General features: G+C 48.2%; 9 protein-coding genes and 1 long non-coding RNA gene across 13 annotated transcripts; 7 read left to right on the top strand and 3 right to left on the bottom strand.

The window, feature by feature from the left end:
• Positions 1-1,052: 1,052 nt before the first annotated feature.
• CLPX (caseinolytic mitochondrial matrix peptidase chaperone subunit X) lies at positions 1,053-23,199 on the top strand. Of its 2 annotated transcripts, XM_082488763.1 has the most exons (14): positions 1,053-1,183; positions 5,617-5,777; positions 7,283-7,400; positions 12,566-12,720; positions 13,566-13,725; positions 14,912-14,953; positions 16,108-16,284; positions 17,167-17,331; positions 17,678-17,766; positions 18,323-18,487; positions 19,521-19,820; positions 20,344-20,436; positions 20,693-20,799; positions 21,961-23,199. In XM_082488763.1, exons 1-14 carry the CDS (start codon positions 1,114-1,116, stop codon positions 22,049-22,051), a joined length of 1,893 nt encoding a protein of 630 aa, XP_082344889.1. In that variant the 5' UTR covers positions 1,053-1,113; the 3' UTR covers positions 22,052-23,199. The 2 variants fall into 2 exon arrangements, with proteins under 2 accessions (XP_082344889.1, XP_082344890.1); XM_082488764.1 differs by lacking the exon at positions 14,912-14,953.
• A 940-nt stretch (positions 23,200-24,139) lies between these two features.
• Positions 24,140-27,998, top strand: PDCD7 (programmed cell death 7; the record flags this gene model as incomplete). Its single annotated transcript, XM_082488903.1, has 5 exons — positions 24,140-24,898; positions 25,937-26,075; positions 26,418-26,654; positions 27,261-27,348; positions 27,747-27,998. The coding sequence occupies 5 exons, from the start codon at positions 24,140-24,142 to the stop codon at positions 27,862-27,864; spliced, it is 1,341 nt and encodes a 446-aa protein (XP_082345029.1). The 3' UTR covers positions 27,865-27,998.
• Positions 27,999-32,323: 4,325 nt separating this feature from the next.
• Positions 32,324-41,763, top strand: UBAP1L (ubiquitin associated protein 1 like; the record flags this gene model as incomplete). The annotated part of the gene is made up of 5 exons (XM_082488904.1): positions 32,324-32,455; positions 34,232-34,984; positions 36,194-36,415; positions 40,545-40,646; positions 41,629-41,763. The coding sequence occupies 5 exons, from the start codon at positions 32,324-32,326 to the stop codon at positions 41,761-41,763; spliced, it is 1,344 nt and encodes a 447-aa protein (XP_082345030.1).
• A 3,607-nt stretch (positions 41,764-45,370) lies between these two features.
• On the bottom strand, positions 45,371-47,280 carry KBTBD13 (kelch repeat and BTB domain containing 13). Its single transcript, XM_082488558.1, has one exon. It carries the CDS (start codon positions 47,147-47,149, stop codon positions 45,767-45,769), a length of 1,383 nt encoding a protein of 460 aa, XP_082344684.1. The 5' UTR covers positions 47,150-47,280; the 3' UTR covers positions 45,371-45,766.
• A 1,316-nt stretch (positions 47,281-48,596) lies between these two features.
• Positions 48,597-53,736, top strand: RASL12 (RAS like family 12). 2 transcript variants are annotated; one of them, XM_082488685.1, is made up of 6 exons: positions 48,597-48,831; positions 49,743-49,859; positions 49,961-50,017; positions 51,145-51,218; positions 51,312-51,502; positions 52,322-53,736. In XM_082488685.1, the coding sequence occupies exons 2-6, from the start codon at positions 49,751-49,753 to the stop codon at positions 52,704-52,706; spliced, it is 816 nt and encodes a 271-aa protein (XP_082344811.1). In that variant the 5' UTR covers positions 48,597-48,831; positions 49,743-49,750; the 3' UTR covers positions 52,707-53,736. The 2 variants fall into 2 exon arrangements, with proteins under 2 accessions (XP_082344811.1, XP_082344810.1); XM_082488684.1 differs by lacking the exon at positions 48,597-48,831 and having other exon boundaries at positions 49,607-49,859.
• Positions 53,737-66,550: 12,814 nt separating this feature from the next.
• On the top strand, positions 66,551-72,718 carry MTFMT (mitochondrial methionyl-tRNA formyltransferase; the record flags this gene model as incomplete). Its single annotated transcript, XM_082488766.1, has 9 exons — positions 66,551-66,699; positions 67,176-67,388; positions 68,241-68,363; positions 69,193-69,295; positions 69,873-69,948; positions 70,508-70,599; positions 71,161-71,242; positions 71,881-71,963; positions 72,263-72,718. The coding sequence occupies 9 exons, from the start codon at positions 66,551-66,553 to the stop codon at positions 72,461-72,463; spliced, it is 1,122 nt and encodes a 373-aa protein (XP_082344892.1). The 3' UTR covers positions 72,464-72,718.
• Positions 72,719-73,280: 562 nt separating this feature from the next.
• LOC309676319 lies at positions 73,281-83,257 on the top strand. Its single transcript, XR_014269589.1, has 3 exons — positions 73,281-73,384; positions 74,483-74,608; positions 83,122-83,257. It is a non-coding gene; the product is annotated as an uncharacterized lncRNA (long non-coding RNA).
• CILP (cartilage intermediate layer protein) lies at positions 79,057-90,873 on the bottom strand. Of its 2 annotated transcripts, XM_082488851.1 has the most exons (9): positions 90,864-90,873; positions 88,994-89,134; positions 87,637-87,720; positions 86,625-86,678; positions 84,997-85,182; positions 83,544-83,858; positions 83,327-83,435; positions 82,693-82,850; positions 79,057-82,053 (listed from the first exon to the last, which is right to left on the bottom strand). In XM_082488851.1, exons 2-9 carry the CDS (start codon positions 89,055-89,057, stop codon positions 79,712-79,714), a joined length of 3,312 nt encoding a protein of 1,103 aa, XP_082344977.1. In that variant the 5' UTR covers positions 89,058-89,134; positions 90,864-90,873; the 3' UTR covers positions 79,057-79,711. The 2 variants fall into 2 exon arrangements, with proteins under 2 accessions (XP_082344977.1, XP_082344978.1); XM_082488852.1 differs by lacking the exon at positions 90,864-90,873 and having other exon boundaries at positions 88,994-89,180.
• A 10,467-nt stretch (positions 90,874-101,340) lies between these two features.
• Positions 101,341-104,566, top strand: LOC309676464 (gonadotropin-releasing hormone II receptor-like; the record flags this gene model as incomplete). Its single annotated transcript, XM_082489014.1, is given in 5 exon segments — positions 101,341-101,397; positions 101,400-101,435; positions 102,599-103,108; positions 103,673-103,874; positions 104,157-104,566. Coding segments are annotated over 5 exon segments (1,215 nt in total).
• Positions 104,567-110,286: 5,720 nt separating this feature from the next.
• On the bottom strand, positions 110,287-116,011 carry PARP16 (poly(ADP-ribose) polymerase family member 16). Its single transcript, XM_082488767.1, has 6 exons — positions 115,762-116,011; positions 114,930-115,067; positions 113,855-114,061; positions 112,544-112,715; positions 111,610-111,751; positions 110,287-110,993 (listed from the first exon to the last, which is right to left on the bottom strand). The coding sequence occupies exons 1-6, from the start codon at positions 115,951-115,953 to the stop codon at positions 110,849-110,851; spliced, it is 996 nt and encodes a 331-aa protein (XP_082344893.1). The 5' UTR covers positions 115,954-116,011; the 3' UTR covers positions 110,287-110,848.
• Positions 116,012-119,884: the final 3,873 nt, after the last annotated feature.

Consider the following 119,884-nt stretch of genomic DNA (forward strand, 5'->3'; position numbering starts at 1 on the left):
TGTTCATTTGAATAGTTTTTCGCAAGTAGTGTTTTTACCGGTTTATTTCCAGGCGGCCACGTTTTGAGGGGAAGCTCAAGGGGCGAGTAGGGACCAGCAGCGGGTGCCCTGAGCGCTCCCGGCCACTGTGCACCAGGTACCCAACCTGCCTTCACTCCAGTCCGGAGCTGCCGCTGTTCTTGCCATGCTTCCATAAGGTTGTCACACGGCAAACCACCTCTGTTGATGCCCGTTGGGACATCCCTGAACCTCACCCGTTATTCCTGCCTGTCAAAAAGCTCCTGAAAGGAAACATGGCAGGGGAGCGGGGCGGCCTTGGCTGTAAGGCAGCTCCGGGCGCTTGAGGAGGGTGACTGGTGACGTGTCCCTGAGTCTGAGTCGTTCCTGCGAAGGCCATTTGGGATCAATTAGCTTTGTTTAATTGGTAGGTGACAAACGGGAGTTGGAGGTGAGCTGGGAGAAGCAGGTGGGGGGATGCCTGTCAGTGGTAGGCAGGTTCTCTGTGAGCTACGCGTAAAGGGTATGTTTGATTAGGTAACGTACACATCTATACGTAGTGCTGTTCCCTGGCTGGGGATCACTCCGTGTCGAGGCATTGGTTTCATCTCTCTCCCAAAGTTGCTTCATTTTGCTTAAAAGTTTTTAGCTGCTGGTTCAGTTTGTTTGGGTTTTTTTCCAATCATTTCTGGGATCTTTTTTGGGAACATTTTTCTTGTTGTTGTGTTTAGGAGGCGGAATTAAACGGCAGGACTCGCGGAAATTGTGTGGCGAGAGGAGGCGCGGAAAGCCCTTTGGGGCCTGCCGCTGCCGGGACTGCATTTCCCATGATGCACTGCGGCGGGGTGGGCGGCCTCCCTTCTCCCCCTAGGCCTACATCTCCCATGAGGCCTCGCGCGGGCGCCGGCAGAGTATTGGGCGCAGCGCTCCGCGTGCTGCCCGCTGGGAGCGGTAGTTCGCGGCGTGTGCGCGGTGACGCCGGGCGGCGGCGCGCTGCCGTCACTGAGGCGGCAGGGGGAGGAGGGGGTGTTTACGGCGCGGGTGGGGCGCGGAGCGGCGCCGCCAGCGAGGCCTAGTCGGCGGCGGGGGGGAGCGGGCCGGGCCCGCGGCCGCACCATGTCCGCCTGCCACAGCTGCGCTGCCGCCGCCCGCCTCCTGGGCTCCACGCTGCCTTCCGCGCGGAGAGGTAACCGCCGTCCTCCCCTCGCCGTCTGCTGGCCCGACGCTGCTCCGCGGCCGGGCCGGGCCCTCCGTCCCGGGGCCCGAGCGCGGCGGCCCCTTCCGCTCCCCGCCGCCTCCCTGAGGGGAAAACCCCGTTCCCGTCGGCCGGCGCAGGGCTGTCACTACTCCGCGCCCCTCCAGCCCGCCGCTGCCGGGGGTTCTCGAGAGCGGGGCCTGCCGGGGCACCGGCGGAGCGGTGTGACGGGGAGCAGCGGCGCTCCGGAGGCGCTCCCTGGGGCAGGGGGACGAGTCCTGCCGCGGCCCGTCGGCAGCCGGCCTGCCTGGGGAGTTCCGTGCTGCGGCGCTGCGATAAGGGCTTCGGTTAGGCAACGGGTGGCTGCTTCGGCCTTTTTCATTTTTTTCCGTTAATCTTTTGCTAATGTCACCCTGGGTGGTGTGAGGGGACGGCCGGTGGCGTGTCAGGATTCAGGGCAGTATTACATGGTGCAAAGCTCTGGAAATGTAGCCCGCACTGGAATATCTTTTGGGAAGTGTAATGCGAGAACAGAGTTTGTTTCAACGGGAGTGATTTTCAGCAGCAGTCGTCCAGTCTGTGTTACCCTGCAGTGCTCCTGAGTGAGCTTAACTAGCTGACTGATTAAAAGGCTGCCTTTTTTTACAACCTAAACCTGAAATATTTTTCATAAAGACTTCGAGTCAGTCAGCAAAAAGTAATTATTTCCAAATTGGTAGAAGGGCGAGGCTGTGCAGACCACTTACTAGAAGTTGAAGCGGAGTAAGGCTGTTACTGTTTTACTGCTTTCGGCCTTTTCATCATGTTCTTGTGGTTAGTGAGAGTTAACGTTCCATGTGCTGCTTTTGGTAAAAGGGGGACCACCCCCAAATTGTGAAGGTCTCTGCTGTTACCACATTTGCAACAAGATTTTGAATGATCAACAGCGATAGCCTGACGAGTCAGAGATGATTTATTGCCTTCAAGAGATGAGTTAACTCGTTGCAGTTGACTTTACATTTACATATCTGACATCACCTGTGCTGAAAGATTTAAACAAGTACTTTCAACTCCAGCCTGTCTGGCCTCACATAAACCTACTGAAACAATAAGCTTTAAGGCAAGTAACATTCTGAGTTAACTTCAGAATTATCCTTTTTAAAATTTGTGGGGTTTTTGTAAGAACTAAGATTTAAAATGGATATGTAAAACAACAAATGAGACTAAACCACAGATACAGAGTAATGAGATTATTTTATGCATTTCTTTTAAAGAAAAATATTATTTTGTGTATTTTTGTTGTTGTAACAGATAATGTCTTGTGTGAGGTACTTTGTTTGCTATTGCTCGTTGGTACAAACTTGAGAGTATTTAGAGTGCATGGATCAGTCTAGTCGATGAGGCGTTGTGTAGGACAGAGAGGAGACTTTTCTTTAGTCACAGTCTCGCTGTCACTTCCTCGGGCAGTAGATTCTTCCAAGATATTGAAGCTTGGCCCAAAAGTCAATATTTCTTTCCTCAAGTATCAATTAAAGGTTAATAAGGTGTAAAGGAGCCTCCCATTATTTCTTAATGCGCTAATTTGAACACCCTGAATAGACGCTGTTGCTGCCACCAACATTCTTATGTTAAGTACACATCCTTTAAATTTGTTGTTTCAAAAAACCACCCGTGCCCTGACTGCCAGTTGTGTGTGTGAGAGAATACTGCTGTGCTAGCCAGCTGTTGCATATTTGAACATTTATCAGAATCTGGATCGTTTGGTGCAGGTTGCCAGGCGTTGGGCTGGAATGTTGATTTCTTCCAAAGATCTGCCTCTGGGCTTGTTTATGCAAGAAAGTAGTTGCGATAACTTTCTTACCACTTCATTCTTTAATTGTACAAAGCTATTTTGTCAAAAAAATACCACTCTTGATAAGCACAGGGGCAAGGCTTTTTGTGTTTAGCCACGAGCTGATGTAGCAGTAATATGATTTTCTTCTTTTCTGGTTTAGCCTATCTACATGCTTTAGAGTTCAGCACATGTAGCAGGGTGAGTTTAATGTTCCCAGCAGGCTGGGCAGCTAAGACTTTTGTGAGAGTGAATTTAACAGCAACAAAAGCATTACAGTGTGGGTGTAATGCTGCTGGCTTGCCTGGATCTGCTGCCAGTGTCCCGTCAAATGCTGGAGGTGAAGCCCCACAGCTGCAATGTTCCTGATCAATGGATGTTGACATTGGTAACATGGCACTTAACTGGCTCAGCACTCGGCACTGTGTATAGTTTCATAGTTCATCCAATACAGTTTTCAGTGTATTTTCTATGTCACAGTGGCATTTTGAATTAAAATCAGTGATCTTTTGTCCACGTGCAGTGCTTAGTGGTAAAATGTTTGAGTTTCTGCATTAGTGCTCCGTCCTTTCTCCACAGACCAAATCTCCCTGTATTGCAGGAGAGTTGTGTGAATTCAGGTTTTGTTCAGGGAAGGTGAGGTGGCTTGTTATTTTTTTAATATTGTTAAGGGATCTTTTCTCAATTCCCTTTAGAAGTGATAAAATAAATCTCAGTAAAGGAACCATCTATGAGGAATAAGCCCCCCAAGACAGGGAATTAACGCAGAAGAGCTATTGCATTGTAAACACTCACCACAGCTTATTCTCTGCTGACAAATGCATTTGGCGCATGTCGTCTTCAGAGTTCTCTGCAGATTCAGTTGAAGGAACACAACTGCTTGTGAAAATGAGCCAGTATTTTTAAGTTTACTGTGATATTTTCATAGTTTGTCCTATGTATAAAGTGTTCTGCTGTATTGCAGTGGCACTCAACAGAGGAATTTAAAACTGGAAAGCACATTGATCATTATTCCTCCCTCACATTTACAGGCAGAAGTAATGCTATTACAGATTTTTTTTAATATTACATTTTTAGTTATTTTTGACATAACTGCAAGTCATCTTCAAGTTCGGGAATCTTGAGCATCATATAAGTTAATAAAACAACTTAAAAACTCATTTGACCCTGTCATCTTTGTTGTGACTTCACAGAAGCCTGTCAGAGTTTTCCTGGTAAATTTAGGCTCATCCATAATGCTTTTCTTCTTTTTTTGTCTGTTTTCCTGTCATAGTAGCAAGGTGAATTTTCTTAAATGTCCTCTTTCAATTAAGATTCCAGGTCTGAGTTGTCATAAACTCTTTCAGAGCAAATGATCTGTACTCCTCTTGCCATTCTTACTGTTTTTATTCTTTTTTAGAAGAGTTTTTGGAGTCTTCTGTAGGATTCTCTCATCTCTCTAACAATAAAAACATGTATTATCAGCAAGTTTTTAATTGTCACTGTTGCTATATAAATCTTCTGTTGGTAAGTCACAGAATTTTTATCAAAAAACATAAAGCAAGTGAGTAAATGGTCACTTCAAATGAGAGATACGGATTCCAGGCTGTTGTCTATGTTGAGAGATGTTGAAATCACAAGCATGGCATATGTTTATACATATCATACCCAGTCATGAAATGTAATCTTACCCGCTGTTGCAAGAGGAGGAAAAGTCTGTTTAGTTTCTCCATGAGTTTTTTTTTTTTTTTCATGTTGACAATAAGCTATTTCAACAAAGTTAAGATTACACTGAATTTATTTGTACCTGTCTGTCAGCATGTGCCGAATATGACACTTACCTTTCAGTTTTTCTCAGGACAACTTTTTTTGTCATGTTTCGTCAAATTCCTGGAGTAGTGTTCACAAGTGAAAGCCAAGTCCAGACGTGCAGTCTGTGATCGTGAGACACTTCTTTAGTAATTTTTGCATAATAAGGAGACACTTCAAAGGTCAGTCTTTTACTTCAGGGGTTGAATGATTTCACAACAAATGCTGGATGTTGATTGTATTTATCGTTCTGAGGATCGGTTTCATAACCTGGATGTTCCCTATTTCATGACACAATAGGACTATGAATTGTCTGCCATTAGAGAACATAGAATTACTTCTGGGTCATTTTTGGACAATCCAGGCAGATTTTAATGAGATGAACACTAAGATGGTGGAACTAATTTATTTTGGATAGCTGAGATTTGGATGCTCAGAGTTGAGTTCTGTTGCTGAAACCTTTGAGCTCTGTTTAATGTAAATCAGTTCTGGAGTTTGGTGGCATCAGGATTAGAACTGGAGTATTTTTAATTGACATCCAGAATTTAGCTAATTAACGCATACATAAATACTGCATTTTGAACATATTACACATCTGGAAAACATTGCCTTGGTTCTTTAGCGATGTCCCTAAAGAGTTGGATGAAAGTATGAAGCTGCGTATTGAAGTTGTGTGCATTCAGCATATAGTGACAACCAAAATGCATCACAGTCAGGTGCTGACGAGGTAGCTCTGTTATCTGACTGCAGTATCAGCAGACTTTTCCCAACGATGTAATAGTTCATTAAACTAATTTTTTATTTTCATGTTTTGATTTGTTTTTAGGTATTACTTGTGGTCGTACACGCATCCCTGTTTTAGGAAAACTTGGGACTTTTGAAACTTGTGCTCTTAGACGAATTCCTCTTAGAAATTTCTCAGAAACACCAGCATATTTTGCTTCAAAGGATGGTGCAAGCAAGGATGGTTCTGGAGACGGAAGCAAGGTAACCTTGATGCATTAGGTTTTTCGATAGTTTACGTGAAACGTTTCTTAAATGTTTTAACAGATTTTTTCCTTAGTTAAAATTAGAATCTTCTTGAAATTTTAGCTAACTCTTGGCATTTCTGATCCTTCAAAATGCTACAAGTGACAATGAAGAAAAAATACGTTGTGTTGTGAATATGTTAGCAGACAAACCTTATAAATATTTCATAATGCTTTTCCCAGTTCTATAAATCTTTTTGCCTAGCGTAAAGGGGCACTTGAAAACTTTGTAGAATGTTATAAATCCACAACAGGTTCCCGGGTCTCAGGAAGGAGTAGTAATTGGAACTATTCTTCAAAAGCCTGCTACTCCCAAGTAGTTTTTTTTTTAAAGTAAGTACGTTTTAAAATGTTTTTGTTTTCAGTGCTGATTTGGTAGTTGTATTAAGCAAGACAAGCTTGAGGAGACTAGCTTTATTCTTGTTACTAAACCGTAATCTATTTTCATCCCAGTCTTTCTCTATAATTATAGTTAATAAACAGCTTCTTCAGATGAATGATTACCTGAGAATAAAACTGCTCTTTAGTCAGCAAGTAAGATTTTGAGAGTTCACAGGCAATAACTTAACCTTAGTATGGCGTGTTGTGACATCTGAGGAACTGTCCAGATGACCCAAGTGTGTTTTGAAGATTAAACTTGTTTAAAAAAAAAAAAAAAATGAAGGTAAAAAATTTTAATACCCTTTTTTTACCTTGAGAAGGGTTAGGAGGGGAAATGAGTGAGCAAGCAAAGCTTAAAAAAATAGGGAACTATCTACAAAAGGGAAGAGAGATCTTTGATTAATAATAAAAGCTATTATAATTTAGGAAATAAAGTACAAAGGGCATAGAATGGATGTAGATTTAAAAAATGTTAACCTTGGACACCACTAAATGGGGTAATGCAAAGACAGGTAGGTTTCTGTCAGGTAACTCTGCCTTAGAAGTAAAAAATAAAATATTTTCAAGCAATTTCTGAGATGCTTGTTTTATAGGCCATTATCTACCCTACAGCCATCTGCCAGCATAGCTACATCTGTCAAGGATGCGAGAAGAGTTGTGGCTTCAGAAACCCTTAGAATCAACACAGTTGCGATAATGAAATTACTCTCTCTATAAGTATGATTTGTTTTCTTCTCTGGGGTTAGAATAAATTATGTTGGAATACACTATTAAAACATGCTTGACGCTGTTCAGCTTGTTACTGTTCTAGTGCTAGTCAAGCAGTTCTAATGTAGATATGGGATGCCTCTTCCATGGGCATCCAAAATTGGCAGACCTGGGGAAGTGCAGATGTGTGCATGCTTCAAAATGTTCATATTGTGTTGCTCTAAGTTTTTAAAGCCTTTACAAAATCCTTGACAGTAGTTATTTCATCATTCATCTATTGCAATATTCGCATTACTGGATTCGATAAACACACTGCTAAATGCTTAATGTAACAGCTCCGTTGTTTGGGGCTAATTGTCTGGAAATCTTTTTTAGAAGTCTGTCGGTGAGGGGGGTGGTAAAAAGTCAAGCTCTGGAAGCTCTGGGAAAGGAGGGAACCAGCTGCGCTGCCCAAAGTGTGGTGACTTATGCACACACGTGGAGACCTTTGTGTGTAAGTTTTAATGAATACTTTCTTTTTTAAATAGACACAGACGTGATTATATTTGTGATCTAACATAGTCTAAGTTTTAGCCTACCTAATTGTACAATGTCAAAAATTTTGTTATGCTTAGTTTGGCCATGTTTGCCTAAGCACGTGTTGTCTCTGTGAATATGTTTGTGTAACTTCCTATGGTGTGTGGTGGAGCAGAATATAGTAGTGGAATTTGGACCACAACTGTGAATATGCAGTTTTAGAATAGTTCATTACATTTTGTGCAGTTGGAAGAGATGCTCACATAAACAATACTGCTTTAACTACTGATACTTCTTTCTGTCCATTATGTATTGTATATACACATATATTTATATATATATGTTTGTGATGTCTGTCATTTGTTTACTAAATAATAAAACTTTAATCCTGCATGCGCTGTAACCAAAGTGCTTACCCAGTAGAGGAGTAATTATGTGACAGGTGGCTTACTGGGATTGTCCTTTATGGTGATGTTAGGTCCATAACAGATTCCAAATAGGAGGCAGGAAAGTCCAAATAGAAAATCCAAAATGTATCAGATGCCTGGTGTACAGCAGCAAAAGCAGCCTTTTTTGAATTACAGTCCAGATTAATGGCAGTTATGCTTTACGTTCTATGAGACTTGCAGCCGTTTCTCCTTATTTCAGTGCTAATGAGACCAGCCTAGAGAATAGTTGTCAGAAAGCAAATACCCATTGTCAGTTGGTGGGGCTCGAGGAGGAGGTATCAAGTCATAATCAGACTTGTGCACTAAGAAGCTTAAGACAAGGTCAGCATAAACTTGTTCAACAGTTATTAATATTGCAGTTGGTGAAAATAATGAGCAGATGTGCTATTTTCTGCTACTCATGTAAAATACTGTTTATTAAAAATGATCAAACATCATGAATCGCAAGACAATTCTATAATAACAATATATTTATTTATGTTGGATAAAAGGATCAGTCCTCAGGTGCTATTTTTTTCCAGAAATAATAAACTTTTTTGTGTGTGTTTGTTTGGAACTATAGGCAACAAGGTTTTCTGAAAAATCTGGCACTAGTCCATAGAACTAGAAATACAATCCTATGTGGTGTTCAATACGTTGGCCTCTCCCTGGACTAGGTGTGGTTGAAAACAGTGGAAGGATTTTTAACCTCATTTACCTTCTTATCAGATGATTCATGTGTAGACAGAGACATTTTGAAACTCTCTCACTTCACTGCTGTGTTTTCTCCCCTTGTTACGGGAATTTGTGCTTTTATCTGGAAATACCGTTCAGGCATTGTCCCAGAGTAGAACAGTCACTGTGTACCCCTGGAAAGCAGAGATGTGATTTTCCATATTGTCAGTGTCGCTAGAAATCTTTAAGCATGTTTGGAAACTTGCTTAGGAAGAGGATTCATTCATACTAGCGTTATGGGAGAAAATGTCTGGTATATACAATCTCAAATTCACAAGCAGTGATACCGCACTTGAACTGTGGCATCCAAATGGCACAGGTGCTGTAAACAGCTTGGGACTGGAAACCTGCTTTTTACTTATAAGAACAGTGTTGCCAGCTGGTCAGATTTGTCAGCAGCTTGAAAGTCAAAATACAAGCAAGTCTGCTTGTGAATTATCAAATGTATCTACTTTTCTCATCCTTGCACGTTCTACTCTGAGGCTTTAGGGTTTTACAGCCTTTAAGTGAAGTCTGTTACGAGTTCAAACTAAGCGTAGCAACACCAGATAACAGAGTAGAGCGCAATTTTTTTTGTTCATCTTGAGAACTACAGTCATCAGTTTTTTATTAATTGGCAACTTCAAAAAATGAAACCAAAGATTGTAATTGCTCTAATTTCTGTGAGTCGTGGTCAAGTTTTCTCTGGACCCGTGTCTTTCTGGTTCAGTCTGTTAATTTGAGCACGGTGCTTCCCAGCCAAATTGTAGAATGTAAAGCAGCTGGACAACAGAAGAGCTAAGTTCTAGTTATCTTAAAAAATATTTTAAAACCCAAAATCTAATACAGAAAAATATCTGTCCAGTTCTGCCAAAATGGATGGGTTGCAGGTTGTATTTGATGTGTTGTAACTTGATTTTTCAGATAAGCCTTTGGAGTTACTTAGTGATGAAAAATGACGAATTCACTCAATTCTGGTTTGAATTACAGAAAATTAAGTAAATATCTAAAGCCAAAGGAAAATAAGCAATTAGCATTTACTTCAGCTTTTGAATATTACATTTTTTTTTCAGTCATTTTGAGAGGAGTAGGGAAACAAAATGCTGAATAAAAGCCACATTTACTAGTAAATTAATTTGTAGTTAGCCATTGAGTGGTAGTGTGACAGGCTGGTTGTCCAGTGGAGTTTGTTTTTAACAGGCTTCGCTTTGTGTCTGCAAATCTTGCACAAGGACTTGCTTAGCTCTGGCTCTCCAGTAATTAACAATTAAGGAAGAAAGTGACACAAACCAAAAGGAATTTAGCTTCGACACACTTTCTCGGCAGTTCCTGTATTGGTTTGGCTTGCGAGACACTGTAAGGAGAGTTTTATGATCAGTGAAGTAAGATGTGAGCCTCTGATGTAGAGTGAAATCCAGTAGCGTTAAAGCCGATTGACATAAGAAGCCTCAACTACGCACTGCTTTTACTGTCTCCACCTGATGCCATCAGGTTTGCTCCCATCCTCCAAAGCAAGACTTCCCTGCTACCGTACATACTTGATAGGCAAGAAGCTTCCCTGCTCTCTTTTCCCTGATGTCTTTTTACCTTATAGCAGTTTAATAGTAGCCCATGGCAGGTGGGTTTGAACTAGATGATCTTTAAGGTCCCTTCCAACCTAAACCATCCTATGATTATGTCAATCCTACAAGTGTTTTTAAGATTAATCCTCCGATTGTTTTGGCTTCCTGTACGTACTGTAAAAACCCGGTGTTTCTCTTTGGCAAGGTCAGCTTGTATCGACTTCAGAAATCTCTTTGCAAATGCAGTCTCTGTGGTAATGTTGCCTGAATCAAAACCAACACTTGACTTGCATTTTACCACACTGTAAATATTTGCACGCATCTTAATGACAGTGAGGTAATTTGACATGAAGGGTCTTTGCTGTGCTTTTATGTATTTGCTAAAAGAACATATGAAGACATCCCAGTATTTAAGAATAGCAAAGTTGCTTGCAATTTTGAATGCTCAATTTCATTATTATGGGAGATAGCAGTATTTAAACTTGATTCCTTGTATTTCAGAACAAACTTCGCAAACTTTTTTGTTCTGTTAAAACGCCCGTTGATACTTTTTCCCCCACTGCTGTGTAGATGATAGAAACTGGCTAGTTTCACAGCTGTGTTTTGATAACAGAATCTCCTCCCCAAGGCACCCCATATGTCAGAGTTTCTCTGTAACCACGGACCCTATCAGTCTTGCTGAAAATCAGGAACATCTCTAATAACCTTCCTCTGTGCTGCTTGGAATAATAGATAAGAGTATGCTCTGCACAATAATTATTTCCAGGGAATTATGTTTTAAAGATGCACAGTAGTATTCTTATAGCTTGGTCTTGATTTTTCTATTTCTTTAACTATTGCTGTGGATCTGTAAAGGGAGCAAGTATTGTCGTGGCTGTTCCATCCTAATAAAGCTGACTATTAGCATTGCATAAGGAATGGCAACAGCCTCATTGCACTGTAGACATTAAGAGTATCAGAGGTGTTTTGAGTGAGTATTGAGAGAAAGTTTGGGTGTTTTTTTTTTCCCCTACAATATTGTTGCTAAATAATATTCATGTAAGAGGTGTGGGTGCATGCAAGTAGTTCTCTATTGCATTCCCATCAAGCAGATAACAGTAATTTTGTACGTTGCCAGGAGAACTTTCCAGCTGTTATACACCTTTTCTTTGGAGTAGAGTTATTAAAGCTGTGATTGTCACAGTATTATGTGCGATATTACTAAAATAATATGCTGGTCTTACCTATCCAGTCATAAGGCGTGTTAATATTAAAAAAAGAACCCCACTCCTCTTTTGCTGATGCCAGCTCTGTGGGAAGCAACAACAAGTTATAAATAAGCAGCTTGTTTATTGCTAGAGGCTGGTATTAAAATCAGCTGGTACTACAGTGTTCAAGCCATTTTCTAAAAGCTTCTTATGATTTCAGAAGTTTTGACATTGAAGTTTTTCATACAGTAGCTTTGCTATGTTTACTTTGCTTTTAATTTAATACTTTTACTAATATACTTACTTTAAGTCAGTCCTGTTGCACATGATTTGCATTTAATAGCATACCAATATGGTCAGAAACGATCTATTTTGAATTACAAATTTTTTTTTCTCTACTATTTTTGGTTATTTCAACTTTGCTTTTCCGAAGGAGGAAAAAAATAGTGCAAGTTCCAGTTTGCAGGCTTTTGAAATCAGTCTTTGCAAATAGCATGGTTTCTTGAGACGTGGTTCACAAACTCAGTGGTAGGAGGATTTGGCTTTTGGAATTTGAAAGAAATTTGTTTTACTCTTGATAGTAAAAATAAATAAGCAGAAGATTTTTAAAACATCAAAGTCCTGATCAACAGCTGCATACCACAGCTGCCACTTGTTGACCTGAGCCGTTTGTGTGACCCTGCTGCACTCTGTGTCCTGGGCTTAGGTGATTCGAGCATCCTCCGTAGTGTTCCACAGCCGGTGGGATGCAGAGAGCGGGAGCTGTCACAGCTGTCCTTTCCTGAACCTGCTGCATGCTATCTTTGATACAGTAATTGCTTCACTGCACTTTAGAGTAGTCTGTCCCTAACCACAATTATTTTTTTTTTTGCCTGCTAATTTGAGAGTTGGGAACAATTCCTGTGGAGTGAAAAGCCCTCATAAAATTTGCATCTCTGAGAGTTGCAAAGTTTCCTCTTCGAAGTGTAGTGCTACTGAATAAGCAGGATCTGGATTGCTTTTTTAATCCCTTGTTTGGTTGCTGCTATGTGTTGTGACTTTTTGGGCAAATTGCATTCCCTCTGTCTCAAATTTCATAGTCCAGTAATTGCTTTTAAAGCTTCTAAGGTGAACCAAGGGGAAATGTTGTATAAATGCAGAGGTGGCTGTGCTGTCTTACAGGTGCTTGTGCTGTATATGATGAACACAAGGCAGTTGAATGAATGCTGTCTAGGCAGTTCCTCTTACCATTTTGTTTTACCTTTTCTGCAGCTTCCACCCGTTTTGTGAAGTGTGAAAAGTGTCACCATTTTTTTGTTGTACTGTCAGAGGCAGACACAAAAAAGAGCATCATTAAAGAGCCCGAGTCAGCAGCAGAAGCTGTGAAGTTGGCATTCCAGCAGAAGCCGCCGCCTCCACCGAAAAAGGTATGGTTGTTAATTTCGCCCCAGTGTTTCTTTCTATTACAGCATGGTGAAATGCTTTACTTCTTAATCTGCATCAGGTGTGCAATGGTCTTCTGTGATAGAGCAACAGACGAGAAAGACGATTAGCTGAAGATTAAACCTTTGAGAGCTATGTGACCCAGCAGAGCACTGATAAAAGGAACAAGTAGATCCAATAAAAGTAGTTGGGCTTGTTTTCCTCTGGCTTTGTCTTGTGACTGAAGTCCAGTACCTGCATTTTCTCTGCGTGACCCTGAGGCTGACCTCAACCGTCCCCAACTGTAGCATCTTTTATTTCCTGCTATGGCCTCATATTCTGCACCCTAATGTTAGCGGGTTCTTTCTGTAGTTGCTGAACCTTTTACTGGCCTGTTTGTGGGTGAGAACTGTGGCTGATTTAGCCTTTTGGGGTGACCTGTCCAAAGTAATTTTGTCTCCCTTTCCTGAATAGCGAGGGAGCTTATTGTGTCTCGCAGTTCCTAGTGGACTGTAATGATTTCTGAAGCTGCGTGTGGCTCCTGGATAGACCTCTTATAAGACATGAAATAGTCTTGAAATTTCTGTTCCTCTTACAAATTTGGGTGAAAATGACAATGGGTTTAAATATTTGTATGGGAGAGCTGACAAACACAATATAATTCTGTAAGTGCCACTTTTTTTAAGTAAACTGATCAACAGGAATATATTTTGTATCTTAGATGTTGAATTTCTATTTCTCAATTCCTTTGTGGTTTTAGACGAAAGTCTGTCTTTGGCACAATATGCTATTTTTTCATTTTTGCTGCAAGGTGATATAGAAGTGTTACTAAGGTTGAGTTATTTTTCAGATTTATAACTACCTCGACAAATACGTTGTTGGTCAGTGTTTTGCCAAGAAGGTGCTTTCGGTTGCTGTGTACAATCATTACAAGAGAATCTACAATAATATCCCAGCTAACCTGAGACAGCAAGCAGAAGTTGAAAAGCAGACTTCTTTAACACCAAGAGGTTTGTACAATGTTTGGTATTTTTCTGGTCAAATAAAGCTTACAATTTCAGGGCCCTAACTTAAGAAACCTGAGAAAGGCTTTACCTTGACACTAAATGTTCTGTAATTGAAATAATCTAACAGAATTTCTATTAAATTTGATTTTCACTGTATGTGAACTTCTGTGACTTATTTAAATAGTAGTCCAGAAGGTTTGTGGTGCCATGGGTATTGCCTGCTGGGTTAAGTGTTTTCCTGACGCATGTTAGGTATTTTCTTTTAACTTTATAACGTAAGCCTCCTAAATTTTTCTTTCTAATCTCATTTACTGCTTAACGGTAAATCTGCTTAATCTGCGAGCAACAATGCAGATCATGAAGACAATATTTTGCATAGGTCATTTGATGAATAGCTCGTGTTCTAACCTCGCTTGCTGCCGTTGGCAGCATCTCTTGGTCACCATAGTATTGTTCCATATCTAACAGGTGTAGCTGGAGTTACTCTTGGCAGTACTTCTGCTACTGAGTAAGTGTGTAGCTATGTTGATCTAATTTATTTTTAGAAGTAGGATTAAGTTACTGTCTGATTCAAAGTCTACCTTGATTTTTTTTTTTAAGGTGTTTTGTTCTGTCTTGCAAAAAATAGTATGCTAGTCAAATAGAAATCTTCTTTGTTTTTTGAATTTATGTAAAGAAGTATTTTAACTGAGGGGGAACATTAGTAGCACCATTCTGGTAACAGTAGGAGAGCAGTTGTGTACCTGGCAGCGGGAAGTTCCTCACCCTCCACAGGAAGATAAAATGGTGGCCTGGCAGTGAATGTTTATAAGGGATAGTACTTTGAGATATGAGAAATCTTACATTGTAACACCCAGATAGAAAAGTGAGAGTTTAAGGAAGTCTTTTTAAAACAAAATTGTATTACTGCATTTTTCCCCTTCTGTAAGCAGTTTTAAAGTTAAAATCTGATCAGAAATAAAAGATTGTTACTGTTTTAAGTAGTGGAAAGCTTGCTGTCACTTTACAAGCATGCAAGTTGGGTTTTGGGTTAATTTTGACAGCAATAAAAACTAATTCATGCGGTGATTTCCTGTTAGAAATACATTTGTACACAGGGATGAGATGTATTCAGAAGAGGGCAAGAGGTAGAGAATTTATAAGATATTATAAACTTATTTTTTATTACTGTTTTCATCCTCTCTCTTAGAATTAGAAATCAGAAGACGGGAGGATGAGTACAGATTTACAAGTAAGTGAACTCTCTCCTCATGTCCTCCTCTGCAATATCTACTCTTTTGATTTTAATATAGAATAGTCTTTAGCGACCGCTACTTTGAAATGCTGAGTAAAATCCTGTTTGATTTTCTTCTGCGAGTAAATTTAATTGACGGCATTGAGTGTGTTTTTAACAGAGGTGATTAGGATTTGACTCTTTATCTGGGGGGAAAGCAGATAAACTGTAACAATACCTTTTATGAAGTTGGTTAAATAATTATCTGTCCATACAATATTCTCAGTAGACCAAGTGAAATGGATTTTTAAATTTTATTTTTTTTTTACTGAGATCTGAGGTGTGATTATATTAGTAATGCCATACAGAATCTGATGTGAGGGAGATAATAAAGGAGGTTATGCAACTGTTTTCTGCAGGGTACTTACACTCTTAAAAGGCACCATCACCTTGAACCTCAGAATGCCTGTTGGGTTTTTTTGTCCAGGTGATGTCAGTTACGTTTATTTTCAGTCCACAGTAAGTCTCACTGGTATTGAACTTCTTCCTTAGTTTAGTGTAGATCAGATTTTAATCCCAGTTACACCTCTTCAAACTAGTTTTCTTAATCTTCAAAATTCTACCCTGTAAGTCAATTAAAACTAGTGCTCTGCAAAAAGAAAATCCAGTTCAATCTCCATATCCACGTGTAGAGACAAAACCTGTAAGAACTGAACTAAGACAAGTCTTTTAAGTCTTGAGGGTAGACCTGTGCGTTGCTTCTGGAATTGTTATAGTATGCCAATTCTTGTACTTTTTCATCATAGACATCAAGAGTTTGGGTTTATTTCTTCTCATGTGTTAAAAAATATAAAAAGTTATAGTTAAAATTAGTTAATTTGTAAGGACTGAAAACTTCTCTTGGTTTTAATGTAGAGGAATATTTTTAGATAATCCACTGTACCATTGAAAATTCTTTTCATGTATGCGAATATATGCTTGTGCAAAAATACGATTTGAACTCCTGTTTTTGTAATAATTGTGCCATATTTTTGTTGCGGTCCTGTCTGTAAACTTCTGTACAGACAGAATTCTAGGTTTGCAGAACAAAACAGAACGAGGCTTTTATTGTGTATTTAAGGTAACGGCAGACCTTGCCAGTGCTCACACAGTACTGTTATTGTTCTCTCCAGAACTACTGCAGATTGCTGGAATCAGTCCACACGGTAATGCTTTAGGAGCATCGATGCAGCAACAAATGAACCAGCAGATACCTCAGGAAAAACGGGGAGGAGAAGTACTAGATTCACCCAATGATGACATAAAACTTGAAAAAAGTAATATTTTGCTGCTTGGACCAACTGGATCAGGTATACAGCTGCATGTGTTTATAGGTGTCAGATTTCTCTTAGAATTGAATGGTAATGAGTGATTTTTCCTCTTTTGTGATTATTCCAATTATTCCAAGGTCTATAGAAACCTAAACTTTGAATTCCAAACTGGGATTTTTGTGCTTTCATGTCATGGTAACAAGCTGAGCTAAATGACCTTGAAAAGGAAGAAGGTGTAGTTGTGTGGGGGTTTTGTGGTTGGTTTTTTTTTTTTAATGCTTATATTTACTGACTGATTAAAAGATGCAACTTTCACTAAGCTGTAATAAAAATGTAAAGTTTCTCTGCTTTAGATGGCAAGCTGAGATGCTGCAGCTAGAAATTGTTGCTTTGTCTCTGGGACAGATTAGCTGGAAGGGGTCTAAAAGAGAAATTATATTTGTATGTTCATAAGAAGTGGGTGTGTTTGTGCTGAAGGTAGAACATTTTGCAGCCTATTTGGGAGAACATTCACTAAATAATATTTTAATTCTGTTTCTCCCCAACTTCAAAGCAGGAGCAGTTGGACTTTGCACTGCACCCTGAGTGTCTGCAAAGGACTACTGATTTATTTAATCTAATCTATGCAAGCACGTGTATTCCAGTTTTTATATTGTGTGACATTTTATTTGTGATACCATATGCGTGTCAAGCTGCCTCAAATGTGTAATGTTAGTCTAATTCAGAAATGCAGCTTGCCAATGTAAAAAACTGTTTAGGAAAACTATCTCCCTTGGAAAATACTCTTACACGAGTATATGAACATGCTGGCATCATTCAAAATGTCTAATAACAGTAATTATGATCCTGTGGTAAATATTTGGGTTTGTGTGCTCTACAGAAATGGATGGTAGTTTTAACTTACAGTTTTTATTTTATCAGGTAAAACCTTGCTGGCTCAGACTCTAGCTAAATGCCTAGATGTACCTTTTGCTATCTGTGATTGTACTACCTTGACTCAAGCTGGCTATGTTGGTGAAGACATTGAATCCGTGATTGCGAAACTCCTGCAAGATGCCAACTACAATGTAGAAAAAGCTCAGCAAGGTAAACTTTTTCAATGTTTCCTCAAGTTCATTTGTAGACTGTGTTAATCTCGCCTAAGTACTCTAAACTTTGAGACCACCGGTATTTCTGTAATTTATATTCTGGGTGCCTATACATGAATTTTAACCTCTTACATCAGAAATAAGAAACCTGAAAAGAGCTCTAAGCATATCTTGTAGTTGTTGTTCTTGTCCATAGTTGGACAAGACTGCATACATTTTTGCAATCTACAGTGTGGAAGTAGAACAGACTGCTGCTGTCTTAAATTATGTTCTTCCCTGTGTATAAGTTCTTGCTTCTCTCAAAAAGTGGAGGCTTCCTTTAAAGCCATTTTCTGTAACTGCAGGAATTGTTTTTCTGGATGAAGTAGATAAGATTGGCAGCGTTCCTGGTATTCATCAATTACGGGATGTCGGAGGAGAAGGTGTTCAACAAGTAAGTACTGCCGTGCAGTGACTTTTACTTCACAAGCGAACAGCCCATCAAGTCTACATACCATCCTATCGTATGTCAAACAGCACAGGAGTGTATGCAGTCATAGTTCTGCAGCTCCTTAATTATTAACCTTTGAAACACTCATCTTTCCTCTTTACTTTCTTTATTTAAAAAAAATATCTCAAAAGCAACTTGAGACTGCTTCATAGAAACATCTTAATTGAAAACTGTCTTTGCAGCATTCAGATAGCCAGTTGCATAATGTAGGCAAGAATAGATAACGCCTTCCATTTTGACAGAACTCTTAAAGCAACTTATTGCTAAGTGCAGCTCATAATGTGCATGGGAGTCACATTAAAGGGAGATTTTTGTCTGTCCTTGAGTGGGATTGTCTCGTATGGAAAACTGATTTCTTTAGACGCTTACTGTTACAATAAAGGCATAGGGGAGCAAAACGTGTACGTACATCTGTAGAAGTAAGCACAGTATGGCGTGCCTTCTTATATGATGCTACACAGTGGAATTTTATATTGCTTATTTCTTCTTTCCTTCTTAGGGCTTGTTAAAATTACTAGAAGGCACAATAGTAAATGTTCCAGAAAAGAATTCTCGTAAACTACGTGGAGAAACGGTGCAGGTTGACACAACAAACATCCTCTTTGTAGCTTCTGGTGCTTTTAATGGTCTTGACAGAATTATCAGCAGGAGGAAAAACGAAAAAGTGAGTGCATCAGGCTGTATTTGAACTGAAAAATTATCATCTTAATTACCGTTCACGGTACTGACTCCTAAAGGTCTTGCTGTATTTGTAAACCTGCGAAGTTTGTTTGTAGAGCAGTGGTTTTCCATCTGTTATCTGGGAACCTGAGGTCAAGCCTAAGAAAGGTAGCAAAGAACAAGCCTATTGTTAGTAGGTTTAAGTAGCTTGCACTGGTCTCTGTTTCCACAGGGAAATTTTTAGCATATGCAAATAGGGAGGAAAAAAAAAAATCGGGGTGGGTGAAAGCTGTTGGTAGAAGGCTTGCTATGCATCCTTAAGTGGTTAACGTTTTACATTGTTGTCATGTCCTATGTTTCTTAAAAACAGAATATGTGAAACAGTTCTAGCAGTTATAGTAGGATTTCTTTAAGTTTCAGCGTACCAAGTATGAAACTGAGAAAAAGCTTTTTTTTTTTTCTACTGATATCCAAGGGTTTACTGTTGATATTCAGATAGTTTGAGCAAACAGTGCTAAAAGCTGTCATAATCTTAAAATACCTGGTCATGCAGTTCACTGTTTTGTATATTAATGTTTGGGGACGGGGTTCTTCTGGCTGCAGTTTTTTGACAAAATGTGTACCCTGTTTCTAACATCAGAGAGGAGTGCCTGAAATCCAAATTACTGTTTGTGATAATTCACGTAGCTTTTCATGTAAACATACTTGCATGCATTTGCTTCACTTCTGAAGAGCCCTTTTTAGTGTTACTGGTATTTGCAAACTTATCAGGACGTGTTACTAACCTTTTTTATTTACAAAAAAACACTTTGCTCTTAGGCTGATGTATTGATACCTTACCAAGGGAATTAAATGTTATAAGAAACTGTGTGCAAGGGGTGTAATATTACTATAAGTAATTTCGTGAGCTTGAATTAATATGTAATGACATCTTCAGTCACTCCAGATTTTTTTTTAATGCACATGGAACATGATTTAGTTACATAAAGAAAACTTAACTGTTATAGTTCTGTAAGTATAACATGCTTGTTTTGCAGTATCTAGGATTTGGGACACCATCTAATATGGGAAAAGGCAGAAGGGCTGCAGCAGCAGCTGATCTTGCTAATATAAGTGGAGAGTCTGATCCCCATGAAGATATTGAAGAAAAGGATCGTTTGCTGCGTCATGTGGAAGCCAGAGATCTCATTGAGTTTGGCATGATTCCTGAGTTTGTGGGACGTTTGCCTGTTGTGGTTCCTCTGCACAGCCTAGATGAGAAAACCCTTGTACGGATTCTTACTGAGCCACGGAATGCTGTGGTTCCTCAATATCAGGCACTATTCAGCATGGATAAGGTTTGAATTTTTATTTGACGACTCTTCAATATTCTTGTTTATAAATACAATGTTAAAGTGATCTAAAATATCAGTTGAAATCATTTCTTTCCCCTACATGTGCCCTTCTCCACTGTGGAGAAAAAAAAAAAAAGCTAACTCCTAACTTGTTAAAGCCTGACTGGTTTAAATTGGATTACTGTCCTTGGGGGGCAAGTAATCTGGAAGTAGTTGAGCTGCTCTTCATGTTAACATTCAAGTGAACATCCGTGACCTTGCCTAATAGGCATCAAGAGCCACTTCATGTACTGTAGAGGTACTTATAGGGGTTGTAGTTAAAGGGACATAGTCAATACTGGAGCTTACACATACAAAAAAATGAAGTGTAGTTGAAGCTTTATGTATCTTAAATGTTAAACGTTGTGGTCTGTAACAAGTAAATCACTACTGTTTGTTATTTTCAGTAATGCTTGCACTGTCACACTCAATCCTGTTGAGTTATAAATTAAATAATTAACTAAATTTACCATTTTTCTCTATGTAGTGTGAATTAAATGTAACTGAAGATGCGTTGAAGGCTATAGCCAGACTGGCCCTGGACAGAAAAACTGGTGCAAGAGGTCTTCGATCTATAATGGTGAGTAAATTAAGTCTTATATTGAGTAAATGAAACTACCCATGTTTGTGCGTACAGACATAATCATGAAAATTTTCACTCAAAACCTCACTTAGTTTTGGGTCTTATGTGGATACAGTAAGTCTCTTCCTAAAACTGTGGCTATCCAGAGTTCTTCCAAGAAGTCTCTCTAGCTTGGAGAATCACTTACTAACCATATTGTTATGTAGAAGAGGGGGCATACAGAAATATTTTTTTTCCCTCTATTTTCTTGTAGGAAAAGCTGTTACTGGAACCCATGTTTGAAGTGCCCAATTCTGACATTGTATGCGTGGAAGTTGACAAAGATGTTGTAGAAGGCAAAAAAGAGCCAGGATACATTAGGTAAAACCATAATGGAAATATCAGAACAGACAAGTAACACAGCTAGACAGGTATTCTGGTGTTTGCTAGAGGAACAAATGTATAAACCTAAAACCATGCACACAACCTAAAAAGGATCCAATTCTCTGTATACTGTACACGGCTGCCTATTCTGTCCTAGAGACTTTGGGTTTGTATTGCTTTAGTTTTTAAATAGAAATTTTAAAATAAACTTACACATGAAGTTACTTTAAGCCTTTTTGTGTGTGTGTATTACCTGTAGAAATAGAAGTAAATTATAAACTTTGTAAGTTAACAGTAAAAATCTGAAGTTTAATTGTGACTGTACTGAAATTTCTGAAACGGAACTTTTTGCTTCCTCCTTCTACTTTCTGCCACTGAAGTGTGGGTGGGTTTGTTTGGGTTTTGGGGTTGTTTTTTTTTTTTGTGGTGGTGGTGTTTTTTAATGCAAGCTCCAGGCTGCTGCAGTTTTCTTCTGCATTGCTCGTGCAGCAGTGGAGAGCCACAAAGGAGCATCTATTGATTTGCTGAACTCTTGTTAAAATAATCAAATTAATGTTGTAAAGATTGTATTATGGTAATGATGTGGTGGAATGCTGATAGCACTAGATAAATCTAGATTTAAAAAAAAAAATGTTGGTGAACAAAGGATGGAATTGAGAGGGGATGGGTCAGGTTAAAAACACAGGCCTGAAATTTAGGAACTCTGTGATAACTTTGTGATAACTTTTTTGAGTAACTTTCTCCACTGAGGGTACGTGTTTTGTAATGATCTTGTGTCTGTGCTGAAGCTTGGCTCAGCACACCTAGTGTCTCAAAGGGCGTGGAAGAGTATTACTCTTACAGTGAGGGTTGCTTTCACTGATTTTGTAGAGCAGCAGCATTTGTGTGTGCTGGAAACGTAAAATTTACGGATGAAATCAAATGACCTAACTGAATTCAATAGCCTTTTGATTTTCAGTAATGAGACTGCATACTGGTAGTAGCGTAGATCTGCACAGCACCGCTCCCAGATGAGTTGGTGTTTTAGCAGATGGATCCTTGTCGGAACATTTGTCATTGGGGCGCTTTGCAGGTGGCGCGTTTACCAAAAGCTATGGGAAATGCCTCCGTTCTTTTCCTCAATTTCTAAAGTTTCTGATCAGTTCGTTTTAATTATAGGGCTCCCACTAAAGATTCATCTGAAGAAGAATATGACTCTGGCGTTGAGGAAGAAGGCTGGCCTCGACAAGCAGACGCTGCAAACCATTAAATACTGTCAGAATGCTCGCCCGCATAAAGCGCACTTGGTTATTTCCTTACGATTGCCTCTGGCTTCAGTCTGATACTAAAGGCATTGGATCTATCTTGGATGTGATACGTGATGAGGAACTCTATTAGATAAATCAGATCGTGTATTTTATTGCAACATCCCGTTGATTTATTTGATGGACATTGTGTGGACTTGGATGGCATAATGTTCAAATATGAATTGTATATTACACTTGTTCAATTAAAATGTATAGCAAATACAGCAGCACCTGGGATTGCTCCTTCTAGAACCTAACCCAGCAATGCAGGTGCTGCCAATAGTTAGATTTTACAATAATGTTACTCTACAAATGGGAAATCAAGCTTAATAATTAGTAGAGGGTGAATAAACTTTTAGCTCCTCATACGACTCACGGGGGTTACGTTCAGGTCAGTGTTAGATTTCTGCTGGTGTTTGAAACCCGACGGGTGCTGGAGTGACTTGTTACATTTGGGGGGGAGGAAGCCCCTGCAAGAGGGGTTTGGAAAGACTGGGACACACTTTATGACACTGCTGGGAGATTCTGCTAAAATGTGACACTCGTTTGTTACAGCAATTGGAATGCAATATCAAATAATACCCTTTCCTTCACCTCTCCGCTAGGAGTAAGTTTCAGTCACCTCGAATACTGTGAAAGAAGGTGAAGTCAGTAATTTGCTCATTTTCCCAGAAGGGTAAACAGGATTTCTAGGAAGCGGTAAGCCATCAGAATTTGGACGAGAAGTCGACGTAAATTTTTAAATATTAATGTTCTAATATAGTACATTTTGTTTAACGTATTGGAACTATCATGCATCAATTTTTTGGTGCCAGGTATTTGCCCAACCTATCTTATAACGTTAAGAGATGAAAGAAGTAAATGTATAATATTTTTGATGTAATGGGTAGTGATTGTTCACACGACACAGTGCTTTTTAAGTTATACGCTCAAATGCTAGTACTGCATTTTGTGGGTTTTGTCTTTGATTTTTAGTCTCACAGCCAAGCAGTCCTCCTCTTCTGTTCTACCCCAAAATTAATTCAATCCTTTAGGAAAGCCTTTGTAAAAAAAACACTAAAGGACCTGTATGTGTTTGATTTATTTCGGGAATTAAAATTGTTGCTTACAACTCTGTTTTGTCCTTCAGTGATACGTGGACTTCAGTTTTACTGACCCTTTTGTCTAAAATTTTGCTTCAAACTATTTAATTAAAACCCTCATCATTCTTTTCAGTCTAGTGGATGTTTTAGGACAGGAAAGGATACCGCAGGTGCGCTGACCATAGTTTTGTTGTTAATTTTTGTCGTGTAAACTTTATGTAATACTTGTGTTCTCACCTAGCAGCAGTGTGACGTGCAGTTGTAGCCAGATGCAACAGATACTTCCCGTAGGATTTCGGAGGGTTTTTTCAGGTTAAATGACCCGCCAATGGTTCAGAAAAAGCTGCGTTTGGAGTTGAGGATGTTTCTAGGAGAAACTTAGTCCCCTCAGGATGGGGATCTGTGGAGAACTATCTGTAACTGCATCCTCACTTTCCTCTTTGTAGAGTGAAAAAAATATAACCGCTTTTAATTCTGAATCCTTTAATTCAAATCCTTTTTTTTTTTTTTTTTTTTTTTAAATGGATTGGAAAAAACCCAACATTTTAGACAAAACTGTTCAACAACTTAGTTTTGAAAGTTGTTCGGAATTATGTAACCAAGAACTGTTTTTAAGGAAACAAAATGCCGTGTAACTACAGTTTGTACTTCACCTCTGGCGTTTGAATAAAACAAAGCGAATAATTCAAGTGGTGGAGAGTTGTCATCCCTGACGTCACCTCCAGCAGTTTGAAATGTTATGGGTAGTTGGAGTTTTTGAGGCTTTTTGGGGTGTGTGTGTTTTGTTTTGGTGTTTAGTTTGTTTGTTTGTTTTTGGTTTTGGTTTTTTTTTTTTTGGTTTGGTTTTTTTTTTTTTTTTAAGCGGATCTCCATGAAAGGGAGAAGCTGCTGCGCCTCCCTGAGGGGCGGGCGGGGCCTCCCGCCCGCCAGGGGGCGCTGTGCCGGGCTGCGAGGAGCTGAGGCGACAAGATGGCGCAACCGCCGCCTTTCGCCGGGCGCTTCCCGCCGCCGCCGTTCCGGCCCTTCTCGTCGCCGGCGGGGCCCTTCCCGCCGCCCGCCGCGCCGTTCCCCGGCCCCGCCGCCCGCCCGGTGCCCTTCGCGGTGGCGGCGGGGGCGCCTCCACCTTTCCTCCTGCCGCCGCTACCGCCGCCACCGCCGGCCGGGCCTGAGGCCGACGCGGGGCCGCGCTTCCCGCCGGGCGGCGGCCCCTATTTCCCGGCGGCTCCTCCGTTCCCGCCGCGGCCGGTGGCTGAGGAGGAGGCGGCGGCGGCGCAGCGGCAACAGGACGAACTGTGGCTGTCGCAGTTCCTGGGCCGCCGCCGGGCCGCCCCCCCGCCGCCGCCGCCGCCCGCCGCCGCCAGCCCCAGCAGCGCCCGGGAGTTGGCGGTGGAGGCGCTGGGGCGGGTGGCGCGGTTGGCCGCGCTCTGCCGGGCCCTGCGGCGGCGGGAGGCCGAGGGGGACGAGGCGGGCTGGGTCCAGGCGCGGGAGGAGGCGGAGGCGGCGCGGCAGGAGCTGCGGGAGGTCGTGCGGCCCCTGAGGGAACCCGGTTACCGGGAGGCGCTGGGGAGGAAGGCCGAGAGGGTGAGGAAGAGGAGGCTGCGCCTGCAGCGGAGGAAGCAAGAAGCCAAGGCGGCCAAGGAGGAGGAGGCGGCCCGGGCAGCCGAGCGGGAGGCCAAGATCGACCAGTGGAGAGCCAAGTGCATCCAGGAGGTGGAGGAGAAGAACCGGGTACGGCCCTGAGCAGCCTGATTGTGCCTCCCCCGGCTGCTGTGTGGCCTCCCGGGGACTCCGGCGCGTCCCTTTGGGGTGCAGGGCAGCATGGCGGAGCTGGGGGAGATCTCTCACAGCGGGCTGTGCCTGCCTGGCACCTGGCTTTGGCCCCTCAGGTTCAGTAGATGCCACCTGGGTGTTGCATGGGTTCAGCTTGTGTGGAGAGATGTTGTTTCCGAGGCCTGCAGTCCTGCTGCTTCCTTAAAAGCCTTGGTGAACACCTCAGCTTCGCTGCGTTCATGGCCAAGGCCTTGACAGTTGGGAGTTTAAGTGGTTTTCTCAGTTGCGTGTGGAGGTCTTCCTCTCTGGTCCCAAGCTGTCAGCCTGCCCCACGCTGCTCACAGCTACCCTACAGTGGTCGATGCCGTTTCAGTAACCGTAAGCCTTCCCTACAGGCTGCATCCTTGTAAAGCTGCTTGTTTGCCAGCTTTTAGGTTTCACTGGGAAGTAAAACAGCTCCAAAGCAGAAAAAAAAAAAAAACAAAACCAACCAAAAAGCCAAACCACCCCAGAGGCTTGCTGGGAAGTGCTGTAGGCACTTTTATGTTGGCTGTTGGCTAAAGAGCTACCCACCTGCTGGTGCTAGTCTGCCACTGGGGTGGTGTGGAGCAGCTGTTGGGAAAGGTTTTGTGTTCAGACTGTGGCGTGTTAATAGTCTTTAATTACTGAGTTGTAGAATTGGGATGGTTTATGTTTATTGTATGGTTTTCCTAGCTTTCTGTGGTTAAAGGTTATCAGGCTTTTTGAATTCGTTAGCTCTTTGGCCCAAATTTATGGGTTGCTCAGCATTCTTTTTTTATTTCCTGAAGTCTATTGTGTTTTAGCCTTTTCACAAAAAGGCAAGGTTGGATGGTTGACCTCATTTGCTATGGCTGTGTTACTTGGAAGTTACTCTGATCTCCAGTGCTTCGCTAATCTTTTTGAAAGTACTATTTCATTTTTGTCTACGTGGGATATTTCACACATCACGTCTGGGTATTTTTCTTTCTTTCATAGGAACAAGAACTTAAGGCTGCTGCAGACAGCGTCCTATCTGAAGTACGGAAGAAACAAGCAGACACAAAGAGGATGGTGGACATCCTGCGTTCATTAGAAAAGCTTCGGAAACTGAGAAAAGAGGCAGCTGGCAGGAAAGGTTAATTATGAGATTTCTACCAAACTTTTTAAATTGTGCACACAGGAAATAAGATGATGTGCGTATCCCTATGCTGACTAGCTAGGTGCAGCTTGAAAAAGCTGTTTCTTTATTAGTAATTTTAATTACATTGTTATGCCAGCATAGCTATAAAATGCTGAATACAGGGGTTGTGTTCCTACATTTCCAAGCTCTTTCTTGATAAAACAATTATTCCGGTAAGATAGACGTTAGCCAGGTCAAGCTCATGTTCCTCTGAGATTTTGCCAGCTCCGCTCTCCATTCTGATAACAGAGCCCCTTCTGAATTTCAAAATTTAAAATGATTTCTTTTTCTGTTTAGGAGTTTGTCCACCCCCGTCCGCAGATGAAGCATTTGAAAGCCAGGTGGAGAGTCTCAAGACGTTGCTCAAAAATCGCACAGAGCTGTATGAAGCCGAGGAGAGAGCTTTAAGAGTTATGTTGGAGGGAGAACAGGAGGAGGAAAGGAAGAGAGAAATGGAGAAGAAACAGAAGAAGGAAAGGGAAAAACTGCTACAGCAGAAACTCGAAATTGATTCCAAGCTGTTTGGGGATCCAGGTAAATTCTGCATGCCGTACTTAACAGTATTTTTCCACACTGCACCCCCATCTCATAGACACTAGGTTGAAAATGCAGGCACAAAAATAGTTGAGAAAGAAATCATCCACTGGAGTAATTCATGCTCTGAGGAAGAGATGGAGTGTGCTGTTAACGCATGTGATGTTCGAAGTGTTTAGCTCTTCAGCACAGACTGCAGTATGTCTCAAGCCGATTTCATAATGTTTTGCAAGAAGAGGTTGTAGATTAAGCTGAAGTGAGAATAAACAGAATAGATTGAAGACTTCCAGCACCCAACAGATGCTTTAGTCTGGTGATTTGGTAAGTGTGACTTGGGTAATCTGTGAAGATTCAGCGTCCATATGTTCCCCTTGTTTAGAGGATGGAGGCAGGAAAAGTTTTGCTGGTCTTCACTTGCCTCTGACAGCTCTGGTAAGGATGAGGAGACATGCAAAACATCTAAATAGTCCTTAATATATTACGTAGGGAAGTGATTTCAGTTATAGCTGGGAAGCAGCAAATGAGTTGGCAAATTTGGGGCTTCTAAGACTTACTAGAATCAAAGGTCTTTCTGGTTTATTGAATGATTTCTGTGTGTTTTAACAGATGCGTTTCCTCTAGCCCATCTACTGCAGCCCTTCAGAGAGTATTACTTACAAGCTGAGCATTCTGTCGCAGCTCTGATCCAGATCAGGTAAAACCAAACAAATTCTTTATTTTATTAGCAAAGATGACAAGTATTGTTTGTTGAGACTGTACAATTATGGTCCCTTTTGGTTTGTTAACTTCCAAATATGGTTATGCGATGAATTGTCCTGGGTTTTTCCCGCTAAGGATCAAGCTTCTCGCTTGATAGAGCTGTGTTCAACAGATGCTTGTGTGAGGCGGAGTGTGCTTCCATGCATAACCATTCAATTTAATAGGATATACATGTAATTTTCATATTTGCGTTTTGAAAAACAAGTTTGAGAGTACAATTTACAGTGTTTTGTGTATTGAATACTATGGAGAAATACCTATGTGGGTATATAATAAATCTTATTACCAAACTTATACCGGTTCTCCTCTCAAACAACGCTTTCTCTGTTAAAGGCACGAATGGGATCAGTACTTGGTGCCAGCGGATCACCCTGAAGGAAGCTGCATCCCACCAGGATGGGTTCTTCCCAGTCTCCCCACAAATGACACTTGGGCCACGGCCGTCAGATAATTTACTGATAAATTATTTGAATGTTGGAGGAATGTTTTGTTATAATCGCATCTGTAAACATGAGAGGGTGCGAAGAGGAAGTCTCATCCTCTGTTTCAGTAGTCAGGTACTGGAATGTCTTGAAGAAAAGTGAAAGAAATGTTTTTGCCATCTGACTCTGTGGGGAAATATCTGAGCAAGCCCAAAGCTGCTAGACCTCTCGTGGCATGGAATTACAATCCCGCTGCGAGTTTTTGTTAACAAATCTTGATCTTAAGAAAGAAACATTGCTGACGAGGGTATTTGTGCCAGTATTAACATCCTATTTTTAGTGGCTTTTATCTTTCTAAGCCTAAATCCAGATGATGAAATCTCCAGAAATAAAGAAGTTTAAAAAAAAAAAAGAGATCGTTAGCAAACATGTTTTTCTTCTTAAATGAAGCATGTCAAGCATCGCTCTCAAAACAGTTCCTGTATTTTTGTGTGTAGAAATGAACCTCTTGCAAGTTTAAACAAATGCTGAAGTACAAACAAGACAGGGTTTTTCAAGATCGATTTAAGCAGCTGTTGACATTTTGCTTTTGTGGACTAAAACTGGTACCACAACATGGAAAAAATTCCAGTTGTGGTGAAATAGGTCAGACAGCCATGTGAATACATACGAATTTGATGAATAAGCCTGCTGGAAAAAAACAATAAAATGTGAAGTCTAACCTACTGTAACTGTTTTTCCCTATATAGCTATTTTTGTATAGGGACAGATCATGTATATAGTATTTGATTAAAAAAATGCAACTCTATTTTGCAAGTTGTTTATTGTACAGAATAAATAGAGAAGAATGGATTGTGGGTTTTCTTTATTTGTTTGAAGCATTTTTACTCCGAGGGAGAGAGTTCTTCTAGTACTTGGCATCAAATACGACTCCAATGTGGAGAGAATTGCTGGCAAAAGGTTTGTGTGAAGGAACTTCTCCGTCCTACAAGGTGACAAAAGGCATCTGATTTCACAGCCTTCCATATTCTGGGCTGTTTGCATGGAACAGCTACGGGCCATACGGGTTTGGGGCTTTGCTGGTCTACACGGATTGTCCTGGTGTCTTCCCAGAGTTGCACTCGTTATTCTTGCTTAGCCCCGATATGTGGGAATGGATTTAATCTCTCCAGTTCCTTCCGTCTTCGCATCGCAACATTGTGTAATTCATGGAGGCAACATGTAATGGCCTAAATTCAACGCTTGGGCCTTATGTGTAACGTTAATAATTTTTTGGTTGAAGCTTCACACTGATTTCTGTTAGTAAGAGCACACAAACTAGTAATTTTTGATAGACTTGGAATTAATCTGGGTGCAGAGGTTTGCAGTTCTTGCTCATGTGTATATTGCCTACTTACAGCACTCTGAAGCACAGATTATTGCGATGTCCTCTGGAGGTGGGGTGCCTACGTCCTCCCATCCTCCTGTCACTTCTGGCGTCTCGTTACTCCGAGAGCTGTGGCTGGGTCAGGTCCTGGGGAGTCTTAGCCGATGAAAAAGCAAAAGTTCAAATAGCACGAAAACAATTGCAGAAACACCACTTGCAATTCAGGAAGCTTAAGTGAGCGGAGGATGCTGTGCTTAAACAGTTAGGCTCCTTATCCCGTCAGCGTGTCTGATGACACAGACTAACCGCTTAAGCTATGATCATCTTAAAACTGTCGAAGTCAGATGCTTGTCTGACGCTGCAGGAATTTGAAGAACTGAGCAGTAGATAAACAGGCAGCGTCAAAGCAACCCTTGGTGTCCCTGCGCTGCGAGAAGAGCTCCATGATTTCGTCTGACAGTAAGGATAACTTTGTATTGTTAATAAAAGTAGGACTTGAAAATGCCAGTGGGTGATGATACAGTTAGGTATACTTCAGTCTCTAGCTTTCTGTTGTTATACGTGTTTGCTCTTGTCTAATGACGTCTGCATTAAAGTGTTTTATAATTTTAGTGAGAAAGAAGTTGAAGCCACAGATGGAAGAGGAATGTTTAAAATCGTAACTCATAAAATACATGGAGACGGGGTATTAATTCTTAAAAAAAACCCTTGTGTATTCAGATTTAAGAGTCAAACTTGTCTGAGTATAGTATTTCCTACTATTTTAAGTTTTAAAAAAATATGATAGCCCAGAAGAAAAGAGGGGTTGGCTATGAGTTTCTGAGACTCATTTTCATCCTCTTCCCTCCCTGGTCCCAGTGTAGTTCAGGTTTCTTGTGCTTTTAAGGCACATCCTCTTCCTGATAGGAATTTGTTGGTTTGCCGGCCTGTGTCTTTGATGGGGGAAGCAGACGGGGCTGGCGTGAGGCAGATGAGGTCAGACCACTTGCAGGAATTACTTTCTGGTGTTTACCACTGATCCTCTTTTATTCTTGTCTAATAGCATTGTCATTGTCATCGCTCCTCACCCCAATGTACTTCTTTTTTTCTAAATAGTGGTTTGGGGAATTAACACTTGTGGGAGCTGTTCTTTGAGTACGATGTTTATGCAGTGAGATACAGTACCATAATCTCTCTGTATTTTCTTTGTTGTGGCTTCAGACACATTCACTACCCATCTCCATCCCTTTTTAAGTGGCGTTTAAAACCAAGTAAAGCCTTTCTAAGTGACGGATGACAAGATACTCTTTTCCTTGGCACCTCTGTGCCGCACAGCTTTTGGGAAGAGCTGATTTACAGCATAAGCTGCACGGAGGGTCCGTCCCTCTCGCAGGCAGGGGCTGCACAGCCATGCAGAGGAGTTGGGAGAAAGCTGGGGGCAGGCGGCTTCGCTTATGGATGTTTTCACACGGTGTCTTTGGTGGTGCCGAGGTGGATTGTAACTTACGCTGAGCCCTCTTAGGCTGGGGAGCAGATGGCCTGGCTCCGTGCAGGCTCCCAACACGTTGCGTGTGTCGCATGTTGGCAGCAGTACATGTGCGGGAGCCGCAAAGCTGGTTAGGGGCTCTGCCCGCGCTCCAGCGCTGGGAATTAAAGGCTCCTGGCGTAAGCAGACGAGCCTTTTGTAATTCTTTTGTAATTCTGATAAGAGCAACTGAGTTGCACCCAGCAATTGTGCGTCCCTCTTTGTTTGTGGTCTGGAAGCAGTTTGTTAGTCCTTTGCTAACATAAGAAACTACCTTGAATGCCATTTCCAGCTAAAGACCCTTATTTTTCATCAAACAGGCAGCTTTTTCGTCCTTGCATGCATTCATCTGCTTGTTTGCTTTTCATTGAGTGTTTATCCTCATTGTCATAGAAGCCATTTCATTTTAAAGGGGAAAAATACTTGGGAAAAACACTTACGGATGTCATAAAATCATAGAATGGTTTAGGTTGGAAGGGACCTTGAAGATCATCTAGTTCCAACCCCCCTGCCCCGGGCAGGGACACCTCCCGCTAGACCAGGGGACATGTCACACCAAGTATTTACAGTTTGTGTCCTGCGAATGGCTGCTGAGGGCCGCTGCTTTGGGATGAGCAGGCACAGGCTGCCGGTACCCGAACTCGGTGGATTACTGACCATCAGCTCTTGCCAGTTAACAATACATAAAGGAAATTATTTTGCACCCTGTCATCGCTGGGAAGCCGGGGACTCAGGGCTTCGCACAGCAAGCAGTGGCTTTTTACTAAATTGAGTCATTTGCACAGAACTGTCGGCTACGCTATTGCAGTGGTATTTTCCGTGCCACCATTCAGAGTCCATCAGAAATTTTTCTCTCCCCTCCTATTCCCGATCTAAAAACACCACCGCACTTAAAACGAATAGATGGTTCTTGAAAGCTAATCTGGCCTTAAAATGGCTCGTTTGACATCCCTCTCACACCAATGCTTGCCTGATGCACCAGCTGCCTTGTTTGGCTCTCGGTACGCTGCTGCGGCACTGGAGGGGATGTCCTCTCCCCAGCTCCCCCCGGCTGCTCCGTCTGACGGCTTAGCAGCACGGGGCCGCACGCATGAGCTCTGTGACCACGGGTGCTCGCAGGTCACGCAGAGAGAGGAGACCTCCAAGGTGTCCTCCTTGGCTATGGTTTCTGCCTCTGTAACTGGAAAAAACGCTTGGTCTGTCCCCGGCATGGGAAAGGGAGCGTGCGATGGGCAGCGGAGGGAGAGGGAGAGGCAGGAGGAGGGATGGAAAGCAGTGGGGCATGCATGGAGGTGGAAGCGGAGGAGAAAAATGCTCAGGATCTCTGCCAAATGAAGCCGTAAACTTGGTCAGGTCCTGCTGGCTGAAGCTCAGAATAGCGAAGGTTAGTTCAGACAACTCTTCCCGGCATCAGTAATTAAGATTTTGCAAATCTGGGCGTTGCACTCGGCGGTTTTTGCTTGGCTGGTAGTGTCTCTAAGGGCTGCGTTCCTTTTACCTGCATCGCTTGAAATAGCTCGTCTTTCTCTCCTTCCACCCACCTTAAAAGGTGCTGAGTCCTGCCTTTTACAGTTTTGTTTCATCCCTTCCTCCGGCAGCAAGAAACCAGGCAGCGGTGATGAGCTACCTGGATGAAGTTCCCTTCCGGGTGACCAGGAGCCTCGACGGGGACTCGGGGGGAGAAACCACTTTAGTCACCGCCCCGGCCATCGAGCTCCCCGACTGCGCCGACATCCTCATGAGCACCATGGTGAGTCGCCTCTGCTTGCGTCCGCGCCCGGATTCGCTTCTGGGGGAAAGAATCCTCAAAGGGATGTCAGCGGTGTTTGCCTTTTCTTGTGAAAGAAGGGAAGGGAAACCTCTGCTCCTAATTGATCTCTTCTTAATTGGCTGGTTTGCAGGAGTGGGAGGAGGTGAGGACGATTCGTGGTGGGTGGGAGTGAGGAAGGGGTAGGTTTGGGGCTGTTTTTTTTTTAAATCCCATCCAGGCAGGAGGGTTGGGCCTTTCTGGGATAGGAGGACAAACTTCAGGCTCTGCTGTGGGATTGTTATCTAGTCTGCTATCACCACCATGTCATTTATTAATTATATTTATTAATAAATCTAACGGAGATGAAAGCAGGCAATTCTACCTGTGCTGGCAACATATATACTATATATGTATAATATATATAGTATCCTGTGGCACTTTGTGATCTTCCACATTGCTCAGTCCTAAACTGCTTTTGAATCTACACCTATTGCTGTAACAGCTTTGTCACCAATTTTAAACCCCAACACAGCAACTGGAAGGAGCTCTCTGTGTTCTGGAAGGGGGGTAGGAAGCCTTTCCCTGCACAACAGCGCTGAAGGCCTGGAGTCGGCTCTCCGGGCTGACGGACGACTTCAGAAATACTTTGTGTGTTCAGCCTTAAGTAGTCTCACCCGTAGATGGGGTCAGTGCGCTCCACGGGGGGAAGGCCATCTGGGCGATCCCAAACAGCCCCTGCTCGCTCCTGGTGATGGGCGAACCAGCAGTAAACGTCACATCTGGCTTTTCCCTAGCTCAGCCTTCCTCATCCCGCCTCCAAAAATGACAGATCCCAAATCTGCAGGACGTGTTTAATATGAAGAGTCACTGTGTTGTTCATTTGAAGTTATTTCTCCAAAGGAAATATTAATGCACGCGTTTTTTTGCCACCCGTGTAGAGGCAGGTGATGGTGTGCATCCCCATGGACTAGCTGAGGTGATCCACCATCCCGTCCCATCCCGGGAAACCCCCAGACCTGGGTTCATCCCTGGTTGCGGACACGTCAGTGCTCCCCACCGAGGCCAAACGATTGCGCTGGTGGTCCGGGCTGATCCTTGTTGAGGCACGTGGTGGTGTTTTCCTTGGGGAGGCTTGTTTTGGGTCCACGGCTGACAAGTGGCAGGGAGCAGTAAAAACAGCATTCCTGGGCTGTGAATGTACTTGCCTGCCCGTCCAGAGGAGACCTTGTTTGGAGAGCTCTGGGACGGGCAGGGCTTGTTTGTTCCAGGAAAACCCTCAGATTTCAGTCTCAAACATGCTTATATTTTAAGCCGGACTACGTGGAAATGATGACTGTTCTGGGACCAGCCGAGCCCCCAAAGCTGCCGGAGACTCCTGTGCCAGTCCTGTCTCTGCCCAAGGTGGTGTCTCCCCCTTTGGTGGCTCTGTCAGGTGCCACTAACGGGTGCTGCCGCCTTCCACAGCAGACAAACTGACACAAAACCATCTCTGACCATGACACCTATCAAAAGATACGTAGATACAACTCAAAATAGTAATAACTTTGTAGCCAGACTTTTTTCAAGTATAAATTTGGGGATTCCCTATAGGGGTGAGGCTGGCACTGCCCAGTCCTACAGCCCAGGTGCCCGCAGCCAGCCCCGATGCTCAGGGAGATAGGAGCCAATATGGGAAGGATGCGGTCTTCAAGGTCCTCTCGTGATGGACGTGGTTTGCTCGGTGCTGCGTGGTCTGGTTTCAGGTGCCCTCACCGTCTGCTTCTCGCTCTTCCACAGCACGACTTCTCGCTGGAAAGAAAAGTGCTTTACTGGGTCGAGGTGGCCTCTCAGCAACAAACCTCCCGGCATCGGGTCACCTCCGAAGTCGTCCCCACGGCTCCGCCGTGCTGGCTGCTGCTGGTGGACCCCGCTGACAGCTACGTGGGGAGAGCGCGGGACGGGGCGGTGCGGCGCTGCATCAGCCTGAGCGCTGCCGACGGCAGCTACGGGCACGCCAAGGGCAGAGGAGCCTTGTCCGACACCGAGAGCGAGACCTGGCACTCGGAGGACGACGAGTACTCGGAGGACGACGAGTACTCCTCGACCTCCTGGGAAGAGAACGACAAGGATGAAAAGGTTTCCAGGAGGAGAAACGCTGGGAGAGGTCCGGCTCTGCGTCCTGGCTTTTACCAGACCAGACCGAAGACATCGCCCGGCTTGCTGGAGCCCCCGCCGGAGAACAACAGCCACAGCCCAGCCAGCCCGGACCCGAGCAAGCAGAGAAGATCCATGGTGATATTTAACAACATGAAGAATGAGCTGGAAGCGGCCAGGAGGAAGCTGGCTGCTTTGGTGCATCCTTTGAACAGAGCCGCCGCGGAGAGCAGAGGGGTCCCGGTGCCACAGCCGCTCCCCCAGCGCCCCCGCACCGGCTGCAGCGCCACGTACGGGCCAGCCCCGGACGCGTCCCGCCTGGGGACATTGGTGCCGGCTCCTCCGGCCCCAGCCACGTCGATCCCTCCGATCAAACAGCATAAGCCCACGGTGCCGGTGAGGTGTTTTCTTCTGGTAGCCCTTTGCCTTGTCGCTGAGACAGGACGGGGCGGGGGGAAATCGGTCCCGTTTGCTGGGGTCTGGGCCAGCAAAACGGAACCGAAGTGGGGCTTTGGGAACGCTGAACCCATGCGAAATTGCTGGCGAGTTTTTATAAGTTTGGTCCTAACCACCACATCCCCCTTTTTCCCAACAAGCGAGGCATCTAATTTGATTTTCAATTGAAACAGTAAAAAAAAAAAAGTGAAATAAGGGTTTTTTCCTTCTTTCCATTTCCCCCCCCCAAACAGATATAAACAGAGTTTATAGGGAAATTCCCCCTTACAGCCATCATGTCTTTCCTAGAAAACTTTAGATTTCATAGTCCTACTAAAAATACCAATCGCTTAGCGATGGAGACGGCGGTGTGAAATGATGGAGTAAATATTGCTTTGTCACCTTAAATCCAAATTGCACCATGTTTTTTTAAGAAATCATATCTCGTCCAGCTACTCGAGGGACTTAGGAGATGAATTACTGAAAACCCGCGATTAAAACCATTGGATACACGAAAGGCCAGGTTATTTATATGTAGCTGCATTAAACGTAGAGTAATTAAGGAAGGATTAAATGCCCATGTGTATTTATACACTAAACAGCTGTTGCAACTAATTACTAACCCATTGCCCAGCCTGCTCGGCTGCTGTTACAAATGGATCATGCCAAAAACTAAAGCCTCGTACTCAGGCGAGCGTTTCTATCTGCAAGGTAAATTTCTGGAGATGGCTTTGTGAGAGAAACCTAAATACAGCTGGTTGACATCACGGGCAATAAACGGGGAGTCAGGGGAGCGTCCTCCTGCCCGGGCTGCCCCGTCGCCTGTCCGCGGGCAGCGCTGCCTCTTGCTTGGCCGGTCAGGGACAAGCGGGGCATCTATTGCTGGAGACGTCACCGGGATTTCCAGGGAAAGGAAGCTGCTTTTGCCCTCTTTGCCCCATGAACCCTCCTGAGCGCTGTTTTCTCTGATCTGTATCTATAGCTGAGCCTGAATTTAATTAAGTCCGGTCTCCTTTGATGCCCAGGGGGGTTTGTTCCACCTATGGGAATTTTCCTTTTCTGGAACGAGCGAGGTAACTGCCGGCGTTTGAAAGCGTTGCTTCAGCCTGCGTCGTTTCGCATCATTTCATGAGCCGGGAGCAAGACCATCTGCTTGTTTTTTTCTTGCAGTCCCTCAGCCCCTACGCCTGCCTCCCCCCTGCCTCCACGCCTGCCTCCTCGCCTGCGCGACCTCTCAGTTCCCACAGATCCCAGCCAGATTCGGCAGCCGACCTGCTCGCGGCGCTGAGCCAAGAGGAGCGAGACCTCATCGAGCCCGTTATAGCCTTGGGCTACCCCACCCGCAAAGCCATCCTCACCCTCCAGAAGACTGGAAAGCAAAGCTTAAGTCAGGTTGGTGGAGCTGGCACGGTGCCGCGGAAAGCTGTTGGCAAAGAAAAACTTGATTTTCGTGGAGAAAGGGATGGCTGCCTTGCTTGGGGTGGACTTCTGGTGGCCTTGAGTTTCCCACTTTGGTATCAGAGCTCAGTGGACGGGGATCCCGCGTCTGCACTTTTGCTGTAATAAAATAGCAATGAGTCGCCCTCAGCTTTTCAGCGAGTGGTAACGGCCGGGTAACATTATCTGTTCAATCTGTTGTATGGAGCATGGTGTCCTTTTGAAGTACAAATTTTGCCCCCGTACATGGAAACTTTTTGCACATCATTTTTTCCCGGCTGTTAGATTCGTATGATTATTGCCATGGCTCATCCTGTCAGAGAGGCACTGTACGAATACCTCGGAGGTTTGTCTGGGCTCTCTCCAAAACACAAGCTCCTCGCGTTGGAGCAACCAGGGACTCCACGCAAGCATTGCGTCTGGGTCCCAGAGCTCTTTTCCTGATGAAGCCTCTATAATAACTTGGAATTGATTGAAAATAATTAACATACAACCTCTTCCTATCCCTGGTATCTGAGTACATCACAGCCTGCTGTGCTGCATCCCAATTCCTAAGGTCTCTGCTTGTCCAGACGAACCCTTCATGGTCCAGGTGGGCTTGGAGCATCCGTGCCGTGAGGGATGCTGCTGGTTCTGACCCTCTGGCTTGGCAAGATTGGGGCCGGACCTGCCCATCCCAGCGGAGGATTTGGTGGGGCTAAATTATCCAAGTAGCTCTTGCAGAGAGAGAAGGAGCTTGATCGCTGCTTAGCAAGAGGGATGTCCACCAGGTTGTCATGCCAGGGAGCAGGAGCAGACCCCAGGCAGAGGTGTGAGCCCCACGGCACCGAGCAGCCACTGTTGGGTGTGAGTCTCCCCATGTTCCCGGGGAGCTGCCCGTGCTGCGTGGGACAGCTCTTACCCGTCTGGTTGGCGCATGAAGCTGCTCTGCGGCTGAGTCATCCTGGAGCTTCTGGCTCCCTCCTGAGTCACCCCCGGCTGGACCAGCCTCCCCAGGCCCTCGCTGGCGTTTCAGGTGATTGTTGCTGCAAGCCGAGGTGGGAAGGGAAGCTTTATTTCCTCAGTTCATAAAGGTTTCATCTCGGCGGAGGGAGACGGGCAGAGCCCAGCCCACCTTCTCTGCACAGAGCTGCGCAAGGGCGTCTTGTAGCAACTGCTGCCTTCGATGTGAAGCAGCAGTGCCTCTTGTTAAGGATGGAAATGGGTACAGTCTGCTCCCTTCTGTGTAAACACAGGGACTCCCATTCCCTTGGAGAGGAGATTAATGCACCAAAATACAAGGTCGACCTGATAGCCTGCGTCTCCCTCACCAGCAGTTCCCGTCTTTCCCAGTTACGCCCAATACAGCCAAGATAAAACGTAAAGCCTAGCCCTTTGTGCATCTCTTACAAGTACAAAACTGCCAAATTAGGCTAAACCTTCCTGGAAAATATGTTTCAACTCGAGTTAAAAACAAGAGCTGTGGGTGCTCTTCATTGCTTGCTGGTGTCACGCAGGGTTTCAGTGTGTGATGATGACAGCTTCAGCCATGAAGATTGATTGTAGTACCAGATGGTAGCCAAAAATCGCTCAATTTCTTTGCAGTGTCAAGTCAAACTGGCAGAGCCCACCCTGGTGGAGAAAGCGAGTCTGCTGCCTTAAAGAGGCGATGCCTTCTCAATTTTAGGGGAAGAACCTCTTTAAAAGCTCAAGCAGGGTTAGTCGCCCCAACGTGCCAGAAGTTCATCATCTAGGGTGTCGTGGGCAAGGGCTAAACCAAAAATGCGTCATTGCATCTTGATCAATGATCACTGATCAATCCAAAAATGTGTCGTTGATCCACGGAGCTCTCAATGTGCACGTGAGCTGAGAAGGGACAAATGGGGGCATGGGGTTCAGAGCAGGGCGTCCACCATGGGACATGGCCCACTGCACCAGCCACCTCCTGGCCACGTGCAGATGGGGAGTGTCTTCCTATGGACTGTTGGACTCTTGTGAAATCAATAACACAGTAAAATATACGCTCTGGTGTGCTCCTACCCCTTTCCTCCTCCACAAGAACTTGCTGTCTTCCCTTGAGCAACGATCCAGATCTTCAGTGCTTCCTGCAAGCCTTGCGTCAGCCGCCCCCACTGGTGGTGGTTCCTTGAGCCTCTCCAGCACTTGTAGAAGTTGCATTCTCAGTGGTGACATTTGCAGCAGTGAGTTGAGCAGGGCTGTTTGCCACAGTGCTGGCTGGTGTCTCGCTGTCCCCCTGCAGAACCTCCGTCTCTGGAGGCTCAGCGCCCAAGGGGTTGTGCTCACTGGGTTTGCGTGTCCCTGGCTTGAACCCCACTGCAAGACTGGGGAGATGTTTACCCTGTTCCTCCAAAATGAAATCAGCATTTGGGTCTTCGGTGGTGTTTGCTTGTGTTTTTTTTCTAAGATAGCAGCTTATGGTCCATGGTCCAGGTGGGCTGGTGAAATGGTTGGTGGTAAGGCTTCCTCATCTTAAGCAGCCAATTGTTGGAGCACTTGAAGTGGGGACCTCATGGGGACGGGCCTTTCCGATGGGAATCAGCCAAAGTGGTACAGGGACATGGAAGATAAAACCCACTGGAGGAGGGATTTCCTTTATATCACTGCACATGCTTGTCTTTGATGTGAAAAGCTACGCTACTGCGCATAACACCAAGTAGCAGCACACGAGGGAAGAGATAAACCAGCAGGTTACTGATCTACCCGAGCCTGGAGGTCTCTTCCCCCACAAGCAGTTTGTGATGAGGTTATTGAGTTGGCCATGTAGCGGATAAAGCCGAGTGCTCCCGGGATGCCTTTGCTGGAGGAACTTCACATCTAAGTGTGACGAGGAGCATCCTTGAGAGATACGAGGGGAGAAGGAGCTTCAAGAGGGCAGTGGCACCTTCTCATCCTCCCCAGTGAGTGGTGGGGCCAGCACCAGACCCAAGGGGTTAACAGATCATAATATTTTAAAATCTGGTTTTGTTTAGTCTTGAGGAGATATATATATATATATATATTTTTTTTTTTAATGATAAAAAGCATTGAGTTGACAACAGCACTGATTTCATGCTGGGCTTGAACAGGCTGCCAGGACTGGCTGTGTTCTGCCGTGAGCGGCTGTCCCTGCTGGGACAGGGCAAGAAAATACCGCAGTGGTACAGGGTATTTAGTTAGTAAGGTAATGAGGAAAATAAACACAGGTTATGAATGCCAATGACCAATTAATATCTCATTTTTGAGTTAATAAGCCGCTCTTTAAGGCTGACATTTCTTAAAATCCTTACTCTGCTGTTTAGCCAAACGACCAACTCAGTTTGAGGGACATTTTTGGCTTTTTCGTATGTTTTATGGTCTTTTACTGAATCCCTCTCCTTGGCTACGGTGGTGCTGGGGAGGGTGGAGGTCTGTGCTCTGGTGGATCTGGGGAGATATGAATCAGCTTCTCCTTGGACGAAGACGGCAAAGCTTCGAGGAGACCCATGGGATGTTTTTATTCCCCCTGCTATTGTATAGCTCATTTATTATTGTCTGTCCCATATGTTTTTAGACAGTGAATGATTCTCGTGGTATTTAAAAGATACCGCTGGGAATAGTGCTGTCAGCACTCCAAGAACAACGAGGAGAGCCAAAAATAACTGTTTACTTTCAGTAATGACAGCACACGGGTCTCCCCTGGGGTGGGTTTTGTGCTCGGACCCTGGAGCGAACCCGCAGGCACCCGAACCCCGGCGCATCAAAGGGATGCCGGGTCGGCCGGGGGTAGACATCTCATAGGGACAGGCTCTGCTTCACCCCCCAGCCTAGAGGTCATCACTTTGTATCTCAGATGGTTCAGATGTTTGGGTTGCTCCTCGTCCTCCCTCCGCCTTGTTCCCATTGCCACCCTGGGAGAGCGGGGGGACAAAGATGTTGTCTTCTCGCGGTGGGAGTCCTGCTGATGGACAGACTGCCCCAGCCAAGCATCAGATGGGAGCCAGCAGGACAGTTGTGCCCTGGGTCCTCCCCACGATCACGTCCCCGGAAGGTGGCAAGGTGGGCTCCTGAATGCACTTGCACCCCACGTCTGCGAGGTTGGATTAACCCCGGTTGTCTTCTTCTGCAGTTCCTGAGCTACCTGGGTGCCTGCGACCGGCTGCTGAAGCAGGGCTACGAGGAAGGGCAGGTGGAGGAGGCCATGGAAATGTTCCAGTACTCGGAGAAAAAGGTCAGAGTGGGGCGGCACAGCCCAGCCCTTTGTGCTGCATCCTCCGGGCTCACTTTTCCAGCAGGCTGCGCGCTCTCTTCCACCTCCGCCGCCCCTCGCTCAGCCTCCCGGCAGGTCAGACCCACTGCCCTGCAAGCAGTGAGCCTGCACTGCCGCAGACCCCCAGGGCAGTGTCCCTGTAAGGACCCTCCGGGGAAGGACACCCACTCCATCACTTTTCTCCATCCATCCTCTCACCCCGTTGGGCAACCACAACGCTCGCTCAGCCCCTGCGCGGGGAATTCCCCACCCGGAGCCCACCAGCACTTGCGCTCGCTCCCTCCCTCCCGGCTCCCCAGGGAGAAGAACCGTGGTGGCATGCCAGGTGTTGGTCTCCATCACCAGTCTTCTCCTGGGGGCAGCGAAGAGCCAGGGTGGGAGAAAAGCTGCTTGAAATTTTGGGCCGGTGGTGTTTGATGGGATGCCAAGGGCACGTGGGATTGCCGGCTCACCGCTCGTTAGGGCTGCGGCAGCGGGAGGGCGCCCGGGTCTCGGTGTCAGGCAGGGGGTTATTTATCGAGGACGGGGCTCCGGGAGATGTTGTGGCGCTGGGGCCCAGCCTGAGCAAGGGGGAAGCGGGGCAAATTAATTCCAGCTTGTACTCACTGCCTTTCCCTGGTCTCTTTATAGCGCAGGCAAACATTTGCATGGAATTCATATTAAGCTTTGTAAGGAATAAGTGAATCTAGAGGCTGACTTTATTAAATATTTCTTATTTAAAAAGTTGATGTAAAGGCAGGCTTTTAAATGCTGGCAGCGGTATGTGTGCCCTCGCTCTGCTGTTGGCAGCGGTACCAGGAGTGCCCTTCAGCGGTAATACAACCCGGCCAGCGCCCCTGGCTGCAGCCTCGTCACCCAGCGCTGCTTCTGCTGCAACTCTGGGATAAATCCATCCTTAAAAGCCCGCGGTAACATCGCTCCTTTCTCTTCCTTCTTCCTCCAGGCAGCTGAATTCTTGCATTTGTTAGCTCAGTTTAACGACATGGGTTTCCAGCAAAATGAAATCAAAGAAGTTCTTTTGCTTTGTGGGAATCAGAGGGAGAAGGCGCTGGAAGAGCTCGTGATGAAAGCCCAGTAAGCAGCGTCCTGGACCCCAGTCACAGCTTCCCCTCTCCAGACTGGACCACCAAAGGACTCGGGTGGGTCGTCTCGCGCTCGCCCTTCTGCTGCTCCACCCCCAGCCCTCGCAGCACGGCTCACCGCGCACAAACCTTCAAAGCACCGGCTTGGCGTCTCCTCTCATTTTATGGACATCCATCGCAAGCATGCTTGTCACCGTACCAAGGCAGAGGCTTTGCAGCAGGAGTGTTTGTCTCTTCACCCACACATCTCCACCCTCGATCGTCTCAGCTGGTTAGATTAGATGCAGTAAGATCCAAACCGCCTTCAGCTTAGATTTTGCAAAACCCAAACCACAGTCCTCTCCCTCTACCTGGGGCGGTGGGTAGCGCCGTTTCTGCAGCTTGTTCCCGAAGTGCCCTGTTTTCAACTACAATCAAATGTGGATTCTTAAAAGATTATATAAATCAACAGAAGAGATGGTTTTCATAAAAGCTGAAGGCTCCTGCAGAAACAGTTGTTGGTCCTTGCTCGGGAAGAGTCTCAGCTGACTTAGTCATGGTTGAATATTGCAATAGAAATCCAATCCAATTGCATTAGCTTCTCCTTTTAAACCAGAAACTTGAAATAAATACACATTTCGATAAGGGTAAGGGAAGAAAACAGGCTGCCCTTGCTCTAGAAATACATGAAGTTTTTTTCCTGTGCAATGAAAAATGGCTTTTGCAAGGGTTTGTGCTCGGGGAATTTCGTGAAATCGGAACAGAGAGATGGGGAACGGCTCGGCTGCCCTCGTGCTCTGCCCAAATCAGGAAAATTCAAGGGATGCTTCCCGAAACTGTGGAGAGAGTGGCTCCAAATGAAGTTAAGCACGAATGTCGGGATCAGGGAAATCTGGATGCCCGGGGGGAATTTTTGTGTGTAACTGAAGGACGGAGAATGGGAGATTCAGATCACCTTACGGGATGTGTCTCTTGGCTTGGCCGTGGAACAGGGGACAGCATTCACAAAAAAGTGTATTATTTCCCTGTGAATTAGACACAGATGTAATTTCTTTGAGTAAAGACGGTTGGAGGGGTTCCGCAGAAATGTATTTGTGTCTTTTCCTGTGAAAATGCCAACTGGCACAACCCAGCAGAGAAAATTCTTAATTAGTTGCGTTAGTACCCTTTTTCCATTGTATCCTTCCAAACGATCTCCCAGCCCAACGCACTGCCATCGAGTTAAAACACCGTGTCCCTTCGCTGCGCGTCTCTAGGTAGGTGCCAAACACCAGCAGGAGGGTACAGCCTTCCACGGCTGCCTTCGTCCTCGCCTGGATGCAACGAGGAAACTTGGCATCCAGGTGTTGGGGGACTTGAGCCGTCCGTACCCAAGGATGCTTTATACCTTCTCTTCTTTAACGGCATTGAAAAGGAAAATGTGGCACCTTGTATGGCCAAGGGAGGTATTCGTGGGGAGTTCACAGGCTCTTCTTGGAGCTCCCAGCCCTGTTTTTACTCCAGCTTTCCCTCGGTTATACAAGCTTTTATTTTTGATACGGCCCTTATAAGGCAAGTCCATTCTACAGACAGCTTTTCGTTACGTTCATCCTTGCCAAGATGATGTCACCTTAAAAAAGAAACTTGCAAAAGGTTAAATTGTGATTAGATAGATCGCTTTGCCCCGAACTGTAATCTTTGGCGGAGTAAACACCATGAAGATTGAAAGGGGAAGATAAGGGCGCTGTGCGGGTGCCAGTAATGCAGAACGTTGAGGGCTAAATTCTGGTGGAACAAAGTACATTCGCAGCGTCTGTGCCCACTCACTGTGCACAGGCTGAACAGCCGCTCGCGCTCGTTAGAGGTTTGCTTGGTCCTGCCTCGTCATTTTTCCCCTCTGCTTGCAGAGGTAAGAACTATTTTGTTTTTTCCTCCCTGTGCATCTAAAATGATCTTGCGTTACTTTCTGTATCATGGTATGGATTGATGGATGCAACAAATTGCTCCTCTCTTGGGAGCATCCATGCCATACTCAACAGTACCTGCCAAGACCTGCTCTTTTCCCCAGGTGCTACACTTACGATCCCAAAACCTTGTGTGTTTTTTTGGCAAATATCTTTGTAAACCCCTGAACCACCCAAAAATCAGCATGTGAAGGTGGGGGGAGGGGTCGTATTGCTTGGTGGTGTCAGAGCTGGAGGGAAGGGGAGAACCTGCCAAGTTCAGCTGTCCCGGGTTAGCCACAGGAGCCCGTCAGAAATATTTTAGTAACAGAATTATTTTAACTTTATTTTAATGGAGGGTTTAAGCTGTTTGTTCGACTTAAAACAGTTTTAAAGCAGCGTGCTTCCATGGGCTGCTTTCAGTTAGGAGAAGACAGCCTGAAATGTTAATTGGCTTCGTCTAGGAAGGGAACAAGGATTTGACTTGATGGGTTTTCTGCTAACGCTCTGCCCGAGGATAGCAATGCCGCTCGCTGATGCTGCAGCACGGTGTAGAGCTGGGTGAGGGTCACCAGTGTCCCCTGTGCCACCATCAGACCTGCACCTCCACCGGCCGCGGTCCCCATCGCAGGGGTGACAGCAGGGTGGTGGCCGGGCCCAGTGGCAGAGGGCAAATGGGGACAAAGGCACATCGAATGGTTTTCAATCTGGACATGGACGCAAGCTGGGGGTTTCTTGTTTGTTTTGGTTTGCGGTTGTGTTGTGTTGTGTGGGGTTGGTTTTTTTTTTTTTTTCAAATGCGGGAACTGTTTTGAAAATGCTGAGAACTTGGCAAGGGTCAGCAGCGGAGGTATTTGAGGCATCCCAGCTGGTATTCCCTTCCGCTCCGTCTCGGCTGGGACGGCACGGGCAGCCTGGAGCCTGTCCCACGGATGGGAAACCAGCTGAGCCGTGGTCTGGGTTTGCTGCTGTCCTGGTCCCCACAGGTGTCCCAGCAGTGCTGCGGTCACAAAGGGGAGCTCTATGTTCTCCAACCATCCCCAGAGCTGGTGTTGAGGGCTAGCAACCGTCAACACCAGGGGGTGGTATCTCACGAGAACAGCTCATCTGGTTATGGAGCTCTGCTAATGGAGAAGACCTCTGCAAGCCTGGCATCACCGCCCAACGGTGGTGCTCTCTCCCTTCCTCCCCTTTTCGCACTCTTTGTGTTTCCAAGGTTTGCCATGTCCTCATAAAGACCCTGTCTTGGCTCAGATGAGCCTCTGATGAGCACCAGCACCTGCCACTCCATTGGGTCTGTGCTGGGGCTTGGCAGATGAGCCTGGAGGAGGCAGTGGCTGGATAACACCCTCGGGGGTGTGACAGATGGTTCCCAGGTCCCAGAAGCTCCTCAGTGCATTGAGCACCTGATGCTCAGGAGATGCTTTCCTTCACCCCCCCTCCCATCTCCCCTCTCCCCTCCTCCTCCCAGGACCCTGTTGTGGCCAGGAGCAGCCGTGGAGATGTCCCCAGGGAGCACGGGGCTGTGTGGGAACCGCACTCCCACGTACAGCTCCGAAACAGAGCTGCAGCTGAAAAAGCATTCAGCGGACAGGAGCGAGCCTTGACGTGGATCCCCGTTAGGAGGTTTTTTTCTTCAGAAGGAGGGGATAAAAAACCCCAAACCCCAAGAGTAAAGAAAAACACAGGGTTTTTTATAGCTTTGCTTTTAATTCCTGGATATAATGAATGATTTCTCGTCAGAGCAGATAGGAGGTGGGATGCTGCACACCTTCAGAGTGCGGTCAGAATAAATATAACCTGTGTTTGTGTCTCTTTGGTATCTGTCCTCTGCGGAAGCCATGAAGCTCTGCGTGTGGGTGGCTCATGAGCCCACATCTGGTAGGACTTTACACGCAGCCCGTGCAGTGCAGGTAGAGGCAGCAGCAGCTGCTGCAGCCCCTTTCTCTCTGGCAGGTCTAGTGTCACCTCCAAGGTCCAACGTGACATGTCCCTGAACCTGGGTATGGCTCCACAGAGGAGAGGAGCCCAGGGGAGCGGCGGGTGCAGAGCCAAGGCCACGTGCAAGGAGAGCATCCTGAGGTGGGATGGGGGCCACCTACATTGCGATGTCGTGGTCACGCCTTGGTAGCCGCAGGAGGAAGGTCTGCAGGGAGCCGCTGCGCGGGAAACCTGCCCGCTCCTTCTTGAACCTCCAGGTCTCCTCTTCCACGGAGTAGACGAGCGTCAGCATCTTGTTGACGGTGTAGACGGTGTCACCCCTGATGACAGCAGTGAAGAGGGCTCCTTTGCTATTCACAAACTGCCCAGGCAGGGCAGTCCACTGCCGCGACGTCAGGTTGAAACAGTCGATGACACAACGCAAGAAGTCATCTGACGGGCCGTTGCGCATGATGTAGAGGTTGTCACGGTGGGCCACCATGCAGTGCCCATAGCTCTGGTGCCGCTTGAGCTCAGTGACAGGAAGCCATGCGTCTCGCTGGGTCTCGTACTCATAGATGACAGTGGTGTCCAGCGGCTTCCACAAGCAAACGAAGATCTGCCCCATGGCTTGGGCACAGGGTGCTGCCGCGCTCGGCTGTGGCAGGTCGGAGACAAATGTCCAGGTGCTGGAGGCCACATCGTACCTTTCCACGGACTTCAGCGAGATCTTCTCGTACTCCCCACCAATGGCATATAGGTAGCCCTCGTGGCCCACCAGCCTGACGTCGTAGCGCAGCTGATGAGGGCTGGGGAACTCGCTCCAGGTGTTGGCATCGGCATCGTAGCAGAAGCTGCTCTCCACCACCTGCTTGCTGGCCCCGTAGACACCGCCCACAATGTAGATCTTATTATCCATGGTTGCCATGCCGGCTAGGAATGTGCTGGCACTAAGCGGCAGGCAGGAGAGGGTCCTCCATGTGTTGGTCTCCTCATCCAGGTAGCAGATGGTCCTGGAGAGGTCCTCCAAGAACTCAAAGGTGGGTGTGTGGGCTCCTACTGCCACGAAGGTGCTGGGTAAGAGGGCTTCCACGTAGGCCAGCAGGTCAGCGGAGAGGCAGTCCAGGTACTCCTCCAGCTCGGCGTAGCTGTCCCTGATGTAGAGTGCAGCGCAGTGGAAGAGGTCCAGGAGACCGAATATGGCGGCGGCTTGGTACAGCAGGATGCAGTTGTCGGAGTTGATGGAGTGGATCAGGTACTTGGCCAAGGGCTTCACCTGTAGGAAGGCGGCACACTCGACCGCCTGGAAGGTCTCCTCGCTGCCAAGGACGGGTCTCTCACCCGCCAGCACCTGCAGCATGGCGAGGAACCCGGCGGCGCTCAGCTCCCCCAGCCCGATCTCCTCCTGCGTGCTCTCCTTCATGCCCGAACGGAAGAGGGCACGGAAGTACTCGCTGCTCTCCACCAGCAAGGTCTTCTCCACCCAGAACGACTGCTCCTCCACCCGGATACGCACCCGCTCCGGCGGTCCTGCCTGGGAGCCTTCCTCCTCTGGGGTCATCCTCACCGGGGGGCTCAGTGGCTCTTAGGGGGGGAACAGGGGCAGCACCCGATGCTCCTCCGTGTGGTTCCCCAGCGCAGCCCCCTCCTGCCTCCGCCACCCTTTGATGCCTTCGCTGCGCTGCCCGGCGGTCGCCACGCCGCTGCCTTGTAATATAAATACCTTCGGCTAAAGATAGCCGAGCTCGTGACCGGGGCCTTTCAAAGGCATCCACCGAGCTCAGCTGCCCACCCAAAACACAGGCAGGGCTCCGGCGTCACCGGCTGGCGTGGGTCACGGCGGAGGTGCCCGGCTCGGTCACGGCTTGTCCCATGGAGAATGCCCGGCCATCCCAGGGGAGACGAGTTTCGGTCCCTCCACTCTTGGGCATCCTCCTTGCCGTGCCCTCCCTGCCCATGGGGAGGGCAAGATGTTTGCGTGGCTGGGAAGAGCATGTTGCTGCACTATTATTTTTTTTCCCTTATAAAAGTGGGTTCTATGGCCGCAGGGAGGTAACTGACGTCAGCAAATCTCCATGCCATCCAGCCCGGCTGTGGGAAAAGGGCTTTGCCACCCCTGAGCGTGGCCACGGGCAGGGAGACCTTTACGGGTCCGTTCCCTTTGCGACCCTCCCCAGGGAGGAGGCACGGAGCAAGCTGGGCAACATCCATCCTTGGCGCAAGGAGCCATAAACCAGCCTGTGCTTCATCTGGGGAGCCTGTGGTGAGAAAAATGAAGTGCAGCAAAAATCCGGAAAAGTCCTCTCCGGCCGCAGGGCTCGTCCTGCTCCCCTGTAACGCTGCGGGGGAGAGACAACCCCCCCTCCCCGACTCATGCAGAGATTGATGGAGAAAAGTGTTATTTGTGGCACATTGCTCATTTTTGTGCTATTCCCAGCTTTTTTTCTGGCTAGAAATCCCATTTCGCTTCTGCTGTGGGGTGCCAAGGAGGGCTGGCAACAGGGGCCCCAATTCCCCCCATCACCACCTGCAGCTGGTCTTTATTTTTGATGCATAATTTAATCCAAACAGCATAATGATGCATGATTTAATCCACTTTGCCACAGGTATATTTGTTCCTCCCTCCTTAACTCCTCATCCCAGCAGCCGGGAGTTCCCGGGGCGCCACGTTACGGCAAAGCCACTGCCGCAGGATCGTGGCCCCAGCAGGTTCCTCAAAAAAATCTCAGTTTAGGGGAGAAGGTGAGAGCTTTGCGCTTGTGTATCTGTCATTGATCCTTATGGGTACCCAGCTTGAAATACCACATTTAGCTGCGATTGCTTTTAAGCATCCTTGACCTGAGTCCAAAGAGGGTCCGAGGGTCAGGGGTCCCTGGAGGGGACCTGTGCTTCCCACAGGGGAGCGATCCCCATCCTCCCCATCCCTGGGGCGTGCAGGGACTTCCACACTCCCAGACTATTTTGGGAGGGTTTAAAAATATCCTCCCTGCATTAACGGGCAATCATCCCAACGGCGCAGCAGCCCCGCATGGCCACGGAGCGGCCTTCGCCCCCCAGCCCCGGGTACGGCCCCCCGTAGAAACCCCTCGGGGCCGGCTCAGGGGCCGTACCCAGCGGTCCCGGGCGCTGAGCCCCATCCCGAATGGCTGCAATTGCCATGACAACGCTGACTTCAGCCTCCGCCACCTACTCGGGCTCTGAGCCCGCTGGGTGCTGGCTGATGGCTCGGTGCGGGCGGCAGCGGTGAGTACTCCCTGCGCTCCCCTTTCTCCCCTTGGGATCGTGCTTTTTAGGTGGAAAAAAGGGGTTGGTTGGTTGTTTTTTTACCCCTGCAGAGTTTCTGCCAGCAGCAGAGGGTCTCTGTGCTTAAATGTGCCGGGGGAGTGGAGGGCAGGGGGGCGGCTTTGTGGGCAGCACCGCTCCGGGGTGCTGCTCCCGCCCGCGGGAGGTGTAATGAGCGCGCCGGCCTCAGCCAGCGGAGCGGCACTGGGCTTCTGCACGCCGGGGACATAGCGAGGTGGCCACCAAGCGCAGACACGATGCGTTTCGGGGCCGGGGGTCCCTGCCTGAAGCCCCGGGGAGCTCGGGGGGGCCGGTGTGCGCCCTGCCCGGGGTGGGGGGGGGGCGGACGGGACCGTCCTCGGGGCGGCCGGGGCAGCGTGTCCAGCCCGGCGCCGGCGCGGCAGCTTTCCTTACAAGGAGTTTGGCCGGGGCCAGGGCGGCGGGACCCGCGCTCGCCCCCGCCTGCCTCATTCATCGGCAGCCCCGGAGGCGCAGGGGCCGCTGCTCCCCCGGTCCCGGTCCCGGTCCCCGCGCAGCCCGACTGGTCCCGCGTCCCCTCCGGCGGAGGGTTTTAAGGTGGGAGGCGGCGTTTTCTTTCTCTTTCTGGGGTGCGATGGGTGGGCAGAGGGCTTCTGGGGGTGGGGTGGATGTCCCTGTCTTTGCTTGGGTGGGGGGCTGGTCGCCAGCGCGGCGTGGGGGTACCGGCTGCCCCAGCTCCGGGATGCGGATGGAGGAGAGCAGACCCCCCTCCCCGGTGCTGCTGAGCCCCCCCCTTTCCCCCGGGCTGGGGCACCCCACCAGCCAGGCGGTGAGAAGGTCCCCATCCTGCATGGCAGAGGGTGTCCCACGTTCCCCCGCGCTGTCTCCCGCAGGACAGAGGATGTCCTCGATGTTCGGCAAACCCCGAGCCAGCGGCGAGCGGCCACCCCAGAGCCCCCTCGCCGAGTGCAACGTGGCCATCCTGGGGTGCCGAGGGGCCGGCAAGTCAGGTGAGACGGGTCCCCCGCTGCCACGGGGGTGGCCAGGCATCGGGGGGGTGCCGGTGCCGTGGGGGGACACCCACCTCACCCGCCTCTTTCACCTCCTGCAGCCCTGACCGTGAAGTTTCTAACCAAGAGGTTCATAAGCGAATATGATCCGAACTTGGGTAAGATGCTTTCTCCGCGGGTGTTTCCCCCCGGTTGTCTTCCACGAGCTCCCATGGAGCATCCTTCCCATCTCCTGCATTTCCCACGAATATGGCATTTAAGGGGCGGGGGGGAATCCTATTCAAAATTACATGAAAAACAACGGAAGGGCTGGATTTGACCCAAACCCGCCTGTAAAAACAGAGGTGAAAGCAACTCTCTCTCCACGGGTATGTCCCATGGGGGAATGTCGGCTCCTCGCATTGCCCCAAAGAAACTGAAAGCCAAATTATTGGGGGTCCTTCGGGAGCATCTTGTGCCTCCTGCTCGCTCCTGCGGGTGTCGGGCAGGGGAAGGGCTGGGGCAGTGAGTGCGGGCGGCAGAGCGGGGGCTGCGCTTTGCAGTGAGCGGTTCTGGGGATTTTTTTTTCCACTCGTTTGAGTAATTAATAACTATTTTCCTAGGCCTGACTCCAGGGCGCGGGGAAGAACCGTAAATGATTTATCAGGGACATTAGGGAGATATGGACCTTGTCCAGGAACCGACTCCAGTCCCTAATAACTCAGCGACTCTTAGGAAAGAAGGATAAATCCTTTCCTCCTCGGGTCTTTTTTGGGAATGTGGTTTCATCTTCCCACGTCAAAACCTTTCCGAAATGCATCCATTAGGACCTGGCCCAGCGAAGGCATCTTTCTCCCAGGGGAATAGCTCAGCAGCTCTCCCTGCCTGCTCTCCTTCCAAAAAGAAAGGGGTGCTCCTTTTGCCTGATTTATTGGGAAACAGCCCCAGTGTCAAGCCCCCAGCTCGCTTTATCTCGCCGGGTCACGGCATTTAGATAAGGGCTGAGCCCTGGGCGAAGCAATTGCTGTGTTGGGCTCCTTCCCCTCCCTCCTTCTCGCCGGGAGCCCATGCTTGCGGCGTGCAGGGGGAAATAACTGCTCCCAGCCGGGCTCACCCGGCGGCATCACCACCAGCCCCCCCAGATAATGTTGCCTCAGGAAGGAGCGAGCTGGGAGGTGCCAGTGGAGGATGCTCCTCACTAGGGGATGAGCTTTTGCCATGGCGCTCCAAGCATCCAGGGCTTTTCTTGGCTTTGGAGAAGACGGGACACCCCAGCCCATCCTCACAACCACCCTTCTCCTTGCAGAGGACACCTATGCCTCGGAGGAGTTGGTGGACCAGCAGCCCGTGCTGCTGAAGGTGATGGACACCGCCGACCAGGTGAGGCACCGGGGCACCGCTGGTGCCAAATACCCGGTGTAACGTGGCTGGACCATGGCTGGACCACAGCTCAGCTGCTCCTCTCGCCCCCAGGACGGCCCCGGGAACTGCGAGCGCTACCTGCGCTGGGCCAGCGCCTTCCTTGTCGTCTACAGCATCAATGATAGGAAGACCTTTGAGGGCTGCCAGCGCTACCTGGAGGTCCTTGCCCTGCACGCAAGAGGCTGCCAGCGCCGCTGCCCCGTGCTCCTGCTGGGCAACAAGCTGGACATGGAGCAGTACAGGTATCGGGCACGGGACAAGGCTGTCTTTCCCAGTAGGGGAGAGCTCGCAGTTCACCCCCCCATCCCTCCGGCTGGGATACAAACCCCAAATCTGATTTTTTTTTTTGTGGTTATTTCCACCTCCACTGGTATTCGCCACGTCCTCCCACATCTCAGAGGTTCCTGCTCTCCTGCCCGGGGGTTGATGTGTTTATTTTGAGCCCGTTGGTATTTTCAGCGGGATGTTTTTCGGCTGCGTCGTGCGGCAGCGTCACCGTCCCCGGGCAGGGCTTGAGCCTGCTCCAGCTCCTCGCTCCCCTCTGGATGTGCCCTTTCCCTGAAGCCCTTTTTCACCCCATTCCCCACTGCCAGGACTGGATGTCCCCGGTGTGTTTTTCTGGCCTTTTGTGCCACTCTGGGGTTGTGCTGAGTGTTGGTCCCATGGGTCCTTGAGTCACACGTATTGCTGACCCCCCCCTCTCCCCTCCCCGGGCTCCCAACACGGAGGCTTCCCCATCCCCATGGTGAGGACCTGCCCCATCTCCTCCCCGCTTCCCAGTGCACTGCCATCGCATCCAGCCTCCCGTGTCCCTGGCGCACATCCCCAGCGTGGGAGGTTGCATGATTCCCCAGGGATCTGCACAGCTCATTGCTCCAGGATTTTGGGAAAAGCATAACTCTTTTGGACTCACGTCCCCTGCTTGTCCTAGGAGGGGGGACAAGCAGGTGCTGCTCCGGTGCTCACTGGGATGCAGCGTCCGTTGCTCCCAGCTTGCAACCCTTTTTGGGTGGTTGCAGCACCCCAAGGTATGCTGCAGCCGTCCCCTCTGCACCCGCCAGGCAGGTGCCCACAGCCGAAGGGATGTCCCTGGCGAGCAGGTTCGGGTGCCTGTTCTACGAGGTGTCAGCCTGCCAGGACTTCGCGGGGGTGCAGCACGTTTTCCACGAAGCCGTGCGGGAGGTACGGCGCCAGGCGGAGCGGAGCCTGCCCGTCCAGCCACTCTTCATCACCGAGGAGCGTCCCTGCCTGCCGGTGGCCACGCCGGTCACTCTGCCCACCCACCATGGCTTGGCCAGCTGCACCTTCAACACCCTCTCCACCGTCAACTACAAGGAGATCCCCTCGGTGGCCCAGGCCAAGCTGGTCACCGTCAAGTCCTCGCGGGCTCAGAGCAAGAGGAAAGCTCCCACGCTCACCTTGCTGAAAGGCTTCAAGATATTTTAGGATGTGCCCCTGTGGGCTGTGGAGTGGGTGGTGAAAAAAACCCCATCCCCCCGGCTCCACAAGGGCTGAGACCATCCGTGATGGAGTCACGGGCACCGCAGCAGCTGCTGGCAGACGGCGGCCCCGGTCTCCGTGCCGGGGCAAAGCCTGCAGTGGCAATTCAGAGAGCGGACGGGGCGCCGAGAGTCCGAAATCGGCTGTGGCATCACTCTGCCTGTCCCCGCCCTGGCTTTTACCCCCCTGGCTGAGCGCTGCTGCGGTGTTTGCAACCTGTCCTGCCACCGGCACTGGGGGCCAGCCCAGCTTTCCGTGCAGATCTGGGCAGTTCCCGGAGCAGCCGGAGCCGAGGGCATCGCTGGGAGGACGAAGGCCGTCCCCAGGGCTCCCCAGCCAGCTTGGGCACCTGGCAGACAGCAATGGGATCCCAGGAGGAGGGAATTAATCATTAATCAGGCAAGGAGGCACCCCTCTCATCCATCTCACAGGTCCCCTCACTGAGCAATAAGTAGGAGGAATTTTTAATTTTTTAAAAAATCTGAACGAGAAAGGTGCAGATAGTTTCAGCCAACTAAAGGCCTCAGGTGTCCTGACTGATTTCCATGCGTGGAAATAAGTCATACCAAAATACCTGGTTTTTTAACTAACTTTTTACACTATAGTATTCCTTTTCAAAAGCTTTTCAAGGAGAGATGCTTCACTGATGAGGACAGGCTCTGAAAAGCCTTTGTTTAAAAGACTGATATATTTCCCCAAATGTCTTAAATTATTTCATGGCTTCCACGTGTGCCCGGAGAAGGGTGAGAAGTGAATCCTAAAGCAGACCAGACTCCACCTGCGCCCAAGCCGGGGCCAAGGGCTGTGCGCTCGGTTTCATTTGCTGCATCAGGTGAAATGTTCTGCTTCTCCCTCCACGTGCATATTTGTACATACATGTATATATATATATATGACCTTACTGATGGAGAGAGAGATTGAATATCAACCACTTTGGAAAATATTTTAATAAAGACAATTTCTGAAAAGAACAAAAGCGCTTCTGCTTCAGTGTGGCTGTTTTCCTGATGGGATGTGACGGCACGTTCCCTGGTTGACTGCGGGAAAAGCCTCCCAACTCCCACCTCCCAACTCCCACCTCCTGCCTCCCACCCCACCTCGGCTCCTGCCCATTATCGCTGGAGGCAGGTGGCAGCTGAGGGAGGGGGTGAAGCTGGGAGAGAAGGCTGGAGGCAGCCGAGCGCAGCGGGCGAAGACCAGCCAGCCGGGAGCTGAAATGGGGGAGGCAGGGGTTTGCCTTGAGTCCAGAGCCACTTCTGCAGGTGCAGCTCTCCTGTTTGCTTTTTTTCTCTCTTTTGTTTCCCCAGGCTAAACTATATTTTTAAACTTCCTTCACTACGAATCGAGACATTCTGATACATTCCTTAGGGCCTAAATGGTTTGACTTCAGCTGCCGTTATATGGCATCCTCAGACCTCTCTGTGTACAGAGACGTGACGGTCCCGTCCTTCCACTGGACTACCACTTCTCCTGATCTCTGCTCCTGGAGCACGGGCTCCTGCTTTCGCGGTTCAACTGGGCTGTATTCCCGCACAGGCATCAGGGCTTGCTTGGCGTCCAGCTCAGCCTGATGGGTGGCTTGCTCTGCTTCGCTATACATGTGGATCTTCCTTTTCCTGCAAGGAAAGCATAAGAAGGAATGCGGAGTGAAGCAGCAAGCCCAGCCCGCATCCAGGGGCAGGGATCTACCCGCGGTGATGGTTACATCCATCTCTTGGCCCCCTGGCCCTGGGAACACAGTAGCTGCTGATGGGCAAACCCCGCCAGCTGCACTGTGTCATGGAAGTGGCCTGAAGTGTTTGAGAGCTCACAGCCGCGGGGTTTACACTTGGAGAACACACAGCGCACCACATCGCCCAAAGCGAGGCAGTGACACCCAGCAAGCTGTCATTAAAATGAGAGCACGGCAGGCTTGTAACATTAGCTTTTTCTCTCCTTTTAAGATGAAAGCTCTAACCCAGATGTAAGTTTTCTTGCTGTGGAAGACAGCGAGTTGCTCCTCAGCTGCAGGGCTGTTGTGCAGCAGTATGTCCCAGGGGACCATTGTGGGAAGGCAGACGGGGAAAGGCTGGGGAGTCCTGCTCCAGAGCCCCTGTATGCCCCTGTACTTAATGGGAGAGCACTTCACACCACACGTTTAACGTCACTTCCCTCCCAACAGCCCCATTGGGCTGGGTAGAGCTGTTGCTGATACTTTACTGGTGACAAGGCAGGGCCCAGAGAAGTGGCTTTTTCCAAGTAACATACAAAGAGGGCAAGGAGTCAGGCAAGGTTTTACAATAAAGCACAGTTTAAAGGGAGTTTACCTTTGCTCTTCTCCCCATCACTCAGGGCTTGTTCCTGCCCTGCGTCTCAGCATGATGCCCTGCCCTGCCAAACCCCCATCGGTCTGCCTGGAGGAGTCTCAGCGCACCGCCACTCACCAAAAGACCTCCAAATTTTCCTGACTCACCTGTTTCGCACAATGTTAATGGACAGGAGGAGAAGACCCAAAATCATGGCCACGAAGGAAAGCGCAAGGACGGAGTAATTCCACGTTGATGCTGGGGGAAAGCACGGAGAGGCAGCGTTAGCGTGCACAGAGCAGTGTGGCCTGCAGAGCCCGGCCAGGCGTTTTCGGAGGCTCCCCAGCTCAGAGTGCCATGGCTTGGCTGCAGGATGAGGGCATAAGTGCTGGTGTCCATCTCAGCACCCTGAGCAGAGTACCCAGGTTACATTTTTGGGGATAACCTCAGCCAACTCTCCCTCCCTGGGCATGAGACTGACTTACACAACTGCTTTCTGCCTCTCCCATCCCTGCCTCAGGCTCTGTATCTCTCACGCTGACCACATCTGCCTCACGTGGCTTTTCAACCCCGCTGGGAGCGGCTGTGACCAAGGGTGGGAGCAAAGCTGAGAGCCGCAGCATCCCACCATGAGCACTGCTAGAAGGGCCCCTCTCAGCTCTGCAGCTTTTGTCTCTGCTGCCACACTCAGGCAGGCAGATTTCACCCCCGAACACCGGCTGGGGTGCGCAGCACAGATGGCAGCAGATGCTCCGTCCTTGGTTTTCGTGGCTTTAAAGTTGAATCTTGGGGCGCTGACCTGCTCATATCGATCCGCTCCCTCCACTCTGCCAAAACCACTGGTCATCCCAGACCTTTGCTCTCTTGGCAGGCTATGCCTGGAAAGAGGCTGAACCCCGCTCTGGGAGGAGACACTATCTCAGCAAAGCCTCATGTCTGTCTTCCCCCATGGCCTGCTTCTTCTGGAAGTTGGACTGAGGGTTTATATCTCTGGGGTACATCCTCTCCTCACGTAAATCCCTTGGGCATCTCCATTAGGCAGGAGGGTTAACAGCCAAGGACTGTGTATCTCTATTTCAACTCTCAACCCAGGAACGTCAATGGGACTTACGGTCTTCTCTGCGGAAGAACCAGAGCAGCTGTTCCAGCTCTACTTGGTCTATACCCAGCGCAAGGGTCATGTTGCCTGCTGTGTGGTCATACACGTGTGTGCTGGTGAGGGCTGCAGCGAAGTACCTGTCCTGATCTGCATTGGCTGCGGAGGAAAAGAGCAGAAAGATGAAATGCTCGCCCACTGCAATACTTTGGGCCAGAAATAGCCTTCCCCTTGGCTCCCAGTGTTGCCCAGCACATCTCTCCAAGCAGGCAGAACGCAGCCACGACAGCACAGCCTTATTTCATGCACCGAGAAGTGAAGAGTGATTCTAGCTCACACTGCAGATCCCGTTATGGCGGGGCACGCAGCGTTGGAAAGACCCCAAGACGCTGACTGCGCCTTTCCACACTCCCCAACAGCGTGTGTGTGTGTGTACGTGTGTACCACCGGTCCCTGAGCACATGGCACTTACCTGCTTTCTCCTCACACACGCTCCTGTCTGCAACATCTCGCCATTGGGCCTTGAGGCCTCTCACGTTATTGAGAGCGACTCCTTTCCTGTTTGCCACCAGGTAGCCCTGGCTGTTACCCAGAGGAGAGAGCAGCGAATTCGAGCAGTCCCAGCTCATGTAGCCCGTGCTGCCGCAGAGACTTGTCTGCACTCTGTCGGCCCCCACCACGGAGAGGCAGCTCTGTGTGCCGTGATTCATTAAAAAATCGCCTTGCCAAGACCAGTCTTGGAAATCTGACTCTGGATTACAGTCCTCCAGTCGTAAACTCCCATTCATCGGGCTGGCTTGTAAACACTGCTTGACTTTAGCATTTTTCATCAGAAAAGCTTCAGTGTCTGAAAAGAAAACAGCATACGAGTGTGGCCACCCCCTAAGCACAGGACATACACGCACACAGAGTGTATAGGGCAGATGGGAATGACACCCAATTCTGGAACTAGGAAATTAGCGTAGGGCAAAAGGCATTCCAGAGACAAACTGCCTCCAGTCCAGCTTCTCTCTGCCAGGGCTGCTGGGCTCACAGCTGAGCTTTCTCTAACCCACACTTCTCAGCAAATATGGCTCACGCATGTCCTTTTTGGAGGGTCTTGGGAAGCTCAGCTAGACTTGCCCTTGCGACTAGTGCGGAGCTCTGTTTGAAGCTCTATCTGTAGCTGTTCCCCGGAGAAGAGATGACGGTAAGCTCCTGCCCTAGACTTGAGCTCTGCTGAGCCCCTTGGTGTGCTGGCTGGTGCCAGCCCCAGCGCCATGGAGCCTGGCCCATGCTTAGCCCCTTCCTGACAATCCTGGGAGGTGGGAGGCTGCTCTCTTGGTTTGTTCGAAGCGGCAGAGGAGGCTCAGACCCTTTGGTGAGCCTCATTGCTCATTGCTTCTGCTTTGCCTCTAGGGACAGACATCTTGATGTCCTCCTTCAGCTGGATGAACTAGGAACTGCCTCCAACGTCTCTGTCTCTGGCGAACCAGAGAGGGAATGGTCTGGAGCTCAGGTCTTTCCAGTTTGGCTGCCTAACCTTAAAGCGTCAGCTGGAACATCCCTCTGCACAGCAGAGGTGCAGAAAGTCCCAACATACGTTGATAATGGGAAAAAATCAAATGTCCGTGAGTCAAGTGTCTTCCTTGGTGTCAAAGAGATTGCAACAATGCTGCGGGTGCAACTTTCTCCATGGTTGAGCCAGGCTGCTGCTGGTGTATACTGAGGAAAATGGGCCCACAGAGAGGAAGAAACCGTATTTCCAGAAAGTTAAGGTCTTTAACGCATGCCTTTGCCATAATACTATCTGTACGTTTGCCCTCAGCCAGTGAGGTGTTCATAAGGTCATACAACAACACTGGAAACTCCTGCATGTGTACATTGAGCTCCCACGAACCTGCCCTGCAGACAATGCCTTGCCGTAACCCCTGCTGAGCCTGGTGTGGGTGAGAGCCTGTGAAGAGGCACAGCCTCAGCACGTGTGACCTACTTCACCCACACTATTATCCTCTAAACCAAGACTCTACCTTGCAGCAGGAAAAATGGGATTATCCAGAAGAACTTCATATTTGCATGTGCAGCTGGGATGGATCACGCCTTCGCCAGTGTTTCTTCAGTGCACAGATGCCTGGCAAAGAGAGAGAGAGGAGAGGTGAGGGATAACCTCGCAGCATCCTCTGCTAGCTGCCACTGCGCGGTGCCACTGGTTTTATCGGTGGGAGCCCTTGAAGTTATACGAGTTATTACTCAGAGGGACTGGAGACAGCAGGCCAGCATGTTTCTCCTCCAGTGTCTACAGCAGATGAAAGGAGACAAAACCACAAGCAGAAGTGACAATCTTTTAAATGAGACTCTGCTCATGCTGATTCCCCTCCCTGCTCCAGTTCTGTATTCAGAGACGGGACCTCATGTACCCCTGCAGTTGTGTCACCTGTTTTCTTCTGCAGGTGCGAGTTTGAGCTGCCAGGACAGGGTGCAGACACCCTGGGAGCCTTTAAGGTGATAGCAGAGTGGGTCTGGCTCAGGGCTGCTGCCTGGGGTGGGACCCCTCGCCTAGGTGACCCTGTGCAGACATGAGCTTGGCTGCTGGGAGCCAGCCCCTCCCCAACAAAGCTCGCTGTTTCCTTTCTTGCTCCCCTGCCACGATCCTTAGGGAATACATACTCCGTGGACAGTGACTACCTGCTGCCAATCCACTGATGGTAGAATAAGGGCGTGGAGATGAGGAAGTGGAGGGCTCAGCTCCAAGAGGAAAAGCCGGCTTGCCGTTGAGGCAAAGGTATCTCCCATCCCTCAGGGAAGCAGAAAGCTTCTCCTTGACCTTTAGTCCCTCATTTGTCAGTGGCATCAATCCAGTTTTTATGGCTGACGTCCAACTCATTTCTTCAGCCTCCTTTGGAGGGACCTGATCAGAGCAGAGGGCTTTCCCGTCTGCTCACTGTGAGTTAGCTGGGGATGGTTAGGTCAGCCCGCTGCTCAGCCACTGCTCGCTGTCCCCATCTGAACTGTCACTCATTCATAGGTGAATGACACCACAACACACACGCATCCCTCAGACACACTGGCCCCACAGGCCATTAATTATTATATGAAGACGTAGGCTTTTACGACTGTGTGATACTTTCAACTTTTACCTGCCTTTGTAGAGTGGCCTGGCACTGTCTGAAACTGTTCCCTGGAAACTGCTCACAAGCGTGTTCCACCGTGCCAGGCGTGTCAACAACATCGCTGCTGACTCCTCAGGGAAGCATTTGTCCTATCGGTTATAGACCTAATGATTGCTACTATTTCCCCCCCCCCCCCCTCAATGTCTTCACAATTCAAAGTTCACATTTTATAGCCAACCAGGCATGCAGGCTTGCTCCCTGCTGCCAGAAAACCACCTGTTAGCAATTTTTTGAGGACGGGACTCTGAAGTATGTGGTCCAGTTTGACTCTGTATTTCAGAAAATATTGGTAAAGCTGCTCCCTGCAGTTAGGTATGCCAATTACCTTACCGTCTGGGTAAGCTTTAGCTTATACACATGGATCACTCCTCAGAAAGGAGGAAATAAAGTTTTGGTGCCAATGAAATCAAGTTACAAGTCTGCTACACCCTGATAGGACGTGCCACTAGAATGTGTTAAATCTTGCTGTGCAAGGCTTCTGTCTAATCATCTGCTGGAACAGGAATATTTGGCATGCATGTTGCTGATTTTCTCCTGAGGTGTTTCATAACTTGTGGGCCACCTCCTGGCGTCCGCACTAAAGCTCCCATGCACAGCAGGGATGCTTAGAAAGCTGCTAAAAGTACTTCACTACTTCATAAAGTCTTCAGCATCAACAAATCTCTACCAGGCACAGGAGGCTGGAACATCTCAGGTACAATACAGTAGCGGAATGGATATTTATCATGCTTTAACAGGAAATGTAGGTAAAAGACTTTAAGGGTACACCCTGTTATTTTAAAGATCTTTTACATCTACATCAAACTGATCAAACTAGTTTGGAAGTTTCACTCATCAAAGCTACAAAACAAAGTGTTCTCAGGCCAGTGCATCTACCCCAGCGGAAAGCCTGAGCAGGATCTAGAACACTGCCTGCACCACCAGTTTCCTCAGTAAGGAAACAGTGAGTCCCACAATTGGGCTGGACACACTCTGGAGAGTTTGGATCTTCCAGCCTGAAAGGCAAATTTTTAAAGTAATCTCCTCCTGCACAGCTGCTCTGCCCCTCTGCCCACATCCCGGCATGGGCAAACACTGCTCCACCAAACAAGCTGAGAGAGTGTGGGTGACATCTTCTCTGCTGCTCCCCTGTCCACACGTCTCAGCAGTCACTCTGGCTGTGGTTGGATGCGGATGAGCCCTTAGATCCAGGCCTTGGACAACTGTAAGCTGTGGACTTTAGTCTCCTAGCCCTCTGAAGACAACCCAGACCCTTCTGAGGTTGCTTCCCAGCTCACCTACAACACGGGAAGCTCAAACGAGAGAAAGCTCATGCATTTTATGCTTGTATGGAAGGAGGCAGAGAGAATAAAGAGGACAGCACCTCTCAAGGAAACATTTTACCTGTGCTATTTTGAGTTTATATTTATACGTGAACAATTTTGTAATTTCTTTCTTTTTGCAAATGGGATTTTCACATCAAAAGCTGCAAAATTTATATGCTGTGCTTACTTCAGGAAGAAAGAGTCACTCACCAATGCTGTCCCAAATCCTCTTGTTCAAAATCAGGATCTGTGGACTTTGGTGGCATCCTAGGAAATCTCAAGAAAGTACAGAAAAATGGCAAGTGACTGCTTTTCACTCTACATATTGATCCCGGCACTTAAATGGTAAAATCCTTCCTCCTGACAGAAGCCTTTGGAGATATGAGACCCACTGCACGCACAAGGCAGAGCTGAGGGATCGGTGCTCTAAAGGTTGGCATCACTCGGCAAGGGGCCTGTCTTGTGCGGAAACACGCACGTCCCCAGCTGCACGTGGACTGTTTCCAGCCAGGGCGCAGCACGCAGTACTGTGAAATTACCATGTACTCTGTATGTCGGTTTTTATCCGGTATAATACTCAAGGCTCCTTACCAAGCCAGATGTTGCCCTCACTCTGCAAATGAGAAGTCTTGATATACTTACTATATTGACATAAATAAAGATAGGGAAAAAGGTCTTCTGGAAAAATCATCAAGTACAGCTTCTGTTAAGATGATAAAGTCCCTCTGGACACTACTCACTACACAATATGGGGCAATGCACTTACAACGTCCCAGTCTTTGTAAAATAGTCTCCTCTTGTCACTCTCTCTCTCTGGTGGTTATCTTATCTTAACTGATTGTGTTAAAATGCGTCGGTTATTCTAAATATATTATAAAAGTGGGATGGCCTGTCTTTGGGGTTCATATAGGATATACAAAGGCACACCACGGAGATATAAATGGATGGGTTGGTTTATAAAGGTATATTAAGGATCAAATTCAATTAAAGAACACAAGAAAAATATTTATTATTTAAAATAGTAAAGCAAGAAGGCAGTCTGTACTATTTGTTAACCTTTGAAAAGTCAAAAGTTAAAGACCAAATCTGAGTTGTATTAAATATCTTCCTTTGACTGCTTTCCAGGCTGTTTATACGCACGAGTTATCCCAGCCTGCTTCTCACTTGCCATTCAGTCTCTCCTTAAACATGCCATACAGCCTTTGCTTAAAATTTCCAAGAATCTGAGCTTTCTAACTGAAATAAATAAATAAGCCTTTCTTTAGAGATAGCTATAAATTAACCCACCAGCTAGTGCACCAGGAATGTCCGTTAATCTCCGCTAACTCACCAGAAACACGCAGTTCCCAGCAGAGAGGAAGCTACATTTCTTCTTTAAGCCCCGCTGTCTGAAACCGTCTCCTCCGAGCACCCATCAGCGACTTACTACGGCAACAAGGTCTCCTTTCCTCCTCGGTATGCTACGAGCTGTGATTCATTCTGCTCCTGAGTCATGTGTGAAGGCCAGTCCAACAGGTGAGGTTCACTCCAGCCTCTGAAAAAAACACACCACTTTAGTGGGTCCATTTACAGTAGGAGGTGAATGACCTTTTCCCAAAGAAAGAACCTTAGGAACTTCCAGCTTATTTGCTCAAGCTATTGGCATAATCAGTATTAAAAGAGCGTGCCGAGTGCCGAGTAGAATGACACTCAGTAATAAGTTACCCTGGGGTTAAAATAAAAGATAATGTTCACTCTGCCTGGCTCGGTCCTCATTGCATAAAGGAAGCATGTCCTGATAAAGCAGATTATTAGCCTCTTTTTTTTTTTTTTTTTTTTTTAGTCATTCTAAGGTTCTCAGAGCATCTTACAAGAACCACTGACTTTGCAGGCAAAGCACAAATCACCCATCAGAGATTTTGCCGCCCCTGGAGATTTTGCCATCCCTGTTTCACAGGAACTGGCGAGAGCTGGCTAAGTCAAGGGACTGCCGTGAGGCCTTGCAGCGTCAAAAGGCTGATGTGCTGCCTTTTTTTGCCAGACAGATTTGGAAAGGAGGATTCCTCCTCCCTGAACTACCTGATCCATGGATGGAGCTGTGTACTGCAAAGCAAGCCGGACACCTCTCAGTGATGGGCTTGGAGCACACAGCTAGCACTGGTTAGCTTCAACTTAATGGCGATGGGCACAGTCTCCACGTCTGTCCTGTTCTCGGTGTTTTCAAAGCTTGAAATAAAGTGTCTTTGGCATTGAAGCTGTGTTGCAGTGTGATTAATCTTTTGAATCCCACCTCACATCTGATTCAGAGCTTCCTCTGGCTGCCCCTGTGAAATTTCGCCCAGCAGGCATGCATACTCCCCAAACAGAGATGTTTTACTCTTCAGTGTCAGCCTGGCCGCGATCGGATGGGAGCTCTCACGCAGAAAACCATCCTCTGGGAAACAAGAGCTCCTCTCTGCTGGGGGAGGCGGGTCGAGCTGGGATATCACACCACGCTGTAAACCGTGCTGTCTTTCCTCCTCATTTCAAGCTGGATCATTTAAAAAGTGCCATCACACCCAGGAACGCTTTTCTACAGTGACAGGCCAACAAGCGGTCTCACAAGCTACGCAACCAAATCCTCTGACTCACTGCCTTTGAGAACAGCACAAAGAATGCCTGGCCCATGTAGTGCAATCTCCGAGTAGAGGGATGGAGATGCTAACCATGGTGAAGAGGTGGCTGTAACTGGAGGAGGGTGACTGCAAAGCCCGAGAAGGTCCCCTTTCATCCCAGGTTCCTACATGGCTTTATTTATGTATCTGTATTTTAATTTAAAAAAAAATAATATCCCCAGCTGCTGTGTGGAAGCTGGGCATGATGGTGTAACCCACATTTCCCTCAACTGAAGCCTCTGAAAGCAGCTGAAGAAACCTGATCAGAGGAGACAGAGTGCCTGCAGCCCCTGGGAAGTCATGGGCAGCTCTGCAGCTCCACAGCGGCTGTTTGGGTCTCATCCTGCCTTTGGGCTGTTTGCAGAAGAGGTGTCCGACAGCTCCTCTCACACGAGAGACCCCCAAAGCCCTACTGCAGCTCTTGCAAGTTCAATGTCCCACAGTCAGTGGTGAAGTGCTGGGACACCTCCACTCACCTTCCTGGGGTGGCGTGGTGTCGGTCAGGGACAAGTCTTAGTGCACCAGCACAGCAGTGCCTATTTCACCCATGATACCCCCCAAAAAAAATAGTGTCAGGATGCAGGTAGGTGGCCGAGATGCCTTTAGAACTCAGTGTGATGTACATGGGAATAAAACCAATTTCCCACTGGTTAGAGTTGTCCCTTACCTAGTAATCCTCTCCTTCTCCACAGGACCACGAATGTACTCAGGAGCAATCTCTTCAGCAATGGCTGTGTTTTATTTCATATTTCCCTTGACAACATTGGCACCCTTTAACGGGAGGTATCTTTTTACTTCTTGGAGACACTTTCAGTGTCTTTGGCTAGGAAACAAAGTGGAGATAGGATGTTGATTTGTGTTCTGCTTCCTCCTCGGATTTGTCTTCGCTACTCTTAGGAAGAACTTGCCTGACCTTGGCATTTCAATTTTGCTTATCTTTTTTGATCCCTTCTGTGTCTTTGACCCGAAATGCCTGGTTACAGAATAACTAAACATTCAGGGTTCGCCTTTTTTTTTTTTTTTTTTTGCCATGTACAAAAGCAGAGTTCAAATGCAGCAGGAAAGCAAGATTTGTGAGGTTTTGTTTTTTTTTTTCCTGAAACAATCAGATTGCTGTTTTCATTCTGCTGGAAAAATTTACATCAAAATAATCTTCAGTTAAAATTCATGTACGCTGTGTCCAAGACATAATGCTAAATAATAGCTGTAATCTCTTTGAACTGTACAGTTGTATCAGAGCTGAGGATGAATTACTTGGGAGCAAGTACACTGGAATGAATTTAAGTCCACTTCATAAACTCACTGCAAATGAAACATTAATTACTTCATGCCTAAGTCTGGCAAAAACTCAGCACGGAGTTTCAGTATTTCCAGGAGCCTTTACTACTGGCAGAACTGAGAATCCCTCTCCAGGGTTTAAGTCCCCTGACGAGCAGCAGGTGAAGCTCCACATGCAGTGCTGAAGTGGCACTGACAAGTTTAATGCTTCCCTTGCCGGGATCTGATACCTGGAAATTAACAGCGAGAAGCAACCAGATACCGGGTTCTAATTCCCAGCTTTTGGGTGGCATTGGGGCCATCCAAACACTCATGGTACCTCCCTGGCATTTCTGAAGTGCTGGTGATAAATCCAGGGTTTCACCCAAGACCTGAGAGCTGGTATTCTCCTGCACGACACAGGATGTCTCCTTCCAGCCTGCCTTTCAGCGATTGCGCTGTCTGCTTCTGGAAACCATGAGTATTTTTCAGCATCCGAGATATTATGTGATCAACTTTTTTCAGCATCTGAGAGAAGCGGTCAAATTACACGCTGTCTGGAACACTGCTTCCTCTCTTTTGGCGCCTGATACCCTTAAGTGCCCATAATCACTTAGTTATTGTGCAACAACTAATTGTTCCCTGTTAACCAGCTCCGTGCTATTTATGATAAGACAGACTGCTCGCCTGCCCTTCTTCCCCCATCTGCTTTCCAAGATGAACTCTGCTGGTTGCTTTAATCTCTTCTCAAGCAGAAGCCATTCCTTCATCCTTGTTACCCTCTTGTTTGTCCTTTGATTTTTTTACCATATCCTTTCACCTATGCACCGTGAGATGAGGCAGCTGGAATCGAACAGTGTCCTGCATGTGACTGAACTGAGGCTTTTCAGGGGGCTCCCCAAGTAATAGAGAATTAAGTTTTCTGGAGCAATTGATTCTTACGTACGGGTTCTGAGCTAGGAAATGACCTCGCTTTTTAGTAGTGTATTCTCCTTTTCTCAGGGTGCAGGAATATAGGCACATCAGTTAGGATGTCATGACTTTTTTTTTAACCTGTAACAGCACTTTCTCCTTAGTTTTCCTTTGTTTCCACCGCTGGAGATGGGGGCATCTTCCATGTCTCAAAGAAAGCCCTAATGATGGGCAAAACAGATGTGAAAAAGGGAACGAACAGGCGCAGCACTGCTCAGCATGGCACAAAATTTCACTGTCTTTACTGATCCTTCCCTCCTCTATCCATGACATAAATTCTGTCATCCAATTTCCAAGTAATTTACGTTTTCACTGGCATATAGGACGTTCCCAGATTCTCACATTCCACATTTTAGAAATCATTAGTGTCAAAGACTGTAAGATGTACTGTGATTTAGATGCATAGGGAATCTGTGTATGTAATTTACATTAAGTGAAAAGCTACACAAACAAACCATCTTCCCATGGGGGAAAAGAACATTCTTGGTAGAACGATAAAATATTTTCATTCTTATGTTATGGGAGAAGACAGTTCTTTAAGTGGTCATTCTGACCCCACAGTTTACAAAAAAAAAGCATTCTTTAAATTATAATCACTGTTAAAGCTGTCCACAGCGGCGGACACAGATAGCAGCTTATCAAACGCTGCATTGCAGCCAGCAGAAAATCAGTGGCTGCGGTGTCAACACCCCTTTCTGTCCCCGACATTCTTCCGCGTTATCTCCGCCCTGAGGCAAAGCGGCCGCTTTACGGTCACGCGGGGCAGGGTCACGGGCCCACCGCCACGGGAGACGCTCGCTCGAGCGGCAGCACCGACAATGTGGTGAAACCGGGGCTGAGGCAGACGCCTGGCTCCGCTCCCCGAGACCGCTCCCCTTTCCCTCGGCGCCTCCGGCCCGAGAAGCGCTGCCCTGAAGCGAAGCTCGAAGCAGCGCTTCGACCGGCCCAACCTGCAGCTCCGCCCTCCCTCCCCAAGATGGCGCCACCGCCTCCGCCCCAGGGGCGGCCGCGCGACGTCCCTCGCCCCGCCCCGAGGCGGGCTCCGAGCGCCTGCGTGCGCGTGCGCGTCATCGCTCGGCGCCGGAAGCGCCGCGATGCGGGGTCGGCTGCTGCGCGCCTGGCGCGAGGGGGTGAAGGCGGCGCGTGGGGCGGCGGGGCGGGCAGGGGCTCCGCCATGGCGGGTGCTCTTCTTCGGCACCGACCGTTTCGCCGTCGCCACTCTGCGAGCCCTCGAGGCGGTCAGGTACCGCTCGCCGGCGGGGAGGAACGGGCCCAGGGGCCGGGGCCGGGACCTGGGCCTGCGGGGAGGGGGATAGGGCCGTGAGAGAGGGGCGGGAGGGACTGAGGGGGGACGGCAGAGCCTGTGGAGGAGTGGGCTGGGAGGAGGGAGGGCTGGGCACCGAGGGAGGGGAGATGGGAGCAGATGATGGGGTTCCGGGGCTACTGGGGGACCACAGCATCACGAGTGGGTCTGTGGAGAGGGATCAGAGGGGGGGTCAGGACTTGGAGCGGGGGCAGGGGCCGTGGGGCTGAGTGAGGAGGGTCTGGGATTGAAAGGGGGAAGCCAGGGGTGGTGAGGGGGTTGAGGGTGGCAGGGCTGGGGGGTCTGGATCAGTGAAGGGAGGCTAGGGACCTGTGGAAGGGAACTGGGGCACAGCGAGACATGGAGGTGAAGCAGCCTTTGCCTGCATGAGGTCTTCAATGCCATGTCCACCCCAGGGAGCCCAGTAAGGACTCACTGGTGTCCAGACTGGAGGTGGTCACCCTGCCCACCAGCCTGCCTGGGGACCTGCCTGTGAAGAATTGTGCCCGGGAGCTCCAGCTGCCTGTTCATGAGTGGCCACACACAGGACCTGTGGGGCAGTTTGATGTGGGTGTGGTGGCATCATTTGGACGTCTCCTAAGTGAGGACCTTATTCTGCAGTTCCCATAGTAAGTGAGTTGACAGGACATCTATCGCTGCTTCTTTAGCAAAGCTAGACTCTTTTTCTGAGTCGGCACCTGTGACTTGTAGCAGGTGAGGTCAACTCCTTCCGTAGAATCATAGAATGGTTAGATTTGGAAGAGACCTTAAAGATCATCTAGTTGCAACCACTGTGCCATGGTCAGGGAGACCTTCCACTAGACTAGGTTGCTCAAAGCCCCATCCAACCTGGCCTTGAACACATCCAGGGATGGGCATCCACAACTTCTCTGGGCAGCCTGTTCCAGTGCCTCACCACCCTCAGAATAAAGAATTTCTTCCTAATTTCTAATCTAAATCTACTCTCTTTCAGTTTAAAATCATTAACCCTTGTCCTATCACTACAATCCCTCATAAAAAGTCTCCCTGTCTTTCCTGTTGGCCCCCTTTAAGTACTGAAAAGCCACAATAAGGTCTCTCCGGAGCCTTTGCTTCTCCAGGCTGAACAAGCCCAGCTCTCTCAGCCTGTCTTCATAGGAGAGGTGCTCCAAGGCTCCTGGGTTCATCTGCTTAGCCCGAGCCCTACTTCTGTTGTGAGGTTCACTGTTGTTCTTTAACACATTGATGTAGATCTATGCAAATCTTCAGCATAATGTGTTTACCTTTATTCCTCTCATCTCCCTTTCTGTGTTCACTGAGAAACTGAAGGTAATATAGTGTGAATTTTCCTTTAAATGTATATTTAAACTGGTAACACTTCCGAAGGTCTGAGGAGTTAGTTCTTACAGCAGTTTCAGTGTAATAAATGTTGCACACCCATTTACATGTAGATTGAGCTTCAGGTACTATTGCTATTCTAACTTTAAAATATTTCAATTCAGTGGCATGCTGAATGTCCATCCCAGCTGTCTCCCACGATGGCGCGGTCCTGCACCAATAATCCACACAGTGCTTCATGGTGATAAAGTTACTGGGGTGACAATTATGGAAATAAGACCAAAAAGGTAGGTTAGATGTGCTTCCCAAAACCACTCACTGCTTCTGTTGCCTCTCAGGACTTTAAATCATCACCACTTCAGTCATCATTTAAATCATTCTATGTAATCACTATTTATTTTTTTTTTAATGTGTGTGTGTAAGTATTTGAAATACTTAGAAACTTTCATCTCACTACACGAGACTTGCCACAAATACAGTATTTTAGCGAGTGTATAATTTGTACTCTGGACTCTAGGCCTGTTCTCTACTTCTGAGCATTATTACAGGGACCAGACAGAACAAACAGTCACGCAGCTAGATGGATGGGCTTGGTAAGATGCGACAGAAAAGATCTGTTTGTCAGACTTCGGAGTTGCCTGTAACCTCCTGTAAGTGAAACAGGACAAGCCATTGCCTGTGTAGGGATGAGAGGGAGATAGTATGTTTTAGTTGTAGCGCAAACTCTGGCTTAAAAGGCTTGTCAAAACACGTTATCATAGTTATCTTTTCTTTCTTAGATGCTTGTCTGATAAGAGATCTCAGGAAAATGCAAAACAACTTTCTTCTGAGTAATTCAGGTTTTTTCTTCTGAGATCTTACGCTTCTGAACTGTAAATTGTGCATTCATATCAATCTCAGCTTGCTGTGGTGAATCTTGCTTGTCAATGTATATCTGATACTCTTTTCCCTGAGTTGTCTTGTGAACCAAACATTATTTGATAGTGTGTGGAAAAACAAAGTTTTAGAGGGAAAAAAGGGTAATTAGTAACTGAATTAATTTATTGAATGTAGACTTTTGAACTGCTAATTGAGTTATAGGTTCTCCAGTAAGCATGTATGTTTTCTGCCTTATAGGTTTGATGTAGGTCCAATTATTAAACAAGAAGAGTTTGCTGTTCCTCCCCGCTGTACCGCAAAGGAGCTGGAAGTGATGTTATCAAAGATGGGTGCAAACATGGTAAAGTCATGCAAGCTAGTGTCGCTTCTGATTAGTACCTTGCTTTTAAGATGTGTAAACAGAATTCTTTTTTAATCTTGTTCTGAATTGACTGGAACTGTTAAGAGGAGAGCGATCTGAAACTTAGTGTTTTTGAGCACTTTGCTTTGCTGAGCGGAAAGCTGAGTGGTATGTGATAAGCTGAGAGTGTTGGTCCTGTGTGTTGATGTTCTGTTTCTGTTCAGTGAAGAACTCAAGTGCTTTCTATGAAAACTGCAGTTTCTTCTTTCATTGAAGTGAATATCTGCTTTTTTGTCTTAATAATCAGTATTTGTCCTGTTCTGGGATTAATATCAGGGAGCAGATCATCCATAAAAGAATTTTTTTTTTTTTTTTTAATTGTGATTCAGTGGGAAGGATACCTTTAGTTTGTTTGTGTATATGATACAAGTCTTGAATATACTGACCCAATTTTCTAAAAGCTCACAGTTTCACTGATGAAAAATTAAGTACTGTATTTGTATGTCTTGGATTTACTGTTAATAAATATACTCTTACTTAGCTTTGCTAATATTCCGTACAAAATTTGATTTTGCAGCTGATATCAGTTTTGAAAAACTTGCCTGAAAGTTTAAAAAATAAAAAAGAGCAACCGAAAGAAGGAGTAACATTTGGTAGGTGCACATCATACTGAATGCAACTTGTTCATTTTTTCTTTAATCAGTTGGAAAAGTACTGTGCTGGGTTATATTTTTTTTTTTTAGATAACTTTCTCAATATGATCTCTTCACTGCCTTCTCTGTCTTAAAAAAAGTCATACAGAGGGGAAAAATGCTTCAGAATTCTTTAGAATTACTACATTAGTGTGGTTTTTTTCCACTTGCACTTACAATATCAAAATCACTAGTGATGTCACAAAATCTGAGTTTGTTATTCATTATTGTTTTAATGCAGACACAAGTGTTACAACGGTGCTTGTAAACAGATGTTATCAGTTTGCAGTGCAATGGGTAAATAAAAGGACAACTGAGAATAAAATATAAATAATCCAAATCGAGGTTTTTACAAAATTTTTTCTCTAGTTGTTGTCTAAAGTATGTATGGCTAGATGGTAAACCTGCCATTGGTCAGGATAAAATCAGGTTTAAAATAGGATAAAATAGTACAGCTATTTGCTTGCAAAAAGATGCAAAACAACATATGAAGTCGTCTAATTTATTTTTGTCCCCCTAGCTCCTAAAATATCTATAGTGAAGAGTTGTATAAAATGGGAAGAGCAAACGGCTGCACAAATAATTCAATTGCATCGTGCAATAGGAAGTATGGTAAGACAGTGGATTGGTTTTTTTAACCCTTTTCTGTCCTCTTGCATGTCTGCGTTTGGTGTAGATATTTTAGCTAAAACGCAAGTTTAGTTATTTTAGCCTCTAAAAGCTAGCATGCATTTTAAAATCCCAGCGTAGTGTAGCATTAGAGGTGGAATTAGTGGGGAGGAGAATTTGCATGAACTCAATTCCAAGTCTGAAATCAGCTCAATAGTTTTGTGTCATTTCCTTAGCTCTGGGGTTTCCGCTGATGCATTTGAGAGGGTTTCAGACCTCTATAATGACATCTTTGCATGACAGTAAACAGTGCAAACAGCTACGGTAAACAGCTTTGCAGCTAGTTGTTTAAGTCATTACTGCGTACAATCATGGTTTGCTTGTCAATGAGATGAGGAAGAACAAGGGAAACTAGATATAATAAGGAGGGTATCTTATCTGGACATATACCTAAGTTTTTCTCCTAATGTTGTTATCACAGGTATCTGGCATAAGAAAAAAACCTAGACAATTGCCTGGAAATTGTGAAAATATTCTCAATGTGTCATCTGCTTCTGTTTCCAGTTTCCTTTGCAGACACTCTGGAAGGGTACTGCTGTTAAACTTCTGGATTTTGTGGAAGTGGATAATATCCCCGGTTTTGCTGGTATTTACTTTTAAATTAATCTGTTAAGTTAAATTTTCCTGTCTCTTCAAACATTGACTTGGAGATAGTACACAATTGTACTAAACAATAGCTTTAAGTACTGCTTTTTGAAACTCCAGTAGAACTAATTCATATATGCTCAGAGTGCAGTAAGTTTCTGCCCAAAGATGAGCATTAAATGGGTTTTAAGGACATTCTTGCTTTGTGATGATGTTGAGCAAGCAGTAAGTATAGTCCTGTGAATCCTGAGATTGGAGGATTTTAATCCTCTAGTTAGGAGATCATCTTCTAGTGCCATTGTCTGGGGATCTCTCACGAGGAAAGCTATCCCTGTGTACTATCGCTTAAACCATTTTCTGTGGTAGTCTGTGAGTCTGAGCGCCTTGTGGGCTGAGTGCTGTGCCAAAGCACACAGGGCTTAATGACTGTTTATGGATCAGATGGGGAGAGCTGCCAGAGAGTGACTGTTCTGATTCTCCCCTGCTCGTTTGAGTATAATAGAACACAGAATACAATAAAATATTTTTGAGCAAAATAGTGACTCAAGATGATTATTGTGCTTCAAAGACACATAACTGTGTTAAACTTTCTTGTAGTTCTTGGCATAAAAGTGCACGACAATCTTGCTTTGCTTTTAGATCAAATATTAAATTACTGTGGAGCTGTTCCTGGTTCACTACTATACCATAAAGTGTCCCAGACGCTGATAGCTCGTTGCAAGGTAGGTTTTTCCTATTTGTTTTATATTCACTGCCCTAAGGATGAGGTTTTGAGTATTTGTCTTAATTGTCCATTGTTATTCACTGAACTAGTATAGAGTACCATCAGTCTTTTTATTTGATACCTTGGAGAACTTTTCATTTCCACTAAAAGGCTTTTCACTTGCAAGCAAGAATTTAACTTGTAACATAAACTTAATGACATGAAATAAAACATTCTGTAAGCCAGCCTAGTGAGAGCTAAAGATAATTTTAAAACATGGAAGAAGCTTACTGTCTTTTTTTTTTAATTTATTTTTAGGAAGGCTGGGTTGGAATCAAAACAGTTGTATTAAAGAAGAAGCTTACAGCAGTTGACTTCTACAACGGATATATGCACTCTTGGTTCCAGACAAACTCAAAAACAGTTCCTTGTGAATGCAGATTTCAAACACTCAAACTTAGCATGGCAAAAAAGACTCTGAAAGAGAGGGAAACAATGGCACAGGATATAAAACAATAGATGTGTTTTAAAATGTGGAAGATGATGTCTGTAAGTTTATAGTAATATAAAATATTTCAATGCCCACCTATAACATTCAACTTAGTTAAGGGGTTTCCTCCCAAAGTGTTTGATCTTAGTCTTCTGCATGTTTTCATCATGGGTTCCTGATGATACTCATTTCTCTTTCCTTCATCAAGGAAGAGAATCTCTGTGAATGCTGAAGATTGTAAATCCCTGTTTCCACTGTTGAGTAATAAATTTATTTTTATACAATGTTTTCAATTTCTTTTTGAGGATTTTCTGTATAATTTTCTTCAGGCATAAGTTCTGCGCAGTTACTTTAAGCTGGAAATATAAAAATTCTGTGCTCCTCTAATTCAGAGTTCAGTGTTCACTCAGACTCTTAGATCGTCTAGTTTGATTTTTCTTGTGGACACTTAAACTACCTTTGTATCATCACATTGAGATGAATAACTTCATTCTTAGGTGGGAGCATCTAGAGAATCTTTTCCTGTCCGTGATCGTTTTTCTTAGAGTCAATTACACTTAACACAAACATCCCTTATTTCTCACTGGAATTAGATGCCACATCTTTATATAATACCATACCTGGAGCTCTGTGCAGTTGGTCATATGCCTTTGTTGGGGTTGTTTGCTAGGTGGGGTTTTCTGAGCAGTCTGATGTTCCGTCTGATCAACCTGTGCAATCATTGACAACTTCTTAAATACCCGTGTCTTCCTGCTTATTCTCTTTGTGTATTCTCAGTCTACAGCTCTCTACTTCCAGTGTGCTGGAATTCAGTTTCAAGAAATCTTCGATTTAGAAAGGGAGTGAACAGAATATGCCTAATGCATTCTCATCTGAGATCGCCTCAGCCAGTTCCCTTAGGACCATCATGTTGTTTATTGGGCCCGTTGACTCTGAAAAGGCTGTAAATAGTAGGTACTGTTCAATGTCATCCATGAATGCCAGCTGAAAGTTTTTACTCACCTGCTTGTGATGTGAGCACATCATTTTGTTTCCTTTGAAATTAAGAAAAGAAAAATTTACTGTGTATATTTGCTTTTCAATACAAGTGACTTGTTTTTAGATTAGAATCAATGAGATTAAAACTTGTCATTTATGTTGTTCACTAGATATTTTCCTTTGACATCTTTAGCTTTTCTGATCAATTTCTTACCTTTCCTATCTTGCTATCTATTCCTTCTCATTTTTGTTTTCATATCCTAGAATACATCTCACTTAATATTTGTGTACCATCCATCAAGAAAATTTATGTTCTACTCTCATACTTTCTCTCTGATGAGAGGGTTTTTACCTGATGAGGAGTTGTTAATCTAATCTGTGCTTTTTCTTAACCTGCCTTTGGTTAATGGCACGTGTAAGACAGAGTATTTCATGTGAAGAACCCTAAAACTGATGACTCTCTTACTTTCTTGTCTTGGAAGTAACGTAGTACTGTGAGGATAACAGCAAAACAAAGACTGGCCACATCTTAGGAGCTGCTCTGGTGTTACTTGCTCGACTTACTCCTGCTTTTTCTGAATACTACTGAGGCAAAAGCAGAGCCACTGGTGCTATTCAGACTTGGGGAGGCACTGTTCTGTTAGCTTCATATTTACAGCATTATCACTGAAATTTTGGAAGCCTCCAAAGAAAAAAACCATTGCAGAAGTTCTGTAGGCTTGGTGTTACAATGGTTCTGTTTTCCTCATGCTCATCAATAAATGCCAGCACATCCTCTTCCACGCATCCTTTTGGCTCTTCAGACTTTTCAATGTATGGATGTCTTTTCAAGTGGTCATATCTGGAACTTAAAGCTCAAGTCAGGTGTTGAGTTCATGGGACTTATATCAATGTGACATGAGCTTGATGGGCTTGAGTGTGACTCACTGAATGGAAGAAAGCAAAAAAATCTAGAAAAATGTGTTATATAACACAGATTAAAATGTTTCTGAAGAAGCATCTGTTAAAACAGATGCTGCAGTACTTTTCTTTAATTGCCATTGGTCCAACAATTAATCTGCCTCTGACAGGTTTCCCAGAACACATGATTCTCCAAGAAATCCAAGCCTGTGAATCAGAGTCAAAAGCTGGAAACAACAGCAAGGCGGAAGTCAGGCTCCCGTGGAGGATTCTTGTCTTTGACCGCAGCCTCAAAGGTGCGATTTGTGCTGCAGAAATTATAAACCCAGCAAGTTTGTTTCTAAGCAAATGAGGTATTTTAGTGCTTTGCTCCCTCTTACCTACTACTTGTAAGTAAAGGTTGTGAAGTCATTTTGCTTTTACTCTGTTTAGTCTATGAAAGGTTCGTTATCACCTTATGCCAAGAGAAGGGATGGGGGATGGGTTGGTGGGGCTTTTGTGGGGCTGGTGGATGGGTTTGGGGGATTCCTGGGCTTTGTTACATCACTGGTCTCAGTTGTATGGCTCCTTGCCTTGTGTTTTCCCAGCTGGACCTTCTGGGAATCAGTTTAAAGAACACTTATAGGCGTCATTGGAATTCAAATATACAGTTTGCTGAGGATAAGAATATTTTCTCTAAAGCATCTTCTCCATAGACAGTGAGGTTTTTTCAACACTAATCAGCTGTGCAGTAGGAGTCTGGCCTCAGGCACAGATTGTAGTGGACGCTGAATTAGCAGAGAAATAAATCTACCAAAAAAACCCCACCCAAAAGCGAACCACCTGAATTTATAGATAATTTTAAGCACAAATGATAAAGAATTTTGGACTTATGAGAAGTGAAGTATTTTAGTTATCTGTCAGCATGGGTAGACCCAACTTTTCTGATGTACCAGGTCCCCAGGCACTGGAAAATGAGTTGTTGTTCATTATGACCTGAGCAAAGTGAATGGTGAGATGTGACTCCCACAGAAACAATAATGTCAAAAGTTCAAGCAATTTAGGGTTAAAAGTTTTTAGATGACCAAACTGTTAAATCAACTGCTTTGTTCCTAGGAATGACTTTTGAGGAAGAATCCTTGAAAGTTCTTTGACTCCTTTGTTTTTTTGGAATCTACTCTGGCATCGTAAAGTTGCTAGCAAAGAACTATGCTTTTATCCTTTGCATCTCTAAAATGACACGGAGCAGAGCAATGCTGTTGCTGGGTGGCGTTAATGCTGCTAGTCGGAATATCAGCTTTCAGCCAGCAGTGTCTGCGTTAGATGTTAGCATCGGAGAGAACCTGTAGGGCAATTAGTACATCTCTTGCTGACAGTTTTAGCTTGCACCTTGTGTGAGATCTATGGCTGTTAGTCATTACTGGCAGGTGGTAATTTCAGATCTAACTAAAGCATAAAGCAACAGCGAAGAGGTTCCCTGAGTCTTTAGGGAGTTTGAGGTGGCGTGTGCTCAGAAACCCTGTAGATGGTGCTCTCTGCACCTCTTATAGGGGAAACCCAAGGTCAGCTGGACAGAAGATTGTGAAAATCTGGTACGGAATGTCTTCAGTTAGTTGTTTAATGCCAAATAATGTCTAAACCATATTGTAGCCAGGATACCTATACTTGTAACTTAATCTTTTGGTCTGTGCAGAGTTTGCTTTAAGGCTTCTCAGAATTGCTTTCTATGCAAGAGGTTACCAAAGATTACACAGTTCTTTGTTGCTTAATAGTTAATGTCCTGTCACAGAATAGGCACAGTTGTTTTACAGAGGAAAAGAGAATAAGTAATTTATTTTTTTTATGGAGGAAATCTTTGGCAAGCTATTTGTGACATGGTAGAGAAGCTTTAAAGTGAATTGGTGTTCCCCAGGCAGCTGTTAACCAAAATGTCTCTTTGGAAACTTTGCTTTCACCTAGCTCTGTCGGGATTTGACTCAGTAGGTAATGAAAATCTGATTATTTTTGCAGGACAGACAAAACAAAAATGGGGCATTCACTGATGAGGTGTGGAATAGCATGTCAGGGTTGACTCTGGAACATAGACATGGTGATTCAATCTGCAGTACCACTGCTGAGGTCAAGTACAGCCACCCTAGCAATTGGAAAGTGATACTAGCAAAATAAAACAGCTGTCCTCCTCTCGGATGAGAGAGGAAAAGTAGCAGAGGTATTCATAGACCCAGCATTCGCTATGGCTCAGTTTAAGATCCCTGAAGCCAAATTACTGGTAGAACTGCAAAGCATTTGGGCACCAGAAGGGCTCTGGTGTTGGATAGGGGTGATTTCATCTTGGATTTAAAATAAATGTTAGAGAGAGTGATATTTCCAAGGATGCTGGTGACTTGCAGTTAGATGCATCTGTTTCATGATCTGAAACCTTACTACTCCCCCTGCTTCCTAGGAAACCTTTTTATTCCTGTTTTCTGCTGAATAAATTACCCTTTTTAAAAAATTGATTGCAAAATCCCTGAATAATTTGAAGGTTGAGACTAGACAAGAATATCTCTTCTTTTGTTTATCCTAACTGCTGAAGGCCTGATAGCTTCTGGGAAGCAATATTTTCCCTTTCTTAAAAACAGGAGGAGGGATAGGTCACCAGACTTATCTGAGGGTTGGAAACTAAGTGACCTTAATGGGAGATGCTTTGCCATTAGTCCCAAACCTGCTGACATTTAGCAGCCAGGTCTCCTGCTTCAGCCTGTTTCTCAAGGTTGGTGGTCCCAAGGCTAAGGCCGAGGGAGGAGCTGAGTCACAGCATTCCTGCATTCCTCCAGCTGATGCTCTCCTTTGATATGTGGGAGTGTGGGGTAGGTTACAGGTTGCAGTAAGGACATTGCCGTACACTGACCATAAACACAAGCTGGAGAAGTCAGAACTGACATTGAACTATAGCATAAAACTTGTGTGAGTGGTGGATGCCCAGACCTACCGTAGCTTTTCTCCTATATAAACTTTCTTAATGTATTTGGCATCGTGGCTCATCAGTAATGACAGAGTGTCAGCACTGAGTGGTGGTTGTTTTCTGTTGGTAGTGCTTAAGCACCCGTGTTTGAAACCTCTCTGTCTTGCTGTGTATAAAATGTACTCTGCCAGCAGCCTCCTCCGAGAGCTCAGGGGCTTGGTGGTTGTGGAGATTAGTTTGTTTCTCCAAGTTGGAGCTAAGCTGCAGTGGGGGACAGTTTGGGGAAACTTGGAGAGCTTCTTGCTGTTTCAGGCTGTAGGGCTGTGATGATTTCATTCCTGTTAAATAGACATTTCTCCCCAAAAGGAAGCGCCCTGTACTCTGCTATGTTTGGCTCCGGCGAGCCCACATGCAGCACAGGGACAAGATCCCAAGCCTGCTTTCATCCATGTATCTCCTGGGTTGGTCTGCAGAAGTAATTTCTGTTACTTCACCCTCGAAGTGATGAAACTAAGTTTGGGATTTGGCTGTATGCAGAGGAGGAGGGGAGCAGAGGGAAGAGACATTTCTCTTCGAATCTGCAGTGCAAGCCAAGAACTCTGTGGGAAGGTCCGAGCTAATGCTCCCCACTGGCTGCCTTGGCCCCAGCTCGCGCCAAGCCCTTGCAGCAGACTAGACACAAAAGAAAGCACACAGAGTCTAAATTCATTGGTATGAAGAGGACGTGCCAGAGTATTCCACAGCTCTTCCTTTTCTGCTTCTCTTTGATAATTGTCAATTTGCATAAAACCATGGATTATTAAGTTTTTTTTTTTTTTTTTTTACCTTTTAAGCATAATTTGGGCTGCACAGGCACTCAGTCCTGCACAGCTCTGCATTTAATGCCTGGGATGCCCTGTGTCAGACCTGAGAACCTGTTCTGAAGCTTGCTAGATGCTATTGAAAGATTCCCCGTGCCCTTGATGGGCTGTAGGTAGGACAGCACAGAACTAGAACTGGCTTCATATCCGTAGGAGGGGATGAGGTAGGAGAGGGAAGTCCACGCTTAAGCATGTGTTTGAATTTCAGTTTTCATCCAGTAACACTGCCCACCTTTTTGTGATGTCTCTCAGTGGAAATTTTGGTTTTGAAGGTTTGTGGGCTTGCCTGCACCCCAAAAATTTATTGCCAGTGTTTGGGTGTAAACAAAGGATGTCTTCTGCACTGTTCCTCAATTCCACTCTAGAAGTAGTGGGGCAGATGGATAGGGCAACTTAATAGGTCACTTGGAGATGGATCACTGTCTGACCCCTTCTGTGGCCATCTGTACCTTCAGCTAAGAGCAGCTTCTTGCCCAGCAGCCTCCTGCTTGCTGCTGCTGAATGTGGAGGGAAGCCTGTCTTCTCCCTCTCTCTGCACCTCCCAGCCCTGCTCTACATTGCCTGGTTTCCTATCATCCTTAAAGGACGGGTTTCTAGATCTCTTTCCCCCCAACTTGTCCCACACTGGGAGTCCTGCTGCTCTCTCCCTAGTTCATCCCTTGCCCACATCTGCTGCTGTGCTCCTCCCAGCACCGTTGCTGACCCTCCACATCTTGAGCTGAGGACACATTCCCTGACCACAGCACGCCGTGGCCAAGCCCTGGTCCTGGGGGGGCACCGGCTACCCACCAAAGCACCAAACCCCTCACCCATACCCAGGATCAGTCTCACATTGATAAAGCTGCAACCTGTTTGTGAACAGGAAGGTGAAATTTTGCAAGTTATGCTTTGGTCAGCTCTACATATGGTTTACATGGGCTTGTCAAACACAAAAGCAACGCAGCATTGTCAAAGTTACAAAATGATTTTTTTTATTAACCTACCCTATCACAGAGCATGGATTTTCTTGTCAAATAATGCAAGGAGCAAGAGAACGCTGTAGTTTTATCCACGTGGAGACTACAAATCCACATGGCTTCTCTGTGCTATCGAGCATGTGAGTTCTTCGAAATGCAGCTGCCGGTAGTTTAGCTTGAATACAGTCATTCTAAAACAAGCTAGAAATAAATAAAATACTTACATTTCAAGTACAAAACCTTGCAGCTGAATTCAGGATGAGGAAATGAGTTTATTCCTTTTTGTGTTACCAACTACTGTACAGGTACTTGGGCTGGCAAAGTCTGCAGATGCAGAACAGAAGAATGTTTTATGTACATGACTTAATTATGTGTTTAGTCTTCCCTTTAGGCTATCATGTGAAGCTGCTTAATGTCAGGCAGAAAGAAGATTTTTTTATGGATGCATTTAATAAGACATGAACCCACTACTGCTACTGGCCCCCATTTTTGCCGTATGTCTTTCCTTTCTGGTGGGGGGGGAAAAAAAAAGTGCATCTTAATTATGTCTCAAAAATAATGACACCTACCAGCTTTGAATTAGGTTATTAGCAGGTAGATGTTACTTTCAAATTATATTTAATCAAGTGCGAGCAACTTTACCGAGGCTCCTACACAGCTCTAGTATGTGGAAGGACGTTGACCTTTTACTGGGACCCTGCTTTGGGGGATTTGGCGGCTTGCCGGTGGCCTTCGGTACGCAGGGCTCTCCCCTGGCAGAACCAGTATGGACTGCTGGCCCGAGTTCCTCTGAGACTGGAAGATGCTTTGCTCTGCTGCACTCCTCTCCGAACAGGTGAAAGTCAATCCAACGCCGATGTTGCTCTTCATGGTTCTGGAGGTGCCATCAGATGTGCCGTCGAAACACCTGCCCAGGGCAATTTCCTTGGCGATCCTCGGGTCTTGGTCAGTGACGGTGTAGATGCCATAGTTGTGCCCCAGTGGGTCGAGAGGAGCCAGCATTGTGTACTCGCTGGAGTCGTTGTTTGTAGCCATGGGGAGGTGGTTCACCAGGTACTCGTGGAGCATGCTGTTGACGCTCTCTCGGCGGCAGCTGCCTTGCGGGACCACTTTCACGAGCGTGCGGTCCACGCGGTCTTGGTCGAAGAGCATGCCGCTGCACTTGAACTCCAGGCAGGCTGCCGACACATCCGGCTGCTCAGAGTCACGAATGCTGCGGACATCCCTGATGCCATAGAGCTTGCCAATGGTACGTGGGTGCGTCCCGCCCATATTACGAGATCTTACATTCACCTCTTGGGGTCCATTTATTTTTACTTTAATGTAGCAGGCCCTAAATTCCATGGGCTTGGGCCACCATGCAAGGTAGTCATCAGTCCAGCTCATGAGGTCATCTTCACTGAAGGGAACGGTATTGTAGTCATACCGGTCTCCCTCTATCCTGTAAAACCTGAAGTGAGCAGCGCTGTGTGGAGCTTCCTCACATTCTCTTAGGTTTTCATAGGCATAAATAGGGCCGTTGTTCTCTTCTGGGGAATTAGGGCTTGGCTTGGCCATGTTAATGCTGAATGCCGTTTTCTTAGTGTTGGAGTCCTCGTGGTCTGTTCTTCTGTAGTTGAGCTTGTTGAGATACGGCTGTGGGACCCCAATAGCATTGGGGTTGAGTTTGGGAGCAGAGGACACAGCTTCAAGCTCTTCGCCCCCCATACTTGCCAAGATATAAGCTGCGTAGGCTTGGGGGTTTTGCTCGTCACAGAAGGCGGGCACGCAGGCGCCATTGGGACCAGTGACCACGCTGTCGAAACGGCCCCATGCTCTGGGGTTGGAGGAGAACCCTGGTTCTGGCTCTGTGTTTATAATAGAAATCACAACCCCTTGGATTTGCTCGCTTTGCAGAAATCTCTCGCTTCTGTAGGCTCGGACTTTGACGTAGCACCGTCTGCTCTCTGGGACGTCCAGGTTAAAAAGCCGCCTTTCTTTGATCTCCATGTTCCCAACCAAAAAAGTTCTCTCTTCCCTTTTGCGCCGTCTGCTTTTCTCAAGGTTGAAGTCCCCTTCTTCCTCCCATAATCCTGTCTCTGGGTTCAGGGACCAAAGCTTCATCTCTTGCAGGTGCTCTGGCATCTTGACCTGAGCAGCATCCAAATGAACTTTCACATCTTCCGCATTAAGAGACTCGGTGCCCTGCTCATCAGTGAAGTCCACAGAAAACATGCCGTACGTACGGAGCGGGAATACGTCTCCTTCCTCATCTACAAAGTTCAGGTCACTTTGTGTCACAGCAGCCGTTGAGATGTTTCTTGGATCCAGAAATGTCACGCTGGCTTTCACTTTGCCTCTGTAGGCTTCTCCATTTTTCCTATAAAATGCATCTGGAGGAATTTCTAATTCAGCAATTGGATCATCTTCTTCCATTTCTCCCAAAGAAATCACGTTGGTTTCAGTGGATTCCAGTGTAACGGGTGCTTTCTTTCTTAGTAGCTTGATCTCGTGAAACACAGCACCTCCGTTTTCCTTGAAGGGCAGAACTTTTGTTGTGTTCACAAACTTCTGCAGCCGATCAACAAAAGTTAAAACCAGTCTCTCCGTGTCCGCTGGGACGTGGATGGAAAAGGTTCCCTTGTAGCCGGTCATACTCACTCTCTTGTTCCCCATGTAGATGTGGCCAAACCTCAGTGGCTCACCGTTATCTGCTGCTGTGGCTCTACCTCGAACCGTTATTTTGGTCTCGGTACATTTTTTGCAGCCACATTCTACAACAACTTTAGTGGGGAGCGTGTACCCGTTGCAGGAGATGTCTCTGGTTTCCATCTTGGACACCCCGCAGCAGTAGGAGACATTGTCCTTACACCGAAGCCCTTTATCCAGCTTCCCAGCACAGGTCTTTGCTGGGCATTTGCCCACATCGTAGTAGAAGGAGTTGGTTTCTTTTTGGAAGCAGTCGTGTGGAAGTCGGATGAGGTGGCTTTGGGGTTGGGAGTTGCAGGCTGCCTCTTGTCTTCCTGTTGAATAGGATTTCTTAATGAGCAGCATGAAATAATTATACAGTTATTGCTATGTGGTCTGAAACCCTCAGAGCTAAACATTGCTCCCAATAACAGTGAGGTTTTTGCAGCCACAGAACAGATGTTTTGCAGGATTTTGGTTAGCTGAATTCATCTGGCCTCCATTTCAATGAAGCAGGTGCTCAGCTTTAACTTAAGGTACCTGATTAAGAGTGGTGGTGTTTGCAGGACCAACCCAGCTCCTGCTTAACCACCACTGCCATCCCACCCGCCCTCAGCGGGATGTTCTGCAGCTGCCTGGCTTTTTTGCTAGGGACGGACTAAAACGTGTCCCAGGATTTAAAAACCAAAACAAACTCACAGAAATAGTCACATGTCAGGCAGCGAGTACAGCGAGAAATCTGCTGAAACCAGCAGATTGAGCTTGGCAGGTCACCTGCAATCCAGAGCTGCAGTTTGTAGAGAGCATCTGGTTCATAACCAGCTCACGCAAGTTTATGTGCTAACGGATGCATGAAATAACCCCCTGAATGTTTTTTCTGCGACTTTTCTTTCCCGCATGTATCACAATTTCTGGTTTCTGCACCCCGCCGCCTCCACAGCCGCTTGGAGAGCATCACGCACATTTTCTCTTACCTATTACAGCAAGCTTGGCAGATTGGGACTTTGCCGACCCCCCGGCGCTGCTGGCCTTGCAGAAATACTCTCCTGACTGGTCTCTGTTCAAGTTCTTCAGAACCAGGTTGTTTTTATATTTGTATAAGGAGGGATCCAGCAGTGAGCCGTTGTGGTACCTGCCAGGAACAGGCAGGCAGTTAAGGGGACAGAGGCTGACCACCTGGCTGGAGCAAAGCAATGGCCTAATCCTGCATCCTGCCATGTGGATTTTTCCAGACCTCTTGCCTCATTTTCCCCATTTGTAGTCTGGCTACGTGGCATCACCTAAAAGTGATTCTCCTTCCCCTGCCAGTACTGAGATGTCGCTGCCGGGTGGCAGGCAGGCAGGCAGAGCTGCCAGTTGCGCCTGCCGAGGTTTTGCAAACTCATATTTGTATGTTTTTCCAGTGAGTCCCTCGGCAGATGACATTACCACACCTGTGAGAAACGCCAGCTCCAAACATCTCGAGGAAACCATCATTTGCAGAGATCAGTTCCCAGTGTATTTAGCTGTTTTATAGCTAAACCCCCACCCTTATGGAGAATGTAAGGAGACAAAAATTGAATCTTTGGACAGGTAAGACTTCTGCCTGATCAAACTCGAGTTCCTTACCAGAGGTAGCGGTCAGGGGCCGGGCTCCCAAGGGCATCGCAGCAGAGTGACACGCTCTGTCCCACTCTCCTGGCTTTGTCCTCGGGGCTCCTGAAAATGTAGGGTTTGCCTGTGGGAGGAGGAAAAGGCCACCTCGTTACTTTTCCCCTCCTAAAATCATGGTTTATTTCTGATTACTGCATAAAGCCTCCTGCATTCCCCCCCTCCTTGGCACTACCTGATCGTTGCAGCTGCACTTGGATCGCCAGGTTTCTTCTGTTGCTTTCAGGCACAGTGACAGTAGCAGTTGCGTATTTGGCTTTCTTTATTTTAAGGGTGTTTTTGCCATCAGGACAAACCCCTGGGATCCTAAACATGCCCCTGTTATCGGCCGTTGTCAACAGCTTGAGTTTCTTGGCTTGCAGGTAGACGCGGGCATCGGCAGCGGGCGACCCATCCTCGAGAGAGACCTTCCCGTGCAGGGTCGCATCCTGGCACATGCAGGAGTCGCAGTCGGCGTTGATGCGGCCCATGGGGCAGGTGATGTTGCAGGCTGGAGGAGAGGTACGTGAGTCAGAAAGCAGCCCCCAAGTCCCTGTAACGCTCACGGCACGGCCTCACATCTGCTTTTGATTTAGATGTAATAAGGCAGATACTGCATAAGGAATAAATTGTATCCAAAACATATTTTTGCTGATTATCAACAGCTGTGCATTAGAGACACGGGGACAATGTCGTTTTGAACCTGACAATTAGTAGAAAGCAGCCACGTGGATATAATTACAGCTAGGAACTGTTGTTTACCTTCCCCAAAGGGCTGAATTTCGGGGAAACGTGAGTCCAGATCAGCGTGTGGGCTTTTAGCTCAACCCTGGCAAAATTACAAATCCAAATGCCTTAAACTTTGTAGGTTTCTGTTACCAGCTCATCCCAAACATCATGACTTTGGTCTATCTTAAAAGCTGTCTCCCTTTATTCGATGGTATCCTGTCTTGGGCAGGACAGAGGTTAATTGCCAAATGAGCGCTATCCGATGGGCTTAACGAATGGTCTCCCAAACAGTGATTCTGAAACTTTTTCATTACTTATAGTGATTAATCCTAAAAAATAATCAGTCTCTTCCCAAAGCAAGGGCTGAGGTCATTCCTTTTACAATCACAGAGCATCCCTATACAGCAGCTACCTGACAAATTTTTTAATAGCTGGAAATAAATGGAATAAATCAGGGAAAACCTGAAACAGCTTTCCTGGAGAAAACATGGACTTTTTTCAGAGTGACTTGTTTAAAAGGCGATTATAAGAATAATATAACTAATTACAAGCCTCTTCAGCAGAGGCTGTGGCAATTCAATATCCCCAGCTCTTCTTTCTGGGGCTGACTGCACGGAGGCAGTCGCCTCAAGTCGCTGATTCCACTTTGAGAGCTGCTGTTATAACAAGATTAATGAGATTTTTCCTTTATCCCCAGGATCTTTATGGGTTCCTATGATTCCCCATATCTGGATCCCCCCCTTATCTTGCTATTTGGCTATAAACTCCCCGTGCTCTGCTCCCGTAGTACTCTCCAACCCTGCTTAGGAAGGCACCAGCATCACAAAATTTTGGCAAGGGAGAGCAAAATGACAGTGAAGGGAGTACAGTGGTGAGATCAGGACATCGTCCCCTACCCGTAAGTGAGGTTATAGGAGCACCTGAGCAAACATGTCCAATGCAGAGCCGCCCTTCCTCAGTTGCTTCATTACAGTGCACGCCCCAGAGGCGCTCAGCTAGGCAGGATCTGGTACGCTTCTGCACACCGGTTTGGCCACACTTTCCCGAGCATTCGCTCCATTTCGACCATGGAGACAAAAACCTTTTTGAATCTTGCACCAGTGGACCTTGAATAACATCAGCGGTGTGTTACTGAGATGCGTTACACGTACAGCTGCCCGAAAACAGGCAGTTAGTTTCTTAGCAGCTTCTATATAACAGCTTCTATATAGCTCAGACTATGCATTTGGATATCACGCACCACATGGATTAAACAAACTCAAAGCATGTTCAGGGAGCTGGGAAATAAAGCATGAGAAGGCGCCTGAATGCTTCTGACTTAATTCCCCGCAGGCTACTGAATTCAAGATGATTAAGATAAACTCGAGGGGAGCAAAGTGCACGCAGCTCATGCTTAGTGTTGAATAAATTTGGCTTAAAGGAAATCAAACACACATTGTCATTTAAATGCTGTCTGAGGGGCAACGCTCGCCTGCATTTCAAATGTGGTTAAATAAAAAAAAAAAGAGGGTAAAATTGTTGATATGATCATGTTGAATGTCTTTAACCATACTTCAACATGTGTTCTCTATAGGCGAAGTGTGTGTTCTATTGTGAGCACCAGTTTTACTGTGTGCAAACAGAAGCCCAAGATGCTACCGAGCAGGCTGAGCATGTTAGGGGCCAGCTGATTTGTAAAATACAAAGGGCGTTTATTGAGAGTTTAATATGCGGTTAGATTTTTATAGGAATTTCTTTAACCGGCTACTAGATGGTATTTATTTAAGCTGCTTTGAATGGATGAGATCCACTCCAAGTCTGTGGTTTAGGTTTATTTTTAAATGACAATGTTCTAATAACATTTACGAGGATGCGCTTGTGACTGAAGTTTCTAAAAATGAGGTCTTTTGGAAATATGTGCCGTGTCATCTCCCACACCTACTCTTCCACCCGATTTGTAATAAACCAGGTCGGGTTATTTCCTAGAAAGGCAGACAGGCACATGGCTGGGCTCTGAACAGTGATGGTCAAAAACAAGCCCCTGGCTTACAAAAGCAGGTGGCTGGAAAAGGCCATTTCAATGAGAGCAGCCACAGGAGCGTCATGTCTGGTTTGGAGCGAGTGCTTGGCTTAGATGAGTGAGTTTTTAATCTTTTGGCACGTTGGCATCCTCAGTTCAGCATCCCAAGTGGTGCAGCCATAGACCTTATTTAGCAATTTGGGGGATGCAGCAGGAGGGGGGCTTGGGGACATGGTCCCTTCCCAGGCAGCACATGGATAAATGCCCATCTGTACTTGCCCCAAGCAAAAATTTAATGTGCAACAGATTAAAGTGGGGTCTCAATAAGATCCTAAGCTTATTTGGGATCGGCTGCTTTAATCTGCAGGGCTGGTGATGATAAGAAAGGAGGAGGGGAGGCCTGAGGAGGAAAATGGCATTATATGGCTCTGGGTAGCACCTCAACAGCAGAAAAAGCAGGGGACGGGGGAGAAGCCGAGGGGCTCGAGGGCTGGCGGGGGCGTGGGGAGGGACAGGACTACCCCGCGGCACTGGCCGGCAGGAACGTACTGCGTCTGGCGTAGGTGAAGATCGGGTCTCCCCTGCGAGAGCTGCTCCTTGTACCTGCGGGCAGAGGATGCGCGGGGTGACTCAGGCAGGGTTCGCCGGCTCCCCGGCTGAGCACCCCTCCCTCCCGCCAGCCCGGCTGCACTAAGCTCAACCCGACCGGCTCTGGCACACCCTCTCCTGGAGGCAAAACCTGAGTTTACAGCTCACTGCTGCCAAGGGCAGATGCTTGCATTGGTCAAAACCTCAAGATTTGGCTTTATTTCTCCCTAGAAAAGCAGGAGTCAGTCTCAGCATCACTGCCTTGTGTCATCCACTTTGAGGGCAAAACAATTTTCCTGGTATTTTTGCCTAAAAATACCTCCCAGCAGGTGGAGGGAACCTCTCTCTGAGTGTCCATGTTTTCGGTGCTTTGATTCTCCCCAACAGCTGAGAGAGCTGCTGGGAGCGAGACGGAAGGTTGGGAAAGTCCCCTAATCCCTCAGCTATGGCATCAACGCGTCCAGCCCTTTCAGTGCCTGCTGGAATTCCAATCCCGAGCTCTGGGCAGTAAAGCTTGAGAGGTCGGGATATCTCCTGGGGCTCTGCGGGTAATTAATGCCCCACGGGCTTTAATTCTAAAGCAATGGTGTCGCAAGCTGCCCTGGGTTTGGGGACACGCTGGGCAGGGGAAAGGCAGGTCGGAGCATGTGCTTGCCCATCCCTGGGCTCTCCTCGCCCTCCCAGCCCGCGCGTGCCTCCCGCGGGAGCCGGGGCTGTGGTCACGCATTTGACCTTCACTTTTCCAGGACATGAGCCAACAGCATGTGTTAGTGATAGCCAAAACCCTACAGGAGGTCGCGGATGATTAACATTTATTCCATTGCCTAAATGTCCTCATCTACTCAAATAATATTGTTTGGTTGTAAATTAAGGCTGGAAAAAAAAAAAGTAATTAAGGCTGAAAAAAATAATACGCGTGCAAACACCCCTTGTCCCAGCGAGGGAAAGCCGCCCGAGCTGGGAAATAACTTACTGTCCAAGCTGAGCATTACCAGCGGGCTGAAGGTTTTCTGTCCTATCTGGATCCTGCCGAGGGCTGGTTTCAGAAGCTTTTGACCTAAGGGTCAATAAGTTAGAGATTAAATTAGATTAATAATAAATTAATAAGATTCAAGGGATTGGGCAACCTTAGGCTCAGTTTTTTTGATTTCCCTTTGGGTTGTGGCTGGTTAGAGGTGCTGATTAGAGCTCCTGTGGGATGCGGTGCAACACATGCAGGAGATGCCAATTGAAGGGCGTGATGGAGACGTCCCACAGCGTCACTGAGGCTCAGGTATGATGCAAATTTGCCATTTCCCTTATCACCCAAGAAAACCATTTTTGTGCGTTCTGTGTTGGAGCAGCTCAGATCAAATAATCTTTTTATAGCCTGAGATATAAAATATATCCTGCCGCTCCCTGTGTGGGGAGAAATGAACCCGAGGGGGGTGAGGTTGGTTGTTGCCATGGGACATGGGCTGGTTTCTGCACTTGCTGGCCACCTGCGTGCCCAAGGAGAGCTGGTGCTCGTGGCTGATTCCTGAGGTGCTCGCTGGGACAGTCCCATTTAAACTGGGGAGTTAAGCCCAAAGCTTTCCAGCACTGTCTCTCTCTGGTGCCCAGCTCCCCGAGGCTCAGCAGGGCTGCTGGGCACCTGCCCAGCGACAAATTGACTCTCCCTCTTCTTATCCCCAGGCATCTGGCCAGAGCACTTCAGGGCAAAATTCCTCTATAGCCCTGGAAAACAAATCCAAAGAGCCTGCAAACACATTTTCTCTGCGAGACCCACCAGAGCAGAGGGGAAGGTTGCTTATCACTCAGTGCTTTGGTACGTGCAACCCACCAGAGCCAACAGCGGACAGATGCTGCTGCTCCTGAGCATCTTCTCCTGGAGAAGAGACACGTTGCTACTTCCCGAGTGCTCGGCTCAGAGGTTGGGGTTGTTTTGTGCTTGCGTGATGGATAAGGCACTGGCCAGGGTGGGTCTGCTTGGAGCAGAGGGGAGCTGGGATGGGAGCTGGGGTGCGGGCTGGACACCACGGGGTCTCAGGGGCGGCAGGCAGGGATGGTCCCAGCACAGCCGGTGGGCAGGGAGGCTCATCCCTGCTCAGCTGGAGGCTGGCTGGCTGGCAGACGGGCCTTGTCCATGCTCCAGGGGCTGGATGGACTCCAGCCCTCGTCTGGAAGTTGTTTGGCTGGGTGCATGCTGCGCTGACCCAGAGCAGGACCCGGCATCGGGGTTGAGCCTGTGTCTGCTGGCTCAGTGGCCGCCGACAGACATGCCTTCACGCTGGCGTGCCCACGGGCACGGGACATTGCAGTGACGGGAATGGAAACGTTTTAACCTTCACCTAAAACAGACGTGGCTCCCAGGAGGAGGAGGAGGAGGATCCATCCTTTTGCAGCGACCATCATTGTCTCCAGAGGTGACTGAGGGCTTCTTGGGGTATCCGCAGCCGTCCCACACCTTCCCCAGACCTGCGGAGACAAGCCTGGCCATGTCGAGGCTCACCCGGGGTCCTGCTGCCTTCAGGGAGCTTTTCCCAGGGTGAACCAGTCCAAAACACGCTGCGGGGCCACTTACACCCCCTGCCCACCCACCCACCCCTGGCAGCCCGCCGCTCACCCCCCAAGGGGGGAGCAGAAGGGGCTCCACGTCTGCGCTCGCATCCCCTCTGCTTCTCGCTGTCACATCTGAGCCCAAATCTATTTTGCAGAGCGCTGCTTTGTAATGACATCTCCTCAAAGTGCCTTTTAACAGCTTAAATACTTCTGCAGGGATGCTCTCGCAGCCCACGCGGCTCCGCGGGCTGCCCCGGCACCCGGCTCTGCCCCCAACATGAGCAGGGACATCTTCATGTCTCCATTCCTCTGCCTGCAAACTGGGCTTAGTGCGCCAATAGCATCTTATCCCAGTACATCCTGGGAGCGTGGAGAGGGGAAAGGCTCCTGAGCACCTCCAAAAGCGGAAAACCCCATGCACAAGCCAAGCCTTTGCTGCAAATGTGAGCAAGAAACCAAATATTTTCCTTTTTCTGCACGCATTGATGAGGGACTGAGGCTTTGTGTTGCTCTTCCCCAGCTCAGCGACTCCAGTTTTTTTTTTTTAAAGTGAGTCCCTTACCCCTGCGGCGTCAAGCAGTTGGGTATTTAATTTCTAAAGGTACCCATGGAGCTGGTGTTATCCCGAGTGACTCCAGCTGGAATTCCAGTTGCTTTATTTTATGCACCCAAAATTAATTGAACTTGGAGGGGGAAAGTGTTCCCTCAGCCTTTCAGTGCCTCAGTTTACCCATAAAATGAGGCTGACAAAGAGCAGCCGGCAGCAAGAACACCCTGTTATTTGTAAGCGGTATTAAGCATCCCCTCCGAGACTGGGGAATGTGGGACTAGGAAATACTTTGATTATGGCTCAGCAAATCCCAGTCAAGCAAAAATAACAAGCAACACATGAGCTGTGTTTTGTGGGCTTACGGCGGGGTCATGAACTCGCAGCCAGACAATAACCAGGAAAAATTAATCCAGGCTGAAAGCCTGTTTCCCACTCGGTGGCTATTTTGGGAGCTGGCTGCAACTTGTTCGGTGCTGGGTTTGGGATGGGATGCGTCCCTCTTTCCCTGGGACACGCGATGCTGGGAAAGGGGGGGTTCCAGCGGCTGGATCCTGGCGGCAGGGTGGGTTCGGCATCGCCCACGTCCCCTCTCTGGCAGGGGCTGGGGGAACCGGCGTGGGACGGAGCTGCGGGAGATCGAACAGCCCTTTGCGAACAAAGCACGGTGTCCCCCCCGAGCCCCCGCTCCAGCGTCCCTGTAACCCTGCCCCAAAGCCGTTAGCTGGGATGAGGAAGCGACAAGCAGGACACGGGGAACCGTGTCCCCACCGATGTTTCCCAGCCCGCAGCCTCTGCACCTTCACCTGCCCATCAATTAATTTCCACCTCACCCTCAATCACAGACACTCTTAATTACACCGCCTTAATAACACAGCAAAATTATATAACCACTAGCTGCAACAAAGAGGAAAAACTTAGCAGGGTTGTTTTGTTATTTTTTTTCTCCCTCTTACCTACAAAAGCCATAAAAACCCCAATTAAGGAGAGTCTCGCCCTCTCGCCGCAGAGCCGCCAGCGGTGCTGCGGTCCGGGGGCGAGGCGAGGGCTTGTCAGCCGTGGGTTAAGGGATTTGCAGCTGGTTGGGAAGAAGAGAGAGAGTTGCAGCTTACCGAAACCTCCCCTGCACCGCCTTCGAGCCGTGCTGCTCGCGAGCCTCCCCGCAGCCGAGGCGGCGAGGTTGCTTATATAGCCCGGCGTGTAGCTTAGGGGATGGCAGCGAGCCACCGGCCGCCGAGCAAAAACAGATCGGACGAGCGAGGAAACCGCAGGCTGAATAATCCCGTTACAAGGTGATGGTAAACACAGACCCTCGGCGAAACAGCAGCCGCCGGGGCTGGCAGCGATGCCACGGCATGGCAGGGGCTACGGGGGGCAGGGCAGGGCACAGTGTGGGTACCGCGTCCCCGTGTGGGCACCGCATCCTGGCACAGCACCATCACTGTTTGGGGTTCACCCTGGGTCCAGATCCAAAACAGATGCTACTGAGTGTTGAAGATGGACATGTGTACAGCACATGGTGCAATGAGTTTTGGGGATGGGTTTTTTTGGCTCTCGCCTGGTGTGGGACAAACACGGTACCCACCCAGCGCTGCCCGTGGGGTTCCCATGTTTTGCAGGTGCAGGGCAGGGCTCGGCTGGACACCGTCCCCTGCACTGCCCACGCTGCCTGTGCTGCCTGCGCTGCCTGCTCACCTCTGCCCTTGCGTTGGCTCCGGCAGGGGTCAAATGAGGATGCTGCAGGGATGCGAGGACATGGGACAAAGCTGCATGCGTGGTTTAGACACCCAGGGCAGCGCAGAGCTGCAGAGGAAGGGCACATCTTGCAAGTAAACGTGACTACATCTCATGTGAGCCGTGGGCAGATCTAGCAAAAGCCCCTAAAGAGAGCTCCTGCCTGCCCCAGGCTGGCTTCAACACCCCTTCCCCCCCCCCCCCCCAGGTCCTTTCTCCCTCTGCAGCCACGTTATTCCCACGTAGCTCATGGAAGCTGGTCCTGGCTCGGGGCTCCTGGGGGTCGCACAAGGTGTGCAGCTGCGTGCGAGTGAGTTCCAGCCACGCGTGCAGCCCCCATGGCCCCCCACACCCTGGGGCCGTGCTGCCGGTTTGCTGCGGGAGCCTGGCGTGAAAGCGCGTCTGTGCGGTGCGTGGCGGGAGCCATCCCGGCGGGATGGGGATGGGCGCCGGGGCAGGCAGTGGCGAGCGGGATGTGCCGGTCGTGTCCTGGGCTGCCTCTTAGTAATCCTTGCCGGCCCCGCTGCCAGAGGGAGTGGCGCGAGAGGAACATCGATCAAGGTGTCACATAAAAAAATACTTGGCGGTGGCCTACACCAGCTCCTGTTGATGTTTACTAGGGAAAAGGAAAAAACACCTGAGATGTGCCAAAAAATGGCAGAATATTCATCCGGTGGGCAAGGAGCGCCTGGCAAGCCGGAGGCCCCGCACCTGCAGGGTAAACACGGAGCTCGTCCGCCTTTCCCCACCGTGATGAGGACGAGATGCGGCAAAGATGCTGAGACCAAGAGCAAGAAATTCATCTTCCCTGGACGTCACCCACCTCCCACCATGGCCGGCCCGGCCCTGGCACAGCAGCAATTCCTCGGCAGGTGGCTCCGGTCCCACCGGCTGCTTGGCACGTGCTGGCATTGATTTCCACGGGTCACACTGCAGCGTACGTAAATGTGTTTTTCTGTGGAAGGCAACAGATGTTGTTCTTCATGTTATGCCCAGTGCAGCCCACATGTTTCTGCATGGGATTTTGCAGCCTCCTCAGAATAGGTGTCTCCTCCCCTGCGTGGCTTCTGCAAGGGCAGGTCAGGAGACACGTGTGCGGCTTCAGGAACAGGTCCGGGACATGTGAGTTCATGCAAAAACCAAGTCTCTAGAACAGTCTGGTTGCGCAATCTCTCTTGGCTTGGCCATCCCTCGCTGCAGCTCCGGCATGTGGCTGATGTTGGATGGAGCAGCACGAGCAGAGCCCCAGATGTTTCCAGAGCTGAGTACCGCCGGCTGCACTGTGTCTCTGGGAGATGCTCGCCTGCTTTCCATCCACCCGAGGTAGACGATACCCCAACCTGTGGGGTGGAGGGGACAAGCAGGTGCTGCCCCATGCCCAGGGTGGTTGCTCTGCAGGGTTGTAGCACCCGTGGCTGGTGAGGAAGGATGCAACCCAGACCAAAGGCTGGTGTTGCCCCACCCAACCATTGGCGCAGCATAGCCACAGCCCCACAGATGTGTTCACCTCCTGGATCAATCCCCGGGGGCCCTACCCGGCTCTCATGGGATTTTTCCGTGATTTCATCACTGATGTGTAATTACAAAGCCATGATATATTTATGCAAATGCTGCCATGCTTAATGGATCCCCCCAAGCCAGTGCCCCATGTGGGGCAGTGTAAGAGGACTGTGATGCAGTGCAAGACGGTGCAAGAGCACCTCCCTCTCCACCCTCCTCCGTGGTTGTCTCCATTGCTCTTCTCCTGTCCCTCTAATAAATCCAGGAGAAAACAGGCTACTGATGCTCATCCCAGCTATTCATACCTCCCACTCTTTCCAATATGGCATTGGCAGAGTGACCGTCACCAAGAGCCGACTGCACTGCACCAGGACGGCGACGTGGATGGTGGGTCTGCTCTCAGGGCTGTGCGTGGGGTTTACAGGCTGTGGGGTCTGTGAAATGCTCTGTGGGGTCCACAAAATACCCTACGGGATCCATGAAACGCCCTTTGGGGCCGACGCCGTGCTCAGTTCCCCGCTGGCGGCCCCCGTCCTCCCTCCCCGCACCCTCTTCACCGACGGGAGCTGACAGTTATTTTCCCCTGCTGCGTGTTTCTGGGCTCTCTCCTGTTTACGGAGATGGGAGTTAAAATAACTGATTGATGACTTTGTTCCATCCCAAACACTTTGGGGAAGTTTGCTTGGTTTCAGAGGGCGAGCTAGGAGCAGGGATTTCATTAAGCACTTGGCTCCCGGCTCTTCTCCAGCCATGCTCCAGGGGTGGCTAATGTTGTTTTTTAAATCCTGTTTTGCTATCCCGGGGACCGGACTGGCGATTTCCATGGTTTGTAGGAGAACTTGGAGATGTGGCGGATCCCCGGGGTTCACTCTGAGCTCTGAACCACCAGCAAACCTCTCAGCCACCGCAATATTGTTTCACTTAAGCCCTCCTCCACCGCTTCATCAGCACAAAATCGCACTCCAGCTGCCTAAAAGCTTTGGAAAAGAGCCCGAAAAATGAACTACTGGAGTTTGTTTTGATTGTGTGGATGTGGATTTACAGGCTGTGGCTGGGAGAAAAGGAGCGAGCGGACCTTTCCCCCCCTGGAAGGATTTGCTTGGGAGCTAAAGCCTCGACTGCGGCTCAGCGGTGCTCAGCTCCACGTACATCATTTATGAAAGAGATGCAAAAAGCGCCGCAGAGGGGGGCACGCCATGAAAGCCAGGAGCCAGGGAAAGACTGATTTTAACTCTGGATGTCAGGAAGGCTTTTTCGGGGGGGGGGGGAGGTGAAAGGGGGAGGGCAAGAGGCTGTGACCATATTCCTCATGGGGTGCGGCCACGGGGTGAACCCCCAAATGCCTGCTGTCACAGACACAACAGGATTGACCCCCCCTTGACCCTCCCTGGCGTGTAAAACTGGGGGTGTCCCCTGCTCTGTGATCACATCTGCCAAGGAAAAGGGCTTTTCCTGGCGCTTTTGCAGGGCAGAGCTCTTATCTGAGCGCCCAGGGAGCGTCAACTGCATCCCTGCTGCAGGCATACGGCCCCTCATCCAGACCCACGTCTGGAGAGGGGTTCGCTGGTCTCTGGGATATCCCAGACAGCTGAAGGGTCCTGCTGGGGTTTCCCTCCTGGATGCCGTGTCCATCACTGCTGTCTCTCCTTCCCATCACAGCTCAGACGAGCAGAGATGGGAGATGCTATGAGAGCGCCGGAAGTGTCTCAACAGCGAATCCCTTTTTAATTACATTGCTGAGCTGGGGAAATTAAGATAAGTATTCTGGCTTGTTTAGAAACTCTCTGCGAGGTGAAGAAGGCCATTATTTTTGAGCCCTCCATGAGAAATGCACATCCCAGCCTCCTCCTGCACTGCGCCTGGAGCATCACCTCCTTGAGGACACTCTTAGGGCAGCATCGTGGTACCACGTGCCGGTACGACACCGATATTTGCTGGGAACATCCTGCTGGCAGACGCGGGCTAGTGGCAGGGCCTGAGTTATTGCACAACCTCAGATCGATGACGGAAACGTGGTCGCAGGACGCGAACAACCGTGATGGGAACATGGTGAGGTCCGAGCCAGGGCAGTGCCTCAATGGGGACATTTAAACCGCAGAGGAAGAGCAGGAGCAGAGCTCCAACCCACAGCCCGCCGGCTGTTTGCTTTAGCTCTGGACAGGGTTTGGTGGACAAAGACCATCCTGTGTCAAACCACATGCTGCTTTGGGCAATTAATTGCTCCTGAAGAAATCCTTAATTTATTGCTCTTATTTACGGGCATTAGCCGTGGGCTCGGGCACGCTGTGGGCTGTGCACCCGTGCTGGCAGGGAGGGCAGCCTCCCACCCGTGGGATGATAGTCCCTGGTCTCATCTGTGCCTTTTCCACCTCGATTTTTTTTGCTACAGACCATGTCAAGGTGGACAGGTTTGCACCTGATTTACACCAGCAAAGCACTGGCCAGTTTTTCCGAAAAAAAAAAAAAAAAAAAAAAAAAAAAAGGCAAAATCCCGCATGACCTGTGAGCGTGGTAGGGAGGGCTTGGGTCTTCTGGCCCACTGCGGCTTGTCTCCCTCCTGCTCTGCAGGGATTCCCGGCTGATGTGCACCGGCAGCACATCGGCTGTGCGAGCCGGACCAGAGGATCCGGTGTTGGCAGCAAAACTGGAGCATCGGGCTAAAAGCTCCGTTTTAGCGTGCGGATGAGCCTGTGCTTGGGCTGGGGAGAAGACATGCAAGGGATGGAGCCGGGCGGGTGGCAGGGACTTCTCGTTGAACCAGGCGTGAATTCGTTTTAGGTTAATTATTGCTCAGAGCAAAGTGGAGCAGAGCCTGGGCTGGGGTAATCGGCACCGATCAGCCTCCGAGTTTCAGCTCCGAAAGAGTTTGCCAGCATCCGCACTGGCAAAAGATAGCATGGGAATCTCTCCCCTTCCCGCTGTGCCTGTGCTCATGGGACCAACCGGAGCCGTAAAATATCTCACGACCTCGTGCATCGTGATGAAGGTACGCTCGGAAAAGCCGATCTCTGCCGAGCTAATTCCAGCACTGCTGGGATTCCCCCTGGGGTGGTCATGGACATATCAGCTTTCGCCGGAGGGTAAATGTGTGTTTTCCAGAAGTGTTTGGTGGGGGCCAAGCGCCGCCGAGGGGGAGGGCTGGGAGCCGCCCGGCGTGAGCGCCTTACACCGGCTGAGATGAAAACTGCTGGGAGCAGGTTGGGAAGGCAGCACAGGAGATAAGCCCTTCCTGAGAGAAACTCGGCGCGGAGCTCCCAGCGTCGGATAGAGCGCTGCCTCCCAAAAACGCCTCCCCGGGAGGCCAAATCTGGCTGGGGGGGGAGATGTCAGCACTGATGCTCATCCCAAGGGATGCCGGGGTCCCGCAGTCCCAGGGCTTATCTCAGAGCAGGTTTCTTGCAGGAGGGTAACAACAGGGTGGGGGAGCAGAAATTACACCCCTCCACTTCATTTAATTCAGCATTAATGACATCTCTCCTCACCGAGCCACTGATCCTTTCCTAAAAACAGTCATGTCCCTGCATAAAGCTCACCCAAGGGTGGTTTTAAGCCTTGAAAACTGCTTGGAGATATGAAACACAGGGGGAAGAGGTGCCAGGGGAGGTTTTCCCCGCTTCTCGCTCCTGCAAGCCCTGGGTAACGCTGCCGAGGGGTCCCGCAGGGCTCTCAGCTCTCCCCACACCTCACCTCTCCCGCAGCGAAGCGGAGGAAACCATCCCTCGAGTCTGGCCCATCTTTGGGAATGGGTGTCCAAAGGGAGCGCTGAAACATGGCCTTGGGGCTCACAATCCAATTTGGAAGCAGGGAGAGAGGAGGATATTTGACGTTTGGAGCAACACGATGGGCAGGTCCCACAGGGAGCAAAAAAAAGCAGAGGATAAAAGAGGGCACGAAAGGCAAAGACAAGGAGAGCAACTAAAACCCATCCAAAAATAAGGGTGAAATTCTTCACTTCCATGAGTTAGTCACAACGAAAACATTGGGATTTCATAATTTCTTCCAGCTCAAGAAAAATACCCAGCGAGGGCAGTGAAAGCCTTGGCCGGGTCGGTGCGTGCCGGAGCCGAAGGAGACCCATGGCCCCTCCGTTGACTCCATGGGTGATCTTCCCACTTTACTGGGGACAGGAGCATCACAGCACGGGGGTGCTGGGCGAGACTTCCCAAATAAATTCCCCCGACTGGGGTTTCCAGCCTGGGAAAGGAAGGAAAACTGCTGTGGAAAAGATGCACCGGGGGTGGAGCAGCGATGCATGCATCCAGGCGCATCCATTTTATTGCTTGGCAGTGAGCGGATGAGGCTCGGCGCCGAAGCCCACCACGTTTTCTGGAGTTTGACCTCAGGGTTTGCTCGAGGGTGATAAATTCTCCCTTCTCTCTTGTCTACGTTAGAGAAAGGGAAGAGGAATTTTGCTCTGGTTGAGACGTCCCAGTGAAAGCTGGAGGAAAGACTCCAAGAGCTGCTGTTCTGTGTGGGAAGATGTAAATTTGGGGAACCTCCGGGAACGATGCTCTGGACATCTGGGCTCCCCTGCCAGTGGGGTCCTTGTCCTTTTACCCATCCCGGCTGGGTCCATGATTCGGACAGCCAGCGCGATGTGCTGGGCTCAGCAACACCAGGAGCACCAGCCAGGGTATTAAAAGATGGGAAATGCCGCAGGTTTGAGCGTCAAGAGGATGTTTTTCTCAGCACTGCTGTGTGATGGCATGACACCCCCTGAAGAAGGGCTTTTACCAGCGAGGGCTCCAGCGGGGCTCCGGTATACGAAGCCGAATCACAAACAGCGTGTTATTTCATCAAGAAACAATACAAAGACACGGTTTGCCAAAATCTTGAGCCCGGTGGGCAGGAGAGATCCCTCCCTCTGCTTTAAACGAGGGCTTTTAGGAGGATGGCCCAGCTTAGCCCCACGAGGGACAGCAATTATCGTCCCTCTTGGCAGGCTGGGCAGAGCGGCCGGGGCCGGGTGAGCAGGCAGAATGAGACGCTGGTTTCTGCCCGGTGACCGCTGAGCTTTGGTCCTCTGCCTTTTGCTGCAAAGATTTGGGGGAATTTAGGGCGATGCCCCGTGACGGCCGATGCCCGGGGGTCTGTTGGTAGCATACAGCTGGAGGCAGCACCGCATGCAGCCCCGGGGCTGGTTTTTTAATGAGAAGGATGAAAACCGGGAGCTTCACAACTGCTTGCCTTGTGAACTTTGGGTAAGAAGAGAAGCCGTTCCAGAGGTGAGCTCATTTCTAACCCCGGGAAATGACTTCATGGACGCTGGTATTTACTCACAAAAACACCGCATGTCAGATGTCCCTGACTAGACTTTCTGTTTCGAGTCCAGTATGAGACAAAAATTTCCTTGGACGAGCTGCTCCTGAGACAATTCAAGGCTTGGAGGAGAAGAAGAATTGGAGGGGGGGGAGGGGGAGGGGAATAAATCAGCATTAACAACTTTGAAATCATGAGGTTTTTCTGAGCAAAGGGGAATTTTGGGACAGCAGAAGCACCTGCCTGGGGTGATGGTGCTGTGGGCGAGGGTGCAGGCGATGGGTGCTGCCATAGGACGGCTCTGCTGGAAGAAGAGCCATCGTTACCCCCCCGTAATTAATGCCCAGCAGCAGGAGTTTCTCTCAGAGGTGAAGAGACAAGTTTTTCTCTCTTTTGTGAAGCCAAGACCCCGGCGGTGATTTATTAGGATAAACAGCAGCAGGCTCCCTGCCTGCATTTGCGCTAGGTTCATGGAAATTATATCCCGTGCCGCTTTCCCTGCGTGAGATCCCCATTTATACGGGATGTCCGATGGAAAAACACGGTGCGTGTGTTTCTTTTCGAGGGCTGCTTGGGCAAAAAGAATTGCCACCGGGGCTGTGCTACCTGGTGTGCCTTTCTGGTTTCTGTTTTCTCCAGCATCCTGGGATGATCCGTATGGATTCGGGGAGAAAAATCCCATTTTGGGGAGCCTGGAGATGCTCTGGCTCCCTGTTACCCAGCGCTGGGCTGCAGCTCCGGGGATGTACTGGGGCAACATCCCAAAAGGAGGGGATTTCGGAAAGAGTGGAGCCAGGGTGTATGGAAACAAGCCCTGCCTGCCAGCGCTGTTTCCTAATCCCAGGGACCAAAACCCTCTGATTGTTAAACCAGTGTTCAGAGCTTCAGCTGAAGGCTGCTGAGCAGACGACATCCAAGCTGACCTTTGAGGAGACGAGCAAAAAATAAAAAAGAGAAAACACAAGGGGGTTAGTGTGCAAACGCCGGAGAGAAATAGTCATTTTAATGAGGGACCCCACCCTTAAACGAAGACTTATTGCTAATGCATGCCCAGGACATTTCTGCGTGATGGCATGCTAAAAAAATCCTCTCTGAACAGGGACCAAAGGCTTTGTTGTGGCATTAGCAAGGCTTACGGTTCCGAAGAAAAATCCTGTCCCTCTCTTGCATCATACAGTCGGGGACGGAGAGGACATTTCTAGACAAAAAGGCAGCCAGCCGGGAAGGAGGACAAACGGGGAATACATTCCTGACTCGCTATTTAATTGCTTTCGTGCAGGTGCAAAGAGCTCAATGAAAGGAAAAATAAGGATGAGCGTGTGGGGCCGAATTAACCTCGGCTTTAACCAGGAGGCTAAATGCAAGGAGGAGGTGGCTGCTGCGACAAACGGGCCTCCACCCAACTTCTTTGTGGTTTCTGTGCTTTTTTCCGCCCCCGCAGGGAGCAGGCTTTGTCCTGCGGCACTGGTGGGTGATGCCCCTGCCAGGCAAGGAGGTGATGGGGACGGTCCCCTCCGGTGCGGCAGAGGTGGCTGGTGCTCGCCGGGTGCCTGCTGGCAGTGCCGGGGGTGGGTCTGCTTCGCTCTTTCCCCTCGGATGTAAAGCATTTTGAACGCATACATTGCCCTCTGCGGCTCTGTGCAGAGAGTTCCCCGCCTGGTCCCTTTTGGTGGTTAAATGGGAAAGCGATGGCGGGTTTGGGGGCTCTGATGGGCGGTGATGCCTCGAGGGCTGACGTGGTCCAGCGGCTGCAGCATCTCCTGGGTCTCGGGAGCCGGTCTCCCTGCCACACAATTCGACTCTTAAACCCACAAAGGGGAAAAAGTCCTTTTTTTGCTGTTCCCGGGAGCGTTCCTGCAAGCAGAGCAACCTCAGAGACGGTGCAACATCCCCTCAGAGCTCAGGCATTTCCTCCCGAAAATAAGTGGGAATAGATTTAACGATGGAAAAACTCCTATCCCAGAAAGCAAAAGTCCTCTCAGGGAACAAAGCAGAGCCACCACCACCAGCCTGGGACCTGTGGTGGCCCTGTACACCGTGTACTTCTTAATTTAGTAGACTAGGAGATGCGAAGGTCTGTTCGCCTGCAATTAAAGTCCCCGCGATGCCCCCGGGAGTGTGTTTGATGGCATTGGCTCCAGCGGGGCTTGGGGCTGTCATCCCCGTAGCTCTTTTACTTTTGCTGGCCGGAGGAGCAGGGTGTCCTCGGTTTCCCTCCCTGTCCTTGCATTGCACATCATATTTTTTAAGCCCTTGTGAGCACTTTGTCCCTCCAAGGGTTTCACGCTGCACATCGAGCTCTCACTGCGATAACGCTGAAAGAAATGCAAAAAGAACAAGGTGGGAACAGACGGAGTGCAGAAAAAAAAAAATGTATTCATTAAAATGGCAAGATGACCTAAGTTTCTCCTTATTAATTCCCTCCTTTACAGCGTTTCCAGTCCAGGCACGTATCTGCGTTCATCCCTGATGCTCCCATGGACCTATGTGGTCCAGGAGCATCGCTGGGGCGTGCGTGTGTGTGTGTCTGTGTGTGCTGTGAGTCTCCCGGTTGTCTGAGCAACGGGATGTTCATCACTAACTCCAGGGATAATTAACTCATTTTCCTGTATTTATAGAAAACCGATGCAGGGAGTGTTGGCACCTGTCCCTGATGGGGCCACATTTGGCCACAACATCTTGAATTTTGGCCGTTTCTTGCAATACGGCGGCTTTGTCATCATCCCCGCTGCCTGCTCATTAAGCCTGAATTCGGGCAGCTCGTTAAGCCCGCAAGGGCAGGGGTGCCAGCCCCTGCCCGGGGGTGAAACACCGGCAGCTGCCGGAGCCAGGCTGCCCGTGGGTGCCCACCTCCGCGTGCCCCGCTCCTGCTTTGCCAGCGCAGGGGATGTCTGCATCAGCGTTGCCATCTCCAGATGCCTGTGCTAAAATCAGCGTAGCTGCCGGCTCGGCCACCGGCGAGGGGAAATTCTGCCGCTTCGAGGGGTTCGTTGCAGGGATGTGATGCAAAGACGCGCCGGAGCATCCTGACTCAGCACCGCGGCGGTGGGAGACCCGTGGGGCAAAACAAAGAGCATCTTCTCTTGGCATCAGGGCATGCGTATACCAGGTATGTTCCCATCAGCTGGGACAAATCCAGACCTCGACATGGGTTTCCCCTTGTTTCTCCCAGACAGCCAGCAAGCGGCTCGGTACTTTTAAACTGCTTTTTCTTTTCGCTGCTTTTTTGTTGGGTCGGTCTTTGGGGAGGGAGGAGGGGGGATGAAGGCGGCAAAGGGGCTCGGTCTCAGCGGCTCGGGGTGCGGGTGGTGGGGCTGGAGGAGGGTGGCTTGCTGCAAGGTGTCGGTACCTCCATCCCGCAGAGCCGGGGAGACAGATTAGATCTCTGCTGCTTGTGGTATTTGCGCAAAGGTGGGAAATGTTTTATTTTGGTATCAGCAAACCAGAAGGTGCTTGAAACGGTAAGAGACATATCCGACCTGCGGCTGGGACTGTTACCAGTGTCCCTGAGAGCTGGAAATATTTGCCCTTGAAACATAAGTTGTCCCCAAGCTGGTTGTGCTCAGGCAAAAAAAGGGCAATTAAATCAGCCGTGGGGGACCACCACGCTGCTCATCGCCCCCTGAGCACCCCCCGCGTGGGTGTGTTTCTACCTTCACCTCCTCCTCCTGCTTCATCTCCCGAAGGCAAAGGGACAGAGGTGTTGAGCTGGTGCTGCCCGGGTCCCGAGAAGATCCAGGCTCCTAAATGCCACCGTGATCCTCTCCCAAAAGCCGCTGTCAGTCCCCGGACAGCGTGGGATCCCGCTTCTCCCCTCCTGCCACTCCCAGGTGCTTCCACCCACGGCTCCGGCTCCGGCGCTGGAGATGGAGGTGGACCATTAAGATTTAACACACTAATAGCCCTGCTTGCAAAGCCCCTTTGGAAAGACGAGTCCCTGAACCGATCACGGCTGCCCCGGCACAGACTCAGCCAGCGCCGGTGTGACTCATTCCCGGCCGGGCACTGGTGGGCAGTGACTGGTCCCGTGGTCCTGGCCGCCACTCCTGCTGCCCAGATGCTCAACTGCCTTGCAAAGAGCTAAAAATATATGTCTGTGTGAGCAATCACTATAGCTATGGCAGGGGTTACCCAAAGAGGGCAGCCGGGCAATGTCACCGTGACCGGGAGGTGCGGCAGCTCGGCAAAGTGGGGCAAGACAGAGGGGACAGGCAGGGACAAGCCAGGGCTGGCAGGTTGCTGCTGGTGCCTCCAGTGCAGATCCCACCATTTCCCCGTTTCTCCTTATGTTGAAGCTGCAGCACGTCACCCACTCCCTAAGAGGGGGTTCACTTGTCCGCTTGCATTTCAGCAGGGGATGAGCGACGAGCAGCTCCCCGCATCTCCCCACCGCCCCGCTGCGGAGGGGGACGCCAACGTCTCGGCCTCTGGCTGCCCCGAGCACTGGGTCGAGCCTCGGTTCACGCAAGCGGCAAGGGTCCGCGTGATTGTCACAGCCATCTTCTTCTTGCTGGCGGCGGGCAGCAACGCGGCGGTGCTCGGCAGCCTCCTGAGAAAGAGGAGGAAATCCCACGTGCAGCCGCTGATCCTCAGCCTGGCGCTGGCCGACCTGCTGGTGACGGTGGCAGTGATGCCTCTGGATGCAGCGTGGAATGTGACGGTGCAGTGGTATGGAGGGGACATCTCCTGCAAGCTCCTCAACTTCCTCAAGCTCTTTGCCATGTACGCGGCCGCCCTGGTGCTGGTGGTCATCAGCCTGGACCGGCATGCGGCCGTCCTCCATCCCTTCTCCCGTGCTCGCCGCCGCAACGGACTGCTGCTCCGCGCCGCCTGGGCCAGCAGTGTGCTCCTGGCTTCCCCCCAGGTAGGGCTCGGTGCCCTCCCCCTGTGGTTTGCCCAGGCTGGGGCGGTTTTGGAGAAGGGCTTCCCCATCCCAGCCCTGACAAGTCCATCCCAATCCACAAACTCCACCACCACCTGACAGGCTTTGCTGAGCGAAGCGGTGTGGTTGCTGCGTTGGGTGGTCAGCGTTGCTTTGCATCTTCTTCATAGCACCCGTTCATCGCTACACCGTCAGGGTGTTACGCTGAGGGCTGGGAAAAAATTGTGTCCGCTATTTTTTTTTTTCTTCACGCACATGGTTATCTTCTCCTAAAAATGCATTACTGCACCACTGCAAAACATGTTGGAGCAGACCAAGACCAACCTGAGCAGTTCCTGACCAAAATAGCATTTGGTATGGCCAGAAAATGGGATTTCACAGCAGTCAGATCCCATCCATCCTGGCCATAGCCATGAGTTAGGCGCCCAGAATGCCTCTCCCAGTGCGACAGTGGCAGGGAGATGCTCTCCATGCACAGGAGCATCTGCAGGACATGGTGCCCTGTTCCAAAGCCTCTCCGAGTCATTATTTGGTTCTCCGTTTCAGCTTTTCCTCTTCCACCTGCACACGGTCCCGGGAGGGAACTTCACCCAGTGTGTTACCCACGGGAGCTTCCGAGCGCACTGGGAGGAAACTGTCTACAACATGTTCACCTTCACCACCCTCTACATCACCCCCCTGAGCGTCATGATTGTTTGCTACATCCGGATCATTTGGGAGATCAGTAAGCAACTAAAGATCAATAAAGGTAAGCAGGTCCCACCCCTTTAGTGTCCACCGTGACTCTATGACTGGACCTGCTCCAGCCTGGAGGGTTGTTGGGTCTGTCCCAACACTTTTTGAAGGGAAAGCTAACTAAGGGGTTTTACACAAACTTCTTGACCCCCTCTCCTTGCTGTCTTCTGCTTCCTGTGGGCCATGGACCAGGCCACGAGGTGGTTTCCCCTCTCTGGCAGAAGCACAGTCATAGATGGTTATGTTCTCCTGGTTTTCTCCCATCTCCAGCTCTCCTTTTAACTGTCCCTGGCAGGTTTGATAAGAAATCAAAATGACCACATCTCCAAGGCACGCATGAAGACTCTCAAGATGACCATAGTGATTGTTGCCACCTTCATCATCTGCTGGACCCCATACTACCTCCTGGGCTTGTGGTACTGGTTCCAGCCAGCCATGATCCAGAAGATGCCAGAGTATGTCAACCACAGCTTCTTTCTCTTTGGCTTGCTGCATACCTGCACTGACCCTGTCATTTATGGACTGTACACCCCCTCTTTTCGGGAGGATGTGCAGTTGTGTCTCAGGGGCATTGAAACAGCCATCACCAGGCACGAGAGACACAAACCCATCTCAGTCTCAGAGAAGAACATCAAGGATGGTGCTGTAACTGGTGGGGTGGCATCAGGGGGCTCCAATGGTACAACTGTCAACACGGTCTGCTGAAGAGATGTACCTGCAAGGAGGTGGGAGGAACAGCTTTGGGGGTTGCTTTGTCCCATAGGGTCATTCTGGAGACTGTCATAAGGAGGTTTGCCACCCAACTTTGGTGGGTGAAGGTCTCTGACCAGAAACTGGGGATGTGTCTCCTGCCTGTACTCAGGGTGAAAAATATTTTGGGGTATTTATGGTCATTTTTCCATATTCTGGCAGCTCCGTGACAACTAGAAAACCATCCCTTTTGTACCCTACGCATGCCTTAGCCCTGATTCTGGGATCAAGTATCTGCCACACTTCCAGAATTGACCCCTGGGAGGAGACACACTGCCTCCTCCATGGTCCAGGGCCACGTCTCCCAGGGTGGTCAATCTGTAGGTGCCCTTTGCACCTGCATTGACGTGCGGAGCTGCGCAGATGCACAGCACGATGTGGTGTCACCCTGGGAGGCTGCAAACGTGTGATCACAGGCTTTTACTGCATTTTCTTCACCTGCTGTAGGAAAGGCCCTCAGGAAATTTTGGGTCTTCTGGCTCAGAGCCTACCTGGTTCTCCCACAAGTGTGCGTTAAGCCCTGGGAAGGATGTAAATCTTTGGGGAATCACTAGTGGAGGGGCGTTAGTCCCCCTGGGCTGCTTCCATGGTGGGGAGGGAGAAGGTGCTGTGGGGAAGGAGGGACTTGGACAAGAGGGATATGAAGAATCCCAGTGGGATGGGATGGGATGGGATGGGATGGGATGGGATGGGGTTTCTTCTCCCTTTTGGACACAGCCAGAAGGGAAGCCAGTCCCTGCTGCCTTGTTCTGGCATGCAGGGGGTGGTAGGAACACATCCTTACATAGCAGCTCTATGTGACACAGGACTGACCAGGAGAGAGAGTATCTGGGGTAACCAGAGGGTGACGTAGCCCAGCCCCTCTTGACTGTCCCTGTCCCCAACCCCTTTCCAGGGCATGAGCTCGCAGGTCTCAGACCACGCGCTGGGCTGCCCCCAGAAGCCATCACTGGCTGATGGCGGCAAACCCCACGCTTCCTCCTCTCTGTTTTCCCCTCTCTCGCCTATACACATCTCCTTTACCATAATGGCTTGACCCAACACCGGCACACGGTCTCTGTCCGAGTAGGGTGGGTGCAGCCACCCCACAGGTGATGCCCGGGGTGTCCCAACGAGGAAGGTGATGGGAACCACCTGTGGGTGGAGGGGCCCATCAGTACTCATGAGTACCAGGTGGGTGCTGATGGTCCTTGGCTGCATTGTGAGGGCAAGGGAGGCTGCTGGAGGAGATCAGCTGAGCTGTGGTGAGTCAAATGGATTTTTTTCTTTTTATCAACGTGCCAGAAGCTGCTTGTGAAGGTGGAGGTCTTTTCTCTGAGTGTGAGTTGAAGAAGTGGCTTTATTACAACTGTGTTGTTCCCTTCTGTGTAATTAGGTATAGTGGATTATTTCTTTTTTCGTTCTCTGCTGATTGTTATTAAATGTATTTCTTGCTTTTGAAGATAAATTTCTTTTTAGGCCAGGTGGAGTTATTTTGTTTTGGGTTTGTGAAATCTTTGGGCAGCTCAGGAGCTCTGGACTTGGCAGGAGGCTGTTCCCTGGACATTTTTGTGGCGACTGCAGTTTTGAATGAGCATCTGGACTTGATCAGGATGAAAGAGCTTTGTTTTAAAAACAATTCTTGACTTGCTGTGCTTGCGTGCGTCGGGAAGCTGGGAGGTGTCTACCCCCAAGAAAGCAAATCCCCTTTGAGCACCGAGGGCTCTTTCTCGACCCTGTCTCTGAGAGGAGATGGATCCCCAGCAATCAGAAATGATCTAGACTGGTCTCCCAGTGCCCCAGCTAACAAATTATTAAAACTGGAGAGGTGGCAAGCAGCGTTCGCAGGTTGGCTGAGGCTGGGCAGTGAGGATACGTGGAGCCACGGTGCTCAGGCTGTGGACGGACGTCGAGCACTTGCCTTTCCCCATGCTAAGTATCATTTATGCTAAACATGCTGCCCAAGGAGAAAAAAAATTCAATTAGAGCTGCGGGAGCCCAGACCGGCTGGTGGGGATTAGCGTGAGCCCTTTAGGAAGCATCCAAACTCCAATGAGATGCGTAATCGCTGTTTGGCTTTCCTGGGCTCGTTCCGCTCGAGGTTAATTACGCAATGCTAACCGGAGCGGGGCTCGCGGTTGCCAGGCTGGCGCGGTTTGACCGGTGGAAGAAAGCGTTTCTCGTAAGGTGATGGGAATGACTTGCAGTATGGGAAGCTAATTTATTCATCAGACACTCGTTTGGTCTCTCTGTTTATATTACTGATGACGGCTAATGGGAGGCAGACCTTGAAGGTGTGTTGGTTTTCTGGCAAACCTCAAATAAGCAGGAAAGCGTCTTTAATCTCCGAAAAACATTCTTCATCTGCTTTCTGCTGAGTGGGAGAGAACAGGTCCAACGTTGCTCACGCACTTAAGGCCACTTGTCGCCTCTTGCCCGGCAGCAGGAGAGCTTGCAGACGTTCTCTGAGGAGCCGAGAAGCACTTTTTCCCTTCTGGCAGGAACCCACCACCTTTACGCCCCGTGGGCACAGTGAGAGGGCAGAAGGAGGTTTGGCTTCAGGCGAAGAGTAGGACAATCGGGATGGTGGCAGGGGTACCCTACCTTGGTCCTTGGGGGAAGCGCGGCACATCCCTGGGGATGCTTGCAGGCAGCCCAGCGCTGCTCCTTCTGCCCACTTCTTGAGACTTTGCCTCCCGTCGCCGGTGCTCAAGGCTGACGTTTTGGGAAGCCTGGAGCGTGGGCAAGGTGCCCAAAGTGACAGCTTTCGTGATAGAAGGAAAATGTCACGAGAAGAGGGTGCTGCCAGGCCGTGCGCCCAACACGGGTATATATATTATAGATATAAAATATATAGATAGAGACAAAAAAATACTGAGATTTATTTCCCTTTACGGGAGGAAAATTCTCCCGCTTCCCCAAAATCTGCCCGTTCCCCCTGGGAAACGCCAGCTGCCACGCTTCTCCTTGCAGCCCCAGAGGGATCGGATGCGTCTGACTCGGTAACGGTTCCTTAATATTCACCACGGTAACGTAACGAACATATTAATAAGCACAGGTAGCTCTCTATTTTACAACCCCCTGACCTCCCCCTGGGCCGCCTGCTTCACGCACAGCAATCCTTTGTTCGGGAGGAAACTCTGATTCACTCCCCATTAGCATTTTTATCGTACTGTGCATGTTCAAAGAGCCACGCAAGTGGCTTAAGAGGTTAAGGCGAACCTTGGGTTAATTCATAATACTGTTAGTTACTCAGCACAATGCTCGCATTAATTCGGCCGACTGCATCTCGCCACGTTGGGAAACACATGCTGAAATCAGCAGGGAGCACGGAAAACAAGCGTGGGAGTAGGCTATTAAGTGTTTTGCTGGCCTGCTAAGGTAGATTCTGAGCACCTTAAATGTGTTTATTTTCCCATTGCCATCGAGGACAGCATTACCCCTCTCTGCAGACGCGGAGCTGAAGCGCTGGGGCTGTGCCGTGCCCCTGAAACCTGGGAGCGTGAGGGACGGGGCTACAAGCCCTCCGAGGGGCACTTGAGACAAGTCATCGGGCCTCAGCCCCTACCTGCAGCCACCCCTTGGTGTGGGTCTATTTAGGCTGAAAAAAAAAAAAAAAAAAAGCCGATTTTTCCCTTTGATAGCTGCTGATTTGATTGCAGTGCCAGACTGCCCGTGTCTGCCGTGAGCGCCCACAATACTTTTCTCTCAGGGGATATCAGCTTGGGAACTAGCTCCCGACAGGGATGCTCTTGCCCCACGCTTGGGAAGAGAGCTCAGCTGAGCGGCTTTAAGCCAAACAAAAGCCCAGACGGACATTAGGAGAGAGTGCTGAACAGCCGCTACGTGTTCATTCCCTTTGCTTACTCTTCAGAAACTTTCCGATGCAAAGAAACCCTAAGAAGGGAGCCCCGAAACCCTGCTGCGTCCCTCCCCGCCTGTTCCTTTCATCTGACCCGCAGACTCCCGGGTTTGTGGGTGTCCCCGCAGCGCAAACAGCCACCCGTCCCGCAACTGCTGCCTAACCTCCTCCTCCTCCTCCTCTTCCTCTTCCAGAGGGCCCCCGACAGCCCATCTGTTCCAAAAGATGTTTTATTCGCAGACGTACAAGCCTTTTAACAACACAGCACCCTTTAGGTAGCATCAAATACCTCTAGGCTGGAACACTACCTACCCTAATCTGACATATATATGGCGCAATGTTATATATAACATGCTGAGGTGGACCAAAAATGGGCAAATATTCCCAGGAACCCCACGCATGTCTCAAACCCCGAGCTTCTGCATCGGAATATCAAGGAGTAAGCTGCTATAAAGCAGTTGAATCCGCCGTGCAGTAAGTTGTTAGTTTATGTATATTTTAATTGCAAATCAAGGCTATAATTAGCACATACATTTCTTGGGCTGAGGCAATGCAATGTGCTTTAACAGTGAGCATTATTAATGGACTGTAAAAGGCAATGGGGAATTGGATTATAATGTTCTTGTTTTGCAAGCTGTATGGTGAATAAATAAATTTGTCCTGGCAGCAAAATTAACTGGAATAAATGCTTCTAGCTCCATCCGCCGAGAAGAGGGGTTGCTGTAAATGAACTTGTTCTCAGCCTTGAGTTAGAAAACCTGATTACCAGGTCATTATTTCTGGCAATTAGGTACCAGAACAACATCAGAGAAAGCAGAGATTTTCTTTGAAATATTTAATGAGTAAGGTAGTAATCATAGACTCATTTACTGGAAATATGTGATGAGAAGTGGGTTTTTTTTTTGTGGTTAGGGTTCACTGTGCAATGAAAACCTGCGTTTATCAAGTCTACTACGAAAAGCCAGACTGCAGGCTTGAACTGTGGCACATACGTAGCTTTTCTTCGTCTAGAATCCCCGGGCCCTTCAGCAGGTTTATCCCACGCCCAGTCACTAATCAGAGGACATTCCTCTGCTCCTTTATCAGTTTCAGGTAGTTGTAGCTTGCTTTGTAACAAGGGCAAATGCAAAGGCCTTGGACAGGACGGGGAGCGGATTGCATGACTAACTAGCACGCTTTTCAAACCCACCCCCAAAATGCCCTGCTTCAAGATTAGGAAAGATGAATCTGAGCGATACTGAGGTTTTACACACCAGCATTAAGCCAATGCTCTTTGCAAACAGTGTAACTGCCATAATTCTGACCATGGAAAACTCAACCTCTTTGTGAGAACTTGGTGTGGACGATCTGTCTCTCAAATATATAGTACTGTGCACAAGTTGTCACGTGGAGGCCTAAGTGAAGTCTACGTGAGTTAACCGTGCTACAAATGCTCACAGACATAAAATACAACCCTACCGGTTCAGCTACCGTTTTACTCCATTTCTTACAAGCGTTTCAGGAAATATTTGGCATGTTACTGCTAGTTAGTCCATTTGTTCGTAAAGGGAGGCCGAAAACAATTCAATACCGGCAAAAATGTTGAACCAGAGCCCAAATCCCAGGCAGCCCCAACCCTGAAAACCTGTCAGGTGGCAGCATAAGTGGAACCCTTCACCCTCCCTCTTCTTGGTGCAGAAAATACAAGTGGAAGGCGGTTTGACAGGAATAATCCTTATTCAGTATTGATGCTGAAGGGCCTGACTCGTTCTGATCTGCACACTCATGGCCGAGAGCACAAACCTTGTAGATGTTTTGCGGGGGGCAGGAAAAAACATAGTAGAAACCATTAAACTCCTTACATTTTGGTTATTGTTTTATTTTTTGTTGTTTTCTTACAATCATTATGCTCAAATATAAAAATTCCTGGCCAAAGCCAAAGTCAGTTTTAAAAGTGATCCCACCTGCATTGATACATGCTAAACATCACTAAATTCAGTTTCCGAAACCAAACTGGTAAGACTCCCTACAGGCTGCTTTGCCTGACATACAGAAAAATCCTCCTTTCCAACTTGTGCAAATATTACCACCTCAATTTGACAGCAAATAGTTACACGCGAGCGTTTCCACGCTTAGTTTTCATTAATTTTAAATAACATTTTCGCATGGACCCTTAACAATTGATTCATGCTAAGCTGCACCATCGTGATCCTTTTCAGCTGTACTGGGCATCCTCATGAATCACAGGAACACAGAAATAAGAATAAATGGAAAGATGTCATGAGGATAATATATTGGAGACAGAACTGGAAAGCTCCAGGCACCTTTATTTCCAGAGGTCTGGAACAGATACAGTGCATTGCAGATTGGCTATTATTAAGGCACGTAGTGAAAATAAGTTTATCATCTTGGGCAATTCATCTCTCTGAGTCAAACATTCTGTGCCAGTAGTAGACGAAGGTTGGCGAGTTGCTGGCCCCTATCACTATTAGCAGCAGTAGGTACAGCATCATCATTATGGCAAAACGATGGGTGTAAAACCAGGAAGATTGACTAGAAGGCCTGAAAAGAGAAAAGCGCGTGAATTCCGTCAGAGATGCATGAAGACCTTGGCAAAGAGTATCTTAGGTTTTGTTATTTTAAATGGTTAAGCTAATGCAATACAATCAGAAAGGTGTTCCCTGTAACTAACAAAGCGCGATTCCCCATCCCTTTCCCCTAAGTCTGGTGCGCAATCCTGTCCTTTCTTCCCATGTTTGCACCTTGCTCTGGTTTGGAGCTGTAACTGCCTGGCCTGTACGCACGTGTTGATCGGCTGGGTGAATGCTGTCACTTAGGACAGATAAAGGGCAGTTCTAACTCTGCCTAGTTTTAAGAGCTGCACCCATCAGAGTTTCACCCTTTGTTTCCTGCCACAAACAGATTATTAGAGCTCTCACAGATACTAAGTGCTTACAGGTCTGGTGAAAAAGCAAATTTAGCTGAGCCTGGGAGAGTCAAAGAGTGAGACAGAGGCAATGTGACGGTGTAAGCCTTATTTCCACAGGAAACAGGCTAAAACCAAATTCTGGCAGTGCAGCAGATCTTTCTTGCTTGTTTTCTGTTGTTTTTCAAAAATGAGATGTATGTAATCTGGTTGTTACAGCATGCTCATCGCTCTCGACAGCTGAACTCTTACCTCCTATGCTGTTTCTGTGAATATACTAGCAAGTATTTAACTCGTAAAAGCTGGTTGTTTGTGACAACAAAGTATTTCTGTGGTACATCACCCCCTTCGCTGTTTTTCACTCTTGCTCTTTTTCTGTCTATTTCTTCTGAATCTGAATGGGAAGAGAAAAGAAGAGGTCTTTGAGGGAACAGAAAAGAGAGAAAAAAAAAAAAAAAAAAAAGATGCACAAGTTCAAGTGACTGTAAAAAAGCAAACAAACAACCCAGAAACAAACACACCCACAAGGGTGGGAATGAGATAACCAAAGACCTAGTCTTGGTATTCCCCCGAATCCCTTAGCATCCAAGAATAGACTGAAAAGTTTGCTTGAGGCGATACCACTCCTAGTCATCCTTGGTATGGATGGCATTATGGCCCAGACCAGGGTGATAAGGGGGCAAGTCTCCCCCACAGTGCTTGAGGAGCTGCTAATATTAAACAGGGAAAGAAAAACAACATCAAAGGACCGATTGAGCCCTGTGAGCGGGGGGGGGGGGGGGAGCAGTGAAAAGAGAAAGCCAATCTGAGCAGCGGCTTCCTAGACATCTAATAAAGCTCATTATTGATACATTTGTGATGCTTCTGTCCCACCATCGCAGGTGAAATGATCAGGCACTATGGAACATGATTTTATCATACTACTGAAACTAGAAAAAACAAATGATGCCACCAAAATATTTTCTACCCCTTAAATATGCTATTTTAACAGAAGCTTCACAGACAACGAGGCTGTTGTGCATCTGTTGAGGAGTCAATCGGGAAAGAAGTCTGCCACCAGTTTCTGCTGAAGGGTATCCATGCTTCATATACTGCCCTGTTTACACAACAGCATGTATGCACAAAGCTGCCATATGAGAAGTCCTAAGAGATTAACTACAGGTAGTTATTACTGCAATAGACTCACCTTTCTTTTTCACCTGACACTTTACATCTGGGTGGTCAATGATCTCGCAAACAGCTACGCAGCTAAGGATAGAGCCCAACGCGCTTCGCTGCCAACCAAGACCATGAGGGCTGTAAAGGAGAGCCAGGCTCAGGTCACTGGTGAGATAGGTACCTTCACCAAACAGAGACGTCTGAAACGGAGCAGAAATATATCCTAAAATCCTCTAGCGCAAACTATAAACAACACAAGTGTTCTTTACTTTCAGACTGGCAGTGCTGTTTCTGAAGGTAAACTGAAAAAAAGGCTTTTTGACCTGTTTTGGGCCTGGTCCATGCACTGTTTTTGTCCTGGCACAACTTCCTTGGGGTGGGGCAGCTGCCCTCTCCCATCCCTCAAATTGGCTGCTTGGCACAGCCCTTGGTGTGGACAGATTCATGCTTTCCCGTGTTTGGATTTAGTTTGCCAGCCTAAGTATTTTATATCAACATGACTGTACTGCTGTTAAAGGCATTTCACCGACTCATTGAGACCGCCATCATTCAAATAATCCAACCTCCAGGAACAAGACAAGGCTTTACTCACATTTAAATCCATGCTTTACTAGGAATGAGGGAAGTGCTTTTTAGTTGTGAATTCCTTTCAAATATAACTGTTTTAATAACTCTGAATCAGAGGATTTGCCACAGTGGCTAAAATTATTAATCCAGTAAGTCCACTCTACCTGATAAGCCATTACTCATAAAGAACGTGGGAGAAAAACACGGTCCAGGTTGACTGGAAGGTTAAGCAGCTGTTGTGTCAAAGCAGATGACACAAAAAGCCCTGAGTCCCAACTGCCTTTCCGCTGAAATCGGAAGAGATGCAAATCCTATAGCATGTCTCCCTTAACCAGGCCATATAAAGAAGGCTCCGTTTGCAAGTAGTACCTAAAATTTAGTTGATCTAAACTTGAGGCCCAGGCAGAAAGAGGCAACCTCTGCATTGCCTGGGTAACTGTCCTCCTCCTCCTCTGTGCACCGGCACTTTACGGCTGTAGGCTGCCAGATAGGCCAGTATTTTCAGAGGCATTACGCTTCCTTACAAAGAAGCAACGGATCGCCATAATTTGTCACACTGGAGAAAAGCATTTTGTGCCACTTCCACTTTTTACCCTCAGGCTGCACTAGAAGATCCAACACAACCATCCACAAAGGCCTACAATGAAGTGAAAACAGCAGTATAAGATCACCAGCACATTTCATACCCCTAAAGGAATTTGGGCCTATTTTTAAAAAGTGTCACTAGGTACAAATGACCAACAGAAGATGGTGCCAATACCAGGAGCCTCACCCTGTTCAAATGGCAATGCAGGCCGTTGTGCAGTATGGAATGGAAGTTCTCGAGGCGACTCCCGTGGAAGGCGTAGATGAGGTCCCGCTCTCCCTTGGTCTCAGCAAACTTGGTATTCATTTGATCGGAATACACAATCTCAAAGAGGTAGTCAGGAGCAGGAACAGCAGCCCCAGAAATCCCTGTGAGTTCTTGGATCTTCTCGTACTTAAAAACAGGAAGGAATTTAAGTGTTGATTTATGGAGTTAGATTACTCACTGGAAATTTTGCTTACTGTCCATTAGTCTTTCGTATTGCTTTATGTATTCTAATTAGGCTTTCTGTGTTAGAATTCAACACTATCACAATTCAGAAGCAGTAACTGTACAGTGAGAATTCTGACAGTTTCTTACTATCAAAGCTAAATCCTAATTCTTCTTTCCAGAAAAAAAACAAAACCAAACAACAATTTTGAATTGTGATTATGAATCAATTGATGATGTAAGGGCAATATCACAATTCTACCATGCCACTTTGGCTACTAAGACGATATATTCATCAGCTGATGTTGGAAGAGGAAAAAATGTGAAAACAGAAGCTGTTCTCATCTTGCTACTAATCTCTACAACTATTTTGATCCCTGTTACAGAAGTTCCTTAGTGGCTCTCAACCTTTCTGGTTTTGGGGCAGCATGCAGAAGTACAAAGTTCTCTTTCTCAGTGAGAGGCAGGACCCAGCTCCATGACACCCGAGTTGGACTATCTTGGCCCAGAACATGCAGGAACATGCTACGTTAATGGGAGTAACCAGCTACAATCACTGCCCATCATCAACTGCCGACAGTGATAACTATTTTTTCCAAGTGAAAACAAAGCAACATTTCACCCTAACAGGTTGTAAACTGTAGAGCAGTTCCTGAAAGTTTTATTTAAAAAAAACCCCTCTCTATATGCAGGAAAAAAAAAATGCATTCACATCGAACTGTCAAGCTCTCACAATAACCAACTAACTTCTGGCAGGAGGAAATACTCTCCGAAGTGCAAGGTTGCCTTAAAAGACAAAGTCTCATCAAGACTTTCAGAATTCAAAATTTACCTCCTGTTTCTTAGTACTTTGTATCACGAAGACCTTAGATGATAAAATCCAACTAAACAAATCCCAGGTCCTTTTCTCTGTGTTTGGAACAGACTCCAGAGCTTCCTTCAGGCTTGGTAGAGCGTTGGTGTCTGCAAGCTAACGAGACAGGCATTCAGTACAAGCTCCTTCTTTTCATTACGATTAAACAGAGACCTCTAGTGAAAACAAAACAATATTTCACCCTAATAGGCTGCGAACTGAAAAGCAGTTTCTGTTCTGGGATACAAACACTTGTATCCGGTTTGTGGGAAAGTTTCTCGCTTGTCCTAAAAACAAATACCAGGCAACTTATAAAATGTTCATATTTACCCACAATATCTGTACGGTGCAGGCAAGAATGATCAAACAAGCTCCTGAAAGAAAACAAGCCGTGACAATGCAGTACCTGCAGCGGGATAAACCCGAGAGGGTGTTCAGGCCATGTAAGTTACAAACCCTTCAAAATTAATTTGAATTTCACGTAGGGCACGCTCCGGGAACTCTTCGTACCTCAGTACTGCATTTAGAAGTTTCCAAGTGTGGGTTTATTGGTCAGAATCCCCAAAGTACTTTAGAAGCTGGACTCCCTGACCGGATAAACAATTGATCCCGCTTTGATGCCGCTTTATTCCCTACCCTGAGGCGTCGCTGCCCTCACCCCCAGGGCCGCCTCGCCCGCCGCTCCCCCGAGGCAGCCCGGCCTCCCCCACCTAAACAGCCCTTCCACAAGGCTGGTTTATCCCTCCAAGGGCAGAACACGGTATTCCCGGTTCGGATATCCACCCCCGGGGCCGGGGCCGCTGGCACTCACCAGCCCCTCGAAGTCCTTGCTGTCGCCGCCGGCGTAGCGGCCCGGGAAGGGCCTCAGTGCCGAATCGCGCTTGTAGCTCTGCAGCGCGGCGGCGAAGAGGCTGCACCGCAGGTCGGCGGCCAGCGGGTCCCTCCCCGCCGCCTCCCTGACGCGGGCGGCCGCTTCGCCGGGGCCGGGGCCGGGCTGTGGCATGCCCGGCGGGGGCTCGCCGAGCGGCGGGCCGCTCCCAGGAGGCGAAAGCTCCCGCCCGGGCGGCGTCGGCCCCTTCCGCCTCACCGCCGGGGCCGCGGCCTGGCCTCCGCCGCTCCGCCCCGCCGCCGGGCGGCCGCCTCCGCCCGCCCCGCGCCGCTCCGGCGCCTCGGTGCGCCCGCCCCGAGCCGCACCGGGGCTCTCCTGCCCCGCACGGCCCGGCCGCTGGCGCCGCGAGGGTGGCGGCTGTGCCCGCTCCCTGGGGATGGAGAGGAGGGAGGCCTGGGGGAATGGCGCCTTCCCCTCGGGTGGAGACCGGGAGGGGGGTACGGAGTGGGGAAATGGTGCTTAACCCTCAGGTGGAGACCGGGAGGGGGTACAGGGAAATGGTGCGTTCCCCTCAGGTAGAGACCGCAAGGGGCTACAAGGGGGAAATGGCACCTAACCGTCAGGTAGAGACCAGGAGGGGGTTCAGGGGGGAAATGGTGCCTTCCCCACAGGCAGAGACCAGGAGAGGGGTACAGAGTGGGGAAATGGCACCTTCCCATTAGATAGAGACTGGGAGAGGGGTATGGGAAAATGGTGCCTTCCCCTCTGGTAGAGACTGAGAGGGGGTACAGGGAAATGGTGCTTTCCCCTCAGGTAGAGACTGGGAGAGGGGTACGGAGTGGGGAAATGGTGCCTAACCCTCAGGTGGAGACCGGGAAGGGGTACAGGGAAATGGTGCCTTCCCCTCAGGTAGAGACCAGGAGAGGGGTACGGAGTGGGGCAATGCCACCTTCCCATTAGATAGAGACTGGGAGAGGGGTATGGGAAAGTAGTGTCTTCCCCTCTGGTAAAGACCAGGAGAGGGGTACTGAGTGGGGAAACGGTACCTTCCCCTCAGGTAAAGGCTGGGAGAGGGGTACAGGGGGGAAATGGTGACTGGGACAGGATTGTGGCCTGTGGGGCAGGGAGAACATGGAGCGGGAGCCCGGCTGGCAGGGATGGCGGCAGCGTGCTGGGATGTGGGTTGCACCACGGCCTGGTCTGACGGGCTTGTGCTCTGTCCCCCTGCATGGCACCGGAAGGGTCCCAAGCCCCCGTCCCCAGCTGTGTCCCTGCTGGGGCACGGCAGACGCAGAGTGCCAGCTTGGGCTTTGCATTCGTGTGAAACAGCAACGCTGATTAGCCAGAATGGCTAAGCCAGGGAGACTACTTTTTGCATAAAATTTGGTGTTATGTAGCTCTGATTTTAACGGTAATAGCTCTGATTTTCAGTAATAGTAAGTCAAAAGCACATAGATGCCATTATTTCTTAGCAGTTACCTTTATCATCCAAACTTGTAGCCTCAAAAAACGAATCCAGGGTTGTTTGAGTCATCTCCCACAGGCTGGCATTGAAAAATTAAGAGAGAGGAATTTACTTTTAATTTAACCTCTTACCAGTGGTTTCACCCGGTTGCATTCACGATGTTGCCTGAGATCAGGGCCCAGTCAACTGGGTCTTAAATCCTCCCTCTTCCTCTCTGAAATACTGGCACTGAAGCATCTCGCCAGTTCCAAGATTTTTTAGAAGTCACCATCGGCAGGGTGGACCCCTCAACCCAAACTCTGTTGGTCTCCTGAGTGCAAGTTAATTTGACCGGTTTTGGAAACGTATAGCCATATTAGATGTCTTCTAACGCCTTTCTAGGTTTCTTTGTTCAGGAGCAGTATTGCATATATCCGTGGAGTAACTGATACAGGCGCTGCACATGTAGCCTGTTGCAGATGCTCAGAAAAATGTTAAGGTCACTCGTGGATACCCGTTATTGGGCTCTCATCCTGCAACTGGATCTCCAAAGACTGTCTCGCTCCGTTTCTGAGCTGTAATTTGCAGCCTTACTCATAAGGAACAGGAACACCAGCTGTATTAAATACCGTCTAACAGCAAACTGATATCAAAGCAAACAAAATGTGAACTTCATTCCTTAGTGCAGAGCTCATATTCTTACTCACCTGCTTGAATGGCTTGGGAGTATAAGGAGCTTTTGTAATTTTGGATAGAACTGAATAGATCATAGACTCTGCACAGTTACATTAAATTGAAAATGATTTCACAAAGACGTATATAAATTGATTTGAGCTGTAGGTTTGTTTACTTGCTTTTTACCATTTTATCAAAAATGCATCTTTCAATAACAGCTGCATGAAGACGCCTGCAATATGAAGCCATCAATTCTGGGACAGCACAAATACTTGCTTGGGTCTGACATATTTAATGGCAACATGTAGACAAAATGATTTTAAAGGTACCTTTGGTTTAAGTTACCTAATTTACTAGATATCTATACATGTTTTTGTCTTTAAAACATTATCCAGCCTCTGAGGTCCATGCCATATCTTCCTTCTTGACATAATTGGTAATGGATTATTATTGTGCATGTTTTAGATGAAACCTTGAAATCTAGATTTTGTCTGCTCTTTGTGGAACTTCTTATGCAGATAGGGGTTTGTTGGAGTGTCACAACCAGCACATTTCCAGTTCCCCACTGTATTTTGTGCCGTTGGCTTTCTTAGTGCGGGTAGCAGCCACGCTGCGCTTGGTCCAGAGGGTCTCCCGCATGCCAGCAGCATGGATGGGTGACTTCTAAGAAGAGGTCTGGCACCACACAGAGCTTTTTCTCAGGAGTTATGTAAATTGCCCAGACTTGAAATGCAGCTGGAGAGATTCCTTTCCATATTTCTATATTCTTGAGCGGATGTATTTTACTTTATCTGATGTGGTGCCTTATTCTGCTGTAAATATCTGATATCTCTGACAGGCTGTTAGTGACATCGTTCAGTGATTCAGCTCAAGACATGTTTATTATCTTGAATTATATTAAACTGTTCTGTGTGATCCCTTTGAAAGTCAGTCGTTGGCCATCTAATTGGCTGATTTCATTCACTAATAAATCATTAGATGTAATAATTTTCAGCGCCTGTTAAAGAAAAATATTAGAAAATGGTAGAGAGGTCTCTTTCAACACCTTTGGGTGGAATTTTACAATGGTATTTTGAACTGTTAAATTGGTGTCATTCCAGTGACCTCATTTAAAATACCACTTGTTCTGGTAGAGAAGAGAGGAAGAGTACTTTTGATACCCCTGGGACGGGCAGAGACATTTTGTGTAGCAAAAGGTGTGTTGGTCTCCTGTTCAGGACTTTAATGTGACAGGCGGCTTGCGGTGCCTTTTATCTCAGAGTGTGCCCGGGGCTGTGATTTTGAGGCAGTGGGCAAGACACCTACGGCATTGCCAACTGGGGCTCTGCTGTGAGGAGCGAGGCATCCTGGCTTGCGATTAAGGAGTGGGGCTGGGCACTAGGAGAAGCTAGAAAAGGAGGACAGAGTGGTGAAATGGGGTGGGAGAGCTGGAGGAAAAAGGGTTTCCTTGGAACCACATCAATTCTGGAGATGCTGGGCCCACTGTGCCACCACTCTTGTATTACCGTAAGAGAGTCCTCAAAGTGAGGTGAAGGCCTTTTGTGGATTTGTCCTGGCATGAAGAAATGAACCCAAAATAGATCTGAAACATCACTGGCATCATAACAGTTAATGGAGATTCTGAGAGTATTGATCCAAAACTGATGCCTACCTTTGGGATTTCAAATGGATGGCGCTTCCATTACGGTGAGCTCAGCTGAGTTAGGCAATGACAGATATTGATGAGATAACAAGTTTGCTGTATCGATGCCGACCGAGAGTGCTGTCTGGTCAAACTCATCTAACACTGGACTAAAACCCTGCTTTACAAAGCGGCCCCTGAGCCAGAGACGAAGTACTGGAAGCTTTTGGTGCTGGTTTTAAGGGAGGCGCACCTCCGCGTGCTGGTGCTGCTGAACATCAACCCGCTGTAAACTCAGGCCTGCAAAACGTGTGAGGATAAGCCAGGATAAAGTCATCATTCATTTGGAGGGGAAGCGCGATACC

The sequence above is a fragment of the Vanellus vanellus genome, assembly GCF_965231255.1.
Source record: "Vanellus vanellus genome assembly, chromosome: 11".
NCBI classification, from domain to species: Eukaryota; Metazoa; Chordata; class Aves; order Charadriiformes; family Charadriidae; genus Vanellus; species Vanellus vanellus.

What these genes read in the sequence shown, in the direction of transcription:
- RASL12 (XM_082488684.1), top strand. Translation starts at nt 49,700, where the DNA reads ATGGCAGAGGGTGTCCCACGTTCCCCCGCGCTGTCTCCCGCAGGACAG. An exon ending in CCGAGGGGCCGGCAAGTCAG is followed by an intron (nt 49,860 to 49,960) that starts GTGAGACGGGTC and finishes CACCTCCTGCAG; the next exon opens with CCCTGACCGTGAAGTTTCTA. An exon ending in CGAATATGATCCGAACTTGG is followed by an intron (nt 50,018 to 51,144) that starts GTAAGATGCTTT and finishes TTCTCCTTGCAG; the next exon opens with AGGACACCTATGCCTCGGAG.
- CLPX (XM_082488763.1), top strand. Translation starts at nt 1,114, where the DNA reads ATGTCCGCCTGCCACAGCTGCGCTGCCGCCGCCCGCCTCCTGGGCTCC. An exon ending in GTTCTGGAGACGGAAGCAAG is followed by an intron (nt 5,778 to 7,282) that starts GTAACCTTGATG and finishes AATCTTTTTTAG; the next exon opens with AAGTCTGTCGGTGAGGGGGG. An exon ending in GGATGAGTACAGATTTACAA is followed by an intron (nt 14,954 to 16,107) that starts GTAAGTGAACTC and finishes TGTTCTCTCCAG; the next exon opens with AACTACTGCAGATTGCTGGA.
- KBTBD13 (XM_082488558.1), bottom strand. Translation starts at nt 47,149, where the DNA reads ATGACCCCAGAGGAGGAAGGCTCCCAGGCAGGACCGCCGGAGCGGGTG.
- PARP16 (XM_082488767.1), bottom strand. Translation starts at nt 115,953, where the DNA reads ATGCCACAGCCCGGCCCCGGCCCCGGCGAAGCGGCCGCCCGCGTCAGG. An exon ending in GCAAGGACTTCGAGGGGCTG is followed by an intron (nt 115,068 to 115,761) that starts GTGAGTGCCAGC and finishes CTGTCTCGTTAG; the next exon opens with CTTGCAGACACCAACGCTCT. An exon ending in TCACAGAAACAGCATAGGAG is followed by an intron (nt 110,994 to 111,609) that starts GTAAGAGTTCAG and finishes TTCTCTTTTCAG; the next exon opens with GCCTTCTAGTCAATCTTCCT.
- CILP (XM_082488851.1), bottom strand. Translation starts at nt 89,057, where the DNA reads ATGATGGTCGCTGCAAAAGGATGGATCCTCCTCCTCCTCCTCCTGGGA. An exon ending in CATTGGACATGTTTGCTCAG is followed by an intron (nt 83,859 to 84,996) that starts GTGCTCCTATAA and finishes CCTCTCCTCCAG; the next exon opens with CCTGCAACATCACCTGCCCC. An exon ending in TGCCAAGCTTGCTGTAATAG is followed by an intron (nt 82,054 to 82,692) that starts GTAAGAGAAAAT and finishes CCTATTCAACAG; the next exon opens with GAAGACAAGAGGCAGCCTGC.